General features: G+C 39.1%; 6 protein-coding genes and 5 long non-coding RNA genes across 13 annotated transcripts; 6 read left to right on the top strand and 5 right to left on the bottom strand.

Moving 5' to 3' along the window:
• Positions 1-2952: 2952 nt before the first annotated feature.
• LOC108261803 (uncharacterized) lies at positions 2953-6100 on the bottom strand. 2 transcript variants are annotated; one of them, XM_053678560.1, is made up of 6 exons: positions 5899-6100; positions 5620-5778; positions 5045-5161; positions 4583-4637; positions 4142-4346; positions 2953-3857 (listed from the first exon to the last, which is right to left on the bottom strand). In XM_053678560.1, exons 2-6 carry the CDS (start codon positions 5670-5672, stop codon positions 3541-3543), a joined length of 747 nt encoding a protein of 248 aa, XP_053534535.1. In that variant the 5' UTR covers positions 5673-5778; positions 5899-6100; the 3' UTR covers positions 2953-3540. The 2 variants fall into 2 exon arrangements, with proteins under 2 accessions (XP_053534535.1, XP_053534534.1); XM_053678559.1 differs by having other exon boundaries at positions 5620-5741.
• Positions 6101-14526: 8426 nt separating this feature from the next.
• On the bottom strand, positions 14527-15026 carry LOC128630028 (histone H2B-like). The gene has a single exon (XM_053678609.1). The coding sequence runs from the start codon at positions 15006-15008 to the stop codon at positions 14634-14636; it is 375 nt and encodes a 124-aa protein (XP_053534584.1). The 5' UTR covers positions 15009-15026; the 3' UTR covers positions 14527-14633.
• A 48256-nt stretch (positions 15027-63282) lies between these two features.
• Positions 63283-64599, top strand: LOC128629994 (histone H1-like). Its single transcript, XM_053678571.1, has one exon. It carries the CDS (start codon positions 63853-63855, stop codon positions 64468-64470), a length of 618 nt encoding a protein of 205 aa, XP_053534546.1. The 5' UTR covers positions 63283-63852; the 3' UTR covers positions 64471-64599.
• A 375-nt stretch (positions 64600-64974) lies between these two features.
• On the top strand, positions 64975-65900 carry LOC128630016 (histone H2A). The gene has a single exon (XM_053678596.1). The coding sequence runs from the start codon at positions 65056-65058 to the stop codon at positions 65440-65442; it is 387 nt and encodes a 128-aa protein (XP_053534571.1). The 5' UTR covers positions 64975-65055; the 3' UTR covers positions 65443-65900.
• Positions 65901-65934: 34 nt separating this feature from the next.
• Positions 65935-66552, top strand: LOC128630011 (histone H3). Its single transcript, XM_053678591.1, has one exon. It carries the CDS (start codon positions 66017-66019, stop codon positions 66425-66427), a length of 411 nt encoding a protein of 136 aa, XP_053534566.1. The 5' UTR covers positions 65935-66016; the 3' UTR covers positions 66428-66552.
• Positions 66553-79686: 13134 nt separating this feature from the next.
• On the bottom strand, positions 79687-82336 carry LOC128630048 (uncharacterized). The gene is made up of 4 exons (XR_008394275.1): positions 81668-82336; positions 80474-80610; positions 80284-80375; positions 79687-80206 (listed from the first exon to the last, which is right to left on the bottom strand). It is a non-coding gene; the product is annotated as an uncharacterized LOC128630048 (long non-coding RNA).
• On the top strand, positions 80147-88308 carry LOC128630073 (uncharacterized). Its single transcript, XR_008394313.1, has 4 exons — positions 80147-80219; positions 85380-85421; positions 85888-86105; positions 88229-88308. It is a non-coding gene; the product is annotated as an uncharacterized LOC128630073 (long non-coding RNA).
• Positions 86122-90019, bottom strand: LOC128630045 (uncharacterized). The gene is made up of 3 exons (XR_008394270.1): positions 89194-90019; positions 88850-89095; positions 86122-88765 (listed from the first exon to the last, which is right to left on the bottom strand). It is a non-coding gene; the product is annotated as an uncharacterized LOC128630045 (long non-coding RNA).
• A 2-nt stretch (positions 90020-90021) lies between these two features.
• LOC128630046 (uncharacterized) lies at positions 90022-108446 on the bottom strand. 2 transcript variants are annotated; one of them, XR_008394272.1, is made up of 7 exons: positions 108283-108392; positions 106296-106487; positions 105324-105433; positions 102578-102751; positions 91498-91991; positions 90668-91357; positions 90022-90161 (listed from the first exon to the last, which is right to left on the bottom strand). It is a non-coding gene; the product is annotated as an uncharacterized LOC128630046 (long non-coding RNA). The 2 variants fall into 2 exon arrangements; XR_008394271.1 differs by having other exon boundaries at positions 102578-105433; positions 108283-108446.
• Positions 108447-127650: 19204 nt separating this feature from the next.
• LOC128629954 (E3 ubiquitin-protein ligase UBR2-like) lies at positions 127651-136392 on the top strand. The gene is made up of 4 exons (XM_053678513.1): positions 127651-128044; positions 128132-128201; positions 128281-128467; positions 136150-136392. The coding sequence occupies exons 1-4, from the start codon at positions 127930-127932 to the stop codon at positions 136390-136392; spliced, it is 615 nt and encodes a 204-aa protein (XP_053534488.1). The 5' UTR covers positions 127651-127929.
• A 983-nt stretch (positions 136393-137375) lies between these two features.
• On the top strand, positions 137376-139942 carry LOC128630070 (uncharacterized). The gene is made up of 3 exons (XR_008394310.1): positions 137376-138174; positions 138337-138402; positions 138489-139942. It is a non-coding gene; the product is annotated as an uncharacterized LOC128630070 (long non-coding RNA).
• The last annotated feature ends 4237 nt before the right edge of the window (positions 139943-144179 follow it).

The following is a 144179-nucleotide window of genomic DNA, read 5'->3' as shown; positions in this document are numbered from 1 at the left end:
AGAACTTTGGGGAAATTAATCTTATGCCAGAAAATTCTACTGAGCTTCGTGCCACTGAAACATTTTTTTTTTTAACTTATGACTTAATACTAAACCTACCAAAAGTTTCTCACTCCCATTTTCTGTCTGCCATATCATTTAATAAATAAGCTAAAAATCTACAACAGAAACAGAAAGCAAAGTTAAAACCAACAATTTCTTTTCAAAGGTTATGTAAACATCTCAAAATATACTGTACCTCTGTTAAACATTTCACAATAATCAGTAGGAATAAGTGGAACTAAATCTTGTACAAACTGTACATGAACATGGTCAGAAAGATTCCAACAGGAATTTGAAATGTGAACCTTTGATTAAAACTGGAGTACGTGAGTGAGGGGTGCGCTGCTGTTAAGGTATAAAGTTAGCATGTTTCCATAACTCCATGCCTGACTAGCACCCCAGCCTCGGTGCACTTTGTCGATGCAGCCACCTCTCTCTCACACTGAGTGACGACCTGTTCGTAGAGGTAAAGGCCTTTCCAGCTTTCAATGACATGGTGCTGCTGCACTCTGCTGCCTTTAACTACACCAGTCATGGTATCCTGGGGAATGATGATCACACTTCCCGGAAGCTCCATGATGGATACGTGCCTGCATGTACTCGTGGGAAAGAATGTTGAGTAAGGTGTTTACTGTGGAGAACACATTACAGAACATGTTTTAAAACACATTTTGGATGTCAGCTTTAGACCTCATTACTCTGAAATTCCACGAAATGCAAAGTAGCAAGATTCAATATCAGTCCTTACAGGATTTCCAGTTTTTTTCTGATTTTTGCAGCCATAAATGCGTGATCTCAAAATGTGTGATGCAACTTGTGAAGTTTATTATACTTTTTTTGTGGAAACCTACTTGAATTGGTGAAATTTGTAAGTGCATGACATAGTTTTGCACAGTCTTTCGCAGTGATGTTTGTTGGGAGTCAGAATCAGATTTATTGTCAAGTACGCTGGGTTTACATGTACAAGTACTTGGTCTTGGTGTACTGGTGCTTAACAATAACAGTACATACAAGAAGTAATATCATATTAATAAGAGAGAGTTAGGAAGTTATGTTTTGGAAGTTTTAGGAAAATAAAAATAAAGACATTAACTGTACATTAGTACAGTATGTGTTGAACACAGCAGTCTGAGTTGTGTGTTCATGTAACACATATGAAACAACAATGTGGGGTTGTTCGTTAATGTGATGTGTAAATGTTCATGGAGGCGGATAAGAGACCATGGTGGGTCTTCAGTGTTGTTAATGAAGCCAGTTGTCGATGGGAAGAAACTGTTTTTGTGGCGTGGGTTTTTGGACTTGATGGACTGCAGCCTATTGCCAGAGGGGAGTGCCTGGAAAAGTTTGTGTCCAGCGTGAGAGGGGTCAGCCATAATCGTAACTGCCCGCTTCAGGGTCCTGGAAGTGCACAGATAATGAAGGGGTGGCAGATTGCAGCCAATGACCTTCTCAACAGAGCGAATGACATGCTGCAGTCTGTCCTTGACCTTTTTCAGTGGCAGCAGTGTACTAGATGGTGATTGAGGAGGTGAGTATGGACTCACCATACTGATGATGGAGGTGTAGAAGTGCACCATAATTGTCTTTGGTAGGTTGAACTTCAGTTGCCACAAGAAGTACACTCTGATTTTTTTAATGAGAGACCTGATGTTCAGCTCCCACTTGAGGTCCTGGGCGATGATAGTTCCCAGGAGGCGGAAGGAGTGCACAGTATCGACTGGGGAGTCACACAGGATGATGGGGGCAGGTGGGGCTGGGTTGTTCTTGTTTAAAACGTTTAAAATTTAGAGGTATGCATATTGTCTTTCAGTCGTTCCATGACACACTGTTAGTAACTCAGGTTAGTACTTTATACTAAAACAGCCGCAGAGCTAACAGCTAAGCGAATAAATAAGGCCAAACGCGTTCACCTAGCCACCTACAGTTTGGTGTGAAGTCTACAAGTTGCTCAGTGCTGCGTTTTCTCTCCACTTCTGTAGTTCTCCGTCATTAAATGCGGTTCAGAGACGGCTTCCATTACACCAATCACCAGCCCCAAGTGAGTAAACCGCTCGCCATATACAACCTGCTACCTTTAACAGACCGACGCGGTTAGCCACGCCCATGGACGCCAGGTATATTATCAGGTAGGATAATATGATTGGTTCGAATATGATTGGTTGCATGGTGGGTGGAGCCACGAGAGAGAGCTCTACATAGAGTTTAAATCTATTAATTCATCCCCAGTGAAATCCTCTTATACAGAGACTAAGGGTCCATAGAGTAGGTTTCAGTCATTATCTACATCATTTAATTCACTTGAGTGACACCTGTTTATAATAGTTTCACATAAAATCACAAATATTATAGCTTAAAAATGCAACTCATACAATTTTTTTTAAAATAAAATATATATTTTTTAAATGTATAAAATAAAACTTGTGTCCTATGTGGTGGTGTAGTGGCTAGCACAAGGACAGATTTAGTGATTTGTCGAATCCTAGACAAAATATAGGCATGGGGACCACATTTCAGTGTTTTAACATCAATATTTAAAATTTCAGCTTATGTTATTTAGCATTAACAGCAATAATCAGACGTGTACAGGGCCAAAAAGTGGCCCTGGACTTTCTGGCCCAGAGCGGACCACCACACCCAGTCCAATACGCCACTCATGAAGTAAGCATTCTGATGGCATTTTTAGAAAAAACATAATTAATTAGCAAAAAGTAAAAATAAAACTTTCTTAACTATAAGTTTATGCAGCATTTTGGGGGCCCTTGCTAGCTCGGGGCCTAAGGCAATTGCTGCCCCTTCACTTGTCCATTTGCTATTACTATATTAATATTTACGAGGGGCATCTACACTCAGATTGTGATTTTGCTTTGTGCAGGATAATAAAATACATCAAAAAGGCACTCGGGATAAACATTGTGTACATGGACTTTTTAATAATGCTGTAAAATGATTAGCAAAAGGAGACTTCATAATCTTGCTTACAAATCAGAATATATAACTTCAAATAATAATAAACACAGGAAGACATTTCTGTAACCCATCATTCACAACAGCCTTTAAATCTGTTTGCTTGTTCATCTGTAATAGAAAAAAAATTATACATGCATACAAAAATAAATTTCCAGCCCAGCTACACATTTGAGGTTTCATGCTAACTGCAGTTCTACCTGCTTTTTATAGTTACAGGTGTGAGTCACATTTCTTCTGTCATATTCTGCAGAGAGCATAATAAAGCACACCCTTCTTCTTTTTTCCCCTGGTTTCACAAACAAGGCTTAAGCCTAGTCCCAGACTAAAATGTATGTTTGAGCTGTTTTAACTGAAAGCTACTTGCACGGACGGATCTTAAAACACGTCAGTGCCATTGTTTTATCTCAGGATGTGCACCAGAAATATATTTTTCTAAGACACGTTTATAAAAGCTACTGAAATGTCCTAATTGATCGAAGGCCTAATCCTGGCTTAATGTAAACCCTGTCTGTGAAACCGGGCCTTTATCTTCTAGTGAAGGAGAAGAACATTCATTGAGCCTGTAATAAACTTTAAAACAATGTTTAAATAGTAAAAAATTAAGGACACTAATGTAGTAACCGCTGAAAGCATCACGGTGAATATAGTCACAAACAAGGTCAAATATTTCACAAGACCTTGAGCGGGGAAAGTTGTGACTTTCACAATATAACATCCTCTACACAACACCAGCAACGATGAACTAAACCTGTTTTGAGACCAGGAGCTATGCTGAAAGAAGTGAGAGCAGCACCTTGCACAGGAAGAATCTTTCCTCCCACTCGTCTGATACACAGAGGCCACAGACTCTAATAAACAAAGTAATAACATGTTTAAATGTAAAATCACTGAACACAGGATTAAATGTCAAATTCTAATGCTGCTGTTCATTCCTGATTCATGTAGTAAATATTCCTGAAGGAACAGGACCATTGTACAAAGTCACCACAAGCTGGACCACGAACAGAACAGAACAGCAGCAGATGTACATGATACTAAACTCAAACTTCAAACTAAAAGTGTTCCTATCTAAAACTATTTCCTCTCTCTGAAGTGAACCTGACGGAATAAAGCCATGACTCAGAGCTCTTACTGTTGTGCAGTGTGTTAGCGAGATCTGTGTGGTTCATGTTCTTCAGGACGTGCAGTGTGATCTTCAGCGCTCCGTCTCTGACACTGTGCAGATCCTCCTCATCCTCCACCTCCCTCTCAGTGCATGCTGGGTAATCTGGACTCAGGAGCTTCCTAAACCTCTTCAGCTCATTCTTTATCAGAGTGATGACTTTGTGTTCCAGCTCCTGGTTAGAAACACACAGGAACACATCTAAATATTATAATGTTACACACTGAGAGATGCTTTTATTTTATGAAAAGAATAAAAGTCTTTTTCTATTACCACAGTTACAGCTGAAATTCTGTCTGATTACCCATAATGCTGCCGCACATCAATAAATCAGTAAATTGTCATGATCTTAAATAAAAAAAACCTGCAACCTACTCACACACAAGTTACACACATTAAAAAGACACGCACCTTGAATATGGAGTCCAGCTGATTTCTGCTGAGGTTTGATTTCTTCTGTTGTAGTCTGTGAAGAAATAAAACACGATGTAATATAGACTATATGTATTCATAGTTGCACAACACACACTAATACATACAGAGACAGATATTTAACACTATCCTCTTAACACAATACACTGATTTCAGGATTTCTCACTGACACTAACATGTTTATGAATAAAATAGTGATCTAGTCATTAATGTCCAGGTGTAAATGTTGTTGTGTAGCACCACAGACCCTCCAGCTCAGGGACTGCAGGCTGAACTGAACTCTTAAAGCAGTTTTCCTCACTGCCAGTCCGAGAGCTGCAGCACTGCACAGTTTAGTGTTTTACTGCTTCAACACCTGATAAAGATCATGAAGGGCTTCAGAATGAGACCAGTGAGTTTGATCAGGTGGAACACTGCTGTAAAACACCTCACTGTTCTGACCTCACATCAGGAGAACTGGCTCCGTCTCTGAAGTTAACTGGATGATGCATTGACCAGTCACTCTTCATGGACACACAGCTGGGTTCTGGTGAGTCTGATCTCTTTCCCTCCATCATTCTAGAATTAAACAGAAATATCAGCAATAATTAATACTCTGCTGTCTCAGCACTGTTACACAATGTGTTCATCATTAAACACCAATAATTCCATCTTTTTAATTCAGCTCCAGTCTGCACACTTATTCAAACAGGAGACACGCCCCATACCTCAGGAATTACACTGATGTCAGGAGTCCCAATCACAGATAACTGACTCAGCTGGGTCTTAAAACCTGTAGAGTTCACTGACTCAAAGCTACACTGCTCTTAACCTCCACATTACACAGTCCTTTTTACTCTTCTCTCAGTGAATGATTTCTCTAAACTGTTCTTGGATCAGATCAGTGATATATTCACTGCTATTAAACACCTTAAACCAAAGTCTAGTTCCTCTGTTAACTAGTGAGTGTTTAGAGATACAGATCTGTTCCATGAGACGATGTGTATTTATTGCTGGTGAATGGAAAAGTAACTCACCTCTCGTCTCTCTTTAAGTCCTGTTCTCCAGACACACTCATGTTGGAGGTCATGTCTCCTTCTCCAGATTACAGCAGGACACACGTTTACTTCACTCCAACATCGGTGTGTTAAATCAAACCCTGTATCAGCACAGAGTTCACTTACAGGAAATAGTCTCTGTATCAAGTCATAAAACAACCTGTGTACATTCAAACTTCAGTACAAACCCACAAAACTCTTCTGCATCTAGTGTACATATAGTGTTTATATATTATAGCTTTAGATGTAGATACTCACTGTGTTTTTACTCCTGAAATGGTGTATTAAATGAAGATTCTGACTTTCACGTTCACTGTCTACCTGTTTATTCTGCAGAGGGGGAGGGGTACTGAGGTAGGGTAATAGACATGGATCAGACAGCTTTCTGATCCATGGAGCTGAGGCCTGCAAATACTGAAAGTAAAAGCCTGAAAACACTGCAAATACGGAGAACAGAATTAAAAGTCTGGTAAAAGAGATCTGGTAACAAAAGCATTTCAACAAATACTTGAATGGTTACATAAAAAAAATAAAGTATATTATCTTCATTAAGTACTTTCCATATACGAATAAGATGTACTTAACGTAATGATTAATAGTATAGCAAATGATAATAGTTTGAGGTCCCTCAAAAAGATATTTTAGACTCTGCTCCTAGGTAACTTCATGTGTTCCCTACGTGGCCTCATCTATTTCACTCGAGAATATCCACAAATAGGGAAGAAGATTACAAAAATAAAGGTAATGTATACAATAATTGTCGTGAACGGGTTTAAAAAAGGGGAGAGAGAATAATAGTAATCATGTAATATTTCTTGGCTAACTACCACAAACTTGGAACCGAATACCCCTTCAAGGAAACTGCCGTTCCTGAGTTTGGACACACGAGGGCAGTCAAGCTCCATCCAGCACAACGCCGCCTGAAACAGAAGGTAGGTTTGGGCTATTTTACACTGACGCAGCTCATAAGAGTTATTACTGTGCATTGTCTAGTTTTCACGTATCGAGTTCAATACACGGAGCTTCTGAACTGTTTAACAGCATCATCATTATGATTTAATTTTTAAAGAACGCACCCTCTTCTCTAGACATGGAAATGTTGGGGTTTTTTAAGTTTACATTGTCACACAGCAGCTGTACACATATCTGGATATATTATTTCAATGTCCATTCTTAAACACAGATGAACAAACAAAGAAACTAACCACATGAAAAGGTTAGATAGACCAATGATTAAATACTACTCCGTTCAAATGAATACAGACGCCTGCTCAGATACCACAACGTTTAAAAACCTCGACATTCGCGGCGTCATAAAGGGAACAACCGTCAAGCCTACCATCAGGGAACTTATAGAACTCTGAATGTGACGTCATAACGGATCTTATGGCTCGCTGCTCTGATTTGACTATATATGTCTGTGCGCGCGCGCCGGGGAGACTGACCTAGACACGGTATAAGGACAGCACACAAACACATTTAAAACATATTAACACATTAACATTATATCATGTACATAGCAGTATAGTTATCATAATAAAGTACACAAATTTACTGCTAATAGTAACATTATTAATGTCTTTCTAATCTTATTAGTCATTTCATTCTCATCACTGCTCCTACATAACTTCATGTGTTCCCTAGGTGGCCTCGTCTATTTCGCTCGAGAATATCCACAAATAGGGAAGAACATTACAGAGATAAAGGCATAAAATTGCTTGAATGATAAAAAGTCAATAAATACGAAATCACTAAATAACTTTAAAGGGTTTATTTTCTACAGAACATGAATACAATCCTTTCACTCAAAATAGGACTCCCCGCTGCAGACCCTCTTCCAACGTTTTCAAAAAAGCTCCTAGTGTCATATCTAGCAACTTTTTAGACAAACCTTAGCTACTTTCTGTAGAAGAGAATGGCCAGTACTGCCCGGTGAGTGTGAGGTCCTGCTTTCCCCCCGGAGACACGCCTCTCTCTGTGGCTACTCTGTTCAGTGAGGGGCAGAGAGGAGCAGCACATTCATTCACTTCTAACCATAACCTTCCTGTCAGCTCGAACCAGTCTGTCCATTCTCCTCTGTCCTCTCTCATCAACAAGGTGTTTGTTTTTCTCCACCATTCTGTGTAAACTCAAGAGATTGCTGTCTGTGAAAATCCCAGATCAGCCTCTAAAATTCTCAAACCAGCTCGTCTGGCACCAACATTCAACCATCATCACTGAGATCACTGAGATTCTGATGTTTGTGTGAATATTAACTGAAGCTTACTGAAATACTTACCTGTATCTGCATGATTTTATGCATTGCACAGCTGCCACACGAATTAGTTAAGTTCTTTTTCAAACACATCCTGCAAAAGCAAATAAGATCGGCACTCCAGCTGCTTTGAGTAGCCTAACGCAAAATGTATTCAAAATACTATTTTTCCTAAAACAGATCATTAAGAACTCCAAAACACCTGAAATTGGATTCAAGGCACTGTATACAGTGTTACCACCACTGAAATCACCATTTAATTACATATGCTTCAACAGTTAAAATATACAATAAATAAATAAATACATTATTATTATTATTATTATTATTATTATTATTATTATTATTATTATTATAATTATTATTATTATTATTATTATTTTTATTATTATTATTATTATTATTATTATTATTATTATTATTATTAATAATAATAATAATAATATGTGTAATTTATGTAATTTATATAGCTCCTTACTCATAACCAATGTCGCTTTACAATTACAATGTTTCAACAAAACATGGAACATGCGGTAGACTAGATTTGAGAAAAAATATGATTTATAGTTTACAAAGAAATATTAAATTTCTCATCAAAACATGATTTCACTGCTTATGCTAAGCTTAATTTACACAAGTTTCTAATTACAAGATTGAATTATATAAAGTGAGCATGATCAATTCATGTAGTATTAATGTAAACCCATTACATTATGAAATCTTGGGGGATGTTGGCACTGACAGGTACTATAACTATAGTATTTAAATTAACATGATTCAAAGGTGTGTGATAGAATAGCACAGTGTTTTAATAAATTCAATGCTAATGAATATTAGGTGCTATTATTACTGAATATTATCCTAGTGTCTAATATTATTTTTTGAGAACAGTTTCATATTGAAATACAATGAATCTGCACATTTTAACAGTTCAAATGGAGAAGTTATTAATGTTTTGTCACAGTAATGATTCTGTGTCTCACTGCCAAAAATGAAAAGCTCTTAACTCTGAAAGTCAATTAAACAATGTTTGAAGGAGAATCTATAATAAATGTATCATCAGATGACTAAAGGGAATGCTGGATGATCCGTCACATCAGTTTTAGCCTGACATTTTTGCTTTTGCGTCACACATTTGTACAACAGTTTTTATGAATCAGACATTGATTCATAAATCAGTTATCTCGCTGGATAAAACCTATACTTATATTATATATGTATATATTTATGTATGTATAAAATGTAAATGGAAGCTTTTTGCTTCATGTTTTTTTTTAAACTTTTCTGTAGACTGTCGTTTGAGTCAAACTTATTTGCATTTGAAGAACACAAAGTGCATTTGCCTTTTAAATAAACTAAATAACCATTTAGTGATACACCAAGTGGACAGCTCAGAGTTTAAAGGGTCAAAGAAATGACTTTCTGATCTATGTCGAAGAAGGTAAGAAATTCTGATTTCAAGTATCAAACAGATTTCAAGTATTTTTAAAAATCTCGTTTTACAGTACACTATGATTGATTTAATATCACTTGTAAATTGTCATCATTTAAAAAGACAATACCTTTTATAGATTAAAAACACAACCTATCAAATGTTCCTATAATGTATATTTTTTGCGCAGGGATATGCATTTTCTCACTGCAGTCGATTCTGACCCATCAGCAAGGTAAGAATACAGTATAGTAGAATACAGAAATACACACATACACACACACACACACACACACACACACACACACACACACACACACACACACACACACACGCAAATGTCTGAGACCACATTGAAAATCTGGATTTTTTTTCTCTTACATTTTGAAATAAATTGGTTTTAGAATTTATTAATATTTTAAACAAAGAAAGTAAATGTTTAATATTTTGGATATATATATATATATATATATATATATATATATATATATATATATATATATATATATATATTTAAATTCTGCAACTGTAAACATTAAGAAACTCTGAATCTCTTGTAAATATTTTAAAGATTGTACTTTTTTATTCATTAATTTTGTATTGAAGTTGTAGTCAATAATACAATTTCGAATGAAAATTCTAAAATTAAATAATAAAAAAATGCAAAATAGAAACATTTTCCACTAGTGCTCTCAGACTTTTGGCCCCGACTGTGTGTGTGTGTGTGTGTGTGTGTGTGTGTGTGTGTGTGTGTGTGTGTGTGTGTGCGTGCGTGCGTGTGCGTGTGCATGTGTGTGTGTGTGTGTACGTAAACAAACTATTAATGAAAATAAAATTTTGTGTAAGATAAATGAATGAATAAATATGTTCCCTTCTCCCCTCCAGTCGATGTGGCCTTAGGAGGAATAGCAGTACAATCTTCTTTACATTAACAATTATCCTGCTTACTTTGCTATCGACGACAACAGAGCATCTAACATGAATTTCAACTCGTGTGATTACGGCTGCTCCTAAGGCCATACAGACTTCATATGAATCCATAATGAACTTTTTCACACTAACTGTTGTTACCCAGATGAGGACGGGTTCCTTCTGAGTCGGGTTCCTCTCAAGGTTTCTTCCTCTTAAAACATCTTAGGGAGTTTTTCCTCGCCACCGTCGCCACTCAGTGTCTTGCTCAGTTGGGATAAATTCACACCTTTAATATCTGTATACCATGTTGATATTTCTGTAAAGCTGCTTTGAGACAGTCTATTGTAAAAAGCGCTATACAAATAAAATTGAATTGAATTGAACTTATGTTTATAGCCAAAATGCTCCACTGTGTGTAAGGGGCAGGGGAAACTGGTGCAAGCTGTTCAAAAGGTTTAGTTTAATTTAAGTTTGTCATTATATGCTGTACCTGCGCGCTTGCAGTGTAAATTCTGTCGGAAGTGACATGTTAGTAACGAGGACACGTTGCTGGTCACGCGCGGTGTAGACGCGCTGATACAGAGTGTAGCGCGAGTAAGATCTGTAATGTCTAATTCAAACATTATGATCAAAAGTAAAATAATGTCTAAAGACACCGAGGAACAGAAACCACAAGGTGCAGTGAAAGTGAGTTTTTATTATTCATTTAGGACTATATATATATATATATATATATATATATATATATATATATATATATATATATATATATATATATATATATAGTATTTATGCATTATTTTTTTTATAGATGCACAAAAAGCACCGAATTAAACTATAGTCCTAAATTAATAATATATATTCTGGTGTGTGTGTGTGTGTGTGTGTGTGTGTGTGTGTGTGTGTGTGTGTGTGTGTGTGTGTGTGTGTGTGTGTGTGTTGGGTTCTTTTCTGTTTTGTACAAACAGTTGTGTAAAGTTTTACTGTGAAGTTTATATTTGTTACACTCAGTTTGTGGACTTTATATTAAATAAACAAAAACAAATGGTACTGAAAGTTCGCTCCACCCCATACGATTAATCAAAAAAATAATTGCCCAACTAATAGTAATAATAATAATAATAATAATAATAATAATAATAATAATAATAATAATAATAATGCTGTTAAACAGTTCAGAAGCTCTGTCTATTGTCCTTGATACGTGAAAACTAGACAATGCACAGTAATAACACTGATGAGCTGCGTTATTATTATTATTATTATTATTATTATTAATAAGCTCATAGCAACACTGATGAAATACACATACAGTACAAAAAAACCACACACACAAATAGAGAATGTGTTTAGCATTTTGTTTTTACATCTGCACATAATTTAGTCTGCACATCGTTTAGCAGCTGATTTAGAATTAAAAATGTCATGTATAAGTCTACATAATGAGTCTTTATTGGTCACATATGCAGTAGAGCACAGTGAAATTGTTTTCTTCACATACCCCAACATGTCAGGAAGCTGGGGTCAGAGCACAGGGTCATGATATGGTGACCTGACCTTCTGATCAGTAAACCAGAGCCTTAACCTCTAAGCCACCTCTGCCCCAGTGGTGAGAGAAACATGAATGTTCATAGCATCTATTACTTCTTACCCCACTATTTGCCAAATAATACAAATATAGACTTATAAACACCGCTATTAAAAGCTTAATAAGAGAATACTGCAATTTTTGGGAAATTGCCGTTCCCGAGTTTGGCCACACGAGGGCAGTCATGTTCCATCCAGCACAACACACGACGCCTAAAACAGAAGGTAGGTTGTAGGTATTTTACTATTACTACTACTACTTCTAATAATGACCTCAATCGAAGTAAATAAATACGTAATGAAAATTGTTGTCTATATAGCTGACCTCATTTTTGTACACAGTGAGTTAAAGGCGCACAACTATCAGAATCCCAGTTCATAATTGTGTTTGATTGGCCAAGTAGAATAAAGTGTGCGAGGAGTCCGACTCTTTTTGAGCTTATTGGACATTACGCATTGCTGTAATTATCTCATTGGCACTACTTAATTGCTCATAGTTTATTTGACGAATGCAACTGCTGCGACATATTTTGCCAATCTTAAGCTCAGCCGTCATTCTGGAGGCGCAGTTTTGGTTGATGCATGACATTTAGGTTCAAACACAGTGTGTACATCGACTGTAACACAGATAGTGAAAATGGAAATGTGAAAAGAGAAGGCCAGTGATTAGAGAGAGAGAGAATGGGGAAGAAGAAGACGTTAGCAGGTGAAAAGCAGTGCCTAGTGTTTGTTTTAGAAAAAGAGAGCTATTGTGTGACCGTTGGTGTAAGGCCCGCCTCCTCGCCTGTTCTCAACTAGGTCCTGTCGAGTGTGGATAAATAGGTGGGCGCTGCGCGAGAACTTTTATTGAGTGATTTGACTTCGGGAGCAGCATCATGTCTGGAAGTGGCAAGGGTGGTAATTAATACTTTCTTTTTGCAAGTGGTACTCTCGTTCGTAATTTGAAACTAAAGACTTTAACGACATCAACAACAAAAACACCTTTAACAAGGTGATAATTATCGCCACCCGGGGTTCGGTATGTCACCCCGTGTGGCCTCCTCGCCGTCGGCGGGGAGGCACTGGGTCAGACTACGTTACAGTGGAGAAGGAGAAGCGCCAGACAGGTCTGAAGTCGGAGTAAACCTTTTAAGTAGTCAATGGATATCGACTACAGATGTATACTCTTTTATTGCAATGCCTAACAGAAAAGAGTATGAAATATGTTTTACCAAAGAACAGGCACTTCAAACATTTTCTCAAATTTTTAATAATAATACAGGAAGTGAATTCTGGAAAAACTGGGAGATGACTACATCAGCTCCCCAAGACGTAAAGAGCATTGTAGTAAAGTTTTGGACTGGGAGAATCGCTGACTCGGATGTAGAACAATACCTCTTAAGGTTTGGTGAGATACTGAACCCTGTTGACAAGCCGCTGGACCAGTTCGGGATATGGTATGGAGTCAGGAGATATAAAATAAAACTCAAGAAAAACCACGACGGAAGTATATTCCAGATACCAAACTCCATTTCCATGGGACCATACAATGGAACGATTACATATCCCGGCCAAACAAAACGATGTTTTATATGTAACGATTCCGACCATCAGGCAAAGGACTGTGAGAAAACAAAGTGCTGGAAATGCGGAAGCTTTGGCCACAAAGGAAAGAGTTGTAGAAATACACAAGTATGTAATTTATGTAATGAAACTGGGCATATATATTTTCAATGCCCAAATTCTTACAGCTATAAACTAAGAATGCCGAAAAATCAAAAAGACATTGACCAGAATGCAACACAAAACGCACATAACACAGAAACCAAAACAAACGGCTAGCATGCTAGAAATCACTTGCTCACTTTCATTCAAACTGAAAGCATATGAATAGATGGTGAAGAGTAAATAAATTTAAAGTCTAGATGAAAAGAACAAATGTTGAATAAAAGTTGACTAGGTGGGTGGGAAACAGTCAGTAGGAAAGTAGGAAGAGCTGAACAGAGCAGCAAAGACAAGAGTAAGACATTGTTAGTTGTAGGGGAGAAAGCATGTCCAACAAGAAAATGTGATTATAGGTGTAGGTCAGAAGACTCCTTCTGTCTTTGCCAGTGTCAGGGCTTTGCCACTCGTACGCAGCGCTCCGCTCGTGTAGTCCCGGGCCAAACAGGCACGCCTAGTTAGCACCAGCCAGCCCATCCGGCCTCCTCCTCTTTAGCTCGGTCGGATTCCTCCCTGACCCTAACAAAACACAGTCACCCTAATGCCCTTTATCCCAACTCCGCTATTGCCTTGTGTGTGTGTGCGTGTGTGTGTGTGTGTGTGTGTGTGTTGTATTCTATGCTGCTAGAGCATTCTTTTGAATGACTTCGTGCTGCTGGAACACTGTTTTGAATGACTACATGTTACTACAACAGTATTTAGAACTTTTACGTGCTTCTAGAACCTTAGTTTGAATTTCTACATGTTACTAGAATACCATTTTCAGTTACTTCCTGTTGCTAGTCTTAATATGAATAACTTTGTGCTGCTAAAACCCCATTTTGCATTGCTCAGATTATACAAGCCCGAGAAACCGTGCTACAACCCTGTTGAGATTTACTCATCTCTGCATTTATCAGACTGCTAGAATTACCCAAAAGCCTGAACATTCGTGGGAGAGCAGCACTTCAGAAGTGCCCCCCCCCCACTCTCTCTCTCTCTCTCTCTCTCTCTCTCTCTCACACACACAGCAAGAGAGAAAGCGAAAGAAAATAGATTGCTCTTTGTATGAAAAGTGGGTGGCTCTTAAAAGAGCCGTTGGGTTGATGAAGACGGCGGTAACGCGCTTCACTTGGAGCTGGTGTACTTGGTGACGGCCTTTGTGCCCTCGGACACGGCGTGCTTGGCCAGCTCGCCGGGAAGCAGCAGGCGCACGGCGGTCTGGATCTCCCTGGAGGTGATAGTGGAACGCTTGTTGTAATGAGCCAGACGAGAAGACTCACCGGCGATGCGCTCAAAAATATCATTCACGAAGGAGTTCATGATGCCCATGGCCTTGGATGAGATGCCGGTATCAGGGTGCACTTGCTTCAGGACCTTGTACACGTAGATGGCATAGCTCTCCTTCCTGGACTTTCTGCGCTTCTTGCCTCCTTTGCCGGCCGTCTTGGTCACGGCTTTCTTTGATCCCTTCTTGGGCGCGGTCTTGGCTGGATCGGGCATGATGCTGCTTGTCGAATAAACGAACAGAAAATGACTAACGCCCGCCTCGCGCCCGCTCTATTTACAGACCCACATGCTAATGACGTCCACACAAGACACCTTTTTTTGATTGGCCAAAATTCGATACCTCCTCCTGCATGGCGCCTCATACTGCTCCTCCCTCCTCCGCTACGCTTTGTTTCCCTTCCCGCCGTTGTATTTACAGTGCAACGTGCACTATGAAAAAACAATTGGCTTGAAAAAAATTATACACATATACATATATACACACACACACACACACATATATATATATATATATATATATATATATATATATATATATATATAGAGAGAGAGAGAGAGAGAGAGAGAGAGAGAGAGAGAGAGAGAGAGAGAAATGCGGAAGTAAGTTTCTACTAAAACCGTCTTGTAACTCATTTTAAACACGTTATAATATTTAATACTGTGCATATAAATGTATTTTAAAAAAAATAAAGATGTGCAAAAAAACAAAAATAAATTCTTTTTATGTACACAGACAGTTCTTATCTATCACTTTTACTACTTGTGTAGAGCGTTTGATACCTTATGCTTGAAAAAACAGAAAAAACTTGACTTCCCCACTTTTCTCTCTCTCTCTTATATATGCATGCATGCGTGCGTATGAGAAAGAGAAATATAGAAGTTTCTACTAAAATCATCTAAATTGTTTTAATCAAACAAGTTACAATATTTAATATATATGTATCTAATATTGTATACTGTACAATATTATATATAATACAATATTTAATATATACGGAGTTATATATATATATATATATATATATATATATATATATATATATATATATATATAAAAAGAGAGAGAGAGAGAGAGAGAGAGAGAGAGAGAGAGAAAAAAAAGAGATTTGTATTTTTTATTACAAAAAAATACAAATAGATCTACCACTTATGCTACTGCTGTACAGCGTTTGATGCCTTATGCTTCACGAAAGAAAAAGCCTCCCCCCCCACACACGGAAGAGCTCTTTTTCTAGACATGTGGGTGGCTCTTAAAAGAGCCGTTGTGTTCGCGTCGTTCGGTGTTAGAGCGTTTAACCGCCGAAGCCGTACAGGGTGCGTCCCTGGCGTTTCAGGGCGTACACCACATCCATGGCGGTCACGGTCTTTCTCTTGGCATGCTCGGTGTAGGTGACGGCGTCGCGGATCACCTTCTCCAGGAACACTTTCAGCACACCGCGAGTCTCTTCATAGATCAGACCAGAAATACGCTTTACACCACCACGCCGAGCCAGACGGCGAATAGCCGGCTTGGTGATCCCCTGGATGTTATCGCGAAGCACCTTGCGGTGGCGCTTAGCGCCTCCTTTGCCGAGTCCCTTACCACCCTTGCTTTTTTTTTTTTTTTTTTAATGAGTTTTATTGAAATTATACAAAATTCACAATCTTACACAAGTCATATTCAGAAAGAAAGGGAGAGAAAAAAACTTACATAGTCAAAGTACAATTACACGCAAATAGAGTCCCACACTGAAGAGTCTTTAAACCAAGATGTGCTGCTTTTTAGTCTTCTTAGCTCTTTTTGAATGTCCTTGAATACAACATCACTGGATATAAACGTTTGATTTATAGTCATTCTGGACCTTGTTTTCCAGAGTTTAGATTTAGTCAAACATATTATGAACCAAATGAAGTCATGCTGAGTCTTGCTACAATTTTCTTTAAAAATGCCATAGAAAATTGAGTTCATATTTATTTCTATATTGAGACCAATGATTTTTAATTTAGCCCATGTTTCTTTAGCGCGATAACACTCTAACAGGAAATGTTCGAGTGTTTCCTCTTCATTACAATTAGGCATCGGGCATTTACTGGTTTTTACAAAACAGCTCCATTTTACAACCGCTCTTACTGGGAGCCTTCTTACAGCGACTAACCAAGTTGTATCTCTCAGGTGTTCAGATAGGATTTTATTCTGTAAATTTTGGAGACATTCTTTGTTTTGGTCTTCCTCCAAATTTCTGAAAGCCACAGGGTTACAATAAACTCGATCAACAATTAAAAGATATATTTCTTTGCTCGAGTCTTTCACCCAATCGATGTTTAGATCTTTAAATTTGTTAGTGAAGTCGGAAAACATCAGTTTATAATACGGAATACCTTTCCTCGATGGACCTTTTTTAGATTTCCAGTTAGAGATGTTCCCTATCCATTCGGTTTGCCTGGCAATACCACTCGCGATGATTTTGCACACTGCTATTTTAGTTTTTAGGGATATATCGACAGCCCCAAGGCCTCCCAGTTCCCTTCTCTTAAAAAGGAGCTCACGTTTTGTAACCTCACGAGTCGTATCCCATATGAAATTACAGCATATTTTATGAAGTCTTTTTACCCAAACTTCTGTCGGAGGTAAGATGCATGATAGAAACAGTATTTTTGATAATAGAAAAGTTTTAATAATATTTATTCTAGTTTTATAACTTAGATTACATGATTTCCATTTATCAATTTCATCTTGTATTATTTCTTCTTTTTTTGACCAGTTATGGTCGACACAGCCATTATTATCTATATATATACCTAAAACCTTTAATTGCTGAACTTCTGGGACATCTATGGGAAATTTGTTTTTTTCATTTCCAATCCAGACACATTCCGTTTTAGCTTTATTTAAGGAGGCTCCAGAGACTTGCTCATACTCGCTAAAATATTCAAAGATGATGTCTAGTTCTTGTTTAGATTTCACAAATACAGTTATGTCATCAGCATAAGCAGAGATCACGACTCTGTTCTTTCCTATTTGAAGACCTTTAAGTCTATGATCATCTTGGATTTTTTGTACAAGTGGGTTTATAGATAAAATATATAGGGCTGCACTCAGAGGGCACCCTTGCTTTACACCCCGCATAACTTCAAATGGTTCAGTCAAAGAACCGTTAACATTTACTTCAACCGTCGATTTAACATAAAGGCATTTAATCATGTTTATGAAATTTTCAGGGAATTGATACAGTTTTAAAATCTCCCACAAATAGTCTCTTGAGATATAATCAAATGCTTTTCTTTGGTCCAAAGCCACAATGTAAAAACTGTCACCATTTTTATCAAAAACTAGTTCTCTTAATGTGTTCAAGTTGTCCCACATAAATCTTCCCTTTATTGCACATGTTTGTTGTTTAGCTATTATTACATCCAAATAGTCACTCATCCTGTTCATAATGGTCTTTGCAAAAATCTTATAATCGACATTCATTAGGGTGAGATGTCTCCAGTTGTTGATATCACTCATTTCACCCTTTTTATACAACAAGGATAAAACGCCTTCATAGAACGAGTCATGCATGTAACCTCTAGCGATCCCATCATTGAAGGCTTGCGTTAATATTTTAGCCAAATCTATGGCGCATGCATGATAAAAATCAGACGGGAGACCATCTTTCCCTGGAGACTTTTTTAGATTTAATTGTTTAATGGCATTAACAACCTCAGCCTCTTTTATTTCCTCACCTAAGCTCTTGGAAGGCGGGTCAACACTATTTTTTACATTCAAAAAGGTTTTTAGGAGTTTATTATCTATTTCAATTGAGTTGTACATGTTTGAACAAAGGATCCGAATAGCATCTCTGACGTCTTTAGGATTTTTCACTATAGTTCCATTATCTGTTTTAATGGCTTCGATATATTGGGCTTCTTTCCTTTTATTAAATAGTGAAATTGCTTTTGTTTGATTTAGAAGTTCATCGGAAATTATTCCTGCTCGGACTTGAATGTTCAGTAAAAACTCATTATTTAAAGTTTCTATCTCTTTTTTCAAATCCTTTAAGTTGTTTTCCTCACTTTCATCTCTTGTATTTTTCAGTTTTAGGTTTATATATTGTGTCATAATTGTATTGTACTTCTCATTTTTTTCTTTATTAAAACATAGACATTTGTATTTAAGAAATTTTTTAATCTGAATCTTAAAAACTTCCCACAAATCACAATAATTGGTAGTGAGGATATCTAAAGTTTTAATCCTATTAATTTCTTCTTTTAATTCTACAATCAATAAAGGACTTTTCAAAATTTGTGTTTTTAATTTCCAATAGTTTCTTCTTTCTTCATTTTTAAATCTAATGCCACATATAACTGTCAAGTGGTCCGACTCAACCAAGAGTTTTGTTGTATAAAATTTTGCCTCAAAATTATTATTAATATATATCCTGTCAATTCTAGTTTTACATGTTTTATCAAACCTTGTAAAGTCCACTTTCTCTGGATATAATGTCCTAAATATGTCGGTGAAATGCTGTTCATTCATTATAGATTTAAGGACACCACCTTCTCTCCTAATTTTACATATTTTGGAAGAAATTTTATCATTATAATCTGTGATTGTATTAAAATCACCGCATACAATGGTATAGAAACCGACACACAGGAGCATTTTAAGCTTTTTAAAAAGCCGGATTTTACCAACAGTATCCTGTGCTGTGTATACATTTATTACTCTAATTTTTTTTGTGCAATAAAACACATCTATAAACATTAATCGACCAGGAATTATTTCACGGCTCTTAATTATTTTCAATTTATTGTTATAAAATAAGGTCGCAATACCATCAGCTTTACTTTCACCTATTGAAAAGATTGAAGGACCTTTGATCCATAAACTTTGAGCGTCCTGTACGTCTGCAAAACTGCTTAATCTGGTCTCTTGTATACATAAAATGTCAACATGTTCTCCACTCAATATATTTAACTTATTCACTTGATTAATTTTTGCCTGAATCCCTCTAACATTACATGTGGCAACAGTTAAATTTGAAAAAAACCATAGAAATTAAGATAAGAATCTTCTCCGATAGATATTATTGCATGTCCATTAGTCCACATTTTCTCAACATTATCCACATCATTTAACCTTAATTCCTGCAGACATATATCACATTTCTTTTTAAATGATATAGGAATTGAAGTTAAAATCAAAGACATTATGTCAAAAAAAAAGGGAAGAAAAGTAGGCGATATACATCATTCCTTAACCTTTTTTGCATTGTCAACATTTCCAGGAGAATTCCTCTTTCGCCTTTGGCGTTTATATGGATAGTCTAAAGTGTTTTTACCTTTCGCCAGCGTGGGAGTGTCCGCAGTGTCACCTGTGTTGTCGGCGATTGTCTGAGTTGTTCCACTTTCACCAGCTGGATGCGATGACTCCTCTCGGCCCTGTAGGCTTCCTGCAGGTGTAGAAATGATCTGGGTCGCTCCGGTCTCTCCCTCTGAGCACGTAGGCTCCTCTGGGGCTTGTGGACCTCCTTCAGGGGTTGAGCCGATCCGAGTCTCGCCGACTTCTACAGCTGATAGCGCAGGAAACTCCGATGCTTGCCGTCTCTCCACAGACGAAAGACTGGGCGGAGATGCTCCGCTGCTTCCAGCAGGTACTTCCGGTGTCTTCCGTCTCCCTTCCGGGATCAGAGATTCGGCGCTGCTCTCAGAGTCCTCGCTGTCTTCGCTGTCGCTGGTATCGGTGCTGCTTGAGTCACTCCCAGATGTCGAGTCGTCCTCACTTGTGTGTAGTTTATTTTCTTCCCAGTTGTTATCCTCTTTATCGTTTGTTTTGGTTACTGTGTTATGTGCGTTTTGTGTTGCATTCTGGTCAATGTCTTTTTGATTTTTCGGCAGTCTTAGTTTATAGCTGTAAGAATTTGGGCATTGAAAATATATATGCCCAGTTTCATTACATAAATTACATACTTGTGTATTTCTACAACTCTTTCCTTTGTGGCCAAAGCTTCCGCATTTCCAGCACTTTGTTTTCTCACAGTCCTTTGCCTGATGGTCGGAATCGTTGCATATAAAACATCGCTTTGTTTGGCCGGGGTATGTAATCGTTCCATTGTATGGTCCCATGGAAATGGAATTTGGTATCTGGAATATACTTCCGTCTGGGTTTTTCTTGAGTTTTATTTTATATCTCCTGACTCCATACCATATCCCGAACTGGTCCAGCGGCTTGTCAACAGGGTTCAGTATCTCACCAAACCTTAAGAGATATTGTTCTACATCCGAGTCAGCGATTCTCCCAGTCCAAAACTTGACTACAATGCTCTTTACGTCTTGGGGAGCTGATGTAGTCATCTCCCAGTTTTTCCAGAATTCACTTCCTGTATTATTATTAAAAATTTGAGAAAATGTTTGAAGTGCCTGTTCTTTGGTAAAACATATTTCATACTCTTTTCTGTTAGGTATTGCAATAAAAGAGTATACATCTGCAGTCGATATCCATTGACTACTTAAAAGGTTTACTCCGACTTCAGCCCTGTCTGGCGCTTCTCCTTCTCCACTGTAACGTAGTCTGACCCAGTGCCTCCCCGCCGACGGCGAGGAGGCCACACGGGGTGACATACCGAACCCCGGGTGGCGATAATTATCACCTCGTTAAAGGTGTTTTTGTTGTTGTCGTTAAAGTCTTTAGTTTCAAATTACGAACGAGGGTACCACTTGCAAAAAGAGAGTATTAATTACCACCCTTGCCTCTACCAGACATAATGCTGCTCTCGAAGTCAAACCACTCAATAAAAGTTCTCGCGCAGCGCCCACCTATTTATCCACACTCGACAGGACCTAGTTGAGAACAGGCGAGGAGGCGGGCCTTACACCAACGGTCACACAATAGCTCTCTTTTTCGAAAACAATCACTAGGCACTGCTTTTCACCTGCTAACGTCTTCTTCTTCTCCATTCTCTCTCTCTCTCTCTCTCTCTCTCTCTCTCTCTCTCTCTCTCTCTCTCTAAATACACACACAGAGATACAAAACATTATTAATTCAATTCAATTCAATTTTATTTGTATAGCGCTTTTTACAATAGACATTGTCTCAAAGCAGCTTTACAGAAATATCAACACGGTATACAGATATTAAAGGTGTGAATTTATCCCAACTGAGCAAGCCACTGAGTGGCGACGGTGGCAAGGAAAAACTCCCTAAGATGTTTTAAGAGGAAGAAACCTTGAGAGGAACCCGACTCAGAAGGGATATTAGTATTATCAGTACTAATGTTTTGGTTCCATTAGTAGCAGCAGCAGTAGTAGTAGTAGTAGTACAACACAATAGTCAGGAACTTTGGGTAAAACATACATAGTAAAGCATACAGCCAAACACTCATCAGCGTAAGGGGGTTAGAAAAAGCTGTCTGTGTTTGTACAACATTGACATTACTGTTTCAAACACAAGTCAGTCCTACGTCCACTGCAACTACAGGTCACACATAGCAGCACAAGCCTTTATTAGTAGGCCCAGCATTCAGCGGATCAGCACCAATGTCTGTGTACACTTTGAAGCCAGTCCACATTCTACCACACAAGTACTTCACTAACTTACAAGCACCACAGAAAGGAATGCAAACACAACTATCAGGCCTTGCTTTATCAGCTCTCGCAAATGCACGATATAATGGACTCTCGAAGGTCAAAATTAGCTACATTGTCTCAAACCCTCAACTTATTCTTAAAAAGTGTCACTCACAAGGAAAGCATATGCACTTCGACAGTTGTGCAAGAGAAACTAACATAACAAACATCACACACAAGTAGGAATACAAAGTCAGCCTTCACACTGTCTAATCACTGGCCTTCTCTTTTCCCATACGCACTGTGTTTGAACCTAAATGTCATGCATCAACCAAAACTGCACCTCCAGAATGACAGCTGAGTTTAAGATTGGCAAAATATGTCGCAGCAGTTGCATTCGTCAAATAAACCATGAGCAATTAAGTAGTGCCAATGAGATAGTTACAGCAATGTGTAATGTCCAATAAGCTCAAAAAGAATCGGACACTTTATTCTACTTGGCCAATCAAACACAATTATGAACTGGGATTCTGATAGTTGTGCGCCTTTAACTCACTGTGTAGGAAAATGAGGTCAGCTATATAGACAACACCTTTCATTACGTATTTAATTACTTTGATTGACGTCATTACTAGAATCAGTAGTAGTAGTACAATACCTACAACCTACCTCCTGTTTTAGGCGGCGGCGTGTGTTTTGCCGGATGGGACATGACTGCCCTCGAGTGGCCAAACTCGGGAACGGCAATTTCCCAAAAATTGCAGTATTCTGTTATTAAGCTTTTATTGGCGGTGTTCAGAAGTCTATATTTGTAATAGTTAGAAAACAGTGGGGTAAGAAGTAGTAAATGCTATGAAAACTAACTCTCTCTCTCTTAATGTAGCTAGTTCGGTCTCTCTAAGCGGAGCAAAACACTCTAAACATTGATCTGATTGATCGATCTCTCTCTCTCTCACATCTCTCACCCTATACCCCCTCTCACTCCCACACACTGGGACAGTGGTGGCTTAGCGATTAATGCGCTTGCTTACTGATCAGTAGGTTGGGGGTTCAATCCCCAGCACTCTCAAGCTGCCCATTGAGCAAGGTCCTTAACCTTCTCTGCTCCTGGGGTGCCATATCATGACCCTGCACTCTGACCCCAGCCTCCTGACATGTTGGAGTATGTGAAGAAAACAATTTCACTGTACTCTACTGTACATGTGACCAATAAAGACTCATTATATAGACTTATACATGACTTTTTTTATTCTAAAAAAGCTGCTAAACTAATAATTATGTGCAGATGTAAAAAAAAAAAAAATGCTAAACACATTCTCTATTTGTGTGTGTGTGTTTTTTTTGTACTGTATGTGTATTTCATCATTGCTGCTATGAGCTTATTTCTCGTAGTAGCAATCTTCTTATAGCCTAGGCCATCTTTATGTAGAGCAACAATTATTTTTTTCCAGATCCTCAGAGAGTTCTTTGCCATGAGGTGCCATGTTGTATGAGGTACCATACCATGTACCAGTATGAGGGAGTGTGAGAGCAATGACACCAAATTTAACACACCTGCTCCCCATTCACACCTGAGACCTTGTAAAACTAACAAGTCACATGACACCGGGGAGGGAAAATGGCTAATTGGGCCCAATTTGGACATTTTCACTTAGGGGTGTACTCACTTTTGTTGCCAGCAGTTTAGACATTAATGGCTGTGTGTTGAGTTATTTTGAGGGGACAGCAAATTTACACTGTTACACAAGCTGTACACTCACTACTTTACATTGTAGCACAGTGTCATTTCTTTAGTGCTGTCACATGAAAAGATATAATCAAATATTTTCAAAAATGTGAGGGGTGTACTCACTTTTGTGAGATACTGTAGAAGGGGAAAATAAGAGAAAGAAACTGAAAAAAACCTCAGTCTTCCACGCACGCTCTCACCAACACGCTTCACTTGCTCCACTGTACTCACGCATGTGCACACACACACACACACACACACACACACACACACACACACACACACAAACACACACAGAGAGAGAGAGAGAGAGAGAGAGAGAGAGAGAGAGAGAGAGAGAGAGAGAGAGAGAGAGAGAGAGATGAGGGGAACTGTATTTAGTTTTACATATTAAGTTAAATCCAAAGTTAATAATGTTTAATAAATCTGTCACCACCCTGAAGTTGATTATTTTCATACCAGAGTGTGCAGAAGAATTTCTTATTTTATCAAAGAATGACACATCATACTTTTTCTCAGTTTATAGTCATGTTTAATGTTACAGAACACCTGTGAAACAAGTTAGTTCCTGTTATCCCTTACATTATAGCAGCTATAGACAGTCATTCATGCACCACCCTCTATTTTTTTTCTCTCCCAAAGTTAATAAGAATAATGCAGCCCTCCATTCTAAAGAATTTCCCATGAAAGGAAAATAAAATGAAATAAAAACCTTCCTAATTAAACCCTTCTGTGCTTCATACTGTGTCACTATTCATCCATCCATCCATCTTCAACCGCTTACTCCTTTTCAGGGTCACGGGGAACCTGGAGCCTATCCCAGGGAGCATCGGGCACAGGGCGGGGTACACCCTGGACAGGGTACCAGTCCATCGCAGGACACTGTGTCACTATTCCTTCTAAGAAATAGACGGATTCCCCATTGACTGGAGGGAAGATGAGAAAATTTATTATGTAGTTAAGTTACTATGTAGTTACTGTATAACACACACACACACACACACACACACACACACACACACACACACACACACACACACACACACACACACACACACACACACAGAGAGAGAGATAGAGAGAGAGAGAGAGAGAGAGAGAGAGAGAGAGAGAGAGAGAGAGAGAGAGAGCGACAGACATACTGCAGTATTCTAATATCCATCCATGTCCTTGTATAAGTTTTAATTATAGGACTAACGATTGCTGTCCCATCCTAAAGACATCACAAAATAATTAAATGATCTCTCTTTAATTATTTTTTTAAAGACTGGAACATTTTTAAAATACATAACAATTTATACTGACCATTGTAGTCCTCAGATTCAGGTTCAGTTCCTGACAGCAGCTCGCCCATATTCTTAAGAGTCTTGCAGTCTGCAATGATGTTTGGCTTGAAGAATATTGACCACTTTGCCAGGAACTTCTTGGACACTTCGTCACCAAACATCATGGAGAAATCGTGGTCGATCTTTAAATAAGGTTTATACAGGTTTAAACATAACGGACATAAATGGATAAAAGGTCAAATACTAAAAATTAAGATCTGCTGTGTTATTTATGCATACATTTGGGATATAAAAGATTAGAACGTTGAATTTCTCAGTTTGGACCGGCCTGTTGTTGTTATGGTGATCATTGAACAACTCCTTTCTCTGCTGTACCAGTGAACTCATTTAATAACTACAGAGAAGGTCATTTCCTTTTCAAAACTACTTCCAAAGCTAAATATTTTCTTACCAATCCGGATACAGCAAGGAAACGAGTGAACAAATCCAGGACTGAAGATGATGCATCCTCACCGACCATCTTCTGCCGATACTGGAAAGTCGCTCTCATCTTCTCTTTGACCACAGATTCATCAGTGGAATATCGTATTGTAGATATCGCCTCCCTGCACTCCTCATCAAATCGCTGTTGACAGAATAACAGAGATTCTCGTCTGGTTTTTGGACCATCCTGAAGAACAGTCTTGGAATGACACCGGGAGCCAGCACAGGTGTTATGTTGAACTGTCTTGATCCTGCATGCAATGAAGCCAGTATTACCCTAAAGGATCATAATAGTGTTCCTGTTTAAGAAAAGACCCAAAGAGAGGCATCTCGTGCTTGGCTTCAAGAATGAATTACTCAACACAATAAGTTCACACAATGACTATATAACATTACAAAAACAAGTGGAAAATACAAAGCTGAGCAACCTATAAACACTCATCTAAAACAAGATCATTTTAACTTTAAAACTATAAAAGGGAAGAAAATATAAAAACACACTGGTTTGGGTTTTCAGACAGAACTTACATATCCATGTTTGGAGAAAGGATCTTGGAGGCATGGAAAAAGTGTCACAATTCCCAGTGCATAACTGGTCCTCACACTTGAGGATGGAATCCTCCTTTCAAAATAAATCAGTTTACTTTGCAAGTGTGTATGTTTTGCAAGAAGTTAAAGGATAAATTCCCCTTTTATAGCAATACAGAATAGCATTCTTTATCTGTGCCACATGAATCTGTTGTGATGATAAAGGGAGGGAAGTGACCTCCAATTCTTACCCATGTAGCTCTAACATGTCTGCAACCAAGCTCCTAGCGTCATATCTAGCGACTTTTTAGACAAACCTTAGCTACTTTCTGTAGAAGAGAATGGCCAGTACTGCCCGGTGAGTGTGAGGTCCTGCTTTCCCCCCGGAGACATGCCTCTCTCTTTGGCTACTCTGTTCAGTGAGGGGCAGAGAGGAGCAGCACATTCATTCACTTCTAACTTTCTCTCTGAGAGATTATTTTACATGGAAATATAGCACGAAATCACAGTGCACCCGTTGTCTTTAACTTATGTGTGTGGTGGTTTAGTCAGATGACATCACGGTTATAAAATCAGGATTTTAAGAGTGTAGATCAGCAGCTTGGAAAAGGTTTGAAAGTGACTGCTGGTGAACATGTAGTCTCTTATTGGGCCGTGGTTCAGTCACTATTTCATACTCGTCCTGTTGTCTGACAACAGAAACAGAAAAAATACGTAAATGAAAACAGCTTTATTGGGAATTTGGCTGTAAAGGGCTGACTTTAGGCAGAATGAAAATACGATGTAATGATGTAATGAATATGCTAATTAGTGCATGACATCATCTAGAAACGTGTGGACACAGTGCTCCTGTCACTCACTTGGAGTATTTTAACATTATAGTGAAGATGAATCAATGCCTGGGAAATACAAATTTAGTCCATCACGGCTGGGAAAAGGAGCTATATTAAAATTGGCTGTGTTTTTATTATTATTATTATTATTAATAATAATAATATTTTTTGGAATTTAAAAAGAAGAAATAAAGAATACGTTTGAATGACATCTCTTGTATAGTCCGTGAAAACAAAAGCATACACAGTATTTGAAAAGTGCTTGAAAGTCCTGGAATTTCATTATGAAGCATCTGTACAGACCCTGTTATATGTACTATGTGATTGATGTATTAAAGATGCCTCTTGATTTCTGGGTTTAGCATAGTTATACCTCGGTTTGAGTTTAAAACAATAGCTAGATTTACTGGTAGAATATTGCTAGTTAAGTTTCTCTCACAAATATTATTGAGTAGATAAAGTATATTCAGTAGCTTTTCTGGGATAGTGAGAATTTAGGTTAATATAGTAGAAAACAAAACACTCAGATTATCCTGGTTGTAAGAACTGCTCATTCATCTGTACACCATTACAGTTTTCACTGCAGATATATCATCAGCTTTATTGAACAATACTCAGAATCCTTGTCACCTCCCAGCCAATCAGTCATCAGTCATGATGAATTTTTGTATGGTTGGAAGCATGTTTAAAACACAGAAAGTGCTGAGATCATGTAAGAATGAGGTTTTACTCACTGGCATAAATGTGTTCACTTTAAACTTTGTTCCTTCCCTTAGACACTTACCTGCTTGAGAATTTCCAATGTTTGTAGAATGATGATTCTCAGTACAGCATATTACCAAATATTAATGGGCTTTTAATTTATTTATTTATTTGTTTATTTGTTTGTTTACTTTTGTGAAACAATTATGGGATTTTCTATTTAATACATGTTCTTTTTTTATGATTTTACATGATTTTTATCTTATTTGGCTCATCCTTGTTCATTCCCTTAAATCAACATTTCCCATTGTTAGTTTCAGAATCTTATTTAAAATGCAACATATTCAATAATCTGTAACTAAGACTCAGTAAAGAAATTCTCATTACACAGAGTGTTCAGAATGTCTCTGAAACACTTCAGCCTATGATTAGCCATGGATTCCTGGGAGGACACTGTAGCAGTCTCTGAGGATTTCTTCTCATCACTCCACTGTAAAACCCAAACCACTAAATACTGGCTTCTTCTTCTTCTTCTTCTTCTTCTTCTTCTTCTTCTTCTTCTTCTTCTTCTTCTTTTAATTTGATTGTCAGTGCTCAACTCAAACCAACAGCAGTATTATTAATAATATCAGGAATGATTGTGTCTAAAATCAACCACTGATTATATCCCACTTGTTTGTTTCTAGATTGTATGATTTATTTAGCCAAATCTACACTCACCTCTCCATCTGTGTAACTGGATACTCAGGATAATGAAATTTCACTCTGGTTTATTTAATTATAAATAAAACTATCAAATAAAAATGTGACACACTTTTAGCACAGTGCACTCTAAGATCAATAGTGGCTGACTGTATTCCCTTTCAAAGGGAACTTCATGTTGCATTAGCTTAACACTATGGGTAGCGCCCTTGTTCTGAAGCTTATATTTTTTTAAATTAGCATATGTCTACCAATATGTAAGCCAATCCAAATGTTTTACACTACAAATACAAAATGTCATGCACTATGAAATAATAATAATAACAACAACAACAACAACAACAACAACAACAATAATAATAATAATAATAATAATAATAATAATAATAATAATAATAATAATAATAATTATTATTATTATTATTATTATTATTATATGATATTATTATTATTATTATTATTGTCAAATAATCATTAGCATTGGTCAATCACTTCACTGGACAGAAATGTGATGTAAAAACATACTTAAATATAATTTAATTATTTAATACAGATCTACTGTAGTCTATTAAACAAGTAGCGTGCACGTGTGTTTTCTTTTTCACGTTCTTTTCAGGGAAAAACATATTGGAGGTTATTTTGTTGATCTGGCACAAAAAATTAAAAATTTAATTACATTAAAAATAGGAAACCTTTTGGTACCAATGTTATAAGCACCAAGGGAACGTTTAGTGTGTGTGTGTGTGTGTGTGTGTGTGTGTGTGTGTGTGAGAGAGAGAGAGAGAGAGAGAGAGCGAGAGAGAGACAGAGAGAGAGAGAGAGAGAGAGAGAGAGAGAGAGAGAGAGAAAAGGAAAATTGGTACGTGGTTAAAGAGTGTGTCGTGTTTATACACTCTAGAGGGGAAATGTTGAATAGTTGGAGTGATCAGCAGCTGTAGTTGCACCTCTGTAGCCCAGCGGTTCTACAGTAAGTGCTGATGGTCAGACCTGAATATCAGGTTGCCAGATCGAGTAATTTCAACTGTAAATTACAGGAGGGAGCTGGGGGTACGGTTAACATTCGGGAAATACGTCTAGGTCAGTAGTTACTATAAGCTGTATTTAATAAAAATAGAACCAGTATGTTTATTAGAAACTACTGTCTACAATATATAAGTATATCATATCAAAGTCCATATAACATGGCTATCATACTTAAAGCGACATATTAACCCTAGAATGCATGAACCAAAAAACCTACACAAATGCATAAAGTGGGTCAAAATGAACCATAAGGGATTGAATGGTTTTCTTAATTAAATTGGTGTCCTATTTAAAATAATTATTTGATATAATGTATGATACACAAATGCCTGCAGTCCGGACCTTTCACCAATTGAAAACATTTGGTGCTTCATGAAATGAAAAATACGACAAAGAAGACAGAGGACTGTTGAGCAGCTAGGATTCTGTATCAGACACAAATGAGACAACCTTCCTCTCCCAAAACTCCAGCAACTGGTCTGCTCAGTTCCCAGACTTATACAGACTGTTGTTAAAAGAAGAGGGGATACCACACAGTGGTAAACATGGTCCTGTCCCAACTTTTTTTTTAAACGTGTTGCTGCCATTATATTCAAAATTACCTTATTTTTTCCTTAAAATGGTACATTTCCTCAGTTTAAACATTTGATGTATTCTATGCTCTTTTGTGAATAAAATATGGGTTTATGAGATTTGCAAATCATTGCATTATGTTTTTATTTACATTTTACACAGCGTCCAAATTTTTTTAGAATTGGGGTTGTAGAAAACAAGGCTTGGATGCTAGAAATGCACTATAAGATTTTACAAAGAAACAAAGAAACAGAGGGGTATACATAGACAAACTAAACAAGAGCTAAAGAGTGATAATCATATGACTTGCTCAGTATCTTTCTGTGTTGTTCTTTCCAGCTGTAGTGCTTTTGAATGCTGTTATGGTGGAAAGTATAAGGAAGGGATTTGATTATCCAGTGTGGCTTGGAGAGATTGACACTTGTATACAATCTTTTTAGAATCTGTCTCAGTCTGGCTCACATACAGAAAAAAATAAAATATTTGGTGATTTGATTCAAACAGAAGCAGATGTTTGTCTACTATAAGGAACTGAACTTTCAAAACAAAATCATAGGAAGCTTAACAACCCAAAGTTTAATCATTTATACTCTGCAACCTACAATTCCAAGCAAAGAATTTCATCGTACTGGATGTGTTATGCTATGTGTTTACAGTACTTTTCTGGAAGCCCAGGTCTAGAATGTGAAACATATTATCTGAAATATATCACATATTTTATAAAACATAATGTGTTACTTAACTCATTAAAATGTGGCAACCCCAAAAAATGGTGGGTGGTGATGAAGCCAAAAGGAATATTCTAAAATGTTTTTAGAGATCAGGTATGCAGATTTTGAGGAATGCAGAAAGTTTTTTAATGTGCAAGAATGTAAAGTGTAGAATTTTCACTGATTAAATTCTCAGAATTTGTTAGTGCTTCACTGACTAATGGACTCTTACCCAGTCACTGACTTCTGATGGTAGGCGTACTCTAGGTAGAATGCTTGTGCCATATTCTTTCTATTTTTGTCCTACTACAAACATTTTTAGGAAAAACACTTGTGGCAAGGTGGGTGTAGTCGGTGAAGGAGGGAAACAAACAAACAGCACATACACACACTCACTCTCTCTCACACACACACACACACACACACACACACACAGAGGGTTCTATAGTTCCACAGGACATCATACCACCAGCAGCAGTCTGGACTGTTGACACAAGGCAGGTTCATGCTGCTGATGCCAATGTCTGACCCTATCATCTACATGTCACAACAGAAATCAAGATTCATCAAATCAGGCAATGTTTTTCCATTCTTCAACTGTCCCGTTCCAGTGAGTCCACGCCCACCCACGAACCAGTCTGTCCATTCTCCTCTGTCCTCTCTCATCAACAAGGTGTTTGTTTTTCTCCACCATTCTGTGTAAACTCAAGAGATTGAGACTGTGAAAATCCCAGATCAGCCTCTAAAATTCTCAAACCAGCTCGTCTGGCACCAACATTCATACCATGTGGCCTTAGGAGGAATAGCAATACAATCTTCTTTACACTAACAATTATCCTGCTTACTTTGCTATCGATGACAACAGAGCATCTAACATGAATTTCGACTCATGTACTGCTATAAATCCTCAGTATAACCCATGGTGGAGGGTGGATTGTTGGCGGTGTATGATATTAGCAGTGCAATCGTCACTAACAGAGGCGACTGCTGTTCAGAACAGATAAATGGTGCTGAGATTCACATTGGCAACTCCTTGGTTAACAACAACCCCAGGTGAAATATAAAACAAATAATTTATATAAAAATATTGGCCTAAATGAGTAAGAGTTTATTTATAGAATTTTATTGACATTTTAAAAAGCTTGCTGAATATAAGGCTTTGCAATTTGGTAACATATATTTGTATATATTTACAACTCTAATAAGGCATTACAACATTCCAGTAAAATTGTTCATTATGTAATATACATAATTATAAAGCACTTTAAGACTTAATAAATATATTGTGAAATATTTTAAATGGCATTAATTAATGCTTAAATAGTCACTCATGAGTTTACTGTAGTATTGCTCATTTAGTACTGTACACTTTATTTTGCTGAAGTATAACTCAGCAACATTTAAACAAACTTATTACAGAAAATCTACGTAAAATATATTACTGCAGATCTTTATCTGATTGGCAAGGAGATTTTTAATTGTATAAATTGTGTAATTCTGACATGTAAATTGACAAGGAATGAATTACTACTTACTGAAAGTGTTACAGTGAGAGCAATCATTTAAACCTGCAATTTGGCATGTAGCCAGAACTTCATTCCTTGTCCTTCATTCTGTATATATTTCTCTATATGTATTTAACATTCTATGAGAAAATATCAGTTGTATAAAAAAAAAATGGAAAAGAAATTATATATATATTTTTAATCTATATATTGTGTTAAAAATGAATTCTGCCACTTTAAAAAAAATGAATTTTCATGAATCTCATGAAAATGAATCACATGAAAATATATCACTTGAATGTGAATCTCATGAAAATGAATCATACGTAAATGAATCACATGTAAATGAACCATATGAAAATGAATAAATAAATTAAAGACTTTTTAAAAAATCTGCCCAAATGTAAGACGTTTTAGGTGAGGTTAATTATTGGGGGTTGGAGGATCAGTTTAGAGAACATATTATTTGTTTCTGATGGTTAAGTTCAGGGTTAGGGTTGGCCCCTAAGTTTCAACATTGGAAAAAGGAGTTTTTATTGGTTAAAAATTAGGTGATTAGAGTTTATAGATTTCAAGATAAAAAATGGTTGGAATAGAAGTTCTAATTGGGTTTAAGGGTACTGGATCTATGTTCCCCTATTGTCCAACTTGTACAGATGAAATTTAATCTGGCCCAAATTTAGGGCCGAACCAGGAAAAAGTTCCATTAATTTTGTTGTTCCCTCTCAGATCCTTCTTCCTATTGATTACTCCCCTCTCCCCTGAGAAGAAATGCCTTTCTCTCTATTAATATATACCCCCACACACATTTATATATAATATTATATTATATTTATATTTTTGTGTCACGATATGGAGATTGAGATGGATGCAAGTGCAGATTTTTCAAGTTTAATAAAGAACTAAACAAAATACAAAAGACACTGACATTGGGGCAAATCACTGTGGCAAAGACTAAACATAAACCAAAGAGAAAAACACAGCACCAGGGACAAAGGTAAAGAAAGACAAACGTGAGACAAAGAGTGCAGTGAAAACTGTGGCTAAATACACAAGTGCTTACCAGGAATGTGATCCAGGTGCAGGTGGTCATGTGATTGTGATGCAGTGGCTGCTGGGAACTGTAGTTCAGATTTCCTTCTCTGATTACATGACATAATGGTGTATGGTGTAATATGTGGTAATGTACGGGTATTACTCTGTGCGTGTGTGTGTGTTTATACAGAGGCTGAATGTGTTGGCCACTCTGCTTCAGGGTAACTTACCCAAAATACATCAGAGCATCATCACAGCTCTCATTACTGTAGATGGCCAGCCAGAGACATCGTCACCGAGCTCATCAATGAAAGGGTACAGATGGCTACACACCTTCTCTTCAGAGCGAAGGGAATCATGGGTGTGGTCAGATCTGATTGGTCAGAAGCTGTTAATAAATCTTTTAAAAATAACTGCAGCTCTGACAGCAGTGCATATGCAAATCAGTTCCCAGGTTTATACAGTATGAACACACTCATTATAAACTATCCACGCTATATCGTCAGCGAGAATGCCCAATTCGTATACAATGAGATCGTATATACATCACGTCTTTGTGTATGTGTTCACGTAGGTGGACTCGAGCAGTAACTTTGAGTGGCAGAAGCAGCTGTGCTAATACTGGGACGTGGATCTGGATAAGTGTGTGGCCAGAATGGCTCTGTATCAGTACATCTACGGATATGAGTACCCGGGAGCCTGCCTGCGTCTGGTCATCATCCCGCTCACAGTAAAGACGTGTTAACAATACGTTAAGAATTCATAATGCATAATGTAGTGTAGTGCATGTTATTATAATAATATTTATTTAAATACTATGCGTAATGCATTAAGGAGGCTTTATAACATGCTTCGAATGCGTTTATCGCTCATTATAGGCGTGTGAAAGAGTGAAGTCTTAAAGATACGTTCGTGTGTGACCTTTCCATCAGGAACATGTTTAATGTAAAAAAAATCTTCTTGGAAATTACATGCTTGTGCTTGTTTGTGATGGTTTTTAGGACCAGTGCTACCTGTGTCTGATGGGTAACACCTCGAATAACATGTGTGTAGAAGGTGTGAGCTTGATCCTTTCACCGTTAGCCAGACAGAGTGTCTTATTGTTGTCCAACACGGCTGTAATTTTCTCAATCCACAGGCACGTCCACAGGTACGTCACTCACCACCCACTTGTGCGTGTTGGCGGTGTCACTGCCGAGGGACGTTTGATGGCACTCCGCTCCAGTGTGAGAGGGTCACCTTCACCATACAGCTCGTCCATGCTCACTGACTGCGGGTTGAGCACGTCGGTCTCGATGGGCTTGTAGAAGGGATTCACCTCGCAGCCCTCTGTCTCGTGGAGGGTGCGCAGTGCGTCAGCGAGGGCATGGTACGCCGTGGTCTAACCGCCTCTTATAGGGCCCACCAGCAAGACGCCCTGGTGCACCAGCATGGTCTCGTACAGCTGGATCACCTTGGCGGTCATGCTGGAGACGGGCTGCAGGGAGCGGGTGCATAGAGCTGCCTCGATGTTCGACTGAAGCGCGCCGTAGTCATGCTCGGGGACGCCCACACCAGGAAAGAGGTCCGACAGAATACCGTTAAACGCACACAAGAAAGATTGGATTGACTCGATTGACACTAGGTTCAAGATTTTCAGATTATGGATGTTCAGATGTTCCAGGATTCTTTACTTTTCATCTAGTATAACATTACAAGGTGCTAATGTTATATACTTTAAATGTTTTTAAAAAAAAAAAGTTATATAGTATATGATTACAGCTTTTTAGTTGCAAAGAATTTGCAAATGTCAGTTAATTCTATTTCCTAATTTGTCCTGGAATTTCCTCCTAGTGCCTGATTCCAGGGATCCTGTGATAATGACCTTTGATAGTAAAGAAATATTTGGAGTAAATGTAAACTTTGGTGTTCTTTACTATTTATCAGTTTATTTTATTTTAAGTTCTGCGTCATCCTTGAGTAACTTGGATTAACCCCTGAATGTGCCTGTGCCACCTCCCACACCAAGTGGGAGGTGTTGGGTTGGGTTGAGTGTTGGGTTGAGTCATCCCCTAACCTAACCCTGCCTGAGCCTTTTTATTAAAGGTGTTTAATTTAGTTTGATGTGGTTTAGTTTGTTAGAATGTGAATTTATCCGTTATATGTAGGCTAGCTAACTGCGTAGTTAACTAACGTTAGTCAGCTGAGAAGAAATATATCAGACTTTTTCCTCATCCCCTGCCTGTCCAAACCCTGCCCCCTCTACATCAGATACCGACGATGTTGAGACCAATTCGACCAGTGAAAGTTCCCAAGTGACATTTGAGTCATCCCAGCCCATTTCAATTGGTGTGCAATCTTTTATAGATGATGACAGCCAAGCGCAGCGAGTTGAGTCTTTTCCCGTCCCTGCGGCTCTCATCCCGACAAGACAGTTTAAATCAGCTTGGCTACAAGAGTTCGCCTGGTTACGTTATGACAAAGGGAAAATGTACTGCACCTTTTGTGCTAAAGCAGGACAAGATATTGCTGGTAAAACAGAGTTCATTACCAGTTCGAGTCATTTTAAAAAAGAAACCGTAAAGAAGCATGCTGACAGTAAAAAACATGAGAACGCCAGGGATTGTGTCATTGTTATGTCTACCCCTCGTGCCACCCCAATTGTGAAAGCAGTGCAACGTGCTAGTGATAAAGTCGCTGAGAAAGAGATGAGGGAATTGAAAATAAAATTCAATGCAGCCTACATGACTCTGAGCCTGAATAAGCAGGAATTGAATAAAAAAGTGAAAAAAAGAAACAAATGACTGCACATTTAAGTATTTACGGTAATATGATTCAAGATGGGGGCAGCACTGCCACTGTTGGGCCCTTGAGCAAGCCCCTTAACCCTCTCTACTCCAGGGGCGCTGTATCATGGCTGACCCTGTGCTCTGACCCCAACTTCCTAACAACCTGGGATATGGAAAGAAAAGAATTTCACTGTGCTGTAATGTATATGTGATCAATAAAGACACATTATTATTACTATATGACGTACTGAACATTGCACATATTGCACACTGTGTCTACTACTTTTATCTACTATCCACAGTCCAAAGGCTGTGGAGCTAGAAGGCTACGTGTGCGAATGACAAAAGATTTTAAAAATAAAATAAAAAATGTATTAATACATGAAATTAGATTACACAATGTAGTTGAGGTTTACATGAATAAGCAGAAATGTAATCATGCTTATCTTTCCTATAGCACAAATGAAAAGCCCTCTCTAGATGAGCAGATTTGTCAAATGAATTTTTTTCCTTCTTATCCACTGCTACAGTAAACTAAAGAGTAGATATTCAAATTACACTGCTAAATATGACTAGCGTTAGCTACGTGTAGTAGTGCAAAATAGTCCATCAAATGTATTAGCAGGTGTAGCCTATACACGAGTCCACTATTGGTCATATCACTATTGAGAACATGCCCCAAATTCATTGCTTTAGTAGAATTTAATTGTAAGTGAAATGATAAATTGGAATGTCCTTAGTATTTGTGCAGTCTACAGGTCCTCTAACACTCTGTTAAATGAATAAATGTAAATGTACTATGAGAGAGATAAAAGTAGTAGACACAGAGTGTTTATTTTTTGTCTATATTGCTCATTTCATTCAGTGCTTTAACGTCTATAAATCCTGCAGAGATGTTATGTATGAGATTTGTAATGTAAATCACTGGATTTTACTTACTATTGTTATACAACTTAAAGACAGTCATTTTTCCTGGTTTAAAAGACTGCATTCTACTGCAGACAATCTAAATGGAGAAACGTAATTTTAAAAATGATTGTCAACTTAACAACTTGTGTTCATAATTATGGTAATTTAGTACATAACACTTAAATTCCTTTTAAATAATGTGAAAATAAAGTGTGTTTGTGTGTGTCATATTTTTGTTTGGATGTCTGTGTGTAATACACATGGCCATTCCATGTATTCCATGCATTCCATGTATCCATTACATTTGTGTCAGGAATGGATGGGATCCCGATTTAACATAACTATATATATTTTTATGACCTACCACAGAGTGTTAGAAAGATCACGTGTGCAACGTGTGTGGGGTGGAAAACACATGGCTGTACCATGTATGGTAACGTTTCTGTCACCAATGGATGTGATCCAGATTTAACTTAACTATAAATATTTTTATGATCATGACCTTTGATCTAGATATAGAGAGTTAGAATGTGTATCTTTTTGACCTTTGACCTATACCTGTCAAAACTAAGGGTAAATTATATACAAACTATTTCTCTCTCAGGAGGACTCGGGCCCAGAGAGCAGCACAGGAGCTGGTAGAGAAGAACAGTTTACAGATGATGATGAGGAGGAGTAAGAGGTCACCCTAGATCAGCCGACTAACTTTATGTTTTCCAGACAGCCACAACATAGTGTTGTGATGCAGGAGAACCAGACCGCAGCGCAGGAGCTACAGGAGGAGAACCCCTCACAGACATGGAGGAGGATGTGGTCGAACAGCCAGGATAATTTTACACCATAGAACAGTTAACCTGGTTCTTGGAGCAGATTTTAGGACAAGATGATGCCGTACTAACAAACTACTTTCCGGATAGAAAAAAATTCATAAAATCTGTGGAGCACACAACAACAGGTGAGAATCTGGGCGTGCTGTCACCAACGAGACGCTTCAGATTGGGGATATGGGCATCAGAGGCAGGGTTTAAGGAGGTGAATGAAGCAGGATCAGGTAACCCACCTACTTCAAACTTTTCAGAACAACCTGAAGAACTGTACACCACAGAACAGTTAAACTGTTTTCTAGACTTAACAAAAGGAAATCGTAACGTCTTGCTAACTAACTACTTCTCGGGCAGGGAAAAAAAATAATTCAATCTGCACAACGAGCAATAAAAACTGAAAACCTGGGCGTGCTGTCACCACGGAGACGGTTCAGACTGAGAAAATGGACATCAGCCGCAAGAAAAGCTATAATATGAATAGCACTGTGGACATTTGCACACTATATGACTACAATGGACTTGTAGTAGAACTGAAAGGGTTGGGGTTTTCTGGGTTGAGGGTGGGGGTGGGGGGTCTGAGGGGGTTCTTCTCTCTTCTTCTTTTTAAAAAAATTAAAATAATTATTTAAAAAATGTAGATATGTAAATATACCAAAACTGAATACACTAAAGGTGTCTTAAAGTAAAAAGAAAGTCTCTCTCGCTCTGTCTCTCTCTCTTGCTATCTCTCTCTCTCTCACTCTCTCTGTCTCTCTCTCTCAGGATTGTGGGTAGTGGGAGGAGTCGAGAGTTTTGCGGCACACTTTTGAGAGTTTGTTACTTTTAATCAATTTCTTAGTTCTTTTTTAAGATTCATGTAAAAAAAAAAAAAAAAAAAAAAAGATTAATCTTAGACATAAAACTTCTTTGAGCGCCGACTTCGGTCGGAAAACTTTGACAAATGGGGTGAAGGGGAGATTTCTCACGCTTGACTCTGAGACATGGATTTAAATGTACACCTGATGACTCCGTATCTGTGGAAGATGTGCTGGTTGCAGTCAGTGAACAGGTCGGTGGTCAAATATCCAGTCAGCTTGTAGGATGAATAAAGCTGTTGTTGTTTTTCTCGCTGAGGTTCAGATGGTAGATGACCTGGTTAAATGCGGACTCGCGATTAATGACACGACCTGATTCCACTCGGTCTGAAAAATCCGGATATCAAGCACGTTATGTCGTTTCGGCGATTTGCGAACATGATTCTGAATCAACAACAGGATCCGCTCAGTCTGGCTGTAAAGCTGACTAATGAAGGCAAACATTACACAATCTTTATTAGTTCGGATCATATGCTGTGTTTTTTGTGCGGAGAACTAGGACATGTCAGACCGTCTAATCTTCAAACAACCGTGCGACATGCAGACAAAATAACCATAATAATAATAATAATAATAATAATAATAATAATAATAATAATAATAATAATAAACTTCATTTTATAAAGCGTCTTTAAAGCAGCTTCTCAAAGCGCTGTACATAAAATCACAGTCCACAGAAAAATAAAACAAATAAAGGTTAATAAGAATAAAAATAACAACATTAATACTAATAAAAATAATTATTAAACAATCGAAAAAGACATCAGCAGTCGAATGCAAGTTTAAAAAAGTGTGTCTTGAGAAGAGCTTTAAAAATGCCAAAAGTCTGGGCTTCCCTGAGTTCAGGAGGAAGAGAGATCCAAAGTGAAGGAGCACAGACAGAACCATCTCGTTCCATATGTTAAAACAGCACCTAAAGGGAATCCTGATGCAGGAGATGTAGAAAATCATGATTACAACGAGGAGCGGGTAAGTCAGGCAAGTAGTGGAGAAACATTGACTCAGACAGTAAATGAACATGATAAACCATCATAAAAAGAACAGACAGAAATAGAAACTAATAAAGGAGATGGTGAAAGTGAAGCAGCTGTAGATATTTGTACTCAGATGTCCACCATGAGTTCAGAGTATGCTCACTCTGAAAATGACTCAGATGTTGATCTAGAGAGCATAGAGAGTTGTTCTGATATGGATGATGCTGAAGGAACAGAGTCTCTCAGTGCTAGACTGTACACATTAAAGCAAATTAATGACTTTCTAGATGAGACTAAAGGAGCTCGGAAACCACAAATTGAGACTTTTTTCCCTGATTTAAAGCGCTTTTTGGTGTCGTGTAAAATGGCGATGAATAAAGCAACTGACGAAGAGCTTAGCATTCAGAAGCTTTATCACTTCAGGAAAATAATAACAAAGGTAAAAGTCATGATTAACCATAAAGCGAAGAAGGCTTGAATATGTTGTAATGAAGAGAGGAGATAATGAGACCTGTGTTGCGATGTCATTCGTCATTTATTCAATAGTCAGCATCATGGCATCCTTAAACTTATTATCTTTGAACATTAATGGATGTCGTGGTGCTGAAAAATTATTCGCTTTGTTCGATTTTTTTAGTTGGAAAAAAGCAAGTGTAGTTTTTCTGCAAGAAACACACACACATATATGGACAATCAGGTGCAATGGCTCAGTGAGCCATGATTCAAACGTGAGTGCCGGAGTAGAAGTTCTTATTTCATCGGATTTACAAATTCAAGACAGTAGAGCTGAAGAAATTATACCTGGCAGAATGCAAATTATAGAATTTACGCTTTGAGTTACCGCAATCTCTTATTAATATTTATGCTCCGAATGATGGGGCAGAAAGAGCTTCTTTTTTAAAAAAAGTAAAAGACGTTATTTCAAAAGTTTCGCAGAATAGAATAATAATTTTAGCTGGTGATTTTAATTGTACATTTGATTACACTATGGATCGGAATCATGTTGAACCTCATCCAAATTCGTCTGAGACTCTCAAAACCGTTGTTCAGTTTCATAGTCTTGTAGATGTATGGAGAGAAGCTTTCCCTGGCAGTAAACAATATACATGGGTGAAAATGAATTCTAATACAGTTTCTGGTGCACGACTCGATAGATTTTATGTTCAGAAGAACGACAGAGGAAGATTTTCCAATAGTGATATTTCGCCAACACCATTTTCGGATCACCACTATATTGCAGTAACTATGACCATAACGCAGAGTAACACATATTATAAGATTTGGCTTTTAATAATAGATTATTGCAAGATAAAGTTTTCGTACAATTAGTTGCTCAGTTTTGGGGAGAGTGGAGAGAGAGAAAATCACAGTATAATACTTTAAGCCAGTGGTGGGATATTGGAAATGTACAGATCCGGCTCTTGTGCCAACAATACACAAGGAGTCACCTGACTGAACTAGGAAAAGGTTAAGTTTTTGGAACAGCAGATTCTGAAGCTAAGCAGCTCCATTAGTGATGGTGAAGAGATGGAAACTGCAAAAATGCTTGACGAGTACAACATGATTTTGAAAAATTTGTATGAAGAGATAAGTCGTAGTACATCCATACTGGGAAGATATCTTCAGTTAAACAGCATGGATTCTTCAACAACTTTCTTTTTTTCATTGGAAAAGAACATCAGAGAAAAAATAATAGAAATCATCTTAAATTGTTAAATGGGAAAGAAATAACGGAAAAGAATTTTTTTTTTTTGCAAACTCTATCTTTTTATGAAGAATTATATACTGCACAACCATGTGACCTTGGAGCAATTAATCTGCTTTCAGATGGACTGCCGCATCTTGGACATGAAGATAAAGCTGAGCTGAAGAAACCTTTGTCCTTTCAGGAGTTAACGGAAGCTGTCCAGCAGCAATCTTCGGGGAAATCACCAGGATTGGATGGCTTGACTTCTGAAATTTATAAAGCCTTCTGGTCCCTCATTGGTCAGGATTTGTATGAGGTGTTTCTCGAAAGCTTTGAGTCAAATATCCTACCCATCAGTTGTAGAAGAGCTGTAGTGACTCTTTTACCCAAGAAAGGAGATCTTGGTTTATTGAAGAACTGGCGACCGGTCTCTCTTTTAGGAACTGATTATAAAATATTGTCTAAAACTCTGACAAATCATCTTAAAAAATCTATAGCGTCCATCATCCATGAAGATCAGTCCTACTGTGTACCCTAGCGATCTATATTTCACAATCTTTTTTTGTGCGGGACATGGTGTACTTAACGGAACTGCATACATTAGATCTTGGTCTTGTGTGTTTGGACCAAGAAAAAGCCTTTGATAAATTTGACCATGAATACCTGTTCAAAATACTTGAAAGATTTGGCTTTGGGAATCAGTTTATTTCATGGATAAGGCTTCTTTATAAAGATGTCTATAGTATGCTGAAAATAAATGGAATTTTGACCAGACCTTCTTCTGTAGGTAGAGGTGTGACACAAGGGTGTAGTTTTTCTGGTCTCTTGTACACGATTTCCATTGAGTCAATGTTGAGGATGCTGAGAGAGAAGCTGCAAGGATTTACAGTTCCAACATCTCACCTTTCAAACACAGCAGTGGTGAAACTCACCGCGTATAAAGATGACATCCCAGTGATCATTAGATCTGAAGACGATGTTAAACATCTTACCTCATGCCTCAACATCTTTTAGAGTGCTTCTTCCGCACGGATCAATTGGGGGAAAAACTGACACTTTATTGTTAGGCCATTGGTCACACCAAAATCCACCTCAGCTTCCACATCAGCACCCTTGGAATAAAGAGGGGGTTAAGATACTGGGGCTGTTCTTTGGGACTGAACAGAACATGAACAAGAATTGGGAAGGACTTGTAGAAAAAGTGACAGGCAAGCTCCAGAGATGGAAGTGGATTCGAGCCCAGCTTTCCTACAGAGGCAGGGTGCTGGTGGTGAATAATCTAGCCACCTCAATGCTGTGGCATCGTCTAACCGTGTTGGACCCTCAGAAAGAGCTTTTGTCACAACTTCAAAAAGCCTTTGTAGACTTCTTTTGGGGTGGTCATCATTGGCTTCCCCCCTGGGGTACTGTGTCTCCCTACAATTGATAGCGGTCAGGGATTAATTCATTTTGCCTCTAAGGTGAAATCCATGAGGTTGCAGACTGCCCAAAAACTGCTTTACTCGTCGGACTCTCTACCATGGATTAGCTTTGGCCTTGCCATTGTACGTGGAAAAAACAAGATGGATTTTGATAAACAAATGTTTCTGATTTCGGGAAATGTGGTAAAAGACATGTTTAAGATAAGGTTTTATGAATCGGTTCTTGAAGCTTGGGGTTACTTTAAGTCGGAGCGGAAAGAACATTTTGGTTTTGATGAACCACTTCTGCACAGTCCTTGGTTTTCTAAAAAAATGCATTATATCCAACACTGAAATTTCTAACTTTGTTTTAGCTGGGATAACTAAAGTTGGAAACCTGTTTGACTTGTCGAATAGAGAATGTTTTTCAGTACAGAATCTAACTAGAAAAATTACTGGTAGATCATAGAGAATAGTCGGGAACATATTAAAGGATTTGAAAACATCTTTTCCTGCATGTTTGTGGGATAATATATAACCAAGTTTATGTCCGGTGGTAACACAAAGGTCTTTTTTTCCAGAAGTGTACATAACTCCACAGGTAGCTCAAATTAACAATGGAGACAATGTAAACATGTTGTTATCCTTTAAAGGCTTGCAAAGTCTTCCGTTTTCCATGGTGAACAAACAAAATGCATATATTTCCTGTGTAAAGTCCGACTTTGTCAGACATCTAAGGGGGAGGAGGCATACAAAATGGAGGACTCATTTCTTGAAGTCGGGAGATAATGAACCTTCATGGCGGTTATTGTATAAGAACTTTCTACCAAAAAAAGTCTGGTGACATACAGTGGCAGATTTTACATTGTGCATTAAGAAACAAAAGTGTTTTTGTTTAAATGTAAATATGCACCGTCTCCACTGTGTACTTTGTGTGATGAACTCAATACTGTGTTTCATGTCTTTTGTGAATGTTGTAAACTATCTCCGCTCTTTAATCTATTGTATACAATGTTTCGTAGTTTGGGGATCATTTTCTTGAAAACAGGGTTTATTTATGGGGGTAGATATTCTCGCCACAGGCAGGAAATCTGTACCTATTCGAATTTTTTGGTCGGTCAAGCAAAATTAGCCGTTTGGAAGGCTGACAAAATGGGATCAGAAGGGAAAGAAGTAAACATGGTTAAATTATTTAAGGCCTTGGTTGAGTCTAGGATTAGATTAAAGTATGAATTTTACCAAATGAATGGTGATCTTCCGATGTTTGAGAAGAAATGGTGTGTAAACAAAGGGGTGACTTATAAGAGGCGAGAATCTCTTTTTCAATTGGTAATGGTCGTTAAAACAATGTGTTCTGTATGTTAAGGTTTTTTAATTGTAGAATAAATTATATTTTAAAAGTCAAAGTCTCTCTCTCTCTCCCCCTGCAGATGTGTTGTTATCTCTAGCATCCCTGCTGGTGCCTCTGCAAATTACACCTGCAACATGAGGGGTCGTTATGTGAACATCATCATTCCCAATGTTATCCAGGCTCTCACGCTCTGTGAAGTGGAAGTCTATGGGGTTCCAGGCTACACTTTTATATCCAGTTCACAATTTCATATACATTTGAAGTCAAATTAAGTTTTACAACAGCTGCTAAATGTCAATACTGTTAATTTTTTTTAGTGCCTGTTACTAAGAGGGCATTTCTGAGATTGAAGTTTAACATCAGTGAGTATCTTATGAACCCTGCTGTGAGGGACAAAATTATTCAAAAGGTTTGTGTTCATGACATGTATGGTAGATTCATAAATAAATAAATAAATAATACTAATTTTTCATCATAGACGATATCTACCAATGCCCAGCCTTCAGTGCGTCAGATCTGTTGGACTACAGAACCAGAGGTGGAAAATGAAACTTAAAAAACGGTAGGAAATATCAGTACTACTACTGCAATAATAATAATAATAATAATAATAATAATAATAATAATAATAATAATACAACTACTTCTACTGCTAATAATAATAGTAATATAGCGATAAGAGGCAATCTGTCCAAACACTCCCTGCATATAGCACTCCCAGTGGCCAGTTCTTGTCAAGATTCATAGAACAATAAAGAGACCATATGTGAACATACTTATGCATATCACATTTTGTGATGATGGCTCAATGCTAGTTGTGTAACCTACCTGCTGAAAGCTGACTGGCAGAAGGCAGACATTTTTGAAGTAATTCAGTTACAGATTAGCAGAAAGTGCACAGCAAATTCTGCTCAATTGGCATTTTGGTTCCTGAGAAACAGCTATTTGAACTTAACGCTGACCCTTATAAACATGAACAGCACGCCCCAGGTAGCCAATTTGAGCGAGATTGCATTGGATACTAGGAGGTCCATCCCTGAACTTTCTATTCAAGTTTTGTGGCAATAACCTAATGGGAAACTTTTCAATTATCTGATATCTGATTGGCCAATGACAGGCATGTTTTTTTTCAGTAATTAAGTCATCATGAGAATCTATTATAGATTAGCACATACGGTATATCTACCATATCAAATTTCAGCTTGATCAGACATACAGTTCCTCATAAACAGCTATCTGATCTTAGCTCTGCTCCATTTGTATGACCAAATTTGGCACATAGCAAAAAATGCTAAACTAACTTTTGTCAACTAGTGCTAGGATGTTTGGCCTAGCTTCAGAAATTTGGTGACAGTCCTCATTAATTAATCTTTGGTGTGATGTTCAATAATTATCAAAAACATGTTGACATTTGTAAACAGCAACATCTCACTTTCCTGGGTAATGGGAGGAAGTACTACAACCCCAATTCCAAAAAAGTTGGGACGTTGTGAAAAATGTAAATAAAAACAGAATGCAATGATTTGCAATCTCATAAACCCATATGTTATTCACGGTAGAACATAAAAAACAAATCAAATGTGTAAACTGAGGAAATGTAGCATTTAAAGGAAAAAAATAGGTAACTTTGAATTTATGGGCGCAACACGTCTCAAAATAATTTGGACGGGGCAACAGAAGGCTGGAACAGTAAGTGTTACTAAAAAGAAACAGCTGGAGGAACATTGCGCTACTAATTATGTTAACTGGCAACAGGTCAGTAACATGATTGGGTATAAAAAGTGTATCTTAGAGAGGCAGACTCTTTCAGAAGTAAAGATGGGCCTCTGTACACCAATCTGCGAAAAACTACAACTACAATTTGTGGAACAATTTCAGAATAATGCTCCTCAATGTAAAATTGTGAAGGCTATGACTATCTCATCATCTACAGCACATCATATCATGAAAAAATTCAGAATCTGGAGAAATCTGTGGCCCGAGTCTCTTTCCATAAATCTTAAATAAACACCTCCTTATAGATAGCTTCACCATATCAACGACTAAAAGTTTTTATTAAAGTAGTATAGCACAAATCTGTTTATTATTAGACTTTGATTATGTGGAATGTTTGCCAGAGAAGTCTCTGTGAATGATTTGCTATCATAGAAAGGATAACTTATTACAATGAGCACATTAATATAAACCTGAGATATGAATTGCAACCTTCAGACCTTCTGACCTATCAGATTCCAGAGTGCAACAGCAGTGTGATATAATTTGTATTTAATACACTAAAATGTCTATTAATAGTTCCATGAAATTTGCAGAAAATCGGTTTACTGTTACTTATTTATTAATTCATTGATTTATTTATTTTACCTGAGTGATATTACAGTCAAGAATTTTGTCATTCTGACTTACAGGTGGCAGAAATATATCTGAAACAAGAAGAAGAAGAAGCGGAAGAAGAAGAAGAAGTGTTCAAAGAACAAAAAGAAAGAAAAAACATCAAATGTGTGAGGTTTGGGTGTAGCACTTGAAAATACTAGCTAACTGATGTTATAGGTTTATTAATTAGAAGTACTAGAAGTTTTTTAGTTTGTTTGTTTGGGAAATGTATCCATGAAAAATTATTACCACAGGGTTTGTACAAGGTGCTTGAATTTGGCATTTGGAAATTTAAGTACTGGAAAACCTTGAAAATAGCCAATTTTTTTTTTTTATGTTAAAAAAAGTGGTTAAAAAGTGCTTGAATGATAAAACATCAATAAATAAAAAATAACAATCACTTTAAAGGGTTTATTTTCAAAAGAACACGAATACAATCCTTTCACTCAAAATATGACTCCCCGCTGCAGCCCCTCCTCCTCCTCCCGTTCACTCATTCATTTTAACAGGGACAGCTTTGGTCCACTTCTCAGACCCCTTTAGCAACTTTTTTTTTTTTTTTTTTTTTTTTTAAAGCATCTAGCGACATATCTAGCGACTTTTTGGACAAACCTTAGCTACTTTCCATAGAAGATAATGGCCAGTACTGCGCGGCGAGTGCGAGGTCCTGCTTTCAGAAACAGAAAAAATGTCCAGAATGTCTCTGAAACACTTCAGCCTATGATTAGCCATGGATTCCTGGGAGGACACTGTAGCAGTCTCTGAGGATTTCTTCTCATCACTCCACTGTAAAAACAAACAAACAAAACAAACAAACAAACAAAAAAAAAAAACCAAACCACTAAATGCTAGCTTCATCTTCTTTTAATTTGATTGTCAGTGCTCAACTCAAACCAACAGCAGAATTATTAATAATATCAGGAATGATTGTGTCTAAAATCAACCACTGATTATATCCCACTTGTTTGTTTCTAGATTGTATGATTTATTTAGCCAAATCTAAACTCACTTCTCCATTTGTGTAACTGGATACTCAGGATAATAAAATTTCACTCTCCTTTCCATCCACCCCCATTTTCTACATCTCCTATCATACAGGAACCTTGAGCGTATCCCAGAGATCATAGGGCACAGGACAGGGTACACCCTGGACAGGGTACCAGGCCATCGCAAGGCACACTCACATATACATTCACACACCCATTCATACACTACAGACACTTTGGACATGCCAATCAGCCTACCATGCATGTCTTTGGACAGGGGGAGCAGCACAGGGAGAACACGCAAACTACGCACACACAGGGTTGTGGTGGGAATCAAACCCCCAACCCTGGAGGTGGGAGGCAAACGTGCTTAGCACTAAGCCACCGTGCGCCCCACTCTGGTCTTTTTAATAAAAATGTGACACACAGAATAGCACAATGTGCTATCAAATTAATAGTTGGTGACTGTTTTCTTTATAGTGTATATGCACTGTAAATGACTTCTTATTTAAAAACATAAATGTAACTGACATGCTGCTTTATTAAATCATAGCAACTTGAGCACCTGCCTAGCCCAACTCTGAATATGAGGAACTTTCCTACACAACTATTGACATAACTAATGGTCTGCACTTTTTTTAACCTGAGCAGTGTTTCCCATTCACCCATTCTCACACCAATGGTAGCAGAGCTGCCATGCAAGGTGCTAACTTGACATCAGGAGCAACTTGGGGTTCAGTGTCTTGCCCAAGGACACTTCGAGTCATGTGGGCCAGGAATCGAACCTCCAACCCTACGATTAGACAACCTGCTCTACCACCTGAGCACAGCCACCAACTAGATAACTAGATGTTTGTCAGCTTATCCCATTCCTTCATTTTCTTGTTACATATAGATTAAGTCTCTTAAGTGTTTCCTACATGTATATATTTTTTTAATTTGCATATGTCTACCAATATGTAAGCCAATGCATATGTTTTACACTACTAATACAAAATGTCCCAGTGAGGCCTTCTACACCCATCAAAATATTGCCATCTCACTGTTTGACGGAATAAAATATAGCAATGATGCTTTAGAATTAGATAAATTAAGTTTCTGCAAAATATGAATTGAACTATTCATTTAGAATTCAAAAATTACATTAATGACTTTAGTAATGACTACTGTGTATCCCATGTAGCACACTAACCCTAATGTGCATGACCGCATGTACTATGTTGCAATAATAATAATAATAAAATGTATTATTATTATCACCAAATAATCACTTCACTGGACAGGAGTGTGATGTAACGACACAGGACAGTTAGCAGGAAGTAAGCGCAGGAGCGCCGTCTTTATTGATAAACAAACTAACAGAACACAAGAAACGCGGTCTATGCTGAACAGGACTAGCTGGATCAACCATGGAACTACAGTCTAGGCATTACTCGAAAACAGAACATGGAAGTGAGACCGCTAGCATGCTACACGCATTCTTACACAGAGCTAAAGCTATACTCCTTAAACACTACTAACGTTACAAACTATAATACTGCGCGAAGTGCGCAGCCACACGAGGGGTTTAAATAACCAACATAATTAAACTAAAGCATAGACACCTCGAGAAATAAAGACACACCCTCGAACATAAGCCAATACCTGGACAGGAAGTAAATCAAAACAAACGAGCCGCGCGTGTCCATATGTCAGGGTCTCGTGCACGCGCGCTCTGCAGCAGTCTTTGCGCTTCGACGCCACAGCGCCATCCACCGGCGGAAGCGTAACAGATGTAAAAACAGATTTAAAAACATTGAGTCACTTAACACAGGTCAACTGTTTTCTATTATACAAGCAGCGTGTGTGTGTTCTGTTTCATTTTCTTTTCAGGGATAAACATACTGGAGGATTTTTTGTTGATCTGGCACAAAATTAAATGGAACTAAGTTACATTAAAAAGGGGGAAACTTTGGGTACCAAGGTTATAATTTATAAACTAGGGAACATTGAGAGAGAGAGAGAGAGAGAGAGAGAGAGAGAGAGAGAGAGAGAGAGAGAGAGAGAGAGAGAGAATCGGCATGTGGTCTGCGCCTCTGTAGCACCGCTGTTCTACAGTAAGTGCTGAGGGGGAGACCTGAATGTCGGGCTGCCAGATTTAGCATTTTGCTTCATTTCAACTATAACTATTAACTGGATGGGGTGGGTTAACATTTGACTAGTGCATAAATTACACCTAATACGTCTAGGTCACTAGTTACTATTAGCTGTAATTTAATCAAAAAAGAGAACCTAGTATGTTTATTAGAAACCAACCAAAATCACTCCAAGAGTGAGACATGTAAAAGTCCCTGAAGTTACAAAGGAACCCAGGGTAACTTCTAAGCAAACAAAGGCCTCTCTCACATTGGCTAATGTTAATGTTCATGAGTTCACCATCAGGAGAACACTGAACAACAATGGAGTGAATTACAGTATTACAAGGAGAAAACCACTGCTCTCCAAAAAGAACATCGCGGTCCATCTGCAGTTTGCTAATGATTACGTGGAAAAGTCTTTTGGAAAAATGTTTTGTGTGGAAAAATATAACCTTTTGGTTTAAATAAGAAGTGTTATGTTTGGAGAAAGCAAACACTACATTCCAGCATAAGAACCTTACTTATAAGAACCTTTCAATAATTGATGGAACAATGAATTCTGAATTATAACAGTGAATTCTAAAGGAAAGTTTCAGGACATCTGTCTGTGAACTGAATCTCAAGAGAAAGTGGGTCATGCAGTAGGCATCAACCCTAAGCACAAAAAGCACATAAGGTCCTACCAAAGTATGGTTAAAAGAGAATAAAATTCATGCTTCAGAATTTGCCAAGTCAATGTCCTGACCTTAATCCAATAGAAATGTTGTGGAAGGAAGGACCTCAAGCAAGCAGTTCATGTCAGGAAAATCACCAGCATTCCAGAGCTGAAGCTGTTCTGTACTGAGAAATGAGCTAAAATTCTTACAAGCCGATGTGCAGGACTGATCAACAGTAAAAACAGGGAAAATGTTTAGTTTCGGTTATTTCTGACCAAGGGGTTCACACCATATGCTGAAAGCAAAGGTTCACATAGGATCACATAATAGAAAGAAAACATTCTACACACCGTTATACCACCAGCAGCAGTCTGGACTGTTGACACAAGGCAGGTTCATGCTGCTGATGCCAATGTCTGACCCTATCATCTACATGTCACAACAGAAATCAAGATTCATCAAATCAGGCAATGTTTTTCCATGCTTCAACTGTCCAGTTCCAGTGAGTCCACGCCCACTCAAGCCTCAGGTTCCTGTTCTTGGCTCACAGACAGGAGTGGAACCTAATATGGTTGTAGCTTATCCACCTCATTTGGTTAGACGTATTGTATGTTGCAAGAGGGTTTTCTGCTCTCCACACTTGTAAAGAATTATCATTACCATAGCCTTGCTGTCAGCTCGAACCAGTCTGTCCATTCTCCTCTGTCCTCTTTCATCAACAAGGTGTTTGTTTTTCTCCACCATTCTGTGTAAACTCAAGAGATTGCTGTCTGTGAAAATCCCAGATCAGCCGCTAAAATTCTCAAACCAGCTCGTCTGGCACCAACATTCATACCATCATCACTGAGATCACTGAGATTCTGATGTTTGTGTGAATATTAACTGAAGCTTACTGAAATACTTACCTGTATCTGCATGATTTTATGCATTGCGCAGCTGCCACACGAATTCGTTAAGTTCTTTTTCAAACACATCCTGCAGAAGCAAATAAGATCGGCACTCCAGCTGCTTTGAGTAGCCTAATGCAAAATGTATTCAAAATACTATTTTTCCTAAAACAGATCATTAAGAACTCAAAAACACCTGAAAGGGGATTCAAGGCACTGTATACAGTGTTACCACCACTGAAATCACCGTTTAATTACATATGCTTCAACAGTTAAAATATATCATGAATAAATAAATACATTATTATTATTATTATTATTATTATTATTATTAATAATAATAATAATAATAATAATAATAATAATAATAATAATAATAATAATAATAATATGTGTAATTTATATAGCTCCTTACTCATAACCAGTGTCGCTTTACAATTACAATGTTTCAACAAAACATGGAACATGCTGTAGACTAGATTTGAGAAAAAATATGATTTATAGTTTACAAAGAAATATTAAATTTCTCATCAAAACATGATTACACTGCTTATGCTAAGCTTAATTTACACAAGTTAAGTTAAGTTAAGTTTCTAATTACAAGATTGAATTATATAAAGTGAGCATGATCAATTCATGTAGTATTAATGTAAACCCATTACATTATGAAATCTTGTGGGGATGTTGGCACTGACAGGTACTATAACTATAGTATTTAAATTAACATGATTCAAAGGTGTGTGATAGAATAGCACAGTGTTTTAATAAATTCAATGCTAATGAATATTAGGTGCTATTATTAATGAATATTATCCTGGTGTCTAATATTATTTTTTGAGAACAGTTTCATATTAAAATACAATGAATCTGCACATTTTAACAGTTCAAATGGAGAAGTTATTAATGTTTTGTCACAGTAATGATTCTGTGTCTCCTTGCCAAAAATGAAAACCTCTTAACTCTGAAAGTCAATTAAACAATGTTTGAAGGAGAATCTATAATAAATGCATCATCAGATGACTAAAGGGAATGCTGGATGATCCGTCACATCAGTTTTAGCCTGACATTTTTGCTTTTGCGTCACACATTTGTACAACAGTTTTGATGAATCAGACATTGATTCATAAATCAGTTATCTCGCTGGATAAAACCTATACCTATATTATATATGTATATATTTATGTATGTATAAAATGTAAATGGAAGCTTTTTGCTTCATGTTTTTTTTTTAAACTTTTCTGTAGACTGTCGTTTGAGTCAAACTTATTTACATTTGAAGAACACAAAGTGCATTTGCCTTTTAAATAAACTAAATAACCATTTAGTGATACACCAAGTGGACAGCTCAGAGTTTAAAGGGTCAAAGAAATGACTTTCTGATCTATGTCGAAGAAGGTAAGAAATTCTGATTTCAAGTATCAAACAGATTTCAAGTATTTTTAAAAATCTCGTTTTACAGTACACTATGATTGATTTAATATCACTTGTAAATTGTCATCATTTAAAAAGACAATACCTTTTATAGATTAAAAACACAACCTATCAAATGTTCCTATAATGTATATTTTTTGCGCAGGGATATGCATTTTCTCATTGCAGTCGATTCTGACCCATCAGCAAGGTAAGAATACAGTATAGTAGAATACAGAAATACACACACACACACACACACACACACACACACACACACACACACACACACACACACACACACACACACACACACACGCAAATGTCTGAGACCACATTGAAAATCTGTTTTTTTTTTTCTCTTACATTTTGAAATAAATTGGTTTTAGAATTTATTCATATTTTAAACAAAGAAAGTAAATGTTTAATATTTTGGATATATATATATTTTTTCTTTTAAATTCTGCAACTGTAAACATTAAGAAACTCTGAATCTCTTGTAAATATTTTAAAGATTGTACTTTTTTATTTATTAATTTTGTATTGAAGTTGTAGTCAATAATACAATTTCGAATGAAAATTCTAAAATTAAATAATAAAAAAATGCAAAATAGAAACATTTTCCACTAGTGCTCTCAGACTTTTGGCCCCGACTGTGTGTGTGTGTGTGTGTGTGTGTGTGTGTGTGTGTGTGTGTGTGTGTGTGTGTGTGTGTGTGCGTGTACGTGTGCATGTGCGTGTGTGTGTGTGTGTGTGTACGTAAACAAACTATTAATGAAAATAAAATTTTGTGTAAGATAAATGAATGAATAAATATGTTCTCTTCTCCCCTCCAGTCGATGTGGCCTTAGGAGGAATAGCAGTACAATCTTCTTTACACTAACAATTATCCTGCTTACTTTGCTATCGATGACAACAGAGCATCTAACATCAATTTCAACTCGTGTGATTACGGCTGCTCCTAAGGCCATACAGACTTCATATGAATCCATAATGAACTTTTTCACACTATCTGTTGTTACCCAGATGAGGATGGGTTCCTTCTGAGTCGGGTTCCTCTCAAGGTTTCTTCCTCTTAAAACATCTTAGGGAGTTTTTCCTTGCCACCGTCGCCACTCAGTGGCTTGCTCAGTTGGGATAAATTCGCACCTTTAATATCTGTATACCGTGTTGATATTCTGTAAAGCTGCTTTGAGACAATGTCTATTGTAAAAAGCGCTATACAAATAAAATTGAATTGAATTGAACTTATGTTTATAGCCAAAATGCTCCACTGTGTGTAAGGGGCAGGGGAAACTGGTGCAAGCTGTTCAAAAGGTTTAGTTTAATTTAAGTTTGTCATTATATGCTGTATCTGCGCGCTTGCAGTGTAAATTCTGTCGGAAGTGACATGTTAGTAACGAGGACACGTTGCTGGTCACGCGCGGTGTAGACGCGCTGATACAGAGTGTAGCGCGAGTAAGATCTGTAATGTCTAATTCAAACATTATGATCAAAAGTAAAATAATGTCTAAAGACACCGAGATACAGAAACCACAAGGTGCAGTGAAAGTGAGTTTTTATTATTAATTTAGGACTATATATATATATATATATATAGTATTTATGCATTATTTTTTTTTTTATAGATGCACAAAAAGCACCGAATTAAACTATAGTCCTAAATTAATAATATATATTCTGGTGTGTGTGTGTGTGTGTGTGTGTGTGTGTGTGTGTGTGTGTGTGTGTGTGTGTGTGTGTGTGTGTGTGTGTTGGGTTCTTTTCTGTTTTGTACAAACAGTTGTGTAAAGTTTTACTGTGAAGTTTATATTTGTTACACTCAGTTTGTGGACTTTATATTAAATAAACAAAAACAAATAGTACTGAAAGTTCGCTCCACCCCATACGATTAATCAAAAAAACAATTGCCCAACTAATAGTAATAATAATAATAATAATAATAATAATAATAATAATAATAATAATAATAATAATAATAATGCTGTTAAACAGTTCAGAAGCTCCGTCTATTGTCCTTGATACGTGAAAACTAGACAATGCACAGTAATAACACTGATGAGCTGCGTTATTATTATTATTATTATTATTATTATTATTATTATTATTATTATTAATAATAAGCTCATAGCAACACTGATGAAATACACATACAGTACAAAAAAACCACACACACAAATAGAGAATGTGTTTAGCATTTTGTTTTTACATCTGCACATAATTTAGTCTGCACATCGTTTAGCAGCTGATTTAGAATTAAAAATGTCATGTATAAGTCTACATAATGAGTCTTTATTGGTCACATATGCAGTAGAGCACAGTGAAATTGTTTTCTTCACATACCCCAACATGTCAGGAAGCTGGGGTCAGAGCACAGGGTCATGATATGGTGACCTGACCTTCTGATCAGTAAACCAGAGCCTTAACCTCTAAGCCACCTCTGCCCCAGTGGTGAGAGAAACATGAATGTTCATAGCATCTATTACTTCTTACCCCACTATTTGCCAAATAATACAAATATAGACTTATAAACACCGCTATTAAAAGCTTAATAAGAGAATACTGCAATTTTTGGGAAATTGCCGTTCCCGAGTTTGGCCACACGAGGGCAGTCATGTTCCATCCAGCACAACACACGACGCCTAAAACAGAAGGTAGGTTGTAGGTATTTTACTATTACTACTACTACTTCTAATAATGACCTCAATCGAAGTAATTAAATACGTAATGAACATTGTTGTCTATATAGCTGACCTCGTTTTTCTACACAGCGAGTTAAAGGCGCACAACTATCAGAATCCCAGTTCATAATTGTGTTTGATTGGCCAAGTAGAATAAAGTGTGCGAGGAGTCCGACTCTTTTTGAGCTTATTGGACATTACGCATTGCTGTAATTATCTCATTGGCACTACTTAATTGCTCATAGTTTATTTGACGAATGCAACTGCTGCGACATATTTTGCCAATCTTAAGCTCAGCCGTCATTCTGGAGGCGCAGTTTTGGTTGATGCATGACATTTAGGTTCAAACACAGTGTGTACATCGACTGTAACACAGATAGTGAAAATGGAAATGTGAAAAGAGAAGGCCAGTGATTAGAGAGAGAGAGAATGGGGAAGAAGAAGACGTTAGCAGGTGAAAAGCAGTGCCTAGTGTTTGTTTTAGAAAAAGAGAGCTATTGTGTGACCGTTGGTGTAAGGCCCGCCTCCTCGCCTGTTCTCAACTAGGTCCTGTCGAGTGTGGATAAATAGGTGGGCGCTGCGCGAGAAGTTTTATTGAGCGATTTGACTTCGGGAGCAGCATCATGTCTGGAAGAGGCAAGGGTGGTAATTAATACTCTCTTTTTGCAAGTGGTACCCTCGTTCGTAATTTGAAACTAAAGACTTTAAAGACAACAACAACATCAACAACAAAAACACCTTTAACGAGGTGATAATTATCGCCACCCGGGGTTCGGTATGTCACCCCGTGTGGCCTCCTCGCCGTCGGCGGGGAGGCACTGGGTCAGACTACGTTACAGTGGAGAAGGAGAAGCGCCAGACAGGGCTGAAGTCGGAGTAAACCTTTTAAGTAGTCAATGGATATCGACTACAGATGTATACTCTTTTATTGCAATGCCTAACAGAAAAGAGTATGAAATATGTTTTACCAAAGAACAGGCACTTCAAACATTTTCTCAAATTTTTAATAATAATACAGGAAGTGAATTCTGGAAAAACTGGGAGATGACTACATCAGCTCCCCAAGACGTAAAGAGCATTGTAGTAAAGTTTTGGACTGGGAGAATCGCTGACTCGGATGTAGAACAATACCTCTTAAGGTTTGGTGAGATACTGAACCCTGTTGACAAGCCGCTGGACCAGTTCGGGATATGGTATGGAGTCAGGAGATATAAAATAAAACTCAAGAAAAACCCCGACGGAAGTATATTCCAGATACCAAATTCCATTTCCATGGGACCATACAATGGAACGATTACATACCCCGGCCAAACAAAGCGATGTTTTATATGTAACGATTCCGACCATCAGGCAAAGGACTGTGAGAAAACAAAGTGCTGGAAATGCGGAAGCTTTGGCCACAAAGGAAAGAGTTGTAGAAATACACAAGTATGTAATTTATGTAATGAAACTGGGCATATATATTTTCAATGCCCAAATTCTTACAGCTATAAACTAAGATTGCCGAAAAATCAAAAAGACATTGACCAGAATGCAACACAAAACGCACATAACACAGAGACCAAAACAAACGATAAAGAGGATAACAACTGGGAAGAAAATAAACTACACACAAGTGAGGACGACTCGACATCTGGGAGTGACTCAAGCAGCACCGATACCAGCGACAGCGAAGACAGCGAGGACTCTGAGAGCAGCGCCGAATTTCTGATCCCGGAAGGGAGACGGAAGACACCGGAAGTACCTGCTGGAAGCAGCGGAGCATCTCCGCCCAGTCTTTCGTCTGTGGAGAGACGGCAAGCATCGGAGTTTCCTGCGCTATCAGCTGTAGAAGTCGGCGAGACTCGGATCGGCTCAACCCCTGAAGGAGGTCCACAAGCCCCAGAGGAGCCTACGTGCTCAGAGGGAGAGAGTGGAGCGACCCAGATCATTTCTACACCTGCAGGAAGCCTACAGGGCCGAGAGGAATCATCGCATCCAGCTGGTGAAAGTGGAACAACTCGGACAATCGCCGACAACACAGGTGACACTGCGGACACTCCCACGCTGGCGAAAGGTAAAAACACTTTAGACTATCCATATAAACGCCAAAGGCGAAAGAGGAATTCTCCTGGAAATGTTGACAATGCAAAAAAGGTTAAGGAATGATGTATATCGCCTACTTTTCTTCCCTTTTTTTTTGACATAATGTCTTTGATTTTAACTTCAATTCCTATATCATTTAAGAAGAAATGTGATATATGTCTGCAGGAATTAAGGTTAAATGATGTGGATAATGTTGAGAAAATGTGGACTAATGGACATGCAATAATATCTATCGGAGAAGATTCTTATCTTAATTTCTATGGTTTTTTCAAATTTAACTGTTGCCACATGTAATGTTAGAGGGATTCAGGCAAAAATTAATCAAGTGAAAAAGTTAAATATATTGAGTGGAGAACATGTTGATATTTTATGTATACAAGAGACCAGATTAAGCAGTTTTGCAGACGTACAGGACGCTCAAAGTCTATGGATCAAAGGTCCTTCAATCTTTTCAATAGGTGAAAGTAAAGCTGATGGTATTGCGACCTTATTTTATAACAATAAATTTAAAATAATTAAGAGCCGTGAAATCATTCCTGGTCGATTAATGTTTATAGATGTGTTTTATTGCACAAAAAAAATTAGAGTAATAAATGTATACACAGCACAGGATACTGTTGGTAAAATCCGGCTTTTTAAAAAGCTTAAAATGCTCCTGTGTGTCGGTTTCTATACCATTGTATGCGGTGATTTTAATACAATCACAGATGATAATGATAAAATTTCTTCCAAAATATGTAAAATTAGGAGAGAAGGTGGTGTCCTTAAATCTATAATGAATGAACAGCATTTCACCGACATATTTAGGACATTATATCCCGAGAAAGTGGACTTTACAAGGTTTGATAAAACATGTAAAACTAGGATTGACAGGATATATATTAATAATAATTTTGAGGCAAAATTTTATACAACAAAACTGTTGGTTGAGTCGGACCACTTGACAGTTATATGTGGCATTAGACTTAAAAATGAAGAAAGAAGAAACTATTGGAAATTAAACACACAAATCTTGAAAAGTCCTTTATTGATTATAGAATTAAAGGAAGAAATTAATAGGATTAAAACTTTAGATATCCTCACTACCAATTATTGTGATTTGTGGGAAGTTTTTAAGATCCAGATTAAAAAATTTCTTAAATACAAATGTCTATGTTTTAATAAAGAAAAAAATGAGAAGTACAATACAATTATGACACTATATATAAACCTAAAACTGAAAAATACAAGAGATGAAAGTGAGGAAAACAACTTAAAGGATTTGAAAAAAGAGATAGAAACTTTAAATAATGAGTTTTTACTGAACATTCAAGTCCGAGCAGGAATAATTTCTGATGAACTTCTAAATCAAACAAAAGCAATTTCACTATTTAACAAAAGGAAAGAAGCCCAATATATCGAAGCCATTAAAACAGATAAAGGAACTATAGTGAAAAATCCTAAAGACGTCAGAGATGCTGTTCGGATCCTTTGTTCAAACATGTACAACTCAATTGAAATAGATAATAAACTTCTAAAAACCTTTTTGAATGTAAAAAATAGTGTCGACCTGCCTTCCAAGAGCTTAGGTGAGGAAATAAAAGAGGCTGAGGTTGTTGATGCCATTAAACAATTAAATTTAAAAAAGTCTCCAGGGAAAGATGGTCTCCCGTCTGATTTTTATCATGCATGCGCCATAGATTTGGCTAAATTATTAACGCAAGCCTTTAATGATGGGATCGCTAGAGGTTACATGCATGACTCGTTCTATGAAGGCGTTTTATCCTTGTTGTATAAAAAGGGTGAAATGTGTGATATCAACAACTGGAGACATCTCACCCTAATGAATGTCGATTATAAGATTTTTGCAAAGACCATTATGAACAGGATGAGTGACTATTTGGATGTAATAATAGCTAAACAACAAACATGTGCAATAAAGGGAAGATTTATGTGGGACAATTTGAACACATTAAGAGAACTAGTTTTTGATAAAAATGGTGACAGTTTTTACATTGTGGCTTTGGACCAAAGAAAAGCATTGACTATATCTCAAGAGACTATTTGTGGGAGATTTTAAAACTGTATCAATTCCCTGAAAATTTCATAAACATGATTAAATGCCTTTATGTTAAATCGACGGTTGAAGTAAATGTTAACGGTTCTTTGACTGAACCATTTGAAGTTATGCGGGGTGTAAAGCAAGGGTGCCCTCTGAGTGCAGCCCTATATATTTTATCTATAAACCCACTTGTACAAAAAATCCAAGATGATCATAGACTTAAAGGTCTTCAAATAGGAAAGAACAGAGTCGTGATCTCTGCTTATGCTGATGACATAACTGTATTTGTGAAATCTAAACAAGAACTAGACATCATCTTTGAATATTTTAGCGAGTATGAGCAAGTCTCTGGAGCCTCCTTAAATAAAGCTAAAACGGAATGTGTCTGGATTGGAAATGAAAAAAACAAATTTCCCATAGATGTCCCAGAAGTTCAGCAATTAAAGGTTTTAGGTATATATATAGATAATAATGGCTGTGTCGACCATAACTGGTCAAAAAAAGAAGAAATAATACAAGATGAAATTGATAAATGGAAATCATGTAATCTAAGTTATAAAACTAGAATAAATATTATTAAAACTTTTCTATTATCAAAAATACTGTTTTTATCATGCATCTTACCTCCAACAGAAGTTTGGGTAAAAAGACTTCATAAAATATGCTGTAATTTCATATGGGATACGACTCGTGAGGTTACAAAACGTGAGCTCCTTTTTAAGAGAAGGGAACTGGGAGGCCTTGGGGCTGTCGATATATCCCTAAAAACTAAAATAGCAGTGTGCAAAATCATCGCGAGTGGTATTGCCAGGCAAACCGAATGGATAGGGAACATCTCTAACTGGAAATCTAAAAAAGGTCCATTGAGGAAAGGAATTCCGTATTATAAACTGATGTTTTCCGACTTCACTAACAAGTTTAAAGATCTAAACATCGATTGGGTGAAAGACTCGAGCAAAGAAATATATCTTTTAATTGTTGATCGAGTTTATTGTAACCCTGTGGCTTTCAGAAATTTGGAGGAAGACCAAAACAAAGAATGTCTCCAAAACTTACAGAATAAAATCCTATCTGAACACCTGAGAGATACAACTTGGTTAGTCGCTGTAAGAAGGCTCCCAGTAAGAGCGGTTGTAAAATGGAGCTGTTTTGTAAAAACCAGTAAATGTCCGATGCCTAATTGTAATGAAGAGGAAACACTCGAACATTTCCTGTTAGAGTGTTATCGCGCTAAAGAAACATGGGCTAAATTAAAAATCATTGGTCTCAATATAGAAATAAATATGAACTCAATTTTCTATGGCATTTTTAAAGAAAATTGTAGCAAGACTCAGCATGACTTCATTTGGTTCATAATATGTTTGACTAAATCTAAACTCTGGAAAACAAGAGCCAAAATGACTATAAATCAAACGTTTATATCCAGTGATGTTGTATTCAAGGACATTCAAAAAGAGCTAAGAAGACTAAAAAGCAGCACATCTTGGTTTAAAGACTCTTCAGTGTGGGACAATATTTGCGTGTAATTGTACTTTATGTAAGTTTTTTCTCTCCCTTTCTTTCTGAATATGACTTGTGTAAGATTGTGAATTTTGTATAATTTCAATAAAACTCATTAAAAAAAAAAAAAAAAGCAAGGGTGGTAAGGGACTCGGCAAAGGAGGCGCTAAGCGTCACCGCAAGGTGCTTCGCGATAATATCCAGGGAATCACCAAGCCGGCTATTCGCCGTCTGGCTCGGCGTGGTGGTGTAAAGCGTATTTCTGGTCTGATCTATGAAGAGACTCGCGGTGTGCTGAAAGTGTTCCTGGAGAACGTGATCCGCGACGCCGTCACCTACACCGAGCATGCCAAGAGAAAGACCGTGACCGCCATGGATGTGGTGTACGCCCTGAAACGCCAGGGACGCACCCTGTACGGCTTCGGCGGTTAAACGCTCTAACACCGAACGACGCGAACACAACGGCTCTTTTAAGAGCCACCACATGTCTAGAAAAAGAGTTCTTCCGTGGGGGGGAGGCTTTTTCTTTCGTGAAGCATAAGGCATCAAACGCTGTACAGAAGTAGCGTAAGTGGTAGATCTATTTGTATTTTTTGTAATAAGCTATATATATATATATATATAGGCAATAGCGGAGTTGGGATAAAGGGCATTAGGGTGACTGTGTTTTGTTAGGGTCAGGGAGGAATCCGACCGAGCTAAAGAGGAGGAAGCCGGATGGGCTGGCTGGTGCTAACTAGGCGTGCCTGTTTGGCCCGGGACTACAAGAGCGGAGCGGAGCGCTGCGTACGAGTGGTGAAGCCCTGACACTGGCAAAGACAGAACGAGTCTTCTGACCTACACCTATAATCACATTTTCTTGTTGGACATGCTTTCTCCCCTACAACTAACAATGTCTTACTCTTGCCTTTGCTGCTCTGTTCAGCTCTTCCTACTTTCCTACTGACTGTTTCCCACCCACCTAGTCAACTTTTATTCAACATTTGTTCTTTTCATCTAGACTTTAAATTTATCTACTCTTCACCATCTATTCATATGCTTTCAGTTTGAATGAAAGTGAGCAAGTGATTTCTAGCATGCTAGCCGTGTTAATGAATGATAGCGACCATGCAAAGTTTGCTCAGTCGAAGAATAGCTTGTTTCTCTATGAATGGGACTGTTGTGTAAACTTCTCCTTTGAAACTGCTTTATCCTCTTTACTCTGAAGCTAAAATTTTTAGCATGGTTTCTCGGGCTTGTATAATCTGACGTGATAAAAAAAGCTGGGTGATTATCTGGTCTTTTCTCTGGAACTGAACATTTAAAAACATTGAGCAGCTCTGTGACGTCCACCAGGAAAGCCAGGTCAGAAAGCCATTTCTTATCCATGGGCTCTTGAATACTACCAATCTTGCTTTCCTGAAAAGCTCCGATCTCATCACGCAGATCAAAAAATCTCCTGAGAACTTTTCCTCTGCTCAGCCATCTAACCTCCTGGTGGTACAACACATCACCATATTGTGCTTCCATCTCATCCAACAATACCTTGAACTGCAGGTGAGAGAGCGCCTTGGAGCGTATATCATTCACAATTTTGACGGCATCACGTCCACAAACCCGATGGATTGGGCACATAGCTGTTCTTGATGTAAAATACAAGAAATCTGATAGCTGGCCCGTGTGGCACTTTCTTGAGCTGATGAAGGACATAGCAGCGCGCTCTGCTCAGATCGAAGTTTAGCAAGCAGCTCGCTAGCCTTCTGTTTTCATGCCTCGCCGCTGTCCTTTGAGAAAGCTGAAGAACATTTTGTTTCATAATGACGGATTTTGTACTCTTTCAAAACAGCAACTGACTGCTTGCAAACTAGACACACTGCCTTTGAATTGATTTCAGTAAATAAAAAGTCAACTTGCCAAATCTTTTAAAATTTCCTCTTGTCTGTGTGCCAGTGCCTGGATCTCTCCACTATTACCTGTTTGTTGACTGTCGCAATGCATGCTGGCCTTGAAGTACGCATGTACATTAAATAAAATTCTAATTCTTATTCTCTACATTTAATTTCAATTTACATTTTTTGTAGCTCAAAATTAAAATTAATAAAAAAATTAAATTAGAAATGAAGATCAGCATCAATCAAATCCCCTCCCCTCCCCCCCATATGGCATGGCGGGCCAAATCAAAAGTCACCATCTCTGTTCTAACTGTTGTAGTAGCACGTAGTCATTTGAACTAAGGTTCAAGAAGCGCATAATAATTCTAAATACTGTTGTAGTAGCACCTAGTCATTCGAACTAATGTGACATTAGCGTGGTGACATTAGCGCAAAGTCATTCAAAAGAATGTTCTAGCAGCATGGAATATAACACACACACACACACAAGGCTATAGCGGAGCCTATAGTCAGGCGCGCTGTGCTTTACACGGCCCCCAACGCGCTCTGCTTCCGATACTACACACACCACTCGACAGCTGCAAAGACATCAGGCTCGTTCCCAAGGCTCCTCTTTAACTCGGCCGAGAACGCATACGACGGCCGTGCCTGCTTTTCGCCCGTTTTTACACACCACATCGCACGAAATGCGCAGCCCGCCGGCTTGAGTACAACGCGCGCCGCGCCTTTTCATGTCCGCTGCACGAGACTGTTGCTCTCTAGCCGGCCAGGCCGGGCCACGGGGGAAACGAGAAAGCCCGTCCTCGCTCAGCGTGTGCTTCAACGTTTTGAATCTCGTCTTGCTAGTGGGATTTTCACCGAAAAATGCCATGAGAAAACACATCTGAGCGCGCGCCGCGTCCGTGCATTCATTCAGGGGCGCCCGAGTTGAGTCTACAACGCTCTCATATCTGTTTTTAAGACCAGCCCCCGGCCGCGAGGAGGGAGGTTCCTGTGTTACACACTAACGTACAGTGTACAACTCGTGTATTCTACGTAGTTGCAAGAGAGATGGCAGAAGTCGCACCCGCTCCCGCCGCCGCGCCGGCTAAAGCGCCCAAGAAGAAAGCAGCTTCGAGAGCAAAAAAAGCCGGCCCTAGCGTCGGCGAGCTGATCGTCAAAGCCGTTTCCTCGTCTAAGGAGAGGAGCGGCGTGTCTCTCGCTGCTCTGAAGAAAGCGCTGGCTGCCGGCGGATACGATGTGGAGAAGAACAACTCCCGCGTCAAGATCGCTGTTAAGGGTCTCGTGACTAAAGGCACTCTGGTGCAGACCAAAGGGACCGGCGCGTCTGGCTCTTTCAAGCTGAACAAGAAGCAGACCGAATCCAAGAAGCCCGTGAAGAAAGCCGCGCCCAAAGCGAAAAAGCCCGCCGCCAAAAAGCCCGCCGCTACTAAGAAGCCCAAGAAGGTAGCGGCCAAGAAACCCGCCGCCGCGGCCAAGAAGTCTCCTAAGAAGGCGAAGAAGCCCACAGCCGCCGCAAAGAAAGCCACCAAGAGCCCGAAGAAGGCGAAAAAGCCCGCGACCCCTAAAAAGGCAGCCAAGAGCCCCAAGAAAGCGAAAGCTGTCAAGCCCAAGACCACAAAGCCTAAAGCGGGAAAGGCGAAGAAGGCAGCACCCAAAAAGAAGTAAAGACGTTTGTTTCTTTCATGCTTTTGTTCCTTAAACGGCTCTTTTAAGAGCCACCCATATTTTCCTTTAAAGAGTAACATTTTCAGTCAAGCTTTATGGAATCAAAGCAATACACGTTAGAAACATACAATAGTACGGATACACATATCTACTACATATCATGTGAACATAGCCACAAGCTGATGCTGATTTTAGTACAGTAGGATAGAATCCTGATCGTGATTCCTAAACGTCATTCCTGATCTCCAAAACGATCACAGAATATGTAGGATAACATATTGATACATAATAAATCAATGTTAATGATGAGAATAAATAAATTCAGTTTATAGTTGTTACTTCGTGCTTTTGTATGAATATTCCCTTCTGTCTGTTTTCATTCGCGCGCTCGCTCTCTCTCTCACCCACACACGCACAAACAGGGGTGGGAGGGTTGACGCTGGAATTCGACGGCCTGTTTATGATTGGCTAATGCGCCACTGCGTTCTTAGCGAATAAGAGAGTGGCCGTTTTGTCTATATCACGGAGAGCTCAGGGTGTAACATTCATTTCGGAGTTGTTGTTAGAACAGATCTGAGCATCAAGATGAGTGGCAGAGGAAAAACCGGCGGAAAGGCTAGAGCTAAAGCCAAGACTCGTTCATCCAGGGCTGGACTTCAGTTCCCCGTGGGACGTGTGCACAGGCTTCTGCGTAAAGGCAACTATGCCGAGCGCGTCGGTGCTGGCGCTCCGGTCTACCTGGCCGCAGTGTTGGAGTATCTGACCGCTGAGATCCTGGAGTTGGCCGGTAACGCCGCCCGTGATAATAAGAAGACTCGTATCATTCCCCGCCACTTGCAGCTCGCCGTGCGTAACGACGAGGAGCTGAACAAACTGCTTGGCGGAGTAACCATCGCTCAAGGTGGTGTGCTACCCAACATTCAGGCTGTGCTTCTGCCTAAAAAGACCGAGAAGGCCGTCAAGACCAAGTAAACTCGTCCACTGCTGCTTTGTCAGTACCCAAAGGCTCTTTTAAGAGCCACCATCTCTGCTTCAAAAGTGCAGTTTTTACACCCGTTTTTCTACTGAAATCAGCACGTTTATTAATAATAATAATAGTGGTAGTTAGCCTGTTGCTTAAATGAAATCTAAGGGGTGAAAGTGCACTTCTAAGACAGCATATTTATAAATAAAAAAGGACTCGATAATTTTCTAGTCATGATTTGATACCATATTTAAGTAATGACTATAAGAACTATAATAGCAGTTAGCGTGCTGGTTAAATGAAGTCTGAGGAGTGAAAATGGTTTGTGACGGCGTTGTGTGTGTTCCTAATGAACAAAGCAGAGAGCGCGCCAATAGAATTGTGGCGGGCGTCTTGTGTTTCGAACGGAGGCAGAGAAGACGGTCCAATAGTCAACAGGTGACGTAAAACGTTCTATCGAATAGCAGACGAGCGCGTTCAAGACGCCCAATCAGCGCAGGGTGGCGTTATGGCTTAAAAAGGCCGCGTTCGTGCGCGCCGTTTATCCTGTTTTTCTATCCGTGAAGCGCAGAGCTCGACACTATGGCAAGAACCAAGCAGACCGCCCGTAAGTCCACCGGTGGCAAAGCGCCAAGGAAGCAGCTCGCTACTAAGGCTGCTCGCAAGAGTGCGCCGGCTACCGGCGGCGTGAAGAAGCCTCACCGTTACAGGCCCGGCACCGTGGCTCTGAGGGAGATCCGTCGTTATCAGAAGTCTACTGAGCTGCTCATCCGCAAGCTGCCCTTCCAGCGCCTGGTGAGAGAAATCGCTCAGGACTTCAAGACCGACTTGCGTTTCCAGAGCTCGGCCGTCATGGCCCTGCAGGAGGCGAGCGAGGCATACCTGGTCGGTCTGTTCGAGGACACCAACCTGTGCGCTATCCACGCCAAGAGAGTGACCATCATGCCCAAGGATATTCAGCTGGCCCGCCGTATTCGCGGAGAACGCGCTTAAACCACAACTCCGTCTAATATACACAAAGGCTCTTTTAAGAGCCACTTCCTCGTCTCACAAAACAGCAAATTTTCTTTCTTGGGCAGTTTAAGTATTAGAACGTGGTACAGAGAGAGAGAAGGAACAGTAATAATAATGTTTGTATATATGTGTGTGTAAATGAAGTGCACGGCTTTCTATTTTTATCAACATTAGAAAGGTTGGTTATTTATTTTGCATTTTCATGATAAATATAGTCCTATGAGTATTACATAATGTTTGTTTTTATAGATGAGCCGTTAATTGTGGTTATGTCCGAACAATACAATGCACAGTAATGAGCTGTGTCTGTAAAATAGCGGATTTTAGGGCAAGAGCTATTACATCATACATACATTTCATCCATCATCCCTTTTGTCCCGTCCATGATAATTGTTTTTGTAATTTAATGATTGTAGACATGACCTCATCTTTGAAATCTTCTTCCCTATTTGTGGATATTCTCTCTCTCTCATATATATATACACATATACATATATAATGTCCACTGTATTAAATATTATTTAATGTGTGAAACGAGTTAGAAGACGGTTTTAGTAGAAACATATAAGTATCACTTTCATTCAAACTGAAAGCATATGAATAGATGGTGAAGAGTAGATAAATTTAAAGTCTAGATGAAAAGAACAAATGTTGAATAAAAGTTGACTAGGTGGGTGGGAAACAGTCAGTAGGAAAGTAGGAAGAGCTGAACAGAGCAGCAAAGGCAAGAGTAAGACATTGTTAGTTGTAGGGGAGAAAGCATGTCCAACAAGAAAATGTGATTATAGGTGTAGGTCAGAAGACTCGTTCTGTCTTTGCCAGTGTCAGGGCTTCACCACTCGTACGCAGCGCTCCGCTCCGCTCTTGTAGTCCCGGGCCAAACAGGCACGCCTAGTTAGCACCAGCCAGCCCATCCGGCCTCCTCCTCTTTAGCTCGGTCGGATTCCTCCCTGACCCTAACAAAACACAGTCACCCTAATGCCCTTTATCCCAACTCCGCTATTGCCTATATATATATATATATATAGCTTATTACAAAAAATACAAATAGATCTACCACTTACGCTACTTCTGTACAGCGTTTGATGCCTTATGCTTCACGAAAGAAAAAGCCTCCCCCCCACGGAAGAACTCTTTTTCTAGACATGTGGTGGCTCTTAAAAGAGCCGTTGTGTTCGCGTCGTTCGGTGTTAGAGCGTTTAACCGCCGAAGCCGTACAGGGTGCGTCCCTGGCGTTTCAGGGCGTACACCACATCCATGGCGGTCACGGTCTTTCTCTTGGCATGCTCGGTGTAGGTGACGGCGTCGCGGATCACGTTCTCCAGGAACACTTTCAGCACACCGCGAGTCTCTTCATAGATCAGACCAGAAATACGCTTTACACCACCACGCCGAGCCAGACGGCGAATAGCCGGCTTGGTGATTCCCTGGATATTATCGCGAAGCACCTTGCGGTGACGCTTAGCGCCTCCTTTGCCGAGTCCCTTACCACCCTTGCTTTTTTTTTTTTTTTTAATGAGTTTTATTGAAATTATACAAAATTCACAATCTTACACAAGTCATATTCAGAAAGAAAGGGAGAGAAAAAACTTACATAAAGTACAATTACACGCAAATATTGTCCCACACTGAAGAGTCTTTAAACCAAGATGTGCTGCTTTTTAGTCTTCTTAGCTCTTTTTGAATGTCCTTGAATACAACATCACTGGATATAAACGTTTGATTTATAGTCATTTTGGCTCTTGTTTTCCAGAGTTTAGATTTAGTCAAACATATTATGAACCAAATGAAGTCATGCTGAGTCTTGCTACAATTTTCTTTAAAAATGCCATAGAAAATTGAGTTCATATTTATTTCTATATTGAGACCAATGATTTTTAATTTAGCCCATGTTTCTTTAGCGCGATAACACTCTAACAGGAAATGTTCGAGTGTTTCCTCTTCATTACAATTAGGCATCGGACATTTACTGGTTTTTACAAAACAGCTCCATTTTACAACCGCTCTTACTGGGAGCCTTCTTACAGCGACTAACCAAGTTGTATCTCTCAGGTGTTCAGATAGGATTTTATTCTGTAAGTTTTGGAGACATTCTTTGTTTTGGTCTTCCTCCAAATTTCTGAAAGCCACAGGGTTACAATAAACTCGATCAACAATTAAAAGATATATTTCTTTGCTCGAGTCTTTCACCCAATCGATGTTTAGATCTTTAAACTTGTTAGTGAAGTCGGAAAACATCAGTTTATAATACGGAATTCCTTTCCTCAATGGACCTTTTTTAGATTTCCAGTTAGAGATGTTCCCTATCCATTCGGTTTGCCTGGCAATACCACTCGCGATGATTTTGCACACTGCTATTTTAGTTTTTAGGGATATATCGACAGCCCCAAGGCCTCCCAGTTCCCTTCTCTTAAAAAGGAGCTCACGTTTTGTAACCTCACGAGTCGTATCCCATATGAAATTACAGCATATTTTATGAAGTCTTTTTACCCAAACTTCTGTTGGAGGTAAGATGCATGATAAAAACAGTATTTTTGATAATAGAAAAGTTTTAATAATATTTATTCTAGTTTTATAACTTAGATTACATGATTTCCATTTATCAATTTCATCTTGTATTATTTCTTCTTTTTTTGACCAGTTATGGTCGACACAGCCATTATTATCTATATATATACCTAAAACCTTTAATTGCTGAACTTCTGGGACATCTATGGGAAATTTGTTTTTTTCATTTCCAATCCAGACACATTCCGTTTTAGCTTTATTTAAGGAGGCTCCAGAGACTTGCTCATACTCGCTAAAATATTCAAAGATGATGTCTAGTTCTTGTTTAGATTTCACAAATACAGTTATGTCATCAGCATAAGCAGAGATCACGACTCTGTTCTTTCCTATTTGAAGACCTTTAAGTCTATGATCATCTTGGATTTTTTGTACAAGTGGGTTTATAGATAAAATATATAGGGCTGCACTCAGAGGGCACCCTTGCTTTACACCCCGCATAACTTCAAATGGTTCAGTCAAAGAACCGTTAACATTTACTTCAACCGTCGATTTAACATAAAGGCATTTAATCATGTTTATGAAATTTTCAGGGAATTGATACAGTTTTAAAATCTCCCACAAATAGTCTCTTGAGATATAGTCAATGCTTTTCTTTGGTCCAAAGCCACAATGTAAAAACTGTCACCATTTTTATCAAAAACTAGTTCTCTTAATGTGTTCAAATTGTCCCACATAAATCTTCCCTTTATTGCACATGTTTGTTGTTTAGCTATTATTACATCCAAATAGTCACTCATCCTGTTCATAATGGTCTTTGCAAAAATCTTATAATCGACATTCATTAGGGTGAGATGTCTCCAGTTGTTGATATCACACATTTCACCCTTTTTATACAACAAGGATAAAACGCCTTCATAGAACGAGTCATGCATGTAACCTCTAGCGATCCCATCATTAAAGGCTTGCGTTAATAATTTAGCCAAATCTATGGCGCATGCATGATAAAAATCAGACGGGAGACCATCTTTCCCTGGAGACTTTTTTAAATTTAATTGTTTAATGGCATCAACAACCTCAGCCTCTTTTATTTCCTCACCTAAGCTCTTGGAAGGCAGGTCGACACTATTTTTTACATTCAAAAAGGTTTTTAGAAGTTTATTATCTATTTCAATTGAGTTGTACATGTTTGAACAAAGGATCCGAACAGCATCTCTGACGTCTTTAGGATTTTTCACTATAGTTCCTTTATCTGTTTTAATGGCTTCGATATATTGGGCTTCTTTCCTTTTGTTAAATAGTGAAATTGCTTTTGTTTGATTTAGAAGTTCATCAGAAATTATTCCTGCTCGGACTTGAATGTTCAGTAAAAACTCATTATTTAAAGTTTCTATCTCTTTTTTCAAATCCTTTAAGTTGTTTTCCTCACTTTCATCTCTTGTATTTTTCAGTTTTAGGTTTATATATAGTGTCATAATTGTATTGTACTTCTCATTTTTTTCTTTATTAAAACATAGACATTTGTATTTAAGAAATTTTTTAATCTGGATCTTAAAAACTTCCCACAAATCACAATAATTGGTAGTGAGGATATCTAAAGTTTTAATCCTATTAATTTCTTCCTTTAATTCTATAATCAATAAAGGACTTTTCAAGATTTGTGTGTTTAATTTCCAATAGTTTCTTCTTTCTTCATTTTTAAGTCTAATGCCACATATAACTGTCAAGTGGTCCGACTCAACCAACAGTTTTGTTGTATAAAATTTTGCCTCAAAATTATTATTAATATATATCCTGTCAATCCTAGTTTTACATGTTTTATCAAACCTTGTAAAGTCCACTTTCTCGGGATATAATGTCCTAAATATGTCGGTGAAATGCTGTTCATTCATTATAGATTTAAGGACACCACCTTCTCTCCTAATTTTACATATTTTGGAAGAAATTTTATCATTATCATCTGTGATTGTATTAAAATCACCGCATACAATGGTATAGAAACCGACACACAGGAGCATTTTAAGCTTTTTAAAAAGCCGGATTTTACCAACAGTATCCTGTGCTGTGTATACATTTATTACTCTAATTTTTTTTGTGCAATAAAACACATCTATAAACATTAATCGACCAGGAATGATTTCACGGCTCTTAATTATTTTAAATTTATTGTTATAAAATAAGGTCGCAATACCATCAGCTTTACTTTCACCTATTGAAAAGATTGAAGGACCTTTGATCCATAGACTTTGAGCGTCCTGTACGTCTGCAAAACTGCTTAATCTGGTCTCTTGTATACATAAAATATCAACATGTTCTCCACTCAATATATTTAACTTTTTCACTTGATTAATTTTTGCCTGAATCCCTCTAACATTACATGTGGCAACAGTTAAATTTGAAAAAACCATAGAAATTAAGATAAGAATCTTCTCCGATAGATATTATTGCATGTCCATTAGTCCACATTTTCTCAACATTATCCACATCATTTAACCTTAATTCCTGCAGACATATATCACATTTCTTCTTAAATGATATAGGAATTGAAGTTAAAATCAAAGACATTATGTCAAAAAAAAAGGGAAGAAAAGTAGGCGATATACATCATTCCTTAACCTTTTTTGCATTGTCAACATTTCCAGGAGAATTCCTCTTTCGCCTTTGGCGTTTATATGGATAGTCTAAAGTGTTTTTACCTTTCGCCAGCGTGGGAGTGTCCGCAGTGTCACCTGTGTTGTCGGCGATTGTCCGAGTTGTTCCACTTTCACCAGCTGGATGCGATGATTCCTCTCGGCCCTGTAGGCTTCCTGCAGGTGTAGAAATGATCTGGGTCGCTCCACTCTCTCCCTCTGAGCACGTAGGCTCCTCTGGGGCTTGTGGACCTCCTTCAGGGGTTGAGCCGATCCGAGTCTCGCCGACTTCTACAGCTGATAGCGCAGGAAACTCCGATGCTTGCCGTCTCTCCACAGACGAAAGACTGGGCGGAGATGCTCCGCTGCTTCCAGCAGGTACTTCCGGTGTCTTCCGTCTCCCTTCCGGGATCAGAAATTCGGCGCTGCTCTCAGAGTCCTCGCTGTCTTCGCTGTCGCTGGTATCGGTGCTGCTTGAGTCACTCCCAGATGTCGAGTCGTCCTCACTTGTGTGTAGTTTATTTTCTTCCCAGTTGTTATCCTCTTTATCGTTTGTTTTGGTCTCTGTGTTATGTGCGTTTTGTGTTGCATTCTGGTCAATGTCTTTTTGATTTTTCGGCAATCTTAGTTTATAGCTGTAAGAATTTGGGCATTGAAAATATATATGCCCAGTTTCATTACATAAATTACATACTTGTGTATTTCTACAACTCTTTCCTTTGTGGCCAAAGCTTCCGCATTTCCAGCACTTTGTTTTCTCACAGTCCTTTGCCTGATGGTCGGAATCGTTACATATAAAACATCGCTTTGTTTGGCCGGGGTATGTAATCGTTCCATTGTATGGTCCCATGGAAATGGAATTTGGTATCTGGAATATACTTCCGTCGGGGTTTTTCTTGAGTTTTATTTTATATCTCCTGACTCCATACCATATCCCGAACTGGTCCAGCGGCTTGTCAACAGGGTTCAGTATCTCACCAAACCTTAAGAGGTATTGTTCTACATCCGAGTCAGCGATTCTCCCAGTCCAAAACTTTACTACAATGCTCTTTACGTCTTGGGGAGCTGATGTAGTCATCTCCCAGTTTTTCCAGAATTCACTTCCTGTATTATTATTAAAAATTTGAGAAAATGTTTGAAGTGCCTGTTCTTTGGTAAAACATATTTCATACTCTTTTCTGTTAGGCATTGCAATAAAAGAGTATACATCTGTAGTCGATATCCATTGACTACTTAAAAGGTTTACTCCGACTTCAGACCTGTCTGGCGCTTCTCCTTCTCCACTGTAACGTAGTCTGACCCAGTGCCTCCCCGCCGACGGCGAGGAGGCCACACGGGGTGACATACCGAACCCCGGGTGGCGATAATTATCACCTCGTTAAAGGTGTTTTTGTTGTTGATGTTGTTGTTGTCTTTAAAGTCTTTAGTTTCAAATTACGAACGAGGGTACCACTTGCAAAAAGAGAGTATTAATTACCACCCTTGCCTCTTCCAGACATGATGCTGCTCCCGAAGTCAAATCGCTCAATAAAACTTCTCGCGCAGCGCCCACCTATTTATCCACACTCGACAGGACCTAGTTGAGAACAGGCGAGGAGGCGGGCCTTACACCAACGGTCACACAATAGCTCTCTTTTTCTAAAACAAACACTAGGCACTGCTTTTCACCTGCTAACGTCTTCTTCTTCCCCATTCTCTCTCTCTCTAATCACTGGCCTTCTCTTTTCACATTTCCATTTTCACTATCTGTGTTACAGTCGATGTACACACTGTGTTTGAACCTAAATGTCATGCATCAACCAAAACTGCGCCTCCAGAATGACGGCTGAGCTTAAGATTGGCAAAATATGTCGCAGCAGTTGCATTCGTCAAATAAACTATGAGCAATTAAGTAGTGCCAATGAGATAATTACAGCAATGCGTAATGTCCAATAAGCTCAAAAAGAGTCGGACTCCTCGCACACTTTATTCTACTTGGCCAATCAAACACAATTATGAACTGGGATTCTGATAGTTGTGCGCCTTTAACTCGCTGTGTAGAAAAACGAGGTCAGCTATATAGACAACAATGTTCATTACGTATTTAATTACTTCGATTGAGGTCATTATTAGAAGTAGTAGTAGTAATAGTAAAATACCTACAACCTACCTTCTGTTTTAGGCGTCGTGTGTTGTGCTGGATGGAACATGACTGCCCTCGTGTGGCCAAACTCGGGAACGGCAATTTCCCAAAAATTGCAGTATTCTCTTATTAAGCTTTTAATAGCGGTGTTTATAAGTCTATATTTGTATTATTTGGCAAATAGTGGGGTAAGAAGTAATAGATGCTATGAACATTCATGTTTCTCTCACCACTGGGGCAGAGGTGGCTTAGAGGTTAAGGCTCTGGTTTACTGATCAGAAGGTCAGGTCACCATATCATGACCCTGTGCTCTGACCCCAGCTTCCTGACATGTTGGGGTATGTGAAGAAAACAATTTCACTGTGCTCTACTGCATATGTGACCAATAAAGACTCATTATGTAGACTTATACATGACATTTTTAATTCTAAATCAGCTGCTAAACGATGGGTTCCTTTGTAACCTCAGGACTTTTACGTCTCAATTTTGAAATGATTTTGGTTGGTCAAATGTTAACCCCAACCCCCACTCCCATCCATTTAATAGTTATAGTTGAAATGAAGCGATCTGGCAGCCCGATATTCAGGTCTCGCCCTCAGCACTTACTGTAGAACAGCGGTGCTACAGAGACGCAGACCACATGCCAACTCTCTCTCTCTCTCTCTCTCTCTCTCTCTCTCTCTCTCTCTCTCTCTCTCTCTCTCTCTCTCTCTCTCTCTCTCTCTCTCTCTCTCTCTCTCTCTCTCTCTCTCTCTCTCTCTCTCTCTCTCTCTCTCTCTCTCTCTCTCTCTCTCTCTCTCTCTCTCTCTCTCTCTCTCTCTCTCTCCCCTAGTTTATAACTTATAACCTTGGTACCCAAAGTTTCCCCCTTTTTAATGTAACTTAGTTCCATTTAATTTTGTGCCAGATCAACAAAAAACCTCCAGTATGTTTATCCCTGAAAAGAAAATGAAATGAAACAGAACACACACACGCTGCTTGTATAATAGAAAACAGTTGACCTGTGTTAAATGACTCAATGTTTTTAAGTCTGTTTTTACATCTGTTACGCTTCCGCCGGTGGATGGCGCTGCGGCGTCGAAGCACAAAGACTGCTGCAGAGCGCGCGTGCACGAGACTCTGACAGATGGACACGCGCGGCTCGTTTGTTTTGATTTACTTCCTGTCCAGGTATTGGCTTATGTTCGAGGGTGTGTCTTTATTTCTCGAGGTGTCTATGCTTTAGTTTAATTATGTTGGTTATTTAAACCCCTCGTGTGGCTGCGCACTTCGCGCAGTATTATAGTTTGTAACGTTAGTAGTGTTTAAGGAGTATAGCTTTAGCACTGTGTTAGAATGCGTGTAGCATGCTAGCGGTCTCACTTCCATGTTCTGTTTTCGAGTAATGCCTAGACTGTAGTTCCATGGTTGATCCAGCTAGTCCTGTTCAGCATAGACCGCGTTTCTTGTGTTTTGTTAGTTTGTTTATCAATAAAGACGGCGCTCCTGCGCTTACTTCCTGCTAACTGTCCTGTGTCGTTACATCACATTCCTGTCCAGTGAAGTGATTATTTGGTGATAATAATAATAATAAATTTTATTATTATTATTATTGCAACATAGTACATGCGGTCATACACATTAGGGTTAGTGTGCTACATGGGATACACAGTGGTCATTACTAAAGTCATTAATGTACTTTTTGAATTCTAAATGAATAGTTCAGTTAATATTTTGCAGAAACTTAATTTATCTAATTCTAAAGCATCATTGCTATATTTTATTCTGTCAAACAGTGAGATGGCAATATTTTGATGGGTGTAGAAGGCCTCACTGGGACATTTTGTATTAGTAGTGTAAAACATATGCATTGGCTTACATATTGGTAGACATGCAAATTAAAAAATATATATACATGTAGGAAACACTTAAGAGACTTAATCTATATGTAACAAGAAAATGTAGGAATGGGATAAGCTGACTTAAACATCTAGTTATCTAGTTGGTGGCTGTGCTCAGGTGGTAGAGCAGGTTGTCTAATCGTGGGGTTGGAGGTTCGATTCCTGGCCCACATGACTCGAAGTGTCCTTGGGCAAGACACTGAACCCCAAGCTGCTCCTGATGTCAAGTTAGCACCTTGCATGGCAGCTCTGCTACCATTGGTGTGAGAATGGGTGAATGGGAAACACTGCTAAGGTTAAAAAGCACTATATAAGTGCAGACCATTAGTTATGTCAATATTCGTGTAGGAAAGTTCCTCATATTCAGAGTTGGGCTAGGCAGGTGCTCAAGTTGCTATGATTTAATAAAGCAGCATGTCAGTTACATTTATGTGTTTAGATAAGAAATCATTCACAGTGCATATACACTATAAAGAAAACAGTCACCCACTATTTATTTGATAGCACATTGTGCTATTCTGTGTGTCACATTTTTATTAAATTAAAGAGACCAGAGTGGGGCGCACGGTGGCTTAGTTCTCAGCACGTTCGTCTCCCACCTCCAGGGTTGGGGGTTTGATTCCCACCACAACCCTGTGTGTGCGTAGTTTGCGTGTTCTCCCTGTGCTGCTCCCCCTGTCCAGGGACATGCATGGTAGGCTGATTGGCATGTCCAAAGTGTCTGTAGTGTATGAATGGGTGTGTGAATGTATATGTGAGTGTGCCTTGCAATGGACTGGTACCCTGTCCAGGGTGTACCCTGTCCTGTGCCCTATGATCTCTGGGATAGGCTCAAGGTTCCTGTATGATAGGAGATGTAGAAAATGGGGATGGATGGAAACGAGAGTGAAATTTTATTATCCTGAGTATCCAGTTACACAAATGGAGAAGTGAGTTTAGATTTGGCTAAATAAATCATACAATCTAGAAACAAACAAGTGGGATATAATCAGTGGTTGATTTTAGACACAATCATTCCTGATATTATTAATAATACTGCTGTTGGTTTGAGTTGAGCACTGACAATCAAATTAAAAGAAGATGAAGCTAGCATTTAGTGGTTTGGGTTTTTTTTTGTTTTGTTTCTACGGTGGAGTGATAAGAAGTTCACATATTAAACAAATTAGAAAATCCCATAATTGTCACAAATAAATAAATTTAAAGCCCATTAATACTTGGCAATGTGCTGTACTGAGAATCATCATTCTACAAACATTGGAAATTCTCAAGCAGGTAAGTGTTTAAGGGAAGGAACAAAGTTTAAAGTGAACACATTTATGCCAGTGAGTAAAACCTCATTCTTACATGATCACAGCACTTTGTGTTTTAAACATGCTTCCAACCATACAAAAATTCATCATGACTGTGATGACTGATTGGCTGGGAGGTGTCAAGGATTCTGAGTCTTGTTCAATAAAGCTGATGATATATCTGCAGTGAAAACTGTAAAGGTGTACAGATGAATGAGCAGTTCTTACAACCAGGATAATCTGAGTGTTTTGTTTTCTACTATATTAACCTAAATTCTCACTATCCCAGAAAAGCTACTGAATATACTTTATCTACTCAGTAATATCTGTGAGAGAAACTTAACTAGCAATATTCTACCAGAAAATCTAGCAATTGTTTTAAACTCAAACCGAGGTATAACTATGCTAAACCCAGAAATCAAGAGGCATGTTTAGTACATCAATCGCATAGTACATATAACAGGTACAATACAGATGTACTGTACAGATGCTTCATAATGAAATTCCAGGACTTTCAAGGACTTTGAGCACTTTTTTTCTTTCAAGGACTATACAAGAGATGTCATTCAAACATATCCTTCATTTCCAAAAAAATATTAATAATAATAATAATAATAATAATAATAATAATAATAATAATAATAATAATAAATATATATATATATATATTTTTTTAAACAACCATTTTAATATAGCCCCTTTTCCCAGCCGTGATGGACTAAATTTGTATTTCCCAGTCATTGCTTCATTTTCACCATAATTTCACCATTGCATCGTATTTTCACTCTGCCTAGAGTCAGCCCTTTATAATACATCCTACTCTCTGTGCTCACATGCTGAATTTTAATACAGCCGAATTCCCAATAAAGCTGTTCTTATTTACATATTTTTTCTGTTTCTGAAAGCAGGACCTTGCACTCACCAGGCAGTACTGGCCATTCTCTTCTACGGAAAGTAGCTAAGGTTTGTCTGAAAAGTCTCTAGATATGTCGCTAGGTGCTTTAAAAAAAAAAAAGGTGCTAAGGGGGTCTGAGAAGTGGACCGAAGCTGTCCCTGTTAAAATGAATGAGTGAACAGCAGGAGGAGGAGGGGCTGCAGCGGGGAGTCATATTTTGAGTGAAAGGGTTGTATTCGTGTTCTTTTGAAAATAAACCCTTTAAAGTGATTGATAAAAAGTCAATAAATAAATAACATTCAAGCACTTTTTAACCACTGTTACATAAAAAAAGGCTATTTAAGGTCTTCCAGTACTTATATTTCCAAATGCCAAATTCAAGCACCTTGTACAAACCCTGTGGTAATTTTTCATAGATACATTTCCCAAACAAATAAACTAAAAAACTTCTAGTACTTCTAATTAATAAACCTATAACATCAGTTAGCTAGTATTTTCAAGTGCTACACCCAAACCTCACACATTTGATTTTTTTTCTTTTTGTTCTTTGAACAGTTCTTCTTCCACTTCATCTTCTTCTTGTTGTTTCAGATATATTTCATGTTTCAGTGTGATATCACTCAGGTAAAAGAAATAAATCAATGAATTAATAAATAAGTAACAGTAAACTGATGTTCTGCAAATTTCATATAACTATCAAGAGAGATTTTAGTGTATTTAATACAAATTATATCACACTGCTGTTGCACTCTGGAATCTGATAGGCCAGAAGGTCTGAAGGCTGCAATTCATATCTCAGGTTTATATTAACGAGCTCATTGTAATAAGTTATCCTTTCTATGATAGCAAATCATTCACAGCGACTTCTCTGGCAAACATTCCACATAATCAAAGTCTAATAATAAACAGATTTGTGCTGTACTACTTTAATAAAAACTTTTAGTCGTTGATATGGTGAAGCTATCTATAAGGAGAGCCACAGATTTCTCCAGATTCTGAATTTTTTCATGATATGATGTGCTGTAGATGATGAGATATTCATAGCCTTCACAATTTTACATTGAGGAGCATTATTCTGAAATTGTTCCACAAATTGTAGTTGTAGTTTTTCGCAGATTGGTGTACAGAGGCCCATCTTTACTTCTGAAAGACTCTGCCTCTCCAAGATGCTCTTTTTATACCTAATCATGTTACTGACCTGTTGCCAGTTAACATAATTAGTAGCACAATGTTCCTCCAGCTGTTTCTTTTTAGTAACACTTACTGTTCCAGCCTTCTGTTGCCCCGCCCAAATTATTTTGAGACGTGTTGCGCCCATAAATTCAAAGTTACCTATTTTTTTCCTTTAAATGCTACATTTCCTCAGTTTACACATTTGATTTGTTTTTTATGTTCTACCGTGAATAACATATGGGTTTATGAGATTGCAAATCATTGCATTCTGTTTTTATTTACATTTTTCATAACATCCCAACTTTTTTGGAATTGGGGTTGTAGTACTCTCTCCCATTACCCAGGAAAGTGAGATGTTGCTGTTTACAAATGTCAACATGTTTTTGATAATTAGTGAGCATCACACCAAAAATTAATTATTGAGGACTGTCACCAAATTTCTGAAGCTAGGCCAAACATCCTAGCACTAGTTGGCAAAAGTTAGTTTAGCATTTTTTGCTATGTGCCAAATTTGGTCATACAAAGGGAGCAGAGCTAAGATCAGATAGCTGTTTATGAGGAACTGTATGTCTGATCAAGCTGAAATTTGGTATGGTAGATATACAGTATGTGTTAATCTATAATAGATTCTCATAATGACTTAATTACTGAAAAAAAACATGCCTGTCATTGGCCTATCAGATAATTGAAAAGTTTCCCATTAAGCTATTGCCACAAAACTTGAATATAAAGTTCAGGGAAGGACCCCACAGTATCTGATGCAATCTCACTCAAATTGGCTACCTGGGGCGTGCTGTTCATGTTCATAAGGGTCAGCGTTAAGTTCAAATAGCTGTTTCTCAGGAACCAAAATTCCAATTGAGCAGAATTTGCTGTGCGCTTTCTGCTAATCTGTAACTGAATTACTTAAAAAAAAAAAGTCTGCCTTCTGCCAGTCGGCTTTCAGCAGGTAGGTTACACAACTAGCGTTGAGTTATCATCACAAAATGTGATGTGTAAGAAAGTTCACATATGGTCTCTATTGTTCTATGAATCTTGACAAGAACTGGCCACTGGGGGTGCTATACGCAGGGAGTGTTTGGACCCCACAGACTGCCTCTTATGGCTATATTACTATTATTAGCAGTAGAAGTAGTTGTATTATTATTATTATTGCAGTAGTAGTAGTGATATTTCCTACCGTTTTTTAAGTTTCTTTTTCCACCTCTGGTTCCTTAGTCCAACGGATCTGACGCACTGAAGGCTGGACATTGGCAGATATCATCTATGATGAAAAAGTACTATTATTTATTTATTTATTTGTGTATGTATGAATCTACCATACATGTCATAAACACAAACCTTTTGAAGAATTTTGTCCCTCACAGTAGGGTTCATAAGATCCTCACTGCTGTTAAACTTCAATCTCAGAAATGCCCTCTTAGTAACAGGCACTAAAAAAAATTAACAGTATTGACATTTAGCAGCTGTTGTAAAACTTAATTTGACTTCAAACGTATATGAAATTGTGAACTGGATGCAAAAGTGTAACCTGGAACCCCATAGACTTCCACTTCACAGAGCGTGAGAGCCTGGATAACATCGGGAATGATGTTCACATGACGACCCCTCATGTTGCAGGTGTAATTTGTAGAGGCACCAGCAGGGATGCTACAGATAACGACACATCTATGGGGAGAGAGAGAAGAGAGAGAGACTTTGACTTTTAAAATATAATTTATTCTACAATTTAAAAAAACCTTACAGAACACATTGTTTTAACGACCATTACCAATTGAAAAAGAGATTCTCGCCTCTTATAAGTCACCCCTTTGTTTACACACCATTTCTTCTCAAACATCGGAAGATCACCATTCATTTGGTAAAATTCGTACTTTAATCTAATCCTAGACTCAACCAAGGCCTTAGATAATTTAACCATGTTTACTTCTTTCCCTTCTGATCCCATTTTGTAAGCCTTCTAAATGGCTAATTTTGCTTGACGACCAAAAAATCCGAATAGGTACAGATTTCCTGCCTGTAGCGAGAATATCTACCCCATAAATAAACCCTGTTTTAGAGAAAATGATCCCCAAACTACGAAACATTGTATACAATAGATTAAAGAGCGGAGATAATTTACAACATTCACAAAAGACATGAAGCACAGTATCGAGTTCATCACACAAAGTACACAGTGGAGACGATGCATATTTACATTTAAACAAAAACACTTTTGTTGGTAATGCACAACGTAAAATCCGCCACTGTAAGTCAACAGAACTTTTTGGTAGAGGGTTTTTATACAATAACTGCCATGAAGGTTCATTATCTCCCGGTCAAGAAATGAGTCCTCCATTCTGTATGCCTCCTCCCCCTTAGATGTCCGACAAAGTAGGACTTTACACAGGAAATATATGCATTTTGTTTGTTCACCATGGAAAACGGTAGACTTTGCAAGCCTTTAAAAGATAACAAAATGTTTACATTGTCTCCATTGTTAATTTGAGCTACCTCTGGAGTTAAGTACACTTCTGGAAAAAAGACCTGTGTGTTACTGCCGGACTTAAAGTCGGTTATATAATCCCACAAAGATGTAGGAAAAGATGTTTTCAAATCCTTTTATATGTTCCCGACTATTCTCTCTGATCTACCAGTAATCTTTCTAGTTAGATTCTGTACTGAAAAGCACTCTATTCGACAAGTCAAATAGGTTTCAAACATCTTATTCAGCAGGTGTACCAACCTGGCCAGTTGAGTAAAATGGTCAATTCTTGCTGCTGGACTCAGACATCATGACCCCCACTGTATCAACAAACACTAAGGCTACATTTTACTGCAGCTCATGGATGGTTTTCCTGCCCAAGTGGAGAGAAGAGAAGACGCTCTTCCTCAACTTCTTCAGACTTGAGAGACTCTTCTTCAGCTTTGTAGCAATCTTCCTCACCTTCCTTGGTCTTGAGAGACTCTTCCTTTTCTTCCCCAGGCTTGAAAGGTTCTTCTTGAACTTCCTCAGTTTTGAGAACCACTTCATCCAGTTCCTTATTTTTTAAACCTCTCCTTCAACTTCTTCAGACCTGAGACACTTCCTTTCAGTTCAACTTCTTAAGTCTTGAGAAAGTCTTCCTCACCTTCTTTATGTCACGTATCGTGACGGAGCGGAGATAGGACGGATGCAAGTGCAGGATGAACAGTTGTTTATTTGAAAGAGAGACAGGCAGACAAATCCAAAACGTGATCCAAAACGTAATCCGCAAACATGCAAGAGGTCAGGCGATTGGAAAACAGGCATACACGGGGCAAGGCTGGAATCTAGGTCATGGTCACGGAAAACAGGGTCGATAAACAAAACGAGAAACGAACTATGACGAGGAACTGGGAGCGGATAATCCAGCACGAACTAACTCTAAACATGGACCGTGACCGTGACTATGACTACGACTACGACTACGACTACGACACGAACTAAACTAACTCTACGATAATGTTCCACGTTGTGTGCTGGAAGGCGCGCGGTATATATGTGGACATGATCAGCGTCTAAACCGCTAGCAGCTGAGAGCAATACAGACCCACGTGAAATCCCAGCCAATGACAGAACAGGGAGGAGACATGACAGAAACATAAACAAAACACACGTGTCCAGATGTCACTACGGTCAACAACGGAAAAGCAGGTGCTCACGCATTCGCGCTTAGAGCACGCTGCTTCAAGGGGGAATCATGACACTTTGGTCTTGAGAGACTCTTCCTAAACTTCTTCAGGCTTGAAAGGCTCTTCCTAAACTTCCTAAGTTTTGAGAAAATCTTCCTCAACTTCTTTATTTTTGAGAACCTCGTCCTCAACTTCTTTATTTTGGAGAAACTCTCCCTCAACTTCCTTATTTTTGAGAACTTCTTCCGTACCTTCCTCAGGCTTGAGAGGCTCCTCAACATCCTTGGTCTTAAAAGACTCTTTCTCAGCGTTGCCAGGCTAGATCAGCTCTTCCTCATGTTCCTCTTGAAAGGCACATTCTTAATCATGATGCGCTTCTTTGAATTCCTCGTTCTCAATTTGGATCTTTCTCAATTTCACCAGACTTGATGAAAGACACGTCTCAACTCATCTTTGTGATGCTGTTCCCCAAGTTTCATAATATTGAGAGGGTTTTCTTTTCCCCAGTTTTAGGAGACTCTTCTCCTCTCTTTTCAGTCTCAAAGTTCTTCCATGATTTCCATTAACATTTCAGGGCTCTTTTTCAATTTCCTTAGTATTTAGAAGCTCTCTCTCTCTCTCTCTCTCTCTCTCTCTCTCTCTCTCTATATATATATATATATATATATATATATATATATATATATATATATATATATATATATATATATATATAAAATTCTTCTGAAAAACTTGTATGAAGAGAGAGATCAAGGTGCCATGGTGCGGGCCAAGTTTACACAATATACTAAAATGGACTCATCTACATCTTTCTTCTTTGCACTGGAGAAAAAAAACAGAGAGAAGAAGTCCATCAGCCACTTGAAACTACCCAATGGACAAGAAACTACCGACAAAGATGACATCATTCTACAAGCACTATCTTTTTATGAGGAACTGTACAATAGTCAACCATGTGATCCTGAAGCAACTGAAGAACTTCTGAATGGACTACCACAGCTGAGCGAGGGTGAGAGAAACGAACTTGAAAAATCACTGTCCTTAGAAGAGCTCAGTACAGCTGCTCAACAACTGTCAAACGGAAAGTCACTGGGGCTGGATGGATTGACCTCCGAATTTTATAAAACATTCTGGTCCTTGATTGGCCCAGACCTGCACTTTGTCATACTCAGATGTATGGAAACAAAAGTCTTACCCCTTAGCTGTAGGAGAGCTGTAATTACCCTGTTACCCAAAAAAGGAGACCTTGGTAGCTTAAAGAACTGGCGTCCTGTCTCCCTCCTTGGGACAGATTATAAAATCTTTTCAAAGGCATTAACAAACCGCCTTAAAAGATTTTTAGCCACAATACTACATGATGACCAGTCATACTGCATCCCAGAACGCTCAATCTTCAGCAACCTTTTTCTGGTGCGAGACCTGTTGCACCTCACAGAGCTATATAAGGTAGAGATGGGACTAGTGTCACTAGGTCAAGAGAAGGCTTTTGACAGATTGGATCATGGTTATCTTTTTAAGACCCTAACAGCTTTGGGCATTGGTGGACGCTTCATCTCATGGATTAGGCTGCTGTACACTGATGTGTACAGTATGCTGAAAATAAACGGAACACTAACAAGAACTTTTCCGTGCACAGAGGTGTTCCACAAGGCTGTAGCCTGTCCGGTCTGCTGTACACTCTCCCCATTGAGCCCCTGCTAAGACACCTGCGAGAAAATCTGCAAGGGTTTTCAGTGTTAAGCCCTGACTTATCTGATGTGACCACAGTCAAGGTCACAGCATATGCTGATGATCTGACGGTGATAATCAGGTCCGAGGATGACATCAGTCATGTGTTTTCTGGCCTGGATGTCTTTCAGAGCGCATCATCTGCACGTGTAAACTGGAACAAAACTGATGCCTTGCTTCTAGGTCAATGGCAGGAGGAAAATATACCTCACCTCCCATAGGAGTGTTCATGGAGGGACTGAGAATACTTGGGATCTTCTTTGGCACAGATCGATATATGCAGAAGAACTGGGATGGATTGACCAATAAGGTTCTAGAAAATCTAAATAGATGGAGATGGATTCAATCATAGCTGTCCTATAGGAGCAGGGTCCTAGTGATAAACAACTTGGCTGCCTCGATGCTGTTGGCTCAAATTTAGCCTATTACCCCAAAACACTTAAAATTCAACTTAGAAGCCAATACTCACATCTACCTCAGAGCCCAGTTGGAGATAGAAAAAAATACACCAGCCGTGAGTGAGAAGAAGCAAGGGTCCAGCTTTATTGTTCCATTCCACCACACGAGATCCACACCGATGAGAATTCTCAGAAGTGATCCCCCTACCCTGAGCTTAAGCTCCAGTATTTATACTGTATTTACACACTAAATAGCCCATATGTTTCAAGAAGACTATGATCTCACTACCAATAGGGTTAAAAAAGAGCTCATTTACCTTACTCTTATGTTCCAGAAAAGGCCTATTTCACTTACACATAGAATTGAAACCAGGGGTTTTAATTTACACATAAAATCAGAACCCAGGCATTTCTAATAACCCAGAAAATAAAAACCCAGAGTTTCCAGTTACTCAGAGGATCAGAAACCAGAGTTTTCAGTCACCCAGAGAATCAGAAACCAGAGTTTTCAGTTACCCAGGGCATCAGAATCTTCAGTTTTGATTTACCTAGAGAATAGAAAGTGGAGGAGACTAAACAATCTAATGGGACCTTGGTCTTATTGTTATCTCGAGGGGGGGGCAGTTTGACCCAGCCACCCTTATAACTGGCTCTCTTCATGGTTCTCTTAAAATTTAGGCCTCCCTTGCGAGACGAGAATCTTCACCATCTGAATCATGAGTAAGTTATATTTTCCTGTATATCTAGTTTATATTTTATTTTCAGATTTACTCTATATCTCTTATTATATATACTGCTTGAAAAAACAGTTTACTGTACTTCCTACTTCTTATCATTTTTATAAAGAGTATATATATATATATATATATATATATATATATATATATATATATATGTTATTATTATAAGACATTACCCTTATAATATCTTAATATTCCTTTTTATTATTCTTATAAAGTTATAATAGTATGTGTGTGTGAGAGAGATTGTGTGTGTGTGTTATGTCTACTTGCCCGCCCTTGACTGTACAAGGGTGTGTGTGTGTGTGTGTGTGTTTTAGCACTCCTCAGCTCGTACACTTCTTTCGACTTTTTGACTAACAACCCATAGTGTATTACTCTTAAAGATCTTTAAAGTGTTTTTCCAATTTATCCACATCTGACTAATACCGCTTCTGTATGTCTAGGTGCCGGTGCCCGTCGTCAGTCCCTTCTCTCTCCGTTACTGGACCTGGATCTGGATCTGGATCTGGACACTCATTACCAGCTTGTGCATCTCACTGCTGATATCATGATGCTACTTAACTATCTTCGCAGCACCCGCTCTAGGAATGGAGATCCAGGGTTCCCCCCTCTTCTTCGATACAGAATCTGCCTACAGCATCTACAGCAATCTACAGCAAATGTGAGTATTTGCTTCTATGTTGAATTTTAAGTGTCTTTGGGTAATTGGCTAAATTTAGGCCAGCAACCGTCAGCTTTAATTCAAGGGGTTGAACAAAAATATCATATGAAACGTTTAGGAATTGCAACCATTTTTATACACAGTTCCCTTATTTAAGGGGCTCATATGTAATTGGACAGATGAACATAATCATAAATAAAATGTTCATTTTTAATACTTTGTCAAGAATACTTTGCAGGCAATGACTGCTTGAAGTCTGGAACCCACAGACATCACCAAATGCTGGGTTTCCTCCTTTGTGATGCTTTGCTAGGCCTTTACTGCAGCTGTCTTCAGGTGTTGTATGTTCATGGTTCTTTCTGCCTTGAATTTTGTCTTCAGCATGTGAAATGCATGCTCGACCGGGTTGAGATCAGGTGACTGACTTGTCCATTGCAGAATATTCCACTTCTTTGTTTTAAAAAAACTCCTGGGTTGCTTTTGCAGTATGTTTTGAGTCATTGTCCATGTGTAAAGTGAAGCGCCGTCCAATTAACTTCACTGAATTTGGCTGAATCTGAGCAGACAATATATTCACATACAATTCATCTGATTGCATCTTCTGTCACATCACCAATAACTACTAGTGACCCAGTGCCATTGGAAGCCATGCATGCCCATGCCATCACACTCCCTCCACCGTGTTTTACAGATGATGAGGTATGCTTTGGATCACGAGCTGTTCCAATCATTCTGGTACAGTTTGATCTTAGTTTCATCTGCCCAAAGAATGCTTGGTCTGGCTTGTTTAGATGTTTTTTTTTTTGGCAAAATCTAATCTGGCCATTCTGTTCTTGAGGCTTATGAATGGTTTGCACCTTGTGGTGAACTCTGTATTTGTTCTTGTGAAGTCGTCTCTTCATGGGAGACTTGGATAATGATACGCCTGCCTCCTGGAGAGTGTTCTTCACTTGGCTGGTGTTGTGAAGGGGTTTTTCTTTACCATGGAAAGGATCCTACGATCATCCACCACTTTTGTTTTCTGTGGACATCCAGGCCTTTCTGTGGCAGAGCTCACCAGTGTGTTCTTTTTTTCTCAGACTGTACCAAACTGTTGATTTGGTCACTCCTAATGTTCCTGCTATCTCTCTGATGGATCTTTTTTTACAGCCTAAGGATGGCCTGTTTCACTTGCATTGAGAGCTCCTTTGACCGCATGCTGTGCGTTCACAACAACAGCTTCCAAATGTGAATGCCACACCTGGAATCAACTCCAGACCTTTTACCTGCTTACAGGCTGTCTGCAGGTCCTTAAAGTCTTATCTCTCTAGATTTCTCCTTTCCTGGAAAGTCATGGAAAGGAAATACTGGATTTTTCTTTCACTGTTGGAGCAAATGGTAATGCAAACAGGATATTTGCTCTGGTCTCCCATCTACCTCTATAGAAGTTTACCCTGCTGTAGTTTACTTAAACCCAGGAATGGATGTATATGCGTGAACACAATCCATTAAAGCTGATGCATCGTGTAGCATGACTGAAGTGATGTGCAGGTCTTCAAATCTAATACTTTTTAATATCATAGGCAAGAAATTTCCAAAAATGTAAGTGCTGATACCTGCAGCTACCCTGTGCTTAACTGATGAAATAGCGAAGGAATAGCCCACACCTGTCCATGAAACAGCTTTTGAGTAAAATGGCCAATTACTTTTGGTCCCTTGAAAAAGAGGGGGCTACATATTAAAGAGCTGTAATTCCTAAACCCTTCCTCCAATGTGGATGTGAATACATTTAAATTAAAGATGAGGGACTGCACTTTAAGCCCATATTCATTATTTAACTGTAACTTGAATAAGTGTGTAATAAGCCTCAGCACTTTTATTATAAGCTACAAGCAATCTGCTTCATTACATTTATTCTCAGTGAATATGAAATTACTGCAGATATATTTATCATCCTGGGGAGGGTCTCTGTTTGCACAAATGACCAATCACAACTGTTGTCTGCATACACACGACGCGTCATTACAGTTTTTTTTAGAGGTGCACATCAGGCAACGCAAAGGTCTGACGTAGAAGTATAAATAGCCTTTTTAGCGTGTCTCGAATTGCAGAAGTTGTCAACTGTTTTGCCTCATGTTCATTAGATGCTGTCCGAAAGAACCCGTTAACATCAAGGGCAACAAGTGCTGAGATTGTGACGCTGATGAAAAGGTGGCTGCAGCTGGCTTCAGACCGTGGAGGAGGATGGAAGAGGTGCAACAAACAGTAGCTTGCCCTGACTAGGAACGCATAAACCATTGAAATCAACGAGGAAAAAATTCAGCTAATTGACGCTCTCTCCCTGGGCAAAGCCTGCGAACTTCGCCCGGAGCTCAGTCCATGTACTTTCGGAAATTTCGGTTGTGTGGTCTCGCCATGAGTGATGCTACTGTACTTTTGACAAGGGGAATTCAGTTCAAACATTTTAATGAAATATTTACACACACACACACACACACACACACACACACACAGGGCCATTAGCCAAAAACAACCGGCCTATGTAGCACCTATGCCCGCAGCGGACTCTAGCGCAGACTGGGCGGAGTGCGCCTCGCTGACCGACAGCTCCACGACTCAGCTAATTGCTGTAGCACATCGTCTTGGTCACGAGCATGCGTTGTTCGTCTTTTGCGTTCGCACTGTGAACAGGAGACATTTCTCTATCACTTTAACGTTTAACACATTGGAATGAATTTGTTAAAAAACATTTTAATCATGCTTACGTAGGTTGCTAGAGCTGTGTGGATGTCCGACACAGTGATGTCTCTTCCCACGAGTGCCCGCAGGGCAAGCTTGACATGCGCAGAAATCCTGGCCTGTGTGCCAGAAAAGAAAAGCCACCCCACAGAAGTCTCATATCCCGGCATATGCTTCCTCAGGCGGCAGAAAGCTTTCAGCCACTTCAGCTCCAGCTTGGTGATGGCTAGCTTAGCGAGTCCAAAAGCAGAGGCAGGTTTGTGCTGCTTCACCTGGGAGAAAAGGACAATGAATGAAAAAATATTAAACACCCCCATGTACAACACAGCAGCCCCTGGAAATAAAAGTGAAATACCCAGAAGTTACTTACATTGATCAGAAAGAGTCAGCCTTCTCGAGGTTCTCAAACTCCTCAGTCGTGAGGTTCTGCAGGACTCCGGTCCTGTGTCCGCTGACCGAAAAGAAGTGAGCACACAGCAGCCCGATGCAATGGTTGAGCATGTCCGGGTCTGCTGGACGAGTTCAGATCATCCAGTGAAACAGGGACAGCGTCCGACAGTTTGCCGTGCAGGAGCTGTAAGTACTCCCTCACTCTTCTCCGCTCGCACGCCTTGCCTGTGGAGCACGACTCGACCGGACAGATGTCTGCACTCCCACTGCAGCAGTCTCTGGAGACTCCACAGCCTCGTGGAGCCAACTCGGCCCTTGGACAGTTACTCATCGAGTTAATGGAGGAACTTGGAAACACGCGTCAGAAATAACTTGGCCGGAGTGACCTTGTACCGCTGGCACAGTGATTTCATCCATTCAAGGACTCTCGAGACATTGTCGATGTACTTCAAGTGGGCTGTGTTGTGGATAAAAATGACATGAAATAAACATGAGGGACACTTAGTATGAGTAATATGTAGTTTTATTGATAATTCACAGGACTGGTGGGTGCGTAATCTTGAGGAGAGTGGTGGGGGGAAGAAAATGGGGTGCGTCCTGGGAACATGGGAAAGTCAGCAAAGGTGAAGTGAGAGGACCACTGAGAGTGGGGCGGACTGGTAGGTGAGAAGAGGGAAGAATGGTCGGGGACCAGGTCAGAGAAGGTGACATCTTCCTCAGATTGAAAGCTGGAGGGGGGTTTTGGCTGTGTAGAGGCGTCAATACACACGTTCACGGGGCAGATTTTGTATCGGGGGGGGGGGGGGGGGGGGGACCCCGCATTTCCATTTCCAGAGGGGGTGCTGCGAAGATAGTTAAGTAGCACCATGATATCAGCAGTTAGATGCGCAAGCTGATAATGAGTGTCCAGATCCAGTAAAGGGGAGAAGAAGGAATGACGATGGGCACCTAGACATACAGAAGCGGTATTAGGCAGATATTGACAAATTGGATTTCCACTTTAAAGATCTTTAAGAGTACTACACTATGGTTTAATAGTCGAAGAGTCAAACAGAAGTATAAGAGCTGAGGAGTGCTAACACAGACACACACACACACACACACACACTTACTTACACACACACACACACACACACACACTCGTACAGTCAAGGGCGGGCATGTAGACATAATACACACACACACACACACACACACATATAACATTATAACTTTATAAGAATAATAAAAAGGAGTATTAAGATATTATAAGGGTAATATCTTATAATAATAGAAAACTCTATAAAATACAGAATAGTAGGATATGTAGGACAGTAGAAGGGTAATATAATGATTTTATGAAGTAGGAAGTACAGTAAATCGTTTTTCAAGCAGTATAACTATATATAAAATAGATATATAGAGCAAATATGAAAATAAATTATAAACTAGAAATACAGGAAAATGTAACTTACTCATAATTCAGATGGTGAAGATTCTTGTCTCGCAAGGAAGGCCTTAATTTTAAGAGAAAACCATGAGGAGCCATTTATAAGGGTAGCTGAGTCAAGCTGCCCCCCCCCCCCCCCCCAGCGAGATAATAGTAAGACCAAGGTCACTCTAGATTGTTTTATCTCTCCACTTTTGAAGCTAATGGTTATTTGAAAACCCTTGGTTTTGATTATATTTGTAAGTTGAAAAGCCCTGTTTTTTGAGCTAATGGTAAGTTGAATAGCTCTTTTTTAACCCTATTGGTATTGATATCATAGTCTTCTTGAAACATATGGGTTATTTACTGTGTAATTACAGTATAAATACTGGAGCTTAAGCTCAGGGTATCAGATCACTTCTGAGAATTCTCATCGGTGTGGATCTCGTGTGGTGGAACGGAACAATAAATCTGGACCCTTGCTTCTTCTCACTCACGGCTGGTGTCTTTTTTTCTATCTCCAACTGGGTTCAGAGGTTGATGTGAGTATTGGCTTCTATGTTAAATTTTAAGTGTTTTTGGGTAATGAGCCAGCAGCTGCCAGGGGACTGTCTGTGTTGGCCCACATAAAGTGAAGGAAGCGCTCGACGTGTCTCCTCTCCTGCTTGCCGTTGGCCGCGGCTTTGGGGACATCTCTGAGACTTGTCAGCCAAGCCGTGTACACTTAACATTGGCTCTGGAAAAGAGAAAAAAAGGGGGGGGGGGATCAGTGAAAGAAAAACAAATTTCATCCTGGGACGTCCACCCCGGGCGACCACCTGGAGTCCGCCGCCCACACACAATAAAAATAGGCCTAGAGATAGTTTAGGTACTCACCCACAGAGCCACTACTCTTTCCGGGCTACTAGCGCTTGCAGCCGCTCAAATTCTGCGGAGAGTTTTGCTACTTTTCGATCAGTTCAGAACATTTGCAACTTTTAGATTTGTTCGTCTCACCGAAAGCTTGCAGTTGTTGCAGCTTTATTTTGGCGCTGAGCAGTAGCTTCCTGACCGTGTCCCCGGCGAGCTGGTGAAGGTGGAACAGGTGGCAGTCTAGCCGGCGGAAACCTTTCTTGCCACATGCAGACACCGGGCAGTCCAGAGCACCCGCATATCACCCGCTCGCTCGCTGCCGCCAGGTGAAGCCAGCGTTCCTCTGGACCCTGCTGATGAATCTGGGCGAGATGAGCCTGCACGTTGGTGTAGAAACGCCGACAAACTGGACACACTCTTCTCTGTGACATCTCGCTGCTCAGCACCGCTAGAGCGGGTGACTTTATAGGCAGCCAGTCAGGAGGGCGGTCCCATTAGCAGACCTAGTAGGAACCACCCTGCAGCAAAAAAAACGGCATGCTCTGCCTATTAGGGACGTTTAAACGCTTAAAAATGTGCCCTTAATAGCTACTATGGTGGAATAAATTACATACTTAAAAATTACAATGTTTCAGCTGTGTTCTCTTGCTATTTAAGGACGTTCTGATACTTTCGCATGCTTACAAATGTGCTCTGAACAACTGCCACGGTGGAATAAATAACATGTTAAAATAGTACAGAATGTTTCAGCTGTGTGCACTTGCTATTAGGGATGTGCCGATGCTTCCGCACACTACCAAGTGTGCTCCAAAAAATTGCCACGTTGTCATAAACAGGGTTCCATTCTTTCCTCACACAGTTCTTTGACTATCTGCACAGGCAAGTTACCAGACATCGCATGCTTCGAACAGCCAGTGTGCAGGGAGTCAGTGTTTTTAATTCAGCACTTGAGCACCACTGGACTGTTCATTTCAGGCTCTCCGTCACATTTTATGTGAATGTGGCCATGACATTCCTCACAGTTGCCTCTGATTTCTATGAATTTCTCTGCGCTGATGGATAGACCTTGGCTCTTTTAAAGACAAATGTGCAGGGACCTGGCTCAAAATGAGTGTCATCATTACTGCCACTTGTTTCATGATCACTTTCATAAATAAACCCTAAAGCAGTCCAGATGTTGTCTGTTCAATTTAACAAAAGTATATAGAGCCTTTGCAGTGATCTTGTTTTCTAGCTGCTCACTAAGCTCTGTCCAGATGCTCTGATTAGGAGTAGCTATGTTGACATTTTGGACTATGGCCTCTTTTGATGAAGGGAGGACTGTGAAAATGGAATCCCTGTCCACTGCTGGTTTCTTGGGCATCTGGCATAAGCAAAACATAATTACCCACTGAAATAATCCTGATGCAAAAAATGTCATGTACAGTATAAACATGTTTTCATGTATTACTGTATTTGCCAAAATACAAGGAAAATATAATCTAGTAATAATGTATAAGGATATTATATCTTATATTAGGACCAATATGGTAATGTGGACCCTTAGATGCACAATGTATTAAAAAAACTAACATGGGTACCATGTGCAGCGGTAATTAGCATTTCATAGCTACATTAGCCATATTAGTATTAGCAGTGAGATTTCTGTTCAATAAACATTGACAATCTTAGCTCTCTTGAATGTTTTACCATTATGATTGAAGTTAACTAATATTATTGTAACTGACAGTGTTAAAACATTGTACTTACACTGGCCAGAATTTTGATTTAGTAACTATATCGACTTTCCCTATACTAACACTAATTTCCACTAGAGCATCGAGAACAGAAGTGTCCCTGACACCTAGTGGTGGGAGTGAAGTGTAACATGATTCTCCTTGTAAATAAATGAAAAGTTCAATCATGAGAGACCAGTGAATGAAGTAAAGAGAATTGTTTATTGAACAAATGATGATATGATTTGTCTTGAAAAAGTCTTCAGCACTTCGACTCAAAGTGTGCTCACACCAAGGAGATTTGTGCATATAAGTCAATGTCTAATATTTTAAAAACAAAAGCAGCACAAACGATTGAGAATATTTGTGGTGAATTAGGAGCATGTGGGGAGTCTGAGAGACCTCAGAATGACCTATGAATATTCTTTTAAATATCTTCAAAATCGAAGCAGCACAAACGAAAATTTTTATGGCACAAACGGAGCACAAACGATTGAGACAATTTTGCCGACATTTTGCATTGGGTGAGGGTGGCAACTTCATGCAGGTCCAAACCCAAGTTATCAGAATAAGTTTTACTGGCCAAGTATGCTGGAGTATACAAGGAATTTGTTGCTGGTTTATACCGATCCTACAGTGCACACTTACACACACAGTTCTGGATGTAAACAAGACACCCAGTAATACAAAAGAGACCAATGACAGATACCACAGGACAGTTTACATTGAAAACAATCTTAAAAACCACTCACAAAGAACAGTTAAGAGTAAAGTGATATTACTTTAAATGACTAAAAGCTTGTATGAGCCCTGATGAGCCTCATAAATAAGAGTTTGAGACTCTTTAGCTTTTATTCACAGGAACTGTAAGAGAATTGTTTCCCATTGTCATAAAGAGTCAATTTAAGGCAAGCTGAGGGATCCATCCTGTCATATCCATGTTTAAAACGCAATAATGGAGATTGTTTAACGTGTAAGAAGTATAAACGCTACACTGAAAGAGCGAACTAGAGGAATAATAATTACTACTACTACTACTACTACTACTAATAATAATAATAATAATAATAATGCACCTGTAGTAAATCTATGCTAATCAGAATTGTGATGTGTTTTATTCATACAACCAACAGAAGTACCTCAATTTACCTGAAAGGAGCTGTCTCGCTCGGTTTGAATGACGCACCTGCGCACTCAACCACGCCCACCAGATGACTAAACCGTAGAAATGAATGGAATAGGGATATAAACAAATAGATCAATAAAGAAGATTGCACTTTGCATTCCATATTTTCTCCATCACAGTGATTGCAAATGTTATATTATATTTAGAGCTGCAACAACTAATCGATAATAATCGATTCTGAAAATCGTTGGAAACGAATCTCATTTTCGATTAGTTGGTCTGCACGGTGCGTTTACTCATTACATTACTTCTGTACTGAAAACACGCTTCGGAGAGTAAATATTAAAGTAGTGTCCTAAATGAAGTACTGTACACTTACACTATGCACTTACACTACGCACTACTCTCCCGTCTAGTGCAATAAAGTCTAAAACCATCTAAGCCTAATCCGTTTGCAAAAGAAATCTGTGATCTTCAAAATACCTTCATTTTTATATATCCTAAATACTGAAAACATTTGTTAAGTTGCTAGACATGACTGAATGCATTGCTGTCCAACTAAAATGAAGACAATATTATTTGTATATTGTAATATAGTACATAGAATAACACTTCCATGTAGAGACACTTAAAGACTTGTATTATATTTGAAAAGAGACATGGTCAATCGTATAACTGTACACAAGCAGTTTGTGCTTGGTTCCCGATAATCACCGCTTGCGGTGATTTTTGTGATATTTGTATGTTGTCTTTCTTATAAGGTATCCTTGAGTGTTATGAAAGGCGGCGACAAATAAAATGTATTATTGCATAGTTCTCCCATCTGACCATGCAGAGTCCATCGGCGGTGTTGTCCCAGGAATAGCAGCTGGCTGTGTGTAGTGCCGTGTCACTCTTCTGCATTATAGCCCAACTACCAATGTACTCAATACTTAATGCTTTTCCATGTCTGTTTTTTTTAAATGAGAGTGCGCGCTGTGATACTCTGTCCACTGGTTCAGTTTGTTCCGACTTTAGTCCAACCCTGACACCTTCACATTCATCAGGCACTTACGTAAAGAGACGTTTTAGGCTGAGCTGGTGCTTTGGGAAATAGTATACTGGCCTGTGTGCTGTTTCTGTGAGCAAGGGGTCTCACTATTTGGAATGCTATTGTGCAGCTGTGCCTTTCCCATTTTGACTCCTGTCCTGGAGTCAGGATCACACTGCTGGTACTGGCAGTGTCCGGCTCTTTTAAGAACTCACTTACACATGATGTGTCACTCACTGTAGGCCAATCAGCTACCCATTACCATTCTGTTTCTTTCCAACAAAAAGGGCTTTTTAACACATTAAAACTTGTGTTGTGTTTCACTAAAAGAAAATGCTGCATCCATGGAATTGTCATTGCCATATCATGGCACATAGGATTAAAACAAATGCTTCATTTCTCCATATGTTGCTTGTAGCATTTTAAGACGTATTAAGGCACAAGTGAGGTGTAAGAGGCTGTGCTACACCTCGCACAGTCAGCAGAAGACAGCAGCAGTGCACAGCAAGAGTTGCCATGTGGGAGAACTCAGTTACCCAGAACACTCCAGGCTGATTAACTGGGATTGCCTGCACTTGCCAGGCCGGATGCTTAATCCCAGACTTTGAGGCCACTCTTTGTCATACCTTTGTAGAGGGGAGAAAAATTGCCTGATGTGGGAACTACTGGGGAAGGGAAGTTGGGTCAGAGCCACTCAAATGGCTCAATGCCAGGTGCCCCCTCAGGAAATTCTTTGAGGAGGGGGCTCACAACCTAGGTAAAATCATCTCCCACCCTCCCTGCTCCACTTTGGTTGCTCTGCTTCCTTACTCAGCTGAGGTCATTACTCCACTGCGTGGTTGCACTGAGGACATCCCCTACTCCTCTGCTCTGCAGAAGATACCATTACAGCTCATGGCCTCACCACTCTGTCTCTCTGCTCTGCCTCCAATGTCACTACACCACCGTGTAAGGCCTGACATTCAGTGTATTCTACGTTACACCCATACGGTTCCTCATTATCTCAATATCATTAAAAAATGGACTGTTCTGTCTCAGATGAGTGATGAACTTGATTTTGAAGCTGTGTTTCCTGATGTTGGTGTTGCACTTCCACCAAAAAGTGTTAGTGAACCTAGTAATCATGTCTACATTTGAATATGATCATGAGGCACATGGCACTCACTTCACTTATTCTACAGGGTTCAGCAGGGATTTGGTTCAACCTACTAAAGAGTGGAGAAGCGGACACCAGAACTTTGCATGCTGCATGCCCAGTTTTTGTAGGCAGTACGTGGGGTAAGTTTCCAGTAAGCACCTCTGCAGAAAATGCTTGGCGTATTTGGTTATTTTTATTAATGTACTCAATTTTACTGAAAATTGGAAACAAAATCAGTGCTCACTGATATCCAAGCAACTTCATAAATCTTTTGTAAATATTTCTTTTAGTCTTTGATTTAGTTGCCAATAAGTGGCTCTGCTGTCGGGGACAAGAGTTCAGGAGAAGGTGCACTCTGTCCAGGTCCGACTGAGACTGAAAATTGAAACTTTACCTAAAGCAAGCTGAAAAGATTTTCAGAACTAAGATATTTGGCATAGATCAAAGGGGCTGATTAGATTTGTACTATTTTTTGTAATGTGTATATGAAGAATAAAATACAGAATTGATATGAAAGATAAATATATCAGTTTACTATTTTACAATATTGTGTAATCTCTAGATAAAGGTGATTACTGCACTTCCCTGTTTATTGTTTTATCAAAGGCTTGACACAGTGGATCATGAAATATTGCTGCATAGATTAAATAATGTTGGTCTATTAAATCATTGAAAAATTACTGAAGTAATCTCAGAGAGGCTATTCGGGTTAAATAAAGGTTAAATAAATAAAGAGAGAAATAAAATGGCTCTTTCCACAGGTGATGGCTAATTCCCTGCTTTTCTTGTAATACTTGATTTAATCTCATCTCCGTGTAATGTACTTCTCTAATCAAATATCATTCGTTGGAATACCCCCTCTCATAAAGGGGTCTTCTACTCTCATGTTTAGTTAATCTGTCAAAGAGTTCTAGTCTGTTGTCTGCAAAAATACAACAAAATACAACAAAGATTCATTCTTCTCCCTTCCTGAATTCCTCTCTTAATATCCTTCTGGTGAATGAAAAGACAAAATTCTTTAGTCTAGGACTATTTGTGATGTACATTAATCTAACATGTTAATATCCCGTCTGTGCTAACGAGTGATAATCCCAATAATACAGAACTAAAATAGAGTAAATGAGGTTGAGGTCTAGACATGTATTTACAGTTCTCTAGTCTCTCTTATTCCACTCATTTTTATTCAAAACATCCTATTGAATTTGTTTTTACTGTGTACAACAATAGCGTTTAGTTTAAAGGGTAGACGTGCATGCACCCCCTTTGTTCCTTATTAACTTACAACTGTACCACACTCAAAATATCACTCAGACCCTTCATACATGACATTTAAACTTCCTTCACTTTCTGTAAATCTCTCTAATCAGGAGTAATGCGTATGTGTATTTAACTAGTCTAACAAAATTTATCAACTATGAGCTTGGTTTCAATTTAATACAAATTTGTTTCCTTCACTGAGCGCCATTTGTGAAAGGCATAAAAAAGTTCTTTATAAATGTATCCATTTCATTTAAACTGTATTTGATCCTATTAAGTTGGTGTTAAGTCTACTCATGTCACTGCGGCCCATAAACATCTCTGCCATGCACTGCAAATCCCAGATCACACACCTGCATTAAATTCACAGCACAATCACAGCTACAGTATAAAGACTTTCAATTCACTCACAGATTGTGCAGTATACGCTCCATTCCTCGTGTTTGTGACCATTGCACTGTCTTATTTAAATATTGAGACCTGTGTTTCGTATACATTGTATTACATATCCATAGCACACCGTATATAATATATATTTGTATATTCACACGTTACTTTATTCTATTCAACAGTCTACGGTTCAGTAAAGAAACAAGTCACTCAAACTACACTGCTGCAAAGAGACTGTAACTGAACTAAACTAACAAACATGTCACTGCAGTGAGACCCACATCAGTACAACAACAGGTCACATCAACAGCAAAAGAAACCACCACGTAACATGCAACACTGTCCGATCCAGACACGTCATCCATGCAAATCCTAATTCGTAACAGTAAGTGTTTTATTAGTGGTGCTTGAAAAGCACTACTATTGTTCTCTTGCATACTCCTTCTTCTTCTTCTTCTTCTTCTTCTTCTTCTTCTTCTTCCTCTTATTATTATTCCACTTTTTTTCGGCGCGTAACTAGTCCCGCACCGTTTGTCGGAGATCGACAGGTGAGGTGTTGAATCGATCGGCTTATTGAGGAGATGTGTGCTCTGACTTTTATAAGCGATCGGAATGCCGGAATTCCCGCTACGGAAGCTCAAATTCTGAAAATTTCCCATAGACTTGCATTGAGTTTCGAAAGTATTGGCCCTCTAAGGAGAAAGCTCTAAAAATTTTTCCTCCGTACACGTTCGGCTCTAAAATGTATTGGCACACGATCTGTTCGGCTCTCAAAAGTATTGGGACCCCGCACGGCCAGCTCTCAAAAGTACTGGCGCCCTTGACGGTCGGCTCTAAAAAGTATTGGCGCACTACACGGCAGGCTCTAACAATGCTGGCGCCATATCTGTCCGGCTCTCGAAAGTATTGGCGCCCTACGCTGTCGGCTCTCGAAAATATTGGCGCCCTATTTGTCCAGCTTTAAAAGTATTAGCACCCTAAACGGCCAGTATAGTGCTAACACATGCTAGCAACATGCCAGCATGATGCTAAAACGTGCCAGCATGATGCTAAAACGTGCCAGCATGATGCTAAAACGTGCCAGCATGATGCTAAAACATGCTAGCATGATGCTAAAACATGCTAGCATGATGCTAAAACATGCTAGCATGACGCTAAAACATGTTAAAACATGCTAGCATGATGTTAAAACATGCTAGCATGACGCTAAAACATGCTAGCATGATGCTAAAACATGTTAAAACGTGCCAGCATGATGCTAAAACATGCTAAAACGTGCTAGCATGATGCTAAAACACGCTAGCATGATGCTAAAACACGCTAGCATGATGCTAAAACATGCTAGCATGATGCTAAAACATGCTAGCATGATGCTAAAACATGCTAGCATGATGTTAAAACATGCTAAAACATGTTAGCATGATGCTAAAACCCTCTAACAACCTATCCATCTGGCTCTCAAAAGTATTGGCGCCCGATCCAAATTTTTCCAGTTCAAGCACCACTCACATTTTCTTCAGGAAATGTACCGGTCTAGTTACTATTATAATAATTATCATTCTTCTTCCACTTTTTTTCAGCTTGTAACTTATCTCACGTTTGTCGGAGATCAACGGGTGAGGTGTCGAATCGATTGGCTTATTGAGGAGATGTGTGCTATGACTTTTATAAGCGATCGGAATGCCGGAATTCCCGCTACAGAAGCTCAAATTCAGAAAATTTCCCACAGACTTGCATTGAGTTTCGAAAAAGTATTGGCCCTCTAAGGAGAAAGCTCTAAAAGAATGGCCTCCGTACACACTTGGCTCTAAAATGTATTGGCACATGATCTGTTCAGGTCTCAGAAGTATTGGCACCCTATCTGGCCGCCTCTCAAAAGTATTGGCACCCCGCACGGTCTACTCTCAAAAGTACTGGCACCCTTGATGGTCAGCTCTAAAAGGTATTGGCTGATGATACACAGTTGTATGTTTCAGCGAAGCCAGAGGACAGACAGCAGCTTAGTAAAGTTGAGGATTGTGTAAAGAACATTAGACATTGGATGTTAATTAACTTCCTTTTACTTAATTCTGATAAAACAGAAATACTTTTATTAGGCCCACGTGTAGCTAGAAGTATTCTTTCTGATCACATGGTTACTCTGGATGGTCTTTCTGTTTCATCATGTGCAGCAGTTAAAGACCTTGGAGTGATTATTGACTCCAGCCTATCATTTGATGCTCATGTAGATAATATTACTAGGATAGCCTTCTTTCATCTCAGAAATATTTCTAAAATAAGAAACATATTGTCACTACATGATGCGGAAATACTAGTTCATGCATTCGTCACCTCTAGACTAGATTACTGTAATGCCTTACTGTCTGGATGTTCCAGTAGGAATATAAATAAGCTCCAGTTAGTCCAGAATGCAGCTGCTAGAGTCCTAACTAGAACTAGAAGATATGACCATATCACACCGATATTATCAATACTGCATTGGCTCCCAGTAAAATCTCACATTGATTATAAAATACTCTTATTAACCTATAAAGCACTAAATGGTCTCGCGCCACAATATCTAAGCGACCTTTTGGTTTTATATGATCCGCCACGCCTACTTAGATCAAAAGATGCAGGCTATCTGACGGTACCTCGAATAGTGAAGGCTACAGCAGGGGGAAGAGCTTTCTCTTATAGAGCCCCACAGTTATGGAACACTTCCTATTAGTGTTCGGGACTCAGACACAGTCTCAGTGTTTAAGTCTAGGCTTAAAACGTATTTGTTTACTCAAGCCTACCCTGACTAGATTCTGTTCTACTACTTCACAGTCTTAATTATCTTTTTTCTCCCTCTCTCCTTTCGCCGAGCCCCACACGAATTTATGGAGATACTAGAGATCCAGATCCTTTCTGCCTCTGGATGGAGCTCAAATCTTCTTTAATTCCAGACTGCTGGGACTACGGCTGCTCTTAACGCCATACAGACTTCATATAAATCCATAATGAACTTAGCCAGATGAGGATGGGTTCCCTTCTGAGTCGGGTTCCTCTCAAGGTTTCTTCCTCTTAAAACATCTTAGGGAGTTTTTCCTTGCCACCGTCGCCACTCAGTGTCTTGCTCAGTTGGGATAAATTCGCACCTTTAATATCTGTATACCGTGTTGATATTTCTGTAAAGCTGCTTTGAGACAATGTCTATTGTAAAAAGCGCTATAAAATTCAAAATAAAATTGAATTGAAAAAATTGAACTGAATTGAATGTCTCTGTACATTGCTGCAGTCATCTTTCCCTCGATCCTGACTAGTCTCCCACTTCCTGCCGCTGAAAAACATCCCCACAGCATGATGCTGCCACCACCATGCTTCACTGTAGGGATGGTATTGGCCAGGTGATGACTGGTGCCTGGTTTCCTCCAGACATGACGCTTGCCATTCAGGCCAAAGACTTCAATCTTTGTTTCATCATGGTCTGAGAGTCCTTCAGGTGCCTTTTGGCAAACTCCAGGTGATCTGTCATGGGCCTTGTACTGAGGAGTGGCTTCCGTGTGGCCACTCTACCATACAGGCCTGATTGGTGGAGTGCTGCAGAGATGGTTGTTCTTCTGGAAGGTTCTCCTCTCTCCACAGAGAAACGCTGGAGCTCTGTCAGAGTGACCATCGGGTTTCTGGTCACCTCCCTGACTAAGGCCCTTCTCCCCCGATCGCTCAGTTTGGCCGGGCAGCCAGCTCTAGGAAGAGTCCTGCTGGTTCCAGACTTCCTCCATTTACGGATGATGGAGACCACTGTGCTCAGTGGGACCTTCAATGCTGCAGAAATGTTTCTGTACCCTTCCCCAGATTTGTGCCTCGATACAATCCTGTCTCGGAGGTCTACAGACAGTTCCTTGCACTTCGTGGCTTGGTTTGTGCTCTGACATGCATTGTTAACTGTGAGACCTTATATAGACAGATGTGTGCCTTTCCAAATCATGTCCAATCAACTGAATTTACCACAGGTGGACTCCAATCAAGTTGTAGAAACATCTCAAGGATGTTCAGTGGAAACAGGATGCACCTGAGCTCAATTCAGAGTGTCATGGCAAAGGCTGTGAATACTTATGTACATGTGCTTTTTTTGTTTTTTATTTTTAATAAATTTGCAAAGATTTCAAACAAACTTCTTTCACGTTGTCATTATGGGGTATTGTTAGTAGAATATTGAGGAAAATAATGAATTTAATCCATTTTGGAATAAGACTGTAACATAACAAAATGTGGAGAAACTGAAGCGCTGTGAATACTTTCTGGATGCACTGTACATCACTACAATTACAATCACCACAGATGGAAACTGGATGTGTGTTTGTGAGTATGTGAGTGTGTGTGTACCTCAGTGTCTCCAGTGTACAGTGTGTGTGTGCGTGTGTGTGTTTGTGTGTGTGTGTGTGTACCTCCAGTGTACAGTGTGTGTGAGTGTGTGTGTGTACCTCAGTGTCTCCAGTGTACAGTGTGGATTCTCCAGTCCAGCAGAGAGCAGCTTCACTCCTGAATCCTGCAGGTTATTGACACTCAGGTTCAGTTCTCTCAGTCTGGAGGAGTTTGATCTGAGAACTGAGGACAGAACTCTACAGCTTTCCGCTGTCGGAAAACACCAACTCAACCTGGGGGAGAAATGATGATATATCAGAACACTGATCACACACACACACACACACACACACACACACACACAGAGCCATAATACACCTAAAGTTTCCCATGTAACAGAAATGTGAGTGCGTTTGTCTCACACACAGAAGTCAGAGGACAGGACACCACATCAGCATTATTATTATTATTATTATTATTATTATTATTATTATTATTATTAATAATAATAAGAACATCATCAGTTACAATGATCCATAACGGACTGAAAACATTTTTGTTTGAACAAATGCTTCATTATAATTGAAACATGAAGCCATTTTTAATAAAAGTATTAAAAAGTCTCCTATTTAAAAATAAACAAAATAAATAAAATAAATAAGAAATCTCCCATTTGAACAAAAGATGAGATAAGATAATACTTTATTAATCCCAACGTGGAGAAATGAGGGAATTAGGAGGAAAAAGGAGCAGGACCTGCTGTGGCTTTGTTTGGAAATATTTTTGTTGGTGAAATACAACCGAAACAGACAATATTGAGTGTAAAATGTACGTCAGGAATATCTTATTGTTTACATGTTAGCATAGCATGTTAAATTAACTACTAAATAAAAATAACATCAGCTGTATGAGCTTTTAAATAACGTCCTATTATTATTATTAACATTTACTGTAGCTGCACAGCCAGACTGCTCCTGTACCTTTAACACACACACACACACACACACACACACACACACACACACACACAGTCACACACACACACACACTCTCACTCTCTCTCTCTCTCTCTCTCTCTCTCTCTCTCTCTCTCTCTCTCTCACACACACACACACACACTCTTGTAATTATAACATTCCGGGGTCAGTAGTCCCACCCATGTATTGTGGGGACACCACTTTCCTGAGGTCCTACAGATGTGAAAAAAATCAGGCATGTATAATTTAAGCCTGAGAACACATATCATCTCAAATTCTGGATTTAAATCACAAAATTTCTGTGCTTGGTTTTTTCACACCTAATGTGGACATAACAAGAACTCATCATTAATGGGGACCTAATTTGCATACACAGCAAATTAGCTGGTTTTCATGTTGTAGAGGGGACATCACTAGATAGTTAATCTGCATACACACAGATCAGGTAGTTTATATAACAACAAGGGGACATGGTTTAATAAAACAAAGTTGTCAATTTAACTTTATAATAATTTATACAAAATTACAAACTAAGTATGTCTAATTTAGAGGGCTGTCTGTAAAGCAGATATGATGTGTATTTTCTCTATTTGAAGGTTTAAGCTTCTCATGAAATTAAATTGAACAGTTGTTCTTAATTGTTTATACAAAGGACTCTTAGCCTTATTTGTGAAAAATGCAATCAGTGAAAGTTTGGTTATCAAAAAGCTCTCTTACACAAATTTCAATATCTGCAAGTAACAGATAAGAGACTACATTTCTTTGGAGCTTTCTATTTCCAACAGAGGAACCCTTTGAGAAACCTAGGAACCTGTTAAGGAAGGTGGTACCAGTGCTATTATTAGTTTTGAGGCTATAATTCTAAGAAGCGTTTCATTTTAAAGTATACTTTTTTTTGTGGAACAAAAAGTAGAGGTGCTTGCTGTACTGAACCTCACTTATTTATCACAGACATGCATCACAAATTAACACTATCCCCAGTCATTTTGGCAAGTCAAAATGACAAAGACACTCATCCTTTTGATATTTTAGCTACACAAAGTATTTGTTTATTGGTCTGGATCTCTAATCAAGTGAAAAATTGTCAGTCAGATGAAAAAACCCTGTCTATTCAACATTATAAAGACAACTTGAGTCTTGAGCTTCTTTACTGTAAAAGACAACAAATATTTGCCCATTAAAGTGCACAACTACTAAGCTCACATGTGCCATGAATGAACTTGGACTCATTTAAGTTTGACATAACACTTGTGCTTACTACATATAGCCAGCTCAAAGTTAAACATATTGAGAAAAATAAAGATACTAGCCAAACACAGACACACAACCAAACACAATTTTTTCTTTATTCTATATCCACTTAACTGACTAAGCTAAAAAGTGACAGTAACAACTGATTAATGTATGTTGAGGTAGCTAATTTTGATTCCAGACAGTCTAAACATGTAAATGAGCAGCACACTGAAGCGTTTATTGCCCAATAGGCTTACTCATGAACTTGTCAGTCACCTGCATAAGGACCCACTGGAAGAAGGCGGCCCAAACCAATTTGATCTAATTCAATATAACGGTGTAGGTAAAGATTCTAATGGATATTTTAAATGCCTGATTTGTTCCTGATTAGTTTATGATGAAGTAAATGCTGAGTGTTTCATTACAAAGTAAAAGGCTAGAGGTGTAATGTAACTTATTATTAAAGCATTACTACAGATGTTATGATGTACAGTATCTGTAATATAGATGTAAAGTGTTCCTATCAAAGTGTTATTTAATCTTTGTTTATATCTCTTTTGTAAGCTACAGTGCAGTTATAGACATAGAATTTGACACTTTGCCAGTCTCTGTCTTTAAGATATAAAGACTCAGATCTAATGCAGTTTTCACAGACCAACTTCCCTGGGACACGACATGACATGATGAAGGTCTTCATATGTCTCTCCACTGCATGGACCTCATTTCCTTCCTGAGCCTTCCTCTTTTTCAGAGTAGATGTTTTACCTAAATGTTATGAATAAACATTAGTTACATAGCAAACACACACCCTTACACCCGACAGAAATTATTGTCTGGCAACTTACAGACTGGAACTTACATTTCACATCTCAAGAATGAAAACTCTGACTGCAGTTTGTGCATATGTACCAAATAGTAACTAAGAGTACTCGGTTTTCTTGGAGAAGATACAGTAGGGAACCTACCGAGTCCCAGGGGATGCTTATGTCGGAAATTATGGAGAGGTGTGATTGAAAGGCAGGATTAAAAGTGCCAGCAAACTACACAATTCTGATATTTATGATCCAGAAAAGGTGTAGACTGTGATGGCTGCTGTTTCTCCTGGCCATTTCTCTCAGCAGTGTCCCCCTCCATAATCTGCATATTTAAACAGGTTTAAGTGACCTATGGGGACACTGTTCTAAATTCACATATCTATTCAGCTATCACAAGACTCCATCACACACACCTGAATAAAACATGCTTTGTGGGGACTCCGTATGGTAACTATTAAGAGACAAGATTATGTAACAGAAAACAAATACACTGTTCAATACAACAAAAACAATAATTATTTCACTATAGGAATTAAGTTTATGATTTCAGGGTTAGATATGGGATACTTTGGAAGACTTTGGGATAATTACGGTGCATTCAGACACACACACGTTTTGTAGTTCATGCTTAAACGTGGCAGTAAAATACCTGAAGCAGATCAGATGAACAATAATGTCTAATTTTATTGTTAATGCACAAGCACAAAATTAGTTGTGCAACAAAAATGAATCGCAACACTGCCGGATAAGACAATGTTTATTATTGAATAATTTTTAAATTGTGAAAACAGAGAGGGAGATACCCTGCATACCTTGCTGCACCAAGGCCAGTCTCCTCCTCCGTAATTGTAGGTAATTCATCACCTTCTTTAAAGTCTGTTAAAGCAAACAGACCAAGATGTGGGCTTCCATCCACTTCAGTCTTCTGCATTCTGCCATTTGGGTGCTTGTGGTCATCATTAACCAGCCTAGCAAAAGATCCATCTTCTTTTGCAGCATCAATACTTAATACACAACGAGAGAAAGAGAGAAGTATTCAGTGACCGAATATTCAACATCAAATTCTACAAATATGATAGCTCTGCACAGAATTTTTATTGTTAACGGTCAGATGTAAATGTTTAAGTGGACAAATACTTCACAACTGCAATTTTCAAGTACAATGAAAGTACACTTTGAAGAAAAACTATGCAGACATTGTCATTCTTTATGCAGGTTAATTCTATGGATCATTTAATTAGTGGTGCTTCAAAATCACTACTATTGTTCCCTTGCATACTTAATAATAATAATAATAATAATAATAATAATAATAATAATATTATTACTCTCCGGCCGGCGCTCAAAAGTATTGGGACCCCGCACGGCCAGCTCTCAAAAGTACTGGCGCCCTTGACAGTCGGCTCTAAAATGTATTGGCGCACTACACGGCTGGCTCTAACAGTGCTGGTGCCATATCTGTCCGGCTCTGGAAAGTATTGGCGCCCTACGCTGTCAGCTCTCGAAAGTATTGGCACCCGTCCCTGTTTCGCCAACGCAAGCACCACTCACATTTTCTTCAGGAATTGTACCGGTCTAGTTGTTATTATTATTCTTCTTCCACGTTTTTTTTGGTGCGTAACTAGTCCCTCACTGTTTGTCGGAGATCGACAGGTGAGGTGTCGAATCGATCGGCTTATTGAGGAGATGTGTGCTATGACTTTTATAAGCGATCGGAATGCCGGAATTCCCGCTACGGAAGCTCAAATTCAGAAAATTTCCCATAGACTTGCATTGAGTTTTGAAAGTATTGGCCCTCTAAGGAGAAAGCTGTAAAAAAATTTTCCTCCGTACACGTTCGGCTCTAAAATGTATTGGCACACGATCTGATCGGCTCTCAAAAGTATTGGCACCCTGCACAGCCAGCTCTCAAAAGTACTGGCACCCTTGACGGTCGGCTCTAAAAAGTATTGGCGCACTACACGGCCGGCTCTAACAGTGCTGGTGCCATATCTGTCCAGCTCTCGAAAGTATAGGCACCCTACGTAGGCGGCTCTTTAATGTATTGGCACCCTGTCCCGATTTCACCACGGCAAGCACCACTCACATTTTCTTCAGGAAATGTACTGGTCTAGTTATAATTATTCTTCTTCCACCTTCGTGCCATTTTACCTCTAAAGAAAATGTTAATATATTGAGATTTTCAGTCCCTAGTGATGTTCTGAGTAATAAAATAACCATATCCGTGCTTGCTAATAACTGTGCTGAGTGAGAACCTGTTCTACACACAGATCACAGCTCAGCTGCGGTGTTTAGAGACGCAGAATAAAAGGAGCGCGCTGTAGTTACAACATCGAAGCACATCACACCACCGCCCAGCGCTTTACAGATTCATAACAAACTAATAACTGGAACTAATGAGCTGGGCTCGGTCCAGACTACTGTCCACCCTGTCCTCGATTTCAGAGGCTTTAAACTCAATCCAGCGCTCAGATCGATAACTATTTAGGAAGCCTGACTCTGCTATTTATAACCGAACTATCCGTTACATGGTGAAGCTAGTTACAGAAGTCGGTATAACACTAAATATTCACATGACATGACAACCACCAAAGCCTATTTAATATATTAACTTCATTTTATTAACTTATTGTACTTACTAATGTGCTGGATTGGTTAAAGTGTGTGCTAACTCTGGCCAGTAAAGTCCGCTAGCATAACAATTACTTTAATATTGCGATTCAATTATAAATGATGTCTTAAAGCACGGAAATAAAATTACAAACTTATAAACTGCAAAAAATTATAATAATAACTTACCTTTCGTTGTATTTGGTCTCGTTGCCGCAGTAGAATCATTCCTTAAGGCAATGGAAAGCAGCTGGTGCGATTAGCCTGTGACAGCCAGGGCAGATGGGAAATGTAGTTCTTTTCCTACTTCCTGTGTGGTGTTTATGAACTATTAGTGCAGTCAAAAAAAACTACACTCCGCCATAACCCGACTTAAGGATTTCGTTTTACTGCTTAGAGATTTTTAAAAAGTGTCATTTCACTGTGCAAAAATTTAAAAACTCAAACTTTAATTATTATTAAGACTTATAATTATTTGGAAAACATGATAACTATCTGTTCTAACTTATTAATGTTTATCTTATGCTAACAATCTAACCTTCTAACAGTCTAATTAGGCTTTTAATTTACCAGTCACTTTTTAATCCGCTAATAGGTAATAGAGCTAATGTGCATATGCAGATTAGCCACAGTCCTTTACTAAGTGGGTGGTACCATAATTTGCATAAATTAGACTTGCAGAGTGTGTGAAGTGGTTGGCCAAGCCCCTCCCCCAATAAATACCGGTTCCAGACTAAAGGGGGCGACATAGACCAAACCGGTCACATACACAGTTTGTCCAGATCATGCGTTATATGCCAAAGATAAAAATTTGTGAGGCGTCTATTTACAGCCTCCTCAACACTTTTCAATGCATCACCCCTGTGAGGACGTGGATTTTTGTCCCCATAATGTTTTTGGTCCCCATGAGGTTGCTGTGTAAACATGATGATGTCCCCATGAAGTGATAATTACAAACACACACACACACACACACACACACACACACACACAGACAGACAGACACACTCTCTCTCTCTCTCTCTCTCTCTCTCTCTCGTGCGCATGGATTGAATGAGTGGGCGGAGTCAGAGCGGAAGTGAGTGAGTGGGCGGAGCGTGGCCGAGGCCGCTGCTCCAAGTTCGCTTGTTCATTTTTTCTGTCTATTTTTTCTTAAGAAATACGATTTCCTTTAGGTCTTTGGTTTCTGAGAGAGTTTAAACTACTATTGTTTGTTTTGTGTGTGCGCGCGCGCGCGCGCGTGTGTGTGTGTTTGTGTGTGTTTCTCGCTGGCCTGGGCGGCTGTTTCCGTGTTGTTTTGGGAAACATGGCTGCCCCAGGTACGGGGAAATATGAGTCTCTCACGCGGTGGCATGCTATTAAAGTAGCCACTACCGCCAGCGTTGAGGAGGTTAGTCTGGCCGTGGGGGAGAGTGTTGGACACGACAACATTCTGTCTGCGGCCCGGATGAATAGTGCCGTCGTGCTGTTTCTGAAAACGGTGGAGTTAGTAAACGACATGGTGGACAGTGGAGTTGTGCTTGATGATGTGTTCCACTTAGTGCTTCCTTTATCAACCCTGTGTAAAAAAGTCATCCTGTCGAATGTTCCTCCTTTTATTAAGGACGAGGTTCTTTCACAAACTCTATCCCGCTATGGTAAACCGGTCTCTCAGATCAAGAAGATCGCGACTACAAGTAAATCCCCTCGTGTAAAACATATCGTGTCTTTCAGACGGTTTGTGTACATGGTCCTGAAGGACAATAATGATCTGGATCTGACACTGAATGTAAAGGTGGAGGATTTTAATTATGTTATTTACGCTACTACTACTACAATGAAGTGTTGTGGGTGTGGTTTATCTGGTCATCTGGTGCGGGCCTGTCCGGAAAAACGGGTAAATCCCGAAAATAATGATAATGCTAATGAGGCCGCTGGTAACGAGGTTACTGCTGGAGAGGGTGTTGGGGTGGATGGGGCCCCCACACCGGGAGAGGGAGCAGCAGCACCTTCTCAGGTGGAGACACCTGAAGCTGGCCCCTCTCACCAGGGTGTCGGTGCTAAACCAGGTGAAGAAGAGAAGGCTGAGACTGAGCCGGATTTAGGTGATAAGGATACACAGGATAGTACGGCGTCACTAGATAGTGTGGATCTGTCCCTTGGTGATGAAGTTGTGGATGATAGCTCTCATATGGACACGGAAGAGAATGTGTTCAAGGTGCCCCAGAGAAAGAGACGGAGAAATCGTCCTCATGCACAGGCTAAGAGGAAAGATGTTGCAGAGGAGCTGAATTCTGTGACGGTAGAGAGTGAGAGCGAAGCCTCCGACTGTAGTATAACATGTAGTGTAAATTTGTGATTAACAACTAATACTAGTGTAAATCTAAGTGGCTTTTCGAGCCATGAATATAGCGTGGACGACATCAGGGCTTTTCTGAGAAAGACTAAACATGCTAGGAATGTGAGGATAGACGAGTTTTCCCAGATGTGGAACAGTTCATTAAAAAAACACGTGGGTTTATGGGAGAAGGGGGTTTCACTGATCAGGAGGGATACCGTCTAAAGAAAATCCTTACAAAAGTCAATGTAATGTTAGACAATAACGATAGTGATAGTCAATCCTAGACATCATGTACGTAAATCTATTATTTTTCCTCATATTTATGAGTGAGTTTCGAATCGCTTTGTTGAATTTAAATGGAGCAAGGGAAAGAAATAAAAGATTTTTGTTGTTTGAAACGGTGAAGCAAAAGAAAATTGATGTAATCTTTGCTCAGGAAACCCACACAGACGCTAATAATGCTGCGGACTGGGCCAGGGAGTTTAAAGGGTTATCCGTTTTAAGCCATAAGACATCTACCAGTGGCGGAGTAGCTATTTTATTTTCCTATAATTTTATCCCCTGTTCTTATCAACTTGATGAAATCATAAAGGGTCGACTGTTAAAGGTTAGAGCTCAATATGAGAATAGGTGGGTCGTTTTTGTTTGTGTTTATGCCCCGACCACCGCCATTGAAAGAATGTTATTTTTATTAACCTTAGATGATGTCCTGAAGAATTGTGACTCTGATGATTTTTTTATTCTAGCGGGGGATTTTAATTGTACAGAGCTGTGTATAGACAGGAATCATGTAGAGCCCCATATGCCATCACGTAGAAGGTTAGTCGAGTTAATGAAGTCCTGTGACCTTGTGGACATTTGGAGAAATTTTCACCTCATGCAAAAGCAGTATACCTGGGTGCACTCCTACAATAATATGCTCTCTATGGCCAGATTGGATAAATTTGATGGTTTTAAACAGCAGTTAAGTGCTTTTAGAAGTTGTGTAATTATACCGGTAGGATTTACGGACCATTGTATGATTCTGGCTACTGTGTATTTAAGTAAACTCAAGCATAAGAGTGCGTATTGGCATTTTAACACCAGTCTATTGCAGGACGTTAATTTTAGGGATGTGTTTAAATATTTGTGGAGTGATTTTAGGGCCACAAAGGGTTCTTTTAAATCGTGCAACAGTGGTGGGATTTTGCCAAAACGCAAATTAAACAGCCGTGTCAACAAAATACCTCCAATGTCACGAGAGACACAACTCTACGCATGAAATCCTTGGAGGATGAAATAACGGCGCTTCAAGTGTTAATGAAAAACACAGGACGGCAGGTATGCATAGAAAATTTAATGACAAAAAAGAATTTATTGAAAAAATTGCCAGACGTTACTGCACAAGGAGCTCTGGTCAGGTCACGGTTTCAGAATGTGGAGTGTATGGATGCACCGTCGAAATTCTTTTTTAATTTGGAAAAAAGAATGGTCAAAATAAGATGATACATGGCCTGTTTTCTGATGATGGGACACTTTTAGTGGACCATAGAGAAATTCGAAAGAGAGCAGTCGGTTTCTACAAGGAACTGTGCAAGTGTGAAATCTACAATGAACAGGCCCATGATAATGTCTTTTTGAAACAATCTACACTGGGTTCCACAGAGTGTTCTGTTTCTCCCCAAGGATGAGGGGGACATGGACTGGTGCACCTGCAGAGCAGTACTGCAGCCTTTCGGTTACAGTTTGTGCAAAGGCTGCTACATGGACCTGTAAATGCAAGGCTGTAGCATGTGTCATTTTACAGACACTTGAAGGGCTGGATTTAAATAAACCTCTTTTCTGGATGGACCCGAAAAAGATGGACATCAGGAAACTTCCTGTTTTTTACCGTAATGTTTTTAAAGTGTGGGGACTTTTAACAGTGCAGAGAGTACAATGCTCAAGTTCTCTCTACTGGCCGCTGGAGGAGCCAATCATAAATGGTTCCATTTTAGATGTATCTCAAAGGAAGCCGTTTCCTGCGCTCACGGAGGGGTTCTGCAGGGCTGGAGTCGTCACTCTGGATGACCTACTGACCTTAGCAGGACCGGAGTTTGGGAACGCGGTGGCAGTTGCTGGACACATAAAGATGAGGTCAGTCCGTGTAGTCACGCAGTTCCTTGTGGAATGGAGGTCCCTGTTGACTGAAGAGGTCTTGAAAATCCTGGAGGAATATTCCGGAAGGTTAAGTATGTACATGTATGTGTATGCGAATGTACATGAGTGCTCAGGTGTGTTTCTTAAATCTGAAAAACTAAGTTTTGTTGGTCCCAAGGTACCATCTGGGAAAGAACTGTACAAAATGTGTGTACTATCTCTAAATAAAAAGTTTCTGGACAAAAGAGTCGACACACCTTGGCGTTCTGTTCTACAGATAAAGGAACATGTAAAGCCACAATGGAGGGCTTTATACAAGTCACCATTAACAAAAAAGTGTGGGGATTTACAGTGGAGGATTTTACACGGTGCAGTGGCTGTTAATTCTTTTATCTGTGTTTTAAACCCTGATGTGAGATATGAAGGTCCTTTCTGTGCCGTGAGAGAATCTGTTTTTCACATGTTTATGCACTGTGTGAGATTGAAGCCTCTTTTTACTGTTTTACAGAGACTGCTTGGCCATTTTAATGAGAGTTTTACAATCAAAACTTTTATTTTTGGTTTTAAATACTCTAAAAAAAAAAAGGTTTAAGTGTCAGTTGATAAATTTTATCATAGGGCAGGCAAAGATGGCCATATATGTCAGCAGGAGAAACAGAATTGAGTCAAATTCAGGGGACAGCGTTTTAGTGGTTTTTGCGATTCTGTTAAAATCTAGGATATTAATCGATTTTAAGTTTTACCAAGAGATGAAAGACCTTGTACCATTTGAGAATATCTGGTGTCTGGAAGGGGCATTATGTGTGGTTTTAGAAGAAAAAGTGAGATTTCATCAACTTTTAGAAGACTGTGTACGTACTGGTTGAAACTTGTTTGCTTATTTTATATTCTTTACTCCTTGTGGGTTTTAAAGGCAACTGGAAGGAGAATTATTTGAATTATCTATTTATTTATATATATATATTTAGTGAGTATCGTGTTCTTGTTTGTGTGTGTGAGATTTGTGAATTAAAAGGCTGCTTGAGTCACTTCTCAAGCCGTTAAACTTCTCTCAAAAAATATAAAAATGTTTTAAAAATAATCCTGAAATTCTCGTTGGCGTCGGCTTACTGAGCGATGAAGAGTCGGTTCAACTGATTCAGTTCATTCATTCAAACCATCGAAGTAGGATAAGCGGCTTTGGTAATGATTCTTTAAATGAACCGATTCAGAATCCTCTTCTTGAATCGTTTGAGTCATTCTCACTCGGTCAGGGTTGCACGTGTTGGTTGCTTTTCCTGCACGTGTAATCAGCACGTGTTCACAGACCGTAAATCCCGACCCCATGGTAGACACTCGACAGAAATTTCATACTAAAGTAAGTATTTTATATTTTCTGGGTCTAAAGAGAGCAGAAGTAATGCTAACGTGTTGTACAGATTCTATTGGACTGGTGAACTGTGTGGATTTGTATATTTAACCCAGTTTAATATGGCCTGCTTTGTTCAGTCAGAGACAAGTAAATCTGTTCTAATGTTCATTTATTTCCCATAGATAAAACACGTTTGTTTACACATGAATACGTACTTTGTGCCTTCAGAATGGTGGAGATTTGGCTCTTAACTATGGTTAAGTGGGGGGTACTATAAAATGCACAGTTCTGAGACACTATATACCTATACTGTGAAATCAGTACATGTGTGTGTTTAGAATGATTATAGCTTTTGGGAAAAAAAACTATTCTTGAATCTATTAGTCCTTGTTTTGATGCACCTGTAACGTCTCCCTGAGGGCAGCAGATTAAACAGATCAGAGCCAGGGTGAGAGCTGTCCTTAATGATGGTTTTTCCTCTGCTGAGGCAACGGGAGGTGTAAATATCCATCAAGGAGGGGAGAGATAATAAATACACTTATAAATGTGATTACTTGATGAACGTAGACAAAACTCTATACATGTGAAATGTTTTGTTGAAGTTCAGATGAATCTCTGATGTACAGAATCTTCAACAGAGTTCTGCAGAAAGATTTTGAATGCCTGTCATTCACCAGAACAAATTTGCAGTTGATCAGTCTGTCTAAAAGAAAAAATCTAAACACACAATATAAAATTCCTGCAGTGTGAATAAAGCCTTTGTGTTGCTTTTAGCAAACATGTCTAGTACTCTCGGTTCAATGTACACAATTTACCCCATTTAAATGCATTTTGGAAATTGTTCCACATGGTCTTAAAGTGTGAATATTCACTGTATGCATTTGAGGTAAAGCACTGTTGCTGCGAAGCCCTATTGGATCTGCTCCGTTTTTTTAATTATTAATAATAATAATAATTATTATTATTATTAATTTGCTCACTCTATCTCTGACTCTCTCTTTCTCTCTCACTTCCCAGAGTAAAGAGTGTGAGAATGCACAGCGAGAATGCAATTCCAAATCTGTAACGTGTAATTTTACGCTATCAGAAGGAGGGACACGTTCAATCTCAGTCTTTAATTAGATCTCTGGCAACGAAGGGGTGTGTGTGTAAAACAATAACATGCATGATGTATATTATGATCAGATCGTATACGTGATTATAAGCAGATTATTCCTCTAATCTCATAATGGATTAAAAATGGAAACCGAGCTTCGGCACATCAGTAATAATAATAATAAGTGGTATGACGTGATCAGTGGATCGATGAGGCTCTCTCTGAGGCTCTCTCTGATTCACTCAGCGTTTTGTTTTCTCTCCACACCGTCATGTGTCTTTCCTTTTCTCCCGTCCGTGGCTCCGAGACGTGCTGACGTTCAGGTCTGGCAGGATGTTCCATGATGGACACCTCCAGGGGAGTCAGGCTGATCGAGTACAAAGTGTTTATGTGTGCTAAAGGAAAGAGATCTGGTGGAAAGTCAGAGTTATAGAGTTATAATGCTGAGAAAAGTCTGTAAAGAAAAACAAATGTGTTTTTATAAGGTTTTCATTTCCTTGATACACCCTCATATATTATTGCACTTGTTCTAATATGTTATCGTTCCTATAGTAGCTGATAATCAAGGATGGGGTTGTGTGATGAGTTACCATGACCACCTGTTATTGTTATGCGTGTGTACATAATACGGGAACGCTTTAAGTGACCATTCCCATAATAGTTTATGATTTCTGAGGCCCACATTGTATCTGCATTATTATAACGTATTGCACTGGGGAGCTGTTTACCAAACAGTCAGTAAACCCTGCTGGAAGTGTCTTTTTATTTTATTTTTATAAAAAAAATATTTATTTATTTATTTATTTATTGCCCCCTATCACTTTCTGTGCGAGGGTGGATTGAGTGTTTTCAGTCCCATCTCGGGCTAAACCATCACAGCTCTATTAAAATTCTGTCATCAAGTCTGAACATTAGAACCCAGCTTCCTTTTTTCCCCCCAAGAACACACTATAGCCATAAGTTTGTGGACACCTGACCATCACACCCATACAGTATACGCTTGTTGAACATCCCATTCCAGATGTATTTCCCCTTTGCTGTTACAATAGAATCCACTCTTCTGGCCAGTAAAGTTCTTCTGCATCAACCGTAACACACTGTGTCTTCATGGAGCTGGGTTTGTGTACAGGGGCGTTGTGATGCTGGAACCGGTTTGGGTCTATTAGTTGCAGTGAAGGGAAATTGTAACGCTACAGCGTACAGAGATGTTCTATACAGCTGTGTGATTTCAGCTGTGTGGCAACAGTTCAGGGAAGAAGCACATGTGGGTGTTATGGTCAGGCGTCCATATACTTTTGGTTACATGGTATATCATGTTTATGCTGTAATGAAGATTCAGTGAACTGCAGGCTGGTAACTGATTTCAGCACCAAGGACAGCACCAGCTGAGGCCTGAGTCACTATGAGAGCCTGAGAGAAACAAGTCTCTCTCTCTCTCCATTTCTTTCTCTTTCTGTCTGTCTGATTGTCTTTCCATCTCTCTCTTGATCAGTCTCTGTCTCACTCTCTGTGTATGTGTGTCTCACTGTCGTCTCTATCTCTGTCCCTCTCTTTCTTTCTGTCTGACTGCCTTTCTGTCTCTTGATCTCTCTCTCTCTCTCTCTCTCTCTCTCTCTCTCTCTCTCTCTCTCTCTCTCTGGGAGTGCGTGCGTGGGGAGGACAGAGCGCGGTTCTGAGACAAAATCTTTTCAAAATGTTTGGTAAACAGAGCAAATGATGTACTGCACACAATCATACACAAAGACCAATCATACTGTATAAAAGACAGATCTATTACAGAGAATGTCTAGTAAGGCACTTGTATGACCATGCGTATGACGACAAGATTGAAATGGGGTTTTTACCATTAGATCAGGAGAAAGCTTTTGACCGGGTCGAACATGTTTTTCTTTTTAACATCCTAAAGGCTTTTGGTTTTGGTGAATTTTATCTCAATGATGAGGCTATTATACTCTGAAGCTACATTTATGATAAAAGTGGCCGGTAGCTTAAGTACTGCTGTGAAGGCTCAGAGGGGTATCAGGCAGGGCTGCCCCCTGTCGGGCCAACTTTACGGCATAATTATTTAACCCCTGCTATATAAGCTTAGGAAAGAATTAACAGGTCTACAAATCGACACTCTAAACTGTCAACAACCCACCAAATTATCTGCATATGCGGATGATATCACAGTTTTAATTAGAGGTGATGTTAAGGTGGTAAAATACGCTCTGGAGTGTTATGGAAAAGCTTCATCTGCAAAAGTCAACTGGCATAAGAGTGATGTGGTGTGGTCAAGCTGTTAAAAGTCCATCATTCCTGGCATCATGGACTCTATCAAATATCAACAGATATTGAATGAAAACCTGACTGCCTCTGCCAGAAAGATTAAAATGGGCTGTGGTTGGATCTTCCAGCAGGACAACGATCCAAAACATACCTCAAAATCAACACACAAACGGTTTACTGACCACAAAATCATCAAATGAATAAAACACCACAGAGTTGTTCTAGGAAAATATATTTACTGATGGGGTGGCATGTTCTTCAGCTCAACGTGGAGTTAACAGCACATCCCAAAGTGTTTTATTCCACTTGCAACACAGCAACTTGGCAGCACTAACAATCTGTTAAAAAAATAAATAAATAAAAATCAGCCATAACATTAAAACCACCTGACTAATGTGCAGTTCCTCCTTGTGCCGCTAAAACAGCTCTTACTCGTCAAGGCATGGACGCCACAAGACCTCTGAAGGTGTGCTGTGTTTTCTGGCACCAAGACCATAGTTCCTTTAAGTCCTGTAAGATGCAAGGTGGGCCTCCGTGGATCAGACTTGTTTGTCCAGAACTTCCCACAGATGCTCAGTTGTATTGAGATCTGGGGAATTTGGTGGCAGTCAACTCCTTGAACTCTGTCATGTTTCTCAAACCATTCCTGAACCATTTTTTGTAGTGTGTCAGGGAACATTATTCCACTGAAGGAGACCACTGCCATTAGGGAATTTTGTTGCCATGAAGAGGTGTACATGGTCTGCAACAGTGTTGGGTAGGTGGTACGTGTCAAAGTATATTAACATCCACACAAAAGCCAGGACCCAAGGTTTTCCAGCAGAACATTGCCCAGAACATCACACTGCCTCTGCTAGGTTTTGCTCCCCACTCGCATCAGTGAGCCTTGGGCACCCTTGACCCTGTCACCAGTTCACCAGTTGTCCTTCCATGGGCCACTTTTGGTAGGTACAAGACCTGCCGTTTTGGCAATGCTCAGACCCAGTTATCTAGACGTCACAGTTTGGCCCTTATCGAAGTTGCTTAGATCCTTACACTTGCCCATTTTTCCCCAAATGTTCGCTTGGTGCCTGATATACCCCACCCCTTCACTGGTGCTGTTGTAATGAATGAATGAATGCCTTTTATTGTCACTATACATATGTACAATGAAATTAAGAGCCACTCCTTTTTGTTCCGTGCAAACATATACATTCAATACACAAGAAGAATAAACAGATAATACACAGATAAATAAACAAGATAAATAAACAAAATAAATAAACAAGATATACAATATATGCAAGATATATGCACGATAGATAGATATTAGGGTGGATGGGGGAGGTACTATGAAATGCACAGTTTTGAGACAATATATACATATGCTGTGGACTCAGTACATGTGTTTGTTTATCATGGTAATAGCTTTCGGGAAGAAACTATTCTTAAATCTACTAGTCCTTGTTTTGATGCACCTGTAACGTCTCCCTGAGGGCAACAGATTGAACAGATCAAAGCCAGGGTGAGAACTGTCCTTAATGATGGTTTTTCCTCTGCTGAGGCAACGGGAAGTGTAACTATCCATCAGGGAGGGGAGAGGGCAGCCAATGATCTTCTGTGCTGCTCTTACTACTCTCTGAAGCCTCTCCCTGTCTGCTGCGGTGCAGCTAACATACCACACTGTGATACAGTATGTCAGCAAGCTCTCGACGGACGAGCGGTAGAAGAATAATGAGATAATCAGTGTTCTTCACTTCACCTGTCAGTGGTTTTACTGTTGTAGCTGATCGGTGTATAGTTGCATTTAATGTTGTAGAATGAAAACACATTCCCGCTCTCACTTGTTAGCATGTTGTAACAGCTGTTCTTCCCTCACCTATTGTGTGTGTGTGTGTGTGTGTGTGTGTGTTTTTTATTTAAAAAAAACCCAAAAAAACTATTATTTTAATATAAAACAAAGAAAAAATGCTGCTTGTCATGTTACCGGTAGGGCCACAGAAATGTCCTCTCTGCTGATGTCTTGGCTGTATCTGAAAACTTATAGCTTTACCCCTGACTTTTACTGTGTTGAGACTGGAGATTCCTTTCAGAAATGCTCCATTAATGTCTCCTAACATAAACCCACTAGGACTAAGATGATTTATGCATTGTAGCACCAAACAAAGGTTTCAGTCACTTTTCTGTCTGTAAATTGTCCATCACTGTGTATGGGGCCATAGTCTTGTGTCCTTTATTCATCTCCGTAAACAGTCATCATATTAACCTGTTGACTGGTGTTTATCAGACAGGAGCCTGTGGTTTCCTACTCTGAACGCTGTTCAAGCCATGTCGACTTCAGGAGGCCCCACTCCACCCTTCACCACCCTGTCAGTCACCCACCCAGCCAATCACATCACTCCTGTAGAGCTGCACCGACCAGAGAAATGCAACGCCATGAACTAGGCCTACTGAAGGTATGTTTTTTCATCAAATAAAGGACATAACTACTGGGTTTTCCAAAAGTCTCCATACATAAGGGACCATGTCTGCCAGTACCAGGTTGGTTGTGCCTTCATCAGTGGACGTGCACTTCTTGGTTGGCCTGCAACACTTGCAGTCTTTCTGAATTTGTTAATAAGTTTGGAAACTGTGTTGTATGTTTGCTGTGTTCGCCATGTTTCCTGTTAGTCCATCACAACCATGCCACAGCTTCCTGATCCAGGCATGAGAATGATTTCAGTACATTCTTCTCTTGTCAAAAGCGTTCTTAAAGGCTATCTGGGGAAAAATTAAAGTATGAAAAAAAACTAAACTTTTTTTGGAAGACATTTAGGTAAAAAAAAAAAAAGTGTTAATTTCCCCCATGTATAATTCTGCTTTGTCTGCTTTTGTTGGACGTCTTTGTTTTGTTATATAAGGTGTTGGCTTTATTCTCCGTTATAGTCAAATTTGCATAATAACATTAGTGCTTTTTTTCCCTACAGTGAAATGATCGAATGCTTTCTTCAGCTTTGAGTATTGCTGAAGACTCAGAGTGCCGTGTGGTGGTGTTCTCGGGTGCAGGGAAAATCTTCACTGCAGGTACAGCAGTATGTCTTTTTTTTTTTTCCAGAATTAGAAGTATGCTTTAATTTTTATGTGGGTTTGCAGTGCTTTTACTCTCATAGCTGTTCATTATTATAATAAGCAATGGCTCCATGTGCTAAAACCACAACACTAAGTGAAGTTCATTTAATTTAACATTTTCCTTCCGGACCATGATGCAACGCAGTTGTGTATTTGCACTTCATGTAGTCTTGCGTACTGTTCTGTGTGAGACGAGTGCAACACAATAAAAACACAAAACAGCAAATACACAGGACAGTAGATACACAGGACAGTAAACTGTAAACTAAGCTACTGTGTAATGTAGCAGCACATGTATTGCAGCAATACTGGCAGCAGAAATAGTTCTCTAGTATAAAGTGACTGATGCAGCTATGTAGTCTTACTGGGTTAGTGCGGTGTGCAGTGGTATGAGTCTTACTGGGTGAGGTCTTTGACTAGCCCAGGTGAGCACTGTAATCTGACTGTCTCAGGGAAGAAACTGTTGCAGAGTCTGCTGGTGGTGGCACGGACGCTCCTGTACCTTCTGCCAGATGGCAGGAGGGTGAATAGTCTGTGAAAGGGGTCGTCCACAATACTGGTGGCTTTGCGGATGCACCGGTAGTTGAAGGAGGTGTGTGGTGGGTAGAGAGACCCGATGATCTTTCCAGCTGTCCTCACAATTCGCTGTAGGGTCTTGCGGTTGGAGGCGGTGCAGTTCCCGTACTACACCGTGAGACAGCTGGTCAGGACGCTCTCGCTTGTCCCACTCTCGAAGGAGCATATTATTCGAATATTCAGGTGTCTGGGTATTGATTGTACCCTTTATTGCCATGAAGTCAATGAGAAAATCTGGTCAGTTCTAGCAGAACAGTTACCCCAGACATTGTGTAAGTTATAGGTGTTCATGTGCACTAGGGCTGCACGATTATGGCCAAAATGATAATCCCGATTATTTTGATTAATATTGAGATCTCGATTATTTATCACGATTATTAATTGATTTTAGTGACAACATATTTTTATTGCACTTTCACATTTAAGTTTTCTCATGCCACAATATAACACACAAGTAGGCATGAGAACTTGAGCTGGTCAATTATGACGGAATTTAGGAACATCGTGTGAGTCATGACATTAATTTATCTTCTGATAAACTAAATCTAATATTTTCAGTTCATTTTACAGACTGTATGCAAAAAACAACTGTGGACCTGTTTGAAGTCTGCTCCTCTTAAATATATTTAAAGCTGCACTATTAGACATTTCCACTGTCATGGTTCTGGGCTGGAGTCAGTTCTCGAAACCGCTCTGTGTGTATTGTGTGTGTATATCTGAATAATCTCATATAGGATGTGATTGGGTGAGTTCATTTACCCGTCAGATGCAGAGCGCTTTAGTTTAATGGTGTTCATTAGGGACGCTCCAATCAGGATTTTTACAGATGATACTGATCCAGATACCAATCTTTTTTTATTTAAACTTTAATCAGGAATTCTGTCATAAACAGTTAAATGTAATCTCTCTGCTCATGGTCACTGTTAACTGAATAAAATAATAGCAATGAGAAATACTGTTGGTTAATTGATAAATATACAGTATAAAATATTTATTTTAAAATATCTTGAACAATAAAGAGTCCTAATTAAGAGTAGACTAACACAAAAATGATCCATATTAGGAAAAAGGCTGATAGCTTTCTAAGGAAATAGTGATCTAAGGTTAAGGTCAAATTGATATTAAATGCAACCCATAGTAATTAAACATTATTTCATTTCTCATTTTATTTATATTTTATAAAGTTATAATATCTATTTTTTTATATATTAAATGATTTATTTATAACTAAGAACATTTTCTGTCTTTACATTTTAATAGTTTTATTTTTGTTTCAGTTTTAGATCGGTTCCCCAGTACAGTGTCCATGTCTGCTGATCATATTGTGTTTTGGGGGGATAAATCAAAACATGGAAACTGGAGTTGACTTTTCTAGTGATATCTGGCAACCGTGAGTTTAAATGGAGTGAATTAGAGTTAGTGAAGGAGAGCTGCAGTGTACTGTATGTTTACAGACTGAACTGGTGCTACTCTTGATTGTGATTGGTGAGGAATTATTTAATAAAGAAGTCTGAATTAAACCCACCTTGTAACGTTATTATTAATTTACTCCGCCCGAAGCCGCTGTGGCTACACGAGCAGGTGAAAGTTCAGGTCATTTTGCGGGATCAATAAAAGATGGTTGTGAGATCGGAGAGTTGAGAGAAGCAGATGATGTAGAGTCACTTCATCATAATGGCTTCTCTGCAGTATTTCCACACTTGTACAGTGGACTGAGGAGATGAAAAGCAGTGTGAAAGGAACTGTTGCGCGGTGTAGATGTATTTTGGATTTCCTGTGGTTTTAATTCCGATTGTATTATACAACTCCGAACAGGTCACTCACACCGTTGTGAATAAATATTTATTCACAGTCGCACAAAGTACTTTTCAGTCACAATGCGAGTGAAGTGGTTGCACCGTAGAGTCCCGAGTTTATCTGCAAAGTTTGTTTCCCACTCAGCGTGATTAGGTTTAATGACCCCGACAACCTCTGAAGTGCTATTTAGCATCGTGCTAATTTCATGATTTCCCCTCGCTCTGGAGCTCGAAGCGAAGCTAGCAACTCAAGGGCTGAAATGCTAATTCCGTTTCGGGGTTTTGGCACTACAAAATGACGTCATCCCTGGCCACTCTATGGTGATTGGCTGTAGTGTAGGAGCCGCTTGATTTGATCTGCAGTGGAGTTTTCTGTGAGCGGAGGACGGAATTTAAATGTCAATATCGCAGTCGATCATGTTCATTTAATCGTGGACAGTCAAAATCGTAATCGCGATCGATATTCGATTAATTGTGCAGCCCTAATCTGCACTAAAGAAGTTTTGGGAGCAAGCAGTTCACATTTTCAACTATGAAGTCTGCAGGACAGACAAGTGCTACAGTGCATTTACAATAGCTCTCAGTATAGCTCCATTCAAATATTCAGTGACAATGGACACATCAGGCACCTTGCATTTGCAGATTGAGCTCATTTTAAACCAGACACTAGAGAGGGACATTAGCTGAGAGACATGATGTCATTTCCAGTAAGGGAACACAGTGAGTATCGATACTCCCTGGTTTTTGTGGTGCATTGTGGGATTATTTAGGGAGCAAACGTTCCAGTGCACTGGAAGGATTTTGCAATTGAGACAACACTTAAAATGGCTGACTCCCTGGTCTCTTGAACCCAAACCCTAAACTCAACAGGAAGTCAGCATTTTGATTTTTCTCTTGATTTTTTCCTATGTTTTTTTTTTTTTTTTGCCATTTCCAGGCCTCGTACTTTAACGTACTCCTCCTGGAGCTTTCATCAGATCGGCATCACATTCGGTCAGTCTCATCTACAGGTATTGACGATGCTAAATTCCGAAGCTTTTGAATTTTTATTGCTCGCCGTGGGTGTGGCGCTCTCACAAATTTAGAAGTTTCACCATGAAAAAGGAAGTTGTTATAACTCAAACATAGAATGTCCAATCTAGGGATGTCACGATACCAAAAATCTAGTAGTCGATACCAGCAAAAATACACGATACTCGATACCACTTTGTGTATAAATAAATAATACTTTTAACTCCTTTATTTAAAGACTTGAGCATTATAAAAAACAATACTCACATAATATAAAAAGCAATTACAAAATAGATATATAATAAATATGTGGGCATAAAATGTTTTTTCTTCGAGATGTTCTGAAATAAGGTCTGGTTTCGGTGTATAGTTTGGGGATCTCTGTATACATGAAGTAATTTTTGCCTGGTATCTGGGGTTGAACCGCTGAAGCAGAGGGAGGGGGAGAGGGAGAGGGAGGGAGGGAGGAGCAATCACATTTTAGCCCAGAACCTTTAGCTTGCCTTTGCCAGGAGGTTCAGACTTGGCTTTCAACAAGATAAAGAGCCAAGCATACTTCCAAATGAACACACAAATGGTTCAAGACTCAAAATCAGTGTTTTACAATGAGCTTCAAATGTCCTCCATGGTGGCATGGACCAGGACCCCTCGGTCTGCAGCATTACAGGAAGATTTCAGGTTAGACATTACGGGAAGAGTCTCAGTGCTGTTATTGTCTCTGGGGCAGACATCAGTTAACATTGTGACCCCTTCCCTGGAGAGAACAGCATTACAATTCTGAAAACAGTTTTTGTAAATAATAATTCACTACTTAAAGCATGTACCTGAGCTCCTGCTATGCAGTAACTAAAACTGTCTGCAACTCACGTGTTACTTCATTCTTTAGTTCCTTCTCTTAAGTGTAGAGCCTCTGTCAGATTGTGTGATTGATAAAGAAAAGCACATAAATGACAAAATACCAGTTTGAGTGCCTAGTGGTCTAATCAGGAAATGCTCTTTGGAAGCTCAATATATGCACTTATCCATTTGCATTTTGATTCGGCTGTTAGTGCTGAGGATGTCCTTAAGGTGATGTGCTGCTTTTGGCAGATTTAGTAATTCTCTTTAGTCACATGAGCACTAATGGTTTTTCAAAATTTTTATGTAGTTTATTTTGGATACAGGCAGAGGAAGTTCAGTGAAAGCTTAAGAGACAGAATGGAGAGGACCCAGGTAAGCTATTTCTTCAGTGATTGTAGTCATATCTGAAAATGATTGGTCAGTTGACTGCAGATTGCTGAAGTGTGAGTGTCTGTGTGTCGTAGCCCTGCCTCCATTCTGCCCACTGTTTGCCAGCTTGGGAAACATTCTGCAGTGTGACGTGCCGCTTGGCATGCTGGGAGCTGTGCTGCAGTGGGCTATGGAGCCCAGTGGAGGACACTGGTCTGAGTCCATGCTGCAGAGGGTAAATGTTTTGATGTTTTGTTAAAATGACATGATAGTGTAGTAAATTCAACAAAATTCCACTTGCTATGCTGTGTTCATGAGCATCACTTTTTAATGACTGAGTAGTGTTCACAATTCTGTATGTGTGTGTTGCTACAGGTGCTGCACTTGTTAGGCATGGCTCTGCTGGAGGAGCAGCAACAGCTAGAGAACATTGGGGATGACGATGAAGTTACTTTCAACTTCACCCTGAAAATCTCCCGTAAGTTTTGTACATCATCTCACACAATAGAAAGTCTCAAGCCTGTAGTTAGATCTGTGGTTCTTGTATCACAGGTCCCGGTGAAGCCCCCGGCAACACTCCAAGCATCCTGGCTCTGTTAGAGACCTTGCAGCATGCGCCTCACTTGGAAGTGCACAAAGACATGATTCACTGGATCCTTAAAGTAAAATTACATCTTGATTATGTTTGCAATTTGCCTTACTCTCTCTATGCAGCACCTAATATGTCCACCAGGTGGCAGCCTAGCATGTTTTACAATTCGCTCACTGAAGGTAGGCGCAACATACAAAAGATGAGCGTTTTTACCATGAAGTTTAAAGCAGTGCTGCATCATCAAGACCTGTTTGAATTCCAAGCAGTGGATTTCAAACACTGCTCAAGGTGGCGTGGCTGGTAGGCAAAGCAGCACCTCTCACCACGGTGAAGCACAAATGCTTCACTGTCCCAAAGCGGTTTTGCTGCTGATCATCTGTAGGTGGCCCTAGGGGTGTTTTGATGTGGCTTATTGTGCGTATTACTTAAAAGCTGTATGTCAACATGAATATTTAAATGACATGTAAGGAATGCTTACTACACAAACTGAATTTCAATGCACTGTGATGTGTGCATTTTATTTTCCATATAGTGAAAACTGTCAGGACACCTGCACCAGGCAGAACATGTACATATAAAGGCCATGGTGTAGGCCAAGGCTAATGATGTATTGCAGTATGTACTTTGAAGAGAAACAGGCAAATTAAATGTTAGTAAAATTGTAATGCATCTTCAGTATTTAATGGTATGGTGTGTGTGTGTATATACTTTTTAGTGCACAAGTGTGTTCTATTGAACATATGCTTAGTTTTGCAAGACTTTGATTGTGTGTGCATGTAGTTCTAACTGCACTGCTGTATCGTTTTCTTGTAAAAGTATTTTCCTAAATTATGTGTCTTTTTCTACACAGATGGTGGTTAGCATTAAAACGATGCGTGAGTGCACAGCTGCTGCACCTCCCTGTGAAGGAACAGGGCACTGTCACAAGGAGGTCACACTTTGAGCAACTTTCTATTCCACTGACATATTAACCATTACCCTTTAAAGTGCTGAAGAGCTTAAATCTACGTGTGTGTGTGTGTGTGTGTGTGTGTGTGTGTGTGTGTGTGTGTGTGTGTGTGTGTGTGTGTGTGTGTTGCAGACTGTGTGGGACAAAGACAAAGCATAGAGAAAAAGGAAAGCTGAACTGTGCTGGAAAAAGACCATGGCTCAAACATTACAGAGCCAGAGTCATTTTATCAATAAGTACATAGATCTGCTCACGCAGGATTCAGAGGATCTGGACGCCTCAGCCTCTACATCAGCAGAGCATAGGTACCTAAGCATGCTCGTAGTGACGCAGCGTTCTTAATAATTCAACTTGTATTGTATTCTCAATATCCAGTCAGTACATTTATGTCAGTAAATGCATGCATCAACACTTCCTTAACTTTGCTGAGCAGTTGTCTGTTCTTTGTCCTAAAAGTTCTTGCATATAATGGTGGTCTTCACATAACATAAGTAAATTCCCATCCTTAAACTCTTTATCTTGCATATTCATTTAGAGCATTTTCTGTTGGGGTAAATGAGTAGAGAGGATCCTAGGCCATTTTTAGCAATTTCCTGGTGAGTAAAAAAAGATGAACCCATTTATTCAACATTGATTATTTTAACAAATTCAGAGGGACCTTAACATAAAATTAAGGTTATAGTGTACTTGTAACCATCCGTCTCTGCTTGGTACAGCCCCAGTTCAGGTGACGGTGCTCTGGTGTGTGTGGGACCTCGTCGTTGGCGTGCCAGAGGAGGAGAGAGGAGGCAGATGGAGATGTGTATCCTGTGTCACGAAGCGCAGGAGATCCTACCTGATGGCACCGCCATGGTGCTCGCTGCCTTTGTCCAACGCTCTACGGTCATGTCCAAGAACCACAAAAGACCCCCTCACAATCCAGGTAAGGTTATGGTTTACAGTGTGCAAGTCAAGTAATTGGAAAGGTTTGAGTAGCCAGTGTGCTTATTTCTGGAGGATACATGTGTGTTCCAGAGAGCTATGATCCCCTCTTCATGCACCCTGACCTGTCCTTTGGTACCCATACCGGCAGCTGTGGCCACATCATGCACTCTCACTGCTGGCAGAGGTGAGGAGTTGGGCAAACTGTTACCAATACAGTGTTAGTTGTAGTGGCTCTGTAACCAATGCAAATTTGCCTATGAAATGCCATGGAAGGGTACAGAATGACATTGTAACAGTTCATACCCCATTCCATTATTCGTTTTATTTATTTATATATTTTATAGCAAGGGAATTGATATCATCTGTAGCTGAATTGCATGTCTTGCCATGTTGAGATCAGAGTATAGAATTTCTGCTTATGTAAGATGGCTAATCCACTGCTGTTGCAAGATATTTAGTCACACTGACTCAGTTTATTACAGTAAATTTGCCAGTTGTCCCATTGAGGTGACATTTTCTCTGGTTAAATAGTAAAATGCATGCATGTTTGTAGTTACAGCAATAGTGAGCAGCCAGGTCTGGCTCATTGGCTGAATACAACGTGCCAGCAGATCAGAGCCTTGCACTCTGCTCATAAGAGAGCCAAGCCAACAAGTGAGTCTCATCATATATAGTGCGTGTGCTCCTTATTTGTGTGTGTATGTGTGCACATGCAGTCATATTGTGGTGTTTGTCTTTTAGATGCTGGTGAGACAGAGACTGTGGAGGACTCTCCTCCTCCTGAGAGTTTCAGGCTGGACCACACACCAGTGTAAGCATACCCACGGTTTCCTTTCACAACTGCGTATCTGAGTGTGTCTTTAACACTGATCTGTGATGAGTTTTGATAGCACCCCTTATTCAAGCTCCATAAGGGAGATGCTGATGACATTTGGGACCGCCACTTATAAAGTTGGCCTTAAGGTGCACCCTAATGAGCAGGACCCCCGTGTGCCTATCATGTGCTGGGGCAGCTGTTCTTACACCATCCAGTCTATAGGTCAGTCTGCACCCATTTCTTACGGACTAAGAATTCATGTATAAGATTTACAATATTCACGTGTGTTAAGGGGTAGTTAGTAAAAATGTTTTGCTTTTTGGTAAAGAACATTATGATATGCATTTGTTGTTTTTCTGTGCTTGTACAGTGAGGGAAAAAAGTATTTGATCCCCTGCTAATTTTGTACGTTTGCCCACTGACAAAGAAATGATCCGTCTATAACTTTAATGGTAGATTTATTTGAACAGTGAGAGACAGAATAACAACAAGAAAATCCAGAAAAACGCATGTCAAAAATTTTATAAATTGATTTGCATTTTAATGAGGGAAATAAGTATTTGACCCCTCTGCAAAACATGACTTAGTACTTGGTGGCAAAACCCTTGTTGGCAATCACAGAGGTCAGACGTTTCTTGTAGTTGGCCACCAGGTTTGCACACATCTCAGGAGGGATTTTGTCCCACTCCTCTTTGCAGATCTTCTCCAAATCATTAAGGTTTCGAGGCTGACGTTTGGCAACTCGAACCTTCAGCTCCCTCCACAGATTTTCTATGGGATTTAGGTCTGGAGACTGGCTAGGCCACTCCAGGACCTTAATGTGCTTCTTCTTGAGCCACTCCTTTGTTGCCTTGGCCGTGTGTTTTGGGTCATTGTCATGCTGGAATACCCATCCACGACCCATTTTCAATGCCCTGGCTGAGGGAAGGAGGTTCTCACCCAAAATTTGACGGTACATGGCCCCGTCCATCGTTCCTTTGATGCGGTGAAGTTGTCCTGTCCCCTTAGCAGAAAAACACCCCCAAAGCATAATGTTTCCACCTCCATGTTTGACGGTGGGGATGGTGTTCCAGGGGTCATAGGCAGCATTCCTCCTCCTCCAAACACGGCGAGTTGAGTTGATGCCAAAGAGCTCCATTTTGGTCTCATCTGACCACAACACTTTCACCCAGTTGTCCTCTGAATCATTCAGATGTTCACTGGCAAACTTCAGACGGGCATGTATATGTGCTTTCTTGAGCAGCGGACCTTGCGCGCGCTGCAGGATTTCAGTCCTTCATGGTGTAGTGTGTTACCAATTGTTTTCTTGGTGACTATGGTCCCAGCTGCCTTGAGATCATTGACAAGATCCTCCCGTGTAATTCTGGGCTGATACCTCACTGTTCTCATGATCATTGCAACTCCACGAGGTGAGATCTTGCATGGAGCCCCAGGCCGAGGCAGATCGACAGTTCTTTTGTGTTTCTTCCATTTGCGAATAATCGCACCAACTGTTGTCCCCTTCTCACCAAGCTGCTTGGTAATGTTCTTGTAGCCCATTCCAGACTTGTGTAGGTCTACAGTCTTGTCCCTGACATCCTTGGAGAGCTCTTTGGTCTTGGCCATGGTGGAGAGTTTGGAATCTGATTGATTGATTGCTTCTGTGGACAGGTGTCTTTTATACAGGTAACGAGCTGAGATTAGGAGTACACTCTTAAAGGGAGCCAGAAATCTTTCTGATTGAGAGGGGGTCAAATAATTATTTCCCTCCCTGTATGATCATGACTATTCCCTAGGGTCACTACAAAGGCACAAGGAAAGATTGAATGAATGATTTTATGGTACAAGTGCTTACTTAATAATGATCATGTATGCTGTTTAATGATGTGTGTATGCTGTTTAATTATGGTGTACAATCTAAAATGTGTTAATCATATAAAGAGGCGTGGAACGAGAAACCAGAGAAAGAGAGAGAGGAAAAGAAGAAACAGAGCTTGGAGAGAAAGCAGCATTACTGTCGGACCTACCCAAAAGCATCTTACACCCTACCGCCAGATCAAGAGGAGAGTTACATAATCATTCCCCAAACCTGGTCTTCCCTCACAGAAGCTGTTCAAGAGATATGGGCCTCAGCTTTCTGGAATATCTCCCCAACAAGTGTAGAGTGAGATCGAGTCCCACGGCAAAACTTTTGCGTCGTAAAATTTACTTCCAGTGTAAATTTTTAGCAGTGCAGAGCTTACAGAGATTACAAACTGCAGTTTTATTATTCCACACGAGACATCATCTTTACACACAGCACAAAGACCATGTGTTTTCCCGCCCTCTTTTGATTGACAGGATATAATCGGCCCTGATCATCGGATGTTTTTAAACTATTGGCCGAAAGCCCATAGCATGAAAAATAGCCTTTATCGGCCGATACCGACTATCAGTGCATCTCTAACATAGTCAAGTATATGCCAAGAGTTTTGAAACTGAGGAATGTCTTATGTTCTGTAAATGATGTTAGACAATTTCTTAAATGTATTATTTTCTTAATTTTTTAAAATAATAATTGACCAAGCTTAATAAGGGTTTAAATTTGTTAAAGCAGCAACATTTTCCATTTAGCCCAGTCTATACGCTAAATGGAAAATGTTGCTGTTGATGTTGCGTTTAGGCTATCTAACATTTAAAGGGTGTTTAAAGGAAACACAGAATGTTCCTTTAAACACCCTTTAAATGTTAGATAGCCTAAACGCCTGTGTCAGTATTTATATTATCCAAAATGTTTTTGCAGTTTGGTCTTAAATTTTCCCTCCTGGCAAATGCTGTGATTTCTTCCGTCAGAGGTACTACCTGAAGTGCTACATGTACGTCTCACCTGGTGGACCTCAACATTCCCTACAGTCTGGAAAGGTCCCTGTAGACCTAAAGAGGGAATGATTAGGGCTTATGGAAAAAGCACAGCAACGAACCTCAGGTAGAGACACCTCATTTTCTTCCCATCATATTTTAGTACAGATTCAGGGAAAAAGACTAAATGCAAGGGCTTCTCTATCATCTCTCTTGAAGTCTGTAGTAGTAATAATAATAATAATAATAATAATAATAATAATAATAATAATAATTTTATAATCAATGTTTGTCTCTACTGTATGTGTGTAGGCTGTGCATCTAGTTGCAGATTTGTGTTTGGTGTACGAGGTTCCACGCTATCAAGCGATAAGATTTTATTTTGAATAACACTGGATACTGGTAATATGTGTACAGCAAACAGACTTTTATTTATATCTGCAGAAATATGACCTAAAACATCATCAGATTTTCACAGAAGTCCTAAAAGTAGATAAAGAGAACCCAGTTAAACAAATGAGACAAAAAGATTGTACTTGGTCATTTATTTATTAAGGAAAATGATCCAATATCACATATCTGAGAGTGGCAAAAGTATGTGAACATCTAGGATTAGCAGTTAATCTGAAGGTGATATTAGAGTCAGGTGTCTTCAGTCAATGGAATGACAATCAGGTATGCGAAGCTCGATCAGATTTCCAAGTTGGAATGTAAAAGGTCTGAATGGTCCCATTAAAAGATCCAAGGTTTTGACACATTTAAAACTACAAAAACCTCACGTTGCATTTCTTCAGGAAACTCATCACCATCTCAGGGATCAACACAGACTCCAAGCTCGCTGGACATCGCATATGTTCCACTCCAATTTTGATTCCAGGTCCAGGGGAGTTTCTATTTTGATAAGTAAGACTTACCCTTTTCTTCTGATAAAGTTATTTCTGATGTAAATGGTAGATATGTGATTGTGGAAGGGAAAATTTCACAAACGCCAGTAGTTTGGGTGAATGTATATGCCCCAAATTTTGATAACGCTCCTTTTGCTCAGAATTTGTTATCAAAAATTCCTGCTTTGAACACACATCTCTTGATATTTGGGGGGGATTTAAACTGTGTTATTGACCTGGTTTTGAACAAATCTAGCGCTGTTGCAAAGGCTCCCTCTGCAATGGTGAAGGTGTTCTCTGAGTTTATGGTTCAGAATGGTTACATTGATCCGTGGAGGTATTTTAACCCCACAGTGAGGAAAATACTTTTTTTTTTTTCTCATCGTTTTCTCGCATTGATTACTTTTTTATTAATAACTCTCTAATTTCTCGGGTTGTAAACTCTGAATATCTACCAATTGTTATTTCAGTCCACGCTCTTCTACCTTCACATCGTGCCATCGTCCACCATGGAGGCTTAATTCTCTACTTTTTCAGCATTTTGCAAGTATATTTCTACTTCAAGAGATGATTTTCTTCTTACTAATCAAACTAATGCAATCTCTTACTCTTTACTTTGGGAAACTCTAAAGGCCTTCTTAAGGGGACAGATAAGCTCTTATTCTGCTCATGCCAATAAGCAACTCAAGGATAAGAAAAGAGATATCGGATAACATTCGAGCTATTGACGACCAATATGCTCTCAACCCGACCCCTGAGCTGCATGAACAAAGGCTTTATTTGCAGGCGGAGTTCGAGTTGTTATCGACAGGTGAGGGGGAGAGGCTGTTACATACGTGTGGCAATTATTATGAATATGGGGATGAGGTCGGTCGGTTTTTGGCTCACCAACTACATAACCGACCGGCTTTGCACTCTATTACTCAGATTATGCAGTCCAGTGGTGCATTAACCTCGGATCCTGTAGAAATTAATTCAACTTTTAAAAGTTTTTACTCCTCTTTATACACAGCTGGAGCTCCTGACAATTCAGGTAACATGGACCATTTTCTTAGAAATATTGATTTTCCCAGAGTTGACCCTCTATTGGCATCTGAGCTTGACAACCCCATCACCTTAGATGAGATCACTAACTCAATCAATTCACTGCAATCTAAGAAGTCACCTGGCCCGGACAGGTTTCCTTCCGAATTTTATAAGAAATTTCATGTTGCATTGGCCCCATTACTTCTGGCTGTATTCGAGGAATCCTTAGAACTAGGTACACTGCCACAAACATTGAGACAAGTGTCTATAACTCTATTGCTTAAAGATGGGAAGGACCCAACATCATGTAATTCATACAGACCTATCAGCCTCCTCAATGTTGACGTCAAGATTTTAGCCAAACTTTTGGCCTCTCGTTTAGAGGGGGTTCTCCCTAGCATTATTTCAGAGGAGCAAACCGGATTTTACAAAAGGACGGCATTCCTTTTCTAATATTCGTACTCTACTTAGTATTTTATATTCAAAATAAAACAGCAACTCCTCTGAAGTGGTCATTTCTTTGGACGCAGAAAAGGCGTTTGATAGAATAGAATTGGAAAATCTATTTATGGTGCTGAAGAGGTTCAGCTTTGGGGATGTACTGATATCGTGGATCCGTTTATTATATGTGGAACCACAAGCTTCCATAAATACCAGCGATACTAAATCTGACTATTTTACTCTGTCACGGGGTATGCGCCAGGGATGTCCTCTGTCTCCCTTACTTTTTGCCATAGCAGGTGAGCCTCTCTCTCTCGAGAGCGCTTAGAACTCTTCCTGTATTTCAGGGTATAATCCGCAAGGGAATTGAACATAAACTAGCCCTATATGCTGACGACTTACTACTTTGTTACAGATCCAATTGCAACTATTCCAGAGATAATACGTGTATTAAATGACTTTGGGAAATTTTCAGGGAATAAACTGAACCTACAAAAGTGTGAATGCTTCCCCATAAACCAGTCTGACCAAAAAAATAAAACGGACTGAAATACCTTTTCATTTGGAGGATTCAAAATTCAAATATCTCGGAGTTAATGTCACCCGTTCTTATTCTGCATTAATGGTGGCGAATTTTACACCCATCTTTTGAAAGTCAGCCTTTCAAAGATGGGCAGCTATACCATTATCTCCTATTGGTAGAATAAACTCAGTAAAAATGAACATTCTTCCAACATTCCTCTACCTTTTCCAGTCCATACCTTTGTTTTTACCCAAATCTTTACTTCAAGAATGTAGACCAATTAATCTCCTCTTTTTATATGGGCAGGAAAAACTCCCAGAGTTTCCAAATTTTCACTTCAGAGGAGTCAACTAAGTGGTGGCCTCTCCTTTCCCAATTTCATGTATTATTATTGGGCGGCTAATATTTAGAAACTGGTGCTCTGGGTGCAGGCCCCCTCTCTTCCATGGTGCCACTTAGAAGCGAAGTCTTGTGTTTCAAAGTCCCCTTCCAGCTATGGTGTTCTCCTCCCTTCCTATACCCCTTTCACACTACACAGATAATCCAATAGTACGTACCTCTCTAAAAATTTTCTATCAGTTTCACCATCATTTTAAATCTATCTAATAACCTATCATTTTAAATCTATCTAATAAATGTCTAATAACCACCCCTCCCCCTTTATAGATTCCACATTCTCTTTGTGGGAAAAGAAGGGTCTGAAATGCTTTGAGGATCTTTTCATTAATAATGTGTTTGTGAAATTTTCTGAATTATCCTCGTTATTCAGCCTGCCTCCGTCTCACCTATTCCGTTTCTTTCAAGTTAGGCATTGTGTCTCCTCCCTATTCGCTGGTTTTCCCTCCTTACCTACAAAGTCTGCATGGGAAGAGGTGTTCAAACTGAATCCTCATAAGGGTGGCATTATTTCACGGATATATGTAACAATCTGGTCACAGGATGATTCTTACAATATCAAACCCATTAGTGCTTGGGAAGAGGAATTGGGCCTGGAGCTTGAGGATGATTACTGGGGCAGAGCATTAGATAATATACGTACCACCACGTCCTGTGCTAGACTTAGTTTCATACAGTTTAAAGTGGTCCATAGAGCCTAAATCTCTAGGAGGAAACTGTCTAAAATATATCCCAATGTTCCTGACATGTGTGAAAAATACAAACTTTCACCCTGTAACCGCAGTCATATGTTTGCACTCTGTCCCAAACTGCAGAACTTTTGGAACTCTTTCTTCGAAATTATGTCCGACGTTCTTAAAATCAGATTGGATGTCTGTCCTTTAATTGCCATCTTTTGGGTTCCATCTCAGCGTCAGCCTCTGAACCATAAACAAGCTAGTGTTGTGGCTTTTGCATCGTTACTTGCTCGGCACAGAATATTGTTGTCTTGGACCTCTCCACAACCCCCCTCTATATCAATCTGGCTTAAAGACTTAATCTTCTTTTTAAAACTTGAAAAAATCAAGTACAACATCAGAGGCAGGGGTGACTCATTGTTGGGAAAATGGCAACAATTTATTACCTACTTCAATGATGTACACACCCTGGAGGTGTTTTGAGGAGAGGTAGATGGTAAATACTAATCATCTTCATTTTTTTTTTCCTGGTTGTTATTGTTTTTTGTTTCCCCCTTTATTTTGGTTTTGGCTGTGATTGTTTTGTTGCGGTTGTTGGTTGGGGTGTTATGTAAAATTTCCAGTAAACAGTATGAATTCCAGTAAACAGTATGAATTATAAACACTGCCTCAAGCACTTCCTGTGCAGACTGGTGGAGCTCTACATCGCCCCGGGTCACGCGGTTGCGGGGCTGCGTTCACAGCTGCGTGTCAGCTCTTCCTGGAGTGTTCGTTTCCCCGTGTACATCGCCGAGGGAAACCTCAAATCTCCCTCCAGAGATGAGCAGAAAGGTCACAAACCAAAATGATTTTATTTAACCAGCACATATTAAACGGAACATACTCTCAGATTTGCATATTATTGTTTATTTGAAAGTTTTCTAATGGTTATTCTGGATTTACTTTTTTTAATGTAATATTACTGATTTATTTATTATTTGCTGTTTATTATTACTAATTACGGTGTATGATTACTTCTAAATGAATATCAAGATCAACAATAATAATAGTTAATATGATTATTAATGGTGTGTGTGTGTGTGTGTGTGTGTGTGTGTGTGTGTGTGTGTGTGTGTGTGTGTGTGTGTGTGTGGTGATGGTGATGCGGCGGTGTGACTCCGCCTTCTCGGTGGCTCGAGTCTCTGATGAACTCCTGTTTCTCTGAGCTGGACTTCAACATCCTCTCCGTCCCCCTCCTCATGGATCTGGTGGGTCTGACTCAGTCTGTCGCCATGGCGACAGCAGAACGGGTGGACATGGCTGACTCCGCCCAGCCGGTGAGCCCGAGCCAGGGTCCTGTTGCCGTGGTCATCAGGCCACCACTCACACAGGGGATGTTAAATCACATCGCCGACAAAACTGACTTCAAGGTGACATGTTAATCTCTTTCTTCATTTCTTTCATCCCCCTCTCACTCTTTTCTCCTTCCTCTCTTTCCTTTTTAATTTATCTGTCTTCCTCTCTTTTTGCACGGTTTCTCCTGCTCTTTACCAATTGTGTCCTACCTTTTTATTCCTCTACCACGATTCTTTCATATTTATCATTTTTATTGTTCCCTTTTTGCTCTTTCTTTATTTTTTACATTTCTTTCCTCTCCTTTTTCGTTTTTAAACTTTTTCTGTCAGTCCCTTGTGTACTTTGTCTCTCATATTTTTTGCTTTTTTTCCCCTCCTGATTTCTGCTTTTCATTCTTTCTATTTAATTCTCGTTCATATCTCTCTCTCTATCATTCCCTCTCATCCTCTCTCTCACACACATTCTCTGTCTCTCCTTTTCCTTTAGTCTTTGTCATTATTTTATGTCCTTTTTTCCTAATCCATGTTAGTAGTTATATCATACACTTTCTGTCAAACTGTCAATCAAAGTGTTGTGTGTGATAATTTATGACCCTCTGTGCTTCCCTGACTGACAGGTCTATAGGGATGGTGAGGGGGGTAACCCTATGGAGTTTATCAGATGGTCAATCTGGCTCCTTTGTGTCTGGGGGTGTTGTGGAGAGGTGTGTGTTGGGGGGAATAGTCCCCCTCCTGACAAAAGGTGTTTATGTTAATGAGTTTGGTTTTTGGTGGGGTGAAATACGTCTGAAAAGAAATAATGTTTTTAATATGGGGCTGTGTTTGTGTTACTTTGTGGCGTTATTTCGTTTGTGTAAACACATTGTTAGAAAAGCATGATGTTTGAATGTGTACATATATGAGTAGAATATTTGTTTTGTGAAATAAATGAAAACAATTGTTGATTATGTTTTTTAGGGATCCCGTTTTAGCTTTGAATAAAAAGTTTAGGAGTTAAAGCGTCTTTTTTAAAAAAAATAATCTGTTTAAAATAGAATCTGTTTAAAATAATCGTTTGTATTACATACATTCTAAACACAAACCTTCAGGATGTAAAAAAATGATCAAAAGAGATGTTTAAAAAGAATCCGTATTACCAGGTTTCCCAAAAAACACATAAAAACTTTAGGAGGTAAAAATGGTTAAAAGAGATGTTTAAAAAGAATAGCGCGTATTACACGACTTCTAAACAAAGATCCTTACGAGGTAAAAATGTTAAAGTGCTGGCTAAAAGAATCTCCGTAATGTTTAAACTAGGAGAGAAGTTTTTTCCAGAGATGTCTTCCAGTCGCTGTGTTAAGCAGTAATGAAGTTAAACGGAGACGCCTCACTCTCGCTAAACCCCGCCCACACATACGCGTTTTCAGACACGCCTCTCTCTCTGTCTCTCTAAACACACCCATTCACATGTTTTCAACGTAGCCAGTACGTTCTGTCAAAATGTCAATCACGGCGGTAGAACTAGAGGGCTAATTTATGGCCTCGTCCGTGTCAGGCCTGCGTTTCTCTAGGAGTGCTTAATTTATGGCTCTTTGTTTCTTCCTGACCAAAGAGTTTTTTATGACTAGGGGATCGTGGTGTGATCCTACAGATTGTTTATGATAATGAGTGTCTGCGGGGGTGTTAATTGCTTTACGACACACCCTACAATAGGTATCCTTTATGTTTAAAAGTACGGCCAGTTACGCAGAAGTCTCTAAGATCGCGGCTGTGTATCAGAGCGCTGTGTAATTTTAGGCGAATCGTCGATTCTCGTTTTAACTCACCTTTAAAGCTTTATATATTATTTTTGAGAATACTTCAAAGAGGAGATGGCTGTCTGTCGCAACAGTAAGTGTTTTTATTATTATTATTATTATTATTATTGTTATTATTATTATTATTATTATTATTATTATTATTATTATTATTACACATAGTTAAGAATGTTTTTATTTATAAACGAATTTATGGGTTTATTGTGGTGAATAAAACAGGTATCTAACGCTACAGGTGATGCTGACATTGTGTCTATCCCGGACATCGTAGACGAAATCAGGTTTCTGAACAAGGCAAGCGGTACGTGCGTTGTTATTCTTTATAATTGTTCGATCCTATGTATGATGTGTATGTGTTTAATGCTTTTACTTCTTTTTTTCACAAAGGGTCGAACACAGAAGTCCCGCGAGTCAGGTTTGAAAACCCCGTGCTGGGTAAGATCTGTAATAATGAGATGCTATGTTTAAAAAGCGGTTTAAGATGTCTTCTTACGTATTGTGTTCGTTTGTTTACTGTTCAAGGTTCAAGGTTCTTATAAGTAAGGTTCTTATGCTGGAATGTAGTGTTTGCTTTCTCCAAACATAACACTTCTTATTTAAACCAAAAGCTTATATTTTTCCACACAAAACATTTTTCCAAAAGACTTTTCCACGTAATCATTAGCAAACTGCAGATGGACCGCGATGTTCTTTTTGGAGAGCAGTGGCTTTCTCCTTGTAACACTGTAATTCACTCCATTGTTGTTCAGTGTTCTCCTGATGGTGAACTCATGAACATTAACATTAGCCAATGTGAGAGAGGCCTTTGTTTGCTTAGAAGTTACCCTGGGTTCCTTTGTAACTTCAGGGACTTTTACATGTCTCACTATTGGAGTAATTTTGGTTGGTTTCTAATAAACATACTAGGTTCTCTTTTTTGATTAAATTATAGCTAATAGTAACTAGTGACCTAGACGTATTAGGTGTAATTTATGCACTAGTCAAATATTAACCCCACCCCATCCAGTTAATAGTTATAGTTGAAATGAAGCGATCTGGCAGCCCGATATTCAGGTCTCCCCCTCAGCACTTACTGTAGAACAGCGGTGCTACAGAGGCGCAGACCACATGCCGATTCTCTCTCTCTCTCTCTCTCTCTCTCTCTCTCTCTCTCTCTCTCTCTCTCAGTGTTCCCTAGTTTATAACTTATAACCTTGGTACCCATAGTTTCCCCCTTTTTAATGTAACTTAGGTCCATTTAATTTTGTGCCAGATCAACAAAAAATCCTCCAGTATGTTTATCCCTGAAAAGAAAATGAAACAGAACACACACACGCTGCTTGTATAATAGAAAACAGTTGACCTGTGTTAAATGACTCAATGTTTTTAAGTCTGTTTTTACATCTGTTACGCTTCCGCCGGTGGATGGCGCTGCGGCGTCGAAGCGCAAAGACTGCTGCAGAGCGCGCGTGCACGAGACCCTGACATATGGACACGCGCGGCTCGTTTGTTTTGATTTACTTCCTGTCCAGGTATTGGCTTATGTTCGAGGGTGTGTCTTTATTTCTCCAGGTGTCTATGCTTTAGATAATTATGTTGGTTATTTAAACCCCTCGTGTGGCTGCGCACTTCGCGCAGTGTTATAGTTTGTAACGTTAGTAGTGTTTAAGGAGTATAGCTTTAGCACTGTGTTAGAATGCGTGTAGCATGCTAGCGGTCTCAGTTCCATGTTCTGTTTTCGAGTAATGCCTAGACTGTAGTTCCATGGTTGATCCAGCTAGTCCTGTTCAGCATAGACCGCGTTTCTTGTGTTCTGTTAGTTTGTTTATCAATAAAGACGGCGCTCCTGCGCTTACTTCCTGCTAACTGTCCTGTGTCGTTACATCACACTCCTGTCCAGTGAAGTGATTATTTGGTGATAATAATAATAAATTTTATTATTATTATTATTATTATTATTATTGCAACATAGTACATGCGGTCATGCACATTAGGGTTAGTGCGCTACATGGGCTACACAGTAGTCATTACAAAAGTCATTAATGTACTTTTTGAATTCTAAATGAATAGTTCAATTAATATTTTGCAGTAACTTAATTTATCTAATTCTAAAGCATCATTGCTATATTTTATTCTGTCAAACAGTGAGATGGCAATATTTTGATGGGTGTAGAAGGCCTCACTGGGACATTTTGTATTAGTAGTGTAAAACATATGCATTGGCTTACATATTGGTAGACATATGCAAATTAAAAATATATATACATGTAGGAAACACTTAAGAGACTTAATCTATATGTAACAAGAAAATGAAGGAATGGGATAAGCTGACTTAAACATCTAGTTATCTAGTTGGTGGCTGTGCTCAGGTGGTAGAGCAGGTTGTCTAATCGTAGGGTTGGAGGTTCGATTCCTGGCCCACATGACTCGAAGTGTCCTTGGGCAAGACACTGAACCCCAAGTTGCTCCTGATGTCAAGGTAGCACCTTGCATGGCAGCTCTGCTACCATTGGTGTGAGAATGGGTGAATGGGAAACACTGCTCAGGTTAAAAAGCACTATATAAGTGCAGACCATTAGTTATGTCAATAGTTGTGTAGGAAAGTTCCTCATATTCAGAGTAGGGCTAGGCAGGTGCTCAAGTTGCTATGATTTAATAAAGCAGCATGTCGGTTACATTTATGTTTTTAAATATGAAGTCATTTACAGTGCATATACACTATAAAGAAAACAGTCACCCACTATTTATTTGATAGCACATTGTGCTATTCTGTGTGTCACATTTTTATTAAAGAGACCAGAGTGGGGCGCACGGTGGCTTAGTGCTAAGCACGTTTGCCTCCCACCTCCAGGGTTGGGGGTTTGATTCCCACCACAACCCTGTGTGTGCGTAGTTTGCGTGTTCTCCCTGTGCTGCTCCCCCTGTCCAAAGACATGCATGGTAGGCTGATTGGCATGTCCAAAGTGTCTGTAGTGTATGAATGGGTGTGTGAATGTGTATGTGAGTGTGCCTTGCGATAGACTGGTACCCTGTCCTGTGCTCTATGATCTCTGGGATAGGCTCAAGGTTCCTGTATGATAGGAGATGTAGAAAATGGGGTTGGATGGAAACGAGAGTGAAATTTTATTATCCTGAGTATCCAGTTACACAAATGGAGAAGTGAGTTTAGATTTGGCTAAATAAATCATACAATCTAGAAACAAACAAGTGGGATATAATCAGTGGTTGATTTTAGACACAATCATTCCTGATATTATTAATAATTCTGCTGTTGGTTTGAGTTGAGCACTGACAATCAAATTAAAAGAAGATGAAGCTAGCATTTAGTGGTTTGTTTTTTTTTTGTTTGTTTGTTTTGTTTGTTTGTTTTTACAGTGGAGTGATGAGAAGAAATCCTCAGAAACTGCTACAGTGTCCTCCCAGGAATCCATGGCTAATCATAGGCTGAAGTGTTTCAGAGACATTCTGGACATTTTTTCTGTTTCTGAAAGCAGGACCTCGCACTCGCCGCGCAGTACTGGCCATTATCTTCTATGGAAAGTAGCTAAGGTTTGTCCAAAAAGTCGCTCGATATGTCGCTAGATGATTTAAAAAAAAAAAAAAAAAAGTTGCTAAAGGGGTCTGATAAGTGGACCGAATCTGTCCCTGTTAAAATGAATGAGTGAACGGCAGGAGGAGGAGGGGCTGCAGCGGGGAGTCTTATTTTGAGTGAAAGGATTGTATTCGTGTTCTTTTGAAAATAAACCCTTTAAAGTGATTGTTATTTTTATTTATTGATGTTTTATCATTCAAGCACTTTTTAACCACTTTTTTAACATAAAAAAAGATTGGCTATTTTCAAGGTTTTCCAGTACTTAAATTTCCAAATGCCAAATTCAAGCACCTTGTACAAACCCTGTGGTAATAATTTTTCATGGATACATTTCCCAAACAAACAAACTAAAAAACTTCTAGTACTTCTAATTAATAAAGCTATAACATCAGTTAGCTAGTATTTTCAAGTGCTAAACCCAAACCTCACACATTTGATGTTTTTTCTTTCTTTTTGTTCTTTGAACACTTCTTCTTCTTCTTCCGCTTCTTCTTCTTGTTTCAGATATATTTCTGCCACCTGTAAGTCAGAATGACAAAATTCTTGACTGTAATATCACTCAGGTAAAAGAAATAAATCAATGAATTAATAAATAAGTAACAGTAAACTGATTTTCTGCAAATTTCATGGAACTATTAATAGACATTTTAGTGTATTTAATACAAATTATATCACACTGCTGTTGCACTCTGGAATCTGATAGGTCAGAAGGTCTGAAGGTTGCAATTCATATCTCAGGTTTATATTAATGTTCTCATTGTAATAAGTTATCCTTTCTATGATAGCAAATCATTCACAGAGACTTCTCTGGCAAACATTCCACATAATCAAAGTCTAATAATAAACAGATTTGTGCTGTACTACTTTAATAAAAACTTTTAGTCGTTGATATGGTGAAGCTATCTATAAGGAGGTGTTTATTTAAGATTTATGGAAAGAGACTCGGGCCACAGATTTCTCCAGATTCTGAATTTTTTCATGGTATGATGTGCTGTAGATGATGAGATATTCATAGCCTTCACAATTTTACATCGAGGAGCATTATTCTGAAATTGTTCCACAAATTGTAGATGTAGTTTTTCACAGATTGGTGTACAGAGGCCCATCTTTACTTCTGAAAGACTCTGCCTCTCTAAGATACTCTTTTTAAACCCAATCATGTTACTGACCTGTTGCCAGTTAACATAATTAGTAGCACAATGTTCTTTCTTTTTAGTAACACTTACTGTTCCAGCCTTCTGTTGCCCCGTCCAAATTATTTTGAGACGTGTTGCGCCCATAAATTCAAAGTTACCTATTTTTTTCCTTTAAATGCTACATTTCCTCAGTTTACACATTTGATTTGTTTTTTATGTTCTACCGTGAATAACATATCGGTTTATGAGATTGCAAATCATTGCATTCTGTTTTTATTTACATTTTTCACAACGTCCCAACTTTTTTTGAATTGGGGTTGTAGTACTTCCTCCCATTACCCAGGAAAGTGAGATGTTGCTGTTTACAAATGTCAACATGTTTTTGATAATTATTGAGCATCACACCAAAAATTAATTAATGAGGACTGTCACCAAATTTCTGAAGCTAGGCCAAACATCCTAGCACTAGTTGGCAAAAGTTAGTTTAGCATTTTTTGCTATGTGCCAAATTTGGTCATACAAATGGAACAGAGCTAAGATCAGATAGCTGTTTATGAGGAACTGTATGTCTGATCAAGCTGAAATTTGATATGGTAGATATACCGTATGTGCTAATCTATAATAGATTCTCATGATGACTTAATTACTGAAAAAACACATGCCTGTCATTGGCCTATCAGATAATTGAAAAGTTTCCCATTGGGTTATTGCCACAAAACTTGAATAGAAAGTTCAGGGATGGACCTCCTAGTATCCAATGCAATCTCGCTCAAATTGGCTACCTGGGGCGTGCTGTTCATGTTTATAAGGGTCAGCGTTAAGTTCAAATAGCTGTTTCTCAGGAACCAAAATGCCAATTGAGCATAATTTGCTGTGCGCTTTCTGCTAATCTGTAACTGAATTACTTCAAAAATGTCTGCCTTCTGCCAGTCGGCTTTCAGCAGGTAGGTTACACAACTAGCATTGAGCCATCATCACAAAATGTGATATGCATAAGTATGTTCACATATGGTCTCTTTATTGTTCTATGAATCTTGACAAGAACTGGCCACTGGGAGTGCTATATGCAGGGAGTGTTTGGACAGATTGCCTCTTATCGCTATATTACTATTATTATTAGCAGTAGAAGTAGTTGTATTATTATTATTATTATTATTATTATTGCAGTAGTAGTACTGATTTTTCCTACCGTTTTTTAAGTTTCATTTTCCACCTCTGGTTCTGTAGTCCAACAGATCTGACGCACTGAAGGCTGGGCATTGGCAGATATCGTCTATGATGAAAAATTAGTATTATTTATTTATTTATTTATGAATCTACCATACATGTCATGAACACAAACCTTTTGAATAATTTTGTCCCTCACAGTAG

The sequence above is a fragment of the Ictalurus punctatus genome, unplaced genomic scaffold, assembly GCF_001660625.3.
Source record: "Ictalurus punctatus breed USDA103 unplaced genomic scaffold, Coco_2.0 Super-Scaffold_100046, whole genome shotgun sequence".
Lineage (NCBI taxonomy): Eukaryota > Metazoa > Chordata > Actinopteri > Siluriformes > Ictaluridae > Ictalurus > Ictalurus punctatus.
This window is presented reverse-complemented; position numbering and strand designations above follow the sequence as displayed.

What these genes read in the sequence shown, in the direction of transcription:
- LOC128629994 (XM_053678571.1), top strand. Translation starts at nt 63,853, where the DNA reads ATGGCAGAAGTCGCACCCGCTCCCGCCGCCGCGCCGGCTAAAGCGCCC.
- LOC128629954 (XM_053678513.1), top strand. Translation starts at nt 127,930, where the DNA reads ATGCATGTTTGTAGTTACAGCAATAGTGAGCAGCCAGGTCTGGCTCAT. An exon ending in TAAGAGAGCCAAGCCAACAA is followed by an intron (nt 128,045 to 128,131) that starts GTGAGTCTCATC and finishes TTTGTCTTTTAG; the next exon opens with ATGCTGGTGAGACAGAGACT. An exon ending in AGGCTGGACCACACACCAGT is followed by an intron (nt 128,202 to 128,280) that starts GTAAGCATACCC and finishes GAGTTTTGATAG; the next exon opens with CACCCCTTATTCAAGCTCCA.
- LOC108261803 (XM_053678560.1), bottom strand. Translation starts at nt 5,672, where the DNA reads ATGACCTCCAACATGAGTGTGTCTGGAGAACAGGACTTAAAGAGAGAC. An exon ending in GACTTAAAGAGAGACGAGAG is followed by an intron (nt 5,162 to 5,619) that starts GTGAGTTACTTT and finishes GTTTAATTCTAG; the next exon opens with AATGATGGAGGGAAAGAGAT. An exon ending in GCCAGTTCTCCTGATGTGAG is followed by an intron (nt 4,638 to 5,044) that starts GTCAGAACAGTG and finishes ATTTCTTCACAG; the next exon opens with ACTACAACAGAAGAAATCAA.
- LOC128630016 (XM_053678596.1), top strand. Translation starts at nt 65,056, where the DNA reads ATGAGTGGCAGAGGAAAAACCGGCGGAAAGGCTAGAGCTAAAGCCAAG.
- LOC128630011 (XM_053678591.1), top strand. Translation starts at nt 66,017, where the DNA reads ATGGCAAGAACCAAGCAGACCGCCCGTAAGTCCACCGGTGGCAAAGCG.
- LOC128630028 (XM_053678609.1), bottom strand. Translation starts at nt 15,008, where the DNA reads ATGCCCGATCCAGCCAAGACCGCGCCCAAGAAGGGATCAAAGAAAGCC.